Raw genomic sequence first — 144179 nt, 5'->3', positions numbered from 1 at the left:
GAGTCATTCTTTTCATATGGCTTCAGATGAAGGAGAGGGGTGTCACAATCACCATGGAAACAGACTGAAGGAATGGACCGGGATGTTGGCCTTATTAGATATTCACTGAAAATCTCTGGCTACCTATTGTTATAATATAATTAGTATAATATCATTTTCTAGAAGACACACACACACACAAATTCATTCAAACATGTTACACCCCGGAAAGGGGGAGAAATGATCACCAGAGTGATACGGTGTTTCCTCAATGGTAACTTTAATTTTATATCTCTTTCAAAAACTGCAAACGCAAAACCATCACAGTGCATAAAACCCATTACAGAAATCGAATAATGAAATTAATTTGCAAATGTATTACAAAATTTACACGTGACTTCACTGTTAATACAAAATGGTGACTGAACTTGGCACGGCTACGAGTCGCTCTATGCTTACGAGCAGGTCTTTGCTCACACACACGCTCAAACCCCTAAATACTCGACACCAACTCAATCCAGTCAAGCCTAGCCTACAAGCTTTAAACATCGACAACATACCTGAAAAGCGGTCAAGCGAGAGATAGATAGTGTTTCCTCAATGTTTTAATTTTATGAGGAAGATACGTAGGTATATATTTGACAATGATTATATAAAAAATATGAGCTATAATTTGTACTTAAAATGGATGCTTAATGTTCCAGGTGTAAAGCAGCAGGATTGACCCTTCGCTTCAAGTGTTCGTACTGACTGCATGCGGAAAGAAACTTTCTCTGGGTCATATATTCCAGCCGTGGATACTTTTCACACAACTTCGTTATATTCAATCTGATCATTCAATATCCTTTACAAATGTGTATTGTTAAATGCAAGGGCGTAGGAACCGGGGGGGACGGAGGGGACGTGTCCCCTCCAATATCGGAGACAGGTTCATTTGTCCCACCTAAGAATTATACCGGATCTGTCAGGTTTCTGATATGTGTCCCCCCCAGTGTTAAACTCATTCCTACGCCCCTGGTTAAATGTGTTGTTGCAGTGACCTGGACCAGCTCTGGACACTAATTTTACTACAAAGGTTTAAAATGATTTATCCTTGAATCCTCTCAAAATGGGTTTCAAAATCAAAAGTGATGCAAGAAGGCCAAATACGGCACTGGGACATTGCCTCCTTTGCATTGGCGTAGGAACGTGAAATAATCCATGTGTCCCATGTTCCCCAGTTTCAAATGTGATGTCTTCAGATGTATGGAGTACATAATGGAATCCGGAAAAATATTTTCTTATTATGACATTAGCTATCGGACCATACATCGTGACGCCACATCGCAATGACCACCTTCACTCCAGAAGTAAAGGAGCATAGGAATGTTATTGGTAGTCATGGTGTTCTGGTCATTGTTATTTATCATGAATCACTTTTCATTATGGAGTGAGAACGTTGTGTTTAAAACTACCAACGTTTTCCTCATGCCTAGGTCAGCGGCTGTCAAAGTACCTGGATGGATCTAGAGGGAACTCAAATTAATGAGTGGTCGGATGTGATGCTGGGGTCCTGGTGGGATGTGATGTGGGGTCCTGGTAGGATGTGATGTGGGGGTCCTGGTGGGATGTGATGTGGGGGTCCTGGTAGGATGTGATGTGGGGGTCCTGGTAGGATGTGATGTGGGGGTCCTGGTAGGATGTTTGTGGGGGTCCTGGTAGGATGTTTGTGGGGGTCCTGGTAGGATGTTTGTGGGTGCGCATGTGTCTGCAGCTCACACACACAAACACACACACAGCACAAGAACACACTTGTGCGCTGACGCAGACGTTTCAAGACAAAGGCAGCGCAGGACACCGCATACACACACACACCACACACACATGCACACACGCATGCACACACACACACACACACCACACACACACACGCATGCACACGCATATGTAACCTGCGTTGTGTTTATCTCTGAAGCATGGACCGGGGGTTCGTTTCCCAAAAGCATAGTTGCTAACTTCCTTAGCAACCTACCTCTTAGGGACTGAACAGATAATAGGAAAGTGTTCCCCAAAACCATTCCACCTACACAGTAAGCTCATAGTATGGAGGAAGTTATTAAACTCCGTTGTACTAGCAAGGTAAGGCTCCCTGACTGCTTCCCAACAACATAGTCTGGCTGAGTCCCACATAATAAAATGGCAAATTATTATAACAGCTCTAGGGCTGTTGTAGGTCCATATTAGGCCACATGCTTCCTGGATATTCATGGTCACATGAATATCAGTCTTCTTTCTCTTTTTTACACAATCAGCATTCTGAGTTAGTGCAGTACCGCCTCCTAATGTTAGGGTGTGGAACACCACTGGACATTTAATGGCTCAAATATTTTCTTTAACACCTCTATTTTACATATGTGATACGATTCTGGGCAGTGGGTTTTAGAGAAGTGAATTCATTGATAGCCTACAATTTAAAATAAAATAAAAAAAAAGTAGGCTAAATGAATAGGCTATCTAAATATTGTAGGAGGGAAATGTACAGCCTAGGTACTGTAAAGAGATCGACAGACTTCAAACATCAAATAATCCATCATTAGAACTGAGGAAACAAGACGCATCTGGCAGGGCTTGAACCGGTGGCAAAACAACAACAACTGTTCATTTCAGGGCGAGTGCTCTAACCACTCAGCCATTTAACCCTTGCACACAATTAATTTACTTATCCATATCCTAGAGAATAGAGTAGACAAATTTAATTTCTCACCAAATTCATTGTTTGAATTACTTTTTTTCATAAACGTATCAACCGTTTGCATCAACTATATTGAATTGCATAGATAGTGCCTATGCTGATGAATTCAGTGTCATTAAAAATGTGTGTGAAGTTTTTTCCAATCAAACAATTATTTCCAAAATTGTTTCTAATGTTGATACAAAGGATAAGTAGGCTATACACTGTCAAGTTGGCGAATATTAACCACAACTGTATAACAAGCACGTAGTCTAAATATCAAAGTTTGTGAGGCTTCCACCTGTGAACGACTGAATGCCTCAGAGCAACTCTGAGCTCCGTCTTCAGAAAACATCTGTTCACTATGTAATAGCTGATAAGTACGCAGCTAATCAACAGAGAGGTCAGCTACGCATTACTATGTTAGCTGGAGATTTTTGGGAAACACTCGTACTTCGGCTGCTGCATAGTAAAACTGTTCTTAGTAATTAGTCTGCGAAATGCTAACGTCCTGACTGTTTTGGGAAACTCACCCCGCGACGCTCAGCAATGGGTGCAGCAGTTTTATTGCCTGCTCAATGGTTCAGCAAACATACAGATGGGTTATAAGCATTACCTGGTTCGCCTGTAGCAGATTCCGTCTTTTCTGCTCATTATGGTGTGTTATTAGTGATGGGTCGGTCGCGAACGAGCCAGTTCAAAGAGCTCTTTTAAGTCAACGATGGGAGTCGGCTCCCGACCGCGAGCCGTATCTTTTTCTTTTTATTTTATATGTATATATAAAGTTTGCCTAGGCAGGATGATATGAAGACCTCCGCGCTACGGGGGCTCCGTGCATGCGATGCGTGTGTGCAGTGACTGACTGTCACGTGCAGGCAGGGTGCGAGTTATGATTCCATCTCTGTGGGAGTCTCTTAAAGGTGTTGACGGGGGTGAGAAGACCGTACCGGAGACCGACCGGAGACTGACCGGAGACGGAGACCGTACCGGAGACCGTACCGGAGACTGACCGGAGACTGACCGGAGACGGAGACCGTACCGGAGACTGACCGGAGACCAACCAGAGGCCGTAATGGAGACGGAGACCGTACCGGAGACCGTACTGGAGACTGACCGGAGACTGACCGGAGACCGTACCGGAGACCGACCGGAGACTGACCGGAGACCGTACCGGAGACTGACCGGAGACTGACCGGAGACCGTACCGGAGACTGACCGGAGACCGTTCCGGAGACGGAGACTGACCGGAGACTGACCGGAGACTGACCGGAGACTGACCGGAGACCGTACCGGAGACTGACCGGAGACTGACCGGAGACCGTACCGGAGACCGACCAGAGACCGTACCGGAGACTGACCGGAGACTGACCGGAGACCGTACCGGAGACTGACCGGAGACCGTACCGGAGACCGTACCGGAGACCGACCGGAGAACGACCGGAGACCGTACCGGAGACTTACCGGAGACTGACCGGAGACCGACCGGAGACTGACCAGAGACCGTACCGGAGACTGACCGGAGACTGACCAGAGACCGTACCGGAGACCGACCGGAGACCGTACCGGAGAATGACCGGAGACCATACCGGAGACTGACCGGAGACTGACCGGAGACTGACCAGAGACCGTACCGGAGACTGACCGGAGACTGACCGGAGACCGACCGGAGACCATACCGGAGACCGTACAGGGGACCGACCAGAGACCAACCAGAGACTGACCGGAGACCGACCAGAGACCGTACCGGAGACTGACCAGAGACTGACCGGAGACCGACCGGAGACTGACCGGAGACCGATCAGAGACCATACAGGAGACTGACCAGAGACCGACCAGCGACCGTACCGGAGACTGACCAGAGACCTCACCAGAGACTGTACCGGAGACTGACCGGAGACTGACCGGAGACCGTACCGGAGACTGACCGGAGACCGTACCGGAGACCGTACCGGAGACCAACCGGAGAACGACCGGAGACCGTACCGGAGACTTACCGGAGACTGACCGGAGACCGACCGGAGACTGACCAGAGACCGTACCGGAGACTGACCGGAGACTGACCGGAGACTGACCGGAGACTGACCAGAGACCGTACCGGAGACCGACCGGAGACCGTACCGGAGAATGACCGGAGACCATACCGGAGACTGACCGGAGACCGACCAGAGACCGTACCGGAGACTGACCAGAGACCGACCGGAGACCGACCGGAGACTGACCGGAGACTGATCAGAGACCATACAGGAGACTGACCAGAGACCAACCAGAGACTGACCGGAGACCGACCAGAGACCGTACCGGAGACTGACCAGAGACTGACCGGAGACCGACCGGAGACTGACCGGAGACCGATCAGAGACCATACAGGAGACTGACCAGAGACCGACCAGCGACCGTACCGGAGACTGACCAGAGACCTCACCAGAGACTGTACCGGAGACTGACCGGAGACCGTACCGGAGACCGTACCGGAGACGGAGACCGTACCGGAGACCGTACCGGCCTTGCGCTGAGTTATTGAAATAAGTCCTAAATAAGCCCCTTCAGCCCTCCGCTGCGCGTCGGCGTCCGGTTCGCCCTGTCTGCGCTTATTTTCCCAACATAACTGGCGTTCTATTATCCCTTACTTAACGTCAATATTACTCTGCATGTGGAAGGGAAAATAGCTTTATTTGTAATTACAATATTATGCTGCTGTATTTTCAGAGACCCCCACAGATATTTGAGTTTGCTGCTTTCATGGGAGCCAGACCTCTCTCTGTGGGAGCTCAGCTCCCACTGCCCCCCCCCTAACTCGAACCCTGCGTGCATGCATGCAACCAATAAAGTGGGGATAGACAAGGAGGATCATACCCTTAAGCAAGCAGCGAGGGGCGGGAATGCGCGTTGCGCTCATATGCAATAAAAACAATCAGCTACAGCAATTTATTGAAATTAGAAAATGTAATTTTTACTTTTGAATAATAATAGGATGTATTGAATAATTTAAGTGATATATAGGCCTACACGTACAAATCATAAGTCAAAACGGGCTACATTTGGCTGAATTATAAAAGGTATAAGTGGTAATATGAAGAGCCGTTTGGGAGCCGAACGAGCCTGATCTTGTTGGTGAGCTGATCCAAATGGTCCGGTTCCCTAAAAAGAGCCAAAATTCCCATCACTATGCATTATATAACACAAACAAACAATTTATAATTTACAAATAAGAAAACGGAGTCGCGCTGAACAACGCTCATAAACAGTTGAACCCTCCACTCATGTGGCGACCGCCAGTATTGCATGTAAAACACTAATGGCGTGATCGGCTAGACATTCTAGGTTTAGAATGCTAGCAACGCCATAAGTGGGATTCTAAACATACATAAAACTGAACCATGTGCGTGCAAACGAAAATAGAAAATCCAATAAAATAAACAATAGCCTACTACGCCAATTATCACAAGAATGTACAAAACAACCGTGTAGAGATAAGTGACAATGATGACATGACTTTAACAGATATTACATGCAGACACGTTTCATGTTCAACCTACCTGCAGCAGATACCGTCTTTTCTGCTGCGGGATACAACACTGCGGCGAAATATTATAAGTCTTGACCCAATGATACAGGATTTAACATTATTTACATACTCATTTTATTTACTCCGTTACACATACACACACTGCAAACACACGCGCACTTGGGCGCAGACAACGGCAAGCTCGATCCCGCATCCCGCAATGTCTTGCGATTTTGCTATCCCCCCCTTCCCCCTTCGGTCTGTTTTTAATGCCCCACCGTCTAAAAACTCTCCCAGGTAAGACGTTCTGTATATAGAATGTAGAAATTGCGATAAAAGCAGTGAAGAGACAATTTCTCACGTTGACAACGCAATGGCAGGTTGTTCATTTATTATATAAAAAATGTTAAATTCAAACATTGCGCCGACCGGCATATCAACACACAAGTCACGTGATCTTAAAGCGACAGCGTCCCTATAACACAGAACGAAAACATGTCAATAACACAGTATGGTGAATTATGTCCATAGAGTCCACCACAGGACTAAACTTTGTTGCTCAGATGAGCAAAATGCAGCAATCGTGTGAACCCTGCCAGTGCTTAACGTGGAAGTAGCTTAGTGATAATTCCTGGAGACAGAGTACACATCGAATGCCGCCGCAACTATTGTAAAGCAGAAAATATTGTACGTGATAATGTAATACCATCTTTGCAACAACCACAAATCAAACATCATCTCCGCTCAGAACAGAACTTCAATTCTCAAGAGCATTGCTGTGGACAACCAACTGAAATAGATAAGAAAAATTAGCACAGAGAGAGCATTTATATCTACCAAGTAAGAACAGGAGACTTCCAGGAAAGGATTGTGCAGGTTTGCCACTTAGGGAACGATGAATGGTCTGATACAGTTTTGGGGAGAATATCATCTGTCCATGACCTTCATGCAGCCGATGCAATGTACCACAACATATGCAACAGTAACTTTCGAAATATGAAGAATATTCCGAGGTCAATTCTCTGCAAACCCAGGCAACAAATCCAAAATATTCAAAGTCAGAAGACCTGAAGATTATGAGAGAACAACAGCATTCTTAAAGGTGGTAAACTTTTTAGAAGAATACGATGATGAACAAATTACTATTCAAGACCTTATGGTAAAGATGACAGAGTACTTACAAGACACAGATTGTGAACCATATTGTGCAAAGTGGATGAAAATTAAAATAAAGGAACACTTTGGAGATAGAGTAATGCTGACTGGCCTGGAAAATCAATGTGTGGTCACTTTGGGAGACACAGCCCACTCAATTCTTCGTGAATTTCACAAGGAACAAAAATCGAATAATCCAGAAGACAAGATGCTGAATATAATTAAAACTGCTGCAAAGTTAATTGGAAGTGATGTCAAATTCATGGGAGTTGATTCTTACCCAGACTCAAGTGACATTGCAGCTGCTGCAAGCTATGCTCCCTACAAGTTCTACTGCGGAATATGTTTGCTGGTAAAAACATTGATACAAAGGTTGCATCAATCGGACAGTCCATCATGCAAGCAATAAGACCAAGGACGATGATTGCACCTCTTCAGCTTGGCCTAGGGGTCCAGATGCATCACCATCTTGCGTCACGCTTTTTGGTAATCACACTCCATGAGCATGGTTTTGCCTGTTCCTATGCAGATGTGATGAAATATGAACGGAGTGCAGCAGCGACACAAGGGACTGAGAGCCATGGATTGGCAGAAGAGCATTATATACAATATGTTGCAGACAACGTCGACCACAATTTGGCAACCATTAATGGTACTGGGACGTTCCATGGAATGGGTCTAATAGCTTGTATTACACCAGGAATGCAACAAAACAAACCTGTTCCACAGATCCAAGTGACTGCTGCAGATATTGCTGCGGATGGTCGCATAAACATTCAGTACTATACGTGAACCTATTGTGTATCAGCCACTGGCTCTGTTGCCAGCAGATAACAAAACATCACAGCTGGATATTTTGTGGAAGACATCCCTACTCCTTCACTCTCAAAGGCGATCATGGTCTGGTATGATGCAGATGCTGCATCTAGGTGAACACCCTGGGAGAGCTTCAGTAACATTCCTTCCAATGATTGATCTTGATCCCAGTGATGAATCCTGCATATACTCAACATTGAGGTTTGTGGCAACTCAAGCTCTGCAGTATGATGTGACCCCTGTTCTGACGTTCGACCAACCCCTTTTCTGGAAAGCCTTGACCATTATCCAGTCTCAGCCAAGCATCAATGAACTCAAGCAAATAGTCCTCAGGCTTGGGGAATTTCTAATGCAAATGAGCTTCTTGGGTAGCATTGGATATTTAATGGCAGGGTCTGGACTGGAGGAGCTACTAGAGGTGGTGTATGCTGGAAATACAGTGCGCCACATGATGTCAGGCAAGGCTGTGTCCAGGGCGGTTTGTGGTCACATGCTAGTGGATGCCACACTTAACACCATGTTGCTGGCTGATGCTTGCTATGTGCCACTACCAACCAAAGACACAGCAGAACAACATCCAGTTGAGATGACGCCTGTCGCTGATACTGAGCCAGATGAGGAAGTTCCCGATACCCAAGAAACGTATTGCAAGAGTATTGCAAGTGAGCTATATGACCAAGTCATGTCCTCTAATATGCCGATAGAAAAACTTTGTTCTGCTGAGGTTTTGGAGAGAATCCAGAGTGCACTCAACAACAAGAAGGAAACAATGCATATGAGAACAGCACAGCTTTGGCTGCAGTACATGGACATGATTGATATTCTGAGAAACTTCATCAAAGCTGAGAGGACAGGCAACTGGAGATTGCACCTTCAGTGTGTTCATGATATGCTACCCTACTTTGCCGCTTCTGGACACAGACTACATGCCAAGTCAGCCTATGTATACCTGCAAATGATGACAGCCCTACCTGAAACACATCCAGATGTCCACAAGAAATTTGAGGAGGGATTTGACGTAGTGAGGTGGAGCAGGCAAACAAGGCAATTCTTGCCGATGTCTTCTGGAAATCTATTGAGCAGCAGCAAACAAGTGAATGTATGGACCCAAATGACTGGGGGTGGTATGTTTTGGATGGGAGATTTATGCCAATAATGACCGATCAGCCTGTGGCACCACCAGAAATACTAGATGTAGTCCGCTGTAGTTGCAAGAAAGACTGCAGCACAAAGAGATGCACATGCAAAAGACATGGACTCCCTTGCACTGACATTTATGGAGAATGTCGTGGTACTAGCTGCACAAACTCACAGTTGCCTGATTTCTCAGATGAGTATGACCCAGAGGGGAAGAACTAAGCAAAGAACAAACCAGGAACTGATATAGGGGGTGCCAGATCCAAGAGCCACAAAGAAGGGGTAGAGGATCCAGGCTGGATTAAAAAAAAAAAAAATACACATAAAAAAAACAATAAAATAAATAAAATAAAATAAAAAAAACACCTCCCCTTTTGTTGCTACCTTGTCGTGGTGGGGAGGCTTGTGTTCCTCCGTGACCCTGAATGCTATACCGGCGGGGGCTATACCCCTGGCAGGTACTACCAAGCCAGACAGTTTTCAGGTTAGAGACCAGTCTAAAAGCAGCAGGATGATTGGATGAAGATTGGGCTGATATATTAATCATACATATGACTGGTGTTTCTGCCTATGCAAGTTAGGACATATTCAATAAGTTTGGAGCTCATGTGCATATTCAAATTCATTTCAAAAGAAACTTGTAATACAAAAAAAGTTACTTTTGGGTGTATTTTGGCCAAAATCGATTAGTGTATAGCTCATTTGCATATAGAAATTTGTAAGAAAATTGTAATACATTTTTTTTTACTTTTCATGGGTACTTTCATTGTGTAAAGTTTCATTTTGATAGGAGTAAAGGAAAAAAATACCCCCATTAGGGTGTATTGTTTTCTGGCCTTCTTGGCACACATCTCTGATTGATGAGAAATTGACATATTTCCTCAACTAGGATTTCTTAGGACTTTTAGTATGTTGTTCTGGACACCTCATAGAAATGATCGATGCTGAAAAAAAATAATTTAAAATTAGTCTGTCGGAAAACGTTACTTTGCCTGGACTACTAAATCACAGGCTCATAAGATTATTGGCTCTATATATTAGGGCTGGGCGATTTGGCCTAAAAAGAAAATCTCAGATTTTGCAAACCAAACACGAAAGCACCGGGGGAGGACCACGACCCAGCCACTCAAAAATCCTCCACCGAAACGCCCTAGAATAGAGCCGGGTATGGAGTAGAGCCGGGTATGGAGTAGAGCCGGGTATGTGTAGAGCCGGGTATGTGTAGAGCCGGGTATGTGTAGAGCCGGGTATGGAGGCCCTTGGTAGCGTCGCCATAACTTATGAACAACTGTTGTGTGGAACGGAACGTGGCCAAACGTTTGACGCACATAGCCAATGCCTGGATAACCCACACAACACGGTGGGAAAATCCCAGCGTGGTGTAAGCAGGTGAGAAAAAAGGGCCAGCTGAAATGGCTGCTGCATAGACTTTGATATTGGAGAAAGCCAAGCGTCTCCAGGAAGCACTGTAGGAAACCAAGTGCCCACCTCACAAAGAGATGGGACAACGTGGTTGTTGTCACACCACGTAGAGAAAGCTCCCCACTTCCCTGCATCAAGGGCGGAAGAGGAAGGCGCTTGGGCACTCTGGGTAGTGTTGATAACCACTGCTGGAAGTGTCTGCCCTGCAGGATTAACCTCTCCGAAGCCAACATCGACACATCGGGTGGTGTGCTGTCCCAAGTATGGGAGATCTCTTTAATGGAAATGTATTTTATTATATCTTATTTTTGTACATTGACCCTAAACTAGAAATTCTGAGTAAACTTTTTGTCATAGGACTTTGTAGACTAATCGATTAGTTGATTAAATTGACAAATCTGTAAAGTTGTTGCAGAAGGACCTCTTCAATGTAATGCTTAGTAAAGATTGCTGATCACTGTTGGGAAATGATAATCATTCAGCTGGAAAAAAGCATAAAAAAATGACTTACAAAGTCTGGTTGACTAGGACTAAACCAACCAATTAATCGACTAATCCAACCGATTAATCAACTAATCAAGGGTTAGCAAGGGTGCAGCCCTAAAGTCTATACAGTCCTCTTGCCGGCCTGAAATAGTGATGACTGTGCAAACTCAACCATTACTGTATATTTGGTTGAATCTACATGGTCCTCATTTCAAATGATCGATGATATCCTCATCAGCATTGTCAAACAGCTAATCCGGGGTCGGGTCGCGGGGGCAGCAGCTCAAGCAGGGGATCCCGAGATGTTCCTAGGCCAGTGTTGAGATATAATCTCTTCACTTAGTCCTGGATCTTCCCCGAGGTCTCCTCCCCACTTGACGTGCCCGGAACCCCTCCCTCAGGAGACACTGTGGGCATCCTTAACAGATGCCCGAACCACCTCAAGTGACTCCTTTCTAAGCAGAGGAGCAGTGGCTCTATTCCGAGTTCCTCACAGATGGCAGAGCTTCCCACCCTATCCCTAAGGGAGATGCCAACCCTCCTGTGAAAGCCCATCTCGGCCACTTGTACCCACAATCTCGCACTTTCTGTCCTCACCCATCCCTCATGACCATAGGTGAGGGTAGGAATGAAGATCGATCGGTAGATCGAGAGCTTTGCCTGGCGGCTCACAACAGTGCGGTAAAGGGAACGCATTACATCCCCCGCTGCTCCGATTTTGCGGATAATCTCACACTCCATCGTACCCTTACTCGTGAACAAGACCCTGAGGTACGTGAACTCCTGGGCTAAGGACACATTTCCTACCCGGAGTAGGCAATCCATCGGTTTCCTGCTAGGCGTCATGGCCTCAGATTTAGCGGTACTGGTCCTTATCCCAGCCGCTTCACACTCAGCGGCTAGCCGATCCAGTGAATGCTGAAGGTCACAGGCCGATGATGCCTTCAGAACCACATCATCTGCAAAAAGCAGTGATGAGATCGTCAGACCACCGAACTGCAACCCCTCCCCACCACGATTACGCCTCGATGTCCTGTCCATGAATATCACAAACGTGATTGGTGACAAAGCGCAGCCCTGGCGGAGGACAACACCCACTGGGAACGAAACTGACTTGTTGCCAAGCACGCGGACACAGCTCTCACTTTGGAAGTACAGAGATTGCATATAGAGATGGCAGCTCTGAAGATCCTGGGTGATTGGCTGCAAGGCAGTGGCTGGGTTGAAGCACTGGCAGAAGCAGAAATCATAACAGCAGGCACTGCCCACTCCTTCTTGCATTCAGAACAAGGTGCTCGTACCAGATGTGCCCACCAAGCCCCAGCGAATGCATTATACATCCTCCAGTATCGGGCCTACAATAACCATGACACAGATAGAGAAGTCAAATGGCGCTCAAAGAGGGAAGAGAGCTGCCCTCAATTCCAGTATTGGGCAACAGTCATGGCATTGGAGATGTTTTTACTGGTCTATGTGGGATCCCTGTGGCAGTCCTTCAACATCAACAGTACCTAGATGCTCAGAACTCATCCCCTTGTTCTTTGCTCTGGATCCCAGTTCATCTCCGTGATATGACTGAACTACCAACAATAAACCCAGATGTTGCAAGATTTAATGCTGCCAATTTCACAATTCAGAAGACCTACCGGGTCATCTCGGTAATCCCCATCAATCAAGATGCATGAGCAGAAAAATGCTTGCATCAAGAGTGATGGAGGGGTCGTTGGTTTTACAGCCAACCCTGGTGCCCTCGAGCAGTGGTTGGTAGCTGGCCCTGAGGGTGCAAAGCTGATTGACGACATTGAAGATACACAACACCTCCAGGGACAGCAAGATGAGGTGCTCCACCATGACCAGACAGCAAGTGTGCAGAAAGCACTTAGGAAAGATGTTTGCTCACCCGTCAATATAATGGAAGAACTGAGCAACTCATTAAAAAAGGAGAGTGCTTGCTTGTCCTTGACAGCTAGGAGATTGTGAATCCATCGGCAGTGGAAACCATTAAGAAGGTACAAAAGATCGTCCGACAACAGTTCCAAGCATTCACAAACAGTCTTGAGACGGCAAAGCCATTGATGACACAATGCACCGCAACCGGTTGAAACTGTTTGATGGCTCAACGGCAAAGACGGCAAGTATGGAGAAGCAGCGGCTGACATTAATGAAAAGTGATGTTGAGCTGTTCTCACAACTCTACATTAGCTGTCGGACGAGAGATGGAAACCTGGAAGACTTAGAGAAGACTTACTACTGCCATATCACTCTGTACAAGTTGCTAGGGATTTGTTTCAGTGTGCTCATGACAGTACATAACAAAGAAGGAAATCCCTACACATAAGACATATAGCCTATTTAAACCTGGTTGTCAGAACAGGCTAAATGTCAGATGTCTGGTTAAAGTGACTTATGAGTGCAAGTGATGTGCAAATCTGTCCAATAAATAAATGCAAAGTACAGATAGAAAGTAGTGTTTAAGAAAACCAACAGTATATAAAAACAGAATAAAAAGTTGTGCATGTTATACAGAGCCACTAGAGTCTACCTTAATGATATACTGTGCAGGGATGTAGAGCTTTTGTAATGGTTCTGCAGTATGTGCTGTTGAGGAATACGGGAGGTTTTTGTTTTCATAGCCCTCAACCTTCTACCTACAGAAGTCAATTGAAGAGGAAGTTAGCAGGGTAAGATTTATCCTGAATAATGTTCAGGCCTCTGCGATGGATACAGGCCTTGTAGATCTCTGAGATGGGGGGGGGGGAGTCTGCAACCAATGATTTTGGAGGCCGGTGGACAGTCCGTTCAGTTGCATCCTCTGCTGAACAGTAGAGTTGCCGTACCAGACAGTAACTGAGAAGGTAAGGACACTCTCAATGGTGGCTCGGTAGAACTGCAGCATCCCCTTGCAGGCCACCCCAAACTTCTTCAATTGGCGGAGGAAAAAAAGCCTCTGGCTGGCTTTTTTTATAATAGCCGTTATGTTATCCACCCATTTCAAGGTGGAATAGATTATTGTGCCCAGAAACTTGAAACTGACTACACGTTCCACCACCGCCCCATTGATGTACAGTGGCTGGGTCACCTTCCCCGCCTTTGGAAGTCAACCACAAGCTCCTTAGTTTTTGAGACATTTAGCTCTAGGTTGTGGTGGGAACACCATTCAGTAGGGAAAGGAATCAGCCCAACCAGAGTTGTGTCATCACCAAATTTAAAAATTTTCACTGTGTGATAAATCGTTTGTGTACAGAGAATATAAAAGTGGTGATAACACACACCCCTGGGAGGTACCAGTGCTAATGTACTTGACCTTCAAAATATTGTTATCGATTTTGACTACTTGTGTTCTCTGCAGTAGGAAGTCCAAAATCCAATGACAGAAGGAGTTCTGAAGAACTGTGTTTTGGAATTTATAGAAAAGTTTGCTGGGTAAAATTGTATTAAAGCAGAACTGTAGTCTATAAAAAGTACCTGGGGATCCAAGATGTTGTAGAATTGAGTGAATACAAAGGGACACGGCATCCTCGACAGATCTGTTGTCCTGTAGGCAAACTGGAAGTGGCCTAGACCGACCGCTTTGGACAGACGGTCACATACAATTAAAAAAATAATAATCATTATGACAGATGTACGATTAAGAGTCATTTAAACAAGTAATGATGGGCTTTTTGGGCACAGCAATAATAGCAACAGACTTAAAACATGTACAGAGTACAGAGGTCAGTTCATCAGCACAATGTTTGGGATACAAGGTCAGGGCCTGCAGCTTTTCTACAGTTCTGCTTTTGTAATAGAAGCCTAACCTAAATCTCTTCTATAACAAAAGGCGGTGTTAGGGTTTTGTAATAGAAGCCTAACCTCAATCTCTTCTTTAACAAAAGGTGGCGTTAGGGTTTTAATGCTCCTTGTTTGTGTGATGGCTTCATCCCAGTCTTTATCAAATCTGTAATCTGCCTCAGGCCTTCCCACAGCCTTCTGCTATCATTGGCCTGAAGTTTGCTCTCAAGTTTATGCTTGTAATCCGCTTTGGCTTTTTTAACAGCTCTTTCAAAGTCATATTTGACTGCTTTGTAAAGGTCTCTGTTACCACCTTTATAGGCATTATGTTTGTTTTTCCATAGGTGTTTTATCTCTGCTTAACAATGCTTATTATTACTGTACACAGTTATAGTCTTAGTAGGAACCAGTGTTGGGAACGTTACTTTAAAAAAGTAATTAGTTATAGTTACTCACTACTTGTTCCAAAAAGTAACTGAGTTAGTAACTGAATTACTCTATAATAAAAGTAACTAGTTACCAGGGAAAGTACTAGTTACTGTAAAAAAAGTAAGTTGCTATATGTCAAAGAATTTGGATTTTTCTGAGCAGTTTTCTCTTGGCCTTAATGTGTTAGATGGTTGAACTGCCCATTCAAGGCCCTGATATACTTCCAACTGAATTTTAATTTGCTTGGTTGCAAAGGCTGTGGAACATCTGCCGAATACTACAGAAAATGCCAACTTTTCATCAGATTGCTCCGGACTCGCCATTTCTGCTGCTTTATCGAATTCGTTTGGTGTGTGCGTGTGTGTGTGTCCTGGCTTGTGTGTAAAAACACTGGCTCTGATTGGCTACCATGAAACATGACTGCCTTAGCCAATCATAATCGCTTATCTCATTGTTAACCCACCCGGTCTCCTCACTAGCAGTTTGTGTTTGGAGCCAGGGGTGCGTTCGGATTACGCAGTTTATTCAATCAGTTCATAGTAACACACCGCATTTAACGTACAGTAACAGTAACGGTGTTGTAACGACGGAAACAGTAATTAGTTAGACTACGCTGTTACTGAAAAAATAGCGGAGTTACCTAACGCCGTTCTTTTAAACAGCGTTATTACAAACACTGGTAGGAACACACAAATTTTCAGAAAAGCTTATGTAGGCATCAACCAACTAAGTGAAATCAACAGACCAATCTGTGTTATCAGAACAGTCTTTTTCAGAAATTGCTTGGGAAGACCATGGCTTAACTACCTTAGTCATAGGATTAACAGCTTTTAATTTCTGACAGTAGAAAGGAATTAGAAGGATAGTGTTATGGTCTGACTGCCCTAGGGAGCCCAGGCTACTGCATGAAAGGCATCAGCTACGCAGCAATAACATTTGTCTAGTATTTTATCATACCCGAGAATAGAGTAGAATACTCGGTAGTGGGGATCAATTCCTCCGCCGTTTAAGCACCGGCTCTCTTTCCCCATTTTGCTGGGTCTCAGCTGGGGGTTGGGGTTGGCGTCGGTTTGCCTAGCACTAGCGACTGCAGGTCCGAATATAACATCTATGGCGTAGAAGTACAACTTTGGTGGAAAGTTTGCCATATTGTCTCTTATGTGCAGTAGGTCCAGCCTTCCATATTGTCTCAGTCCAAAAACATAATCCACACGAACATATAGTAACAAACATAAAGACAAACACAGCAGCACTATGTCCGCCATAGGACGGCGCCATGACGTAGGCTAACTTTCAGCATGATCACCAAGCATGGCCACCAGCGCTCTCCAACGGAAAACGATAAAGACTTGGGACCAAGAGTGACCTTCGACATGCCTGGAGGACTTGTCTCCAGCTCATGATGCTACCTGTGTAGTTATTGATGGAGCTGCCGTCATTAAGATGATGATGCCAGGAGGTGCCAAGACATTTGATGAATATGCCCATCTCTTCTCAGCTGCGCAGTTTGTAACGTGTGGACCTCGTTTGGGATACTTAAAGGGGACCTATTATACCACCAGGTGTGAGTGTGATTAGCCTTACAAGCCGTTTCGAAGATCTGCTCCATATGACATCACTAGTGGGCGTGTCCACCTAGATCTGTGCTGGATAGATCAGTCTACCAGCCCACCCAGTGGACTGAAGTTTACGTTGCTCATCTTTCCAGCACGTATCTTGTTAAAATGGTATAGTAGGCTATGACAATACATTTAATTCAAAACATTTTTTTTTTAACACATAAGAGGTCCAAAAAGAAGTATAGGTGCTGAACATATGTCAAACAAGTGGTCTAGTAGGCTATGGCTACTAAGTTGACTTTTTCAAGAGAAATCACTACTCACTACTATCTTGCATCACTACCCTACCCTAACCCTACCCCTAACCCTAACCCAACACTTTAAGACTTGTTAAAATATTCTCTCATTAGAACCTCAAAGGAGGTCTGAGCCTGATTCATTTGAATTAACAAGTCACTGTGCCTCCTTTCATTGGCAGACTCTGACGCTCTGAGTAATTCCACAACGCCACTTTGCTGTGACCTAAACCTCTGTCTAGGTGGGCTCATTGTTCTGGGTGGGCTCACTGTGCTAGGTGCTGTGCTCACTGAGCTAGGTGCTGGGCTCAGTGTGCTAGGTGCTGTGCCCACTGTGCTAGGTGCTGTGCTCACTGTGCTAGGTGCTGTGCCCACTGTGCTAGGTGCTGTGCTCACTGAGCTAGGTGCTGTGCCCACTGTGCTAGGTGCTGGGCTCACTGTGCTAGGTGCTGGGCTCAGTGTGCTAGGTGCTGGGCTCACTGTGCTAGGTGCTGTGCTCACTGAGCTAGGAGCTATGCTACCCTGTGGAGATGGGCTGGCTGCAAGTAACTGCCCACCCTCATTGACCAGATCAGGCCTGCGAATCTGGATGCCCTCTGAAGTTCCGATAACTGGGAACTCGACATCATGGTTTGCCCCCAAAAGAGCATCTATTTCACTGTAAAATTTGAAGCGAATTGTTCCCCTGCCTGTGCTCTTGTTATTATCCTTACATTTTTCATACCCATCTAGAAGGGTGTTCCATTTTCTATTGAGCCGTGCAGGATCAAATATCTGACCAAAATGGTCAAACAGCTGACCAGCCATTTCCCCCCACACATGTCTCTTTGAGCCTTTCCCATGTTTTATCCTGCTATTAAGCTCTGCCAGAGTCTGAGGGAGTTCACTCCCATTTGCCTCTAGGTGTCTCCTTATTAAATCAATAAGAAATAGCGTACGCTCTCTAGTAAAGGTATCATTGCATTGCATCTGTGATGAACTTCAGCTGCTAGACTCTTCCTCCATACTCTCCTCTCCATGGTCCTGTCTCTCTCAGTTTCTGTCAGGAATTGAGGATGTGGTGAGGATGTGGTTCGTCTTTGGTATTCTTATGATTCTATTGCTGAAAATGATCTAGACCTGCTCCATGACTAACCTGGAAGGACAATACGATCACTGACTGTACAGGCTTCATCGAGGAAGCATTCCGGTCACAATCCTGCTGGTATAGAGGTCCCATGAGGGGTTGGGATCTTTCCTCATCTAGGAAGGCGTTCATCCCCTCATCTAAAAACCCTGACAGATTTTATTTAGTTAATTGAAACGTAATTTAGTTTATGGAAACGTTAAAATAACGTTGCATGACAATCTACAGGCTTTGCATCAAAAGAGCAACAGCACGACAATGTAGGCTGTGCGTCAAAAGAGCAACATCTAATCGCTAACGTTTGAACACCCGCCTAATCACAACAAATGAGTAGGCTAGTCTGCTACCGAAATTCTCCTTAGAGGAAGTATTACAATATTAACAATAACACATTGATAAGTCTAACACATTGATTAACATATTGTCCAGCACTGGGTAACATTGGTTGATGATAGCGGTCTTCTAACTAAAACATCTTCACCAACTGTTCTGGAGCCGTATATGTAAAAGCACTGCATATCGCTATATAACGTAACTGGGTATACTTTTACCGTATATCTTTATGCCAACAGACAATAACAACATAATTTCACGCTATAATATGTAAAAACAAGTTGTGTTAAAATTGCAGTGTCTAAAACAACCCTAGTAAAGTTAGCAAAGGCTGTCGACAGGCATTCAAGTGCACTTTTCTTAGTTGGAGGTAGGATAAGTCCCACGTCCCACTGGTTTGGATGGGCTCTGGAACGCACCACTAGTACTGAAGGGAAATCAAAATTGAGCAGAGGTACTTAGGCGGGTGGAGCCAGGCTAACCGAGTTGCACAGGATCAAGTAAGTGCTGACTAAGGCCCCGTCCACACAGAGCCGAAACAGGCTAAAACGATCCGGTTTCGTTTAATGCGGTTCAGGAATATCTCTGCAAAGACGGATTCATTGTGAAACCGCATCCAGCTGTAGTAAATATTCATGGCACTGGTTCTCCATAGAAAAAAGTGGAGCGCATCAAGCCTGCGTGCATACGGCCTGCGCACTGTATACAAACATTCAGTCACGAGGAGATTCAACCTTTAAAATGAGCAGAAATACTTATTACAATTTATCAAGGGGCTGTATTTAAAGCTACAAAAAGAATACAAATAAAAAAATAAAGGGTTTCAGGGGTCTACACGAATCCTAACACGTAACCGCATAGATCTGAAACCACCCTGGGACATGGTTTCAGAAATGTGCGGTTTCTGGCACCGTATCCGCCGGCTCCGTCTGGACGGTCGGCCGAAACGCACAAGACTAATACGGTGTCACCAAAAAAAGAATTTACTTCCTCTATCAATCACACGGTTGAATGCTGCCATTCCGACATGCTGCCATTCCGACATGCCCCCATTCCGACATGCCCCCATTCTGACATGCCCCATTTCCGATACCTTTTAGTACCGCCATTCCGACAGTCTGCCAATCAGTGGCACGTAAAACGTACAAGAGGATTTTGGGTGTGCTTGTTGGCTACTGGTCTGAGAAACTTCAGAGGATGCTTGTGCAACACTTACCAGCCATGGAGGTAGTGTCTGTAACTGCAGAATCCCTTTTTAAGAAACTGGACGAGCTCTTTGAAAAGATGGGTCTGCCGTGGGATAATTTGGTCTCCATTCTTATGGACCCATGTGCTGCAATGAGAGGCTCCTCTTGACATAGATGGTGACTCATGCCACCCTATACACAATGCCAGCAAGAAAAAATGCATGCCATTCGAGCATTGGGTCGAAGGTTTGCCCTCAGATCTTCAAACAGATCACAGATGGTCAGCAGACTTGAGAGATGGCCTCAGAGAAATTTCCATTATCCTCGGAATCCATGCCTCACGGCCTGAGGGATATATTCCACATCAGTGGCTGTAAGTGCTGGATGTTAGCCTGGACACATTGCGCATGTGGGATGCATTTGTCATCTTTTACTTTGCCTTCTTGGGCAATGAAGATATGGCAACATACAAAGACATAGTCAATGGCATTTTTGAAAAGCATGGGGTACAAGAAGCAGATAGGACCCGCATAAAGGAGTTGTGCAAGGAATTGCAAATCAGGTCCAAAAACTTCACAATCGATGGGAAGATGAGAAAAGCTAGAATTTACAAAAAGATGAGACAGCATACAATCCTAAACTCTTAAATTATGCAGAAGAGGCAAAGATCAAAAGGGAGATATTGTTACCATGATAAATATAGTTATTGCTAGTATTTTTTGTTGATTTGTCAAGAATTACATTAATTGTAACCATTTATAGTAATTGTCTTAAACCTATAATGCTCTTCTATGCTTTGGAAGGTGTTTTTGAGGAGAGGATTACACTGCTTGAGCTACACTTTGATGCATCTCTCCTTCCAATGCTAAAACAATACAACCTCCTCTTTCAATGCAAGGAGCCGAAGATGCACGGACTGCATGATGAGCAAGAAATACTCTTTAGAGAGTTCTTGTCCTGTTTCATCAAGCCGGAGACACTCTTAAGAAAGGGGAAGACCTTGTTGGGACCAAACATTAAGCTTCTTGATTTAAGTTTAACTGAGACTCATCTGCCTGAGCCTTTTATTGGATATGAGGCCATATCCATTCTCGGAAAGTTTGGAAAAAATCATCCTGTGGCAAAGTCTTTCAATAGGGAGGTATGGTATACAGTGCAGCTTGTTTACCCAGATTTTGTTTGACATAACTGTAGCTGGTCTTAAACTAACCTCCATTTACTGTATGTCTCTGTGTTAATCAAGCATTTGTCCTCATTATAAATCCTATATCAAAGCCTACACCAGAAGTGCCATTGATCTGCAAGCAAAACTGCCTATGGACAATCCAGTTCTGAGGACCCTGTCATGCTTGGACCCAAATGCCCGGGGAAGCCAACACATCATTCCTCAACTGAAGAAATTGCCAGACATGTTTCCAGCTGTGAACCTTATGGAAGAGGAGAAAGCTGGTTTTCATGAAATAATATACAGGTGTGTGTAAATATCTGAAGATGCCATTCAGGCATGTGATGCTATTTCATGACATGAGAAAAGACTTTCCATTTGAGATGTTACACATGCACACGCACACGTATGTAATATCCAGGCTAACTAATCATAGACGCATATCAGATGACTGTTTCTTTCCTATGTCTTTTTTCTATAGTTCTTGCTGAGCTTCCTTTTCATTTAATGACTTTCTTTGTGTGCCAACGCTAGTGTTTTTGTCTAAAGTAGCTCTTAATGATAACAATGAACATTACATTCTCATTAAAAGCTCAAATTCATACAGAAGTGATAATGAAGATAATTAAGGGAAGAGTTAAAAACTAAAAGATTTTGTTGATTTTGTTTTCCACTCAGTTTGAATAGGAACTTTACTTAACGAAGCAAACTATGGCCAAAAAAATTACTTTACGCGGTGTGTCTTTTTACAATTTATTTGTTACCAGCATTCGTAGTGTTGATCTGCAGAGAAATAGTCCGCCAAAGACGTTGACGTCGCTGAGCAACCGAGGACGCTGGGGTTGATAAGACTGCTTGCGGAGTGCTATGACAGAAAAAGTAGTCATGGGCGTCAGTTTGGTTTGAAATGTGCTGGGGACAGAGACGCATTCGGAAGTGAATTCTCAGAAGTGCTGGGTACAATGAGGATGCACTCTTTTTTCTCTCTTTAGTGCCGGTAATGAAAGGTTCTGAAAGACGTCATACCCATGTAGCTAATAACTATGGAATAAAATGTATACAAAATCTGTCTGGCACGTTTTATGATGAAAACTTTTCCAAAAAGCATCGGACAAATGACCCACTATGTTTTGCTCCATGTATCTAATGTTGACAACGTGACATGACATGGCTAAGCTAACAACATGAACAAGAGGAGCTAGGAAAGGAAATTGTGTTCAAGTTCAGAAGGGGCAAACGTGTGGCTACACATAGCACAACAAAAGTCGTCAAGATTGAAAAAGAAAAAAATATTTGTGTCACAGCTGAACACTGTCACATCATGAGCTGGCTGTTCTCAATTCACAACACGCATTCCAACAAAACTAGCCTACATCCGGCATTCTGACCAAAACTCATGCACTCCCCCCACAATTATTACAGAATTCAAGCAAAGCAAGAATGACCAAAAGTCACTTTGTGTCAACAACATGCACAGCATTATGGGTGGGCCTGACGTACCTTGGACCACCCGGAAAAAAAATATTCCGAAATGCTTTATTTTTGCAATGCAGCAAACTTTGATGATATTGATGCTTGATCCGATTTGCGTTAAAGGGCTGTTATCTTCATGGATGACCATGAAGTCGCGGTAGGCTATAGTATTAATAATTATCTTGTAGTAGCCTAGGCTACAATTGAATGCATCTTCTTTGTATACTAAGCCGAGCTCAGTCTGTTGCTAATGATATCTAAATATTGTTGAAAACTTAAAACAATTCAACAGAATTCTGAAATAGTCGGCCTCATGTTATACGAGCATAACTAAACTATGTGGGAAATATTCGATTCCTGACCACTTTTACAGTCTATAGGCCTTAGCGCGTCACTCTTAGATAGAGTGACGCGCTAAAGCACAGCCATATATCGTGCGTAATGGAGATTCCAAAGCGGTCTTCTTTGGTCAGAGACGTCTTTACACTCCTGGACCCTACACACACTGGCGGCTTCTTTTTTATGTAAATGCGATTAGACCCTCCGCGGATGGGGGAGGGGGGCTTGGGTAGAGGTGTTGCTGCGTTGTCTCTACAACAGAGACAATAAGGCAGCGATATCCAGGGGCGCAACTACCTACTTTCTGGGGGGTATGCAGACACATTTGTCGAGAACGGCATCAAATGAAATAGACCGTGCCACACTGTTTTCAATAGAGATCACTGCTAACTGGGACAAGCGAACATTGCTCATACCCGAACGAAGGTATGTTTTTATAAGCTTCAGCTTACTGAAGGATCTCTCTGCAGATGCAACCGTCAGAGGCATGGTCAGGAAAAATCTAAGAGCTACTGTCAAAGTCGGGAACACCAAATCAAGATTCTCCTGTATGAGGAAATTTAACTTCTCAAGAGCCTTATAACCCCCCAGTAGACGGCTCGCTGGGTATATCTCTTGAATATCTCTGGAAACATCACGGGTAGTCAGGGCATATCTGGTAACTGATTCCTCCAGCTCAGCTTTTGTCATGTGCTCCATTTTAATGATGAATTCAATTTCTCAGACACAAGATGAAAATTGGAAAACCTGTCAGACAACTCTTGCAGGACTGTGTCGACAATGACATTGAAAATCATGCACTTCCACAAGTGCATGATTTTGCCTCTCAAGTGCCTCTCGGGTTCATTTTCATGATGACCAGTGCTGGAATTGTCACCTTGGAACCTATCTTGCTTCCTAAAACGTCTCTCTTTGAATTCTGGAGAAGCATCCATTTCAATGGCTATCCTGCGTGCAATGTCAAGTGACTTCTGAAAGCCCTCCTCTCTATACTTGAGCAAAAACTCTTTCAGAGAATCGATCAATCTAATGGCTGTGTCCATTGAGACATCTGATGCTTGTAGTGCCTTGCTTGCAAAGTTGATCTCTGACAATAAGTTATACCAAACCAAGAGGCACACAAGGAACTCCATAGTTACAATCTCGGCAGACAGTGACTTTGCCTCTGAGACTATTTTGCTGTCTCCTGCCACTTCTTCAAGCTTTTCTAGCGCATCTAGAATCCCCCCCAACTGGAAACGTACAGCTTTGACAGAGTCTAGCTTTGTTTCTCACCTGGTGTCACTCAGAGGCTTCAGTGTGATGACAACAAATTCTGTGAGAATATCCCACCTCTTCACAGAAGACGAAAAGATGGTGTACAATCTTTGAAGAGTGCCAAAAGAGGTTAGACACTCACTGTTGGATGAGGCTGCGTCGCACAACAAAAGGCTGTGGCTACAGCAGGGGATGAACAGAGCCTCTGGACATCTCTGTTGTACTAAAGCTTGGACACCCTTGTGTATTCCCCTCATATTAGCGCCATTGTCGTAACTTTGCCCCCTACAATTAGCCAACTCCAACCCCAGACTATCAGCACCCCTATCAGTGTATCCGTGAGGCCTTTCCCAGTTGTGTCCTTCACAGCAGTGAACCCCACGAACGATTCAGTAATGTAGACCTTCTTCTTCTCATCTGTATGAACATACCGTATGATAACTGAGGCCTGCTCTTGCTTTGAAATATCGGGTGTGCAGTCCAATTCCACTGCAAAGTACTTGGAGGCTTTGATCTGGGCACAAATTTTACCTAAAACACACTCTGAAATTGAATCTAAAAATTCATTTTGAGTGTGTGGCATTAGAAGAAACGGGGGTAAGCGACAACGCCACCCTAGGAATTGCACCCAGGGAAATATCAATCAATGAACGGAAAACAAGAACTTAGCACACACGTTCGTTGGCTAACGGCACCAGAGACGAGGTTACGAAAATAGGGTGTCTTTATTGACTAAAACATGTACGTTCCACACAAACATTACAATTACGATGACACTGTACGTTGGGGAAAGAAAGAACGATCAGGGCTGAGGCTTACCGGCAAGGGGGGGGGGCAAGATACCAGGAACGCGGAGGGGAGAAACCAGCGACACCAACCAGTCACTCGTGTTCGCACATACTCACAACAAAAGCAAAACGCAGGTTCAACATGGCAAAATAAAAAGAGAATCCAAAAGGGCACACGTGACAGACACTCGGGAAGAAAGGGCACCACCACCTATGGGATCTAGTTGCCTCCCTGCCGTGGGCACTCAGCACCTGGAAACAAAAGGAGTAGAAGAAGTATATACACACGACCAAACTCACAACTTGTAAGTCACAAAAAAGAAAATCAATAAGAAATAAAAATAAAACCCAAATGCACCAAACAGGCCCCAAAAGATATTACACATGCGTGATAGCCCACTGGCTATCCGCAGCTATAAAAGGCCTCCTGCCAGTGGCTTAACAGAAACTGGACTCAAAACCAAATAAAGACAGAATCCTCCAAATTAAACCAAACACTTCCCCAGGACACACACGCACACGCACACAGTCTACACGCACACAGACACACACTAATTGCGACACGGACAGGTGGAAACACACAAGGACAATACAAACGGATCAGGTTAAAAAGGAGTGGTTGTTAGCGTCTTCGCCGCTATCTTCAAGGCTAGCCCGGGACAGCTAAGGCAGCCTTGCAGGTAAGCGAACGGGTGGCAAAAACAGCAGTCGGCAATGACGCAATCGGCAGTACCTAGAAGGTATACAGGTCACCCTGTTAGTGCTAAACATAATTCTAAAAAAAACACAATAGCAATCTAACATAGGGGATACATACCAGGAAGTTGGCAACTCCCTACTCAAGTCAGCGAGCTCACGGAGCACCGCTGGATTTTAACGTTCGGTAGGGGATCGAGGATGTTACACGATCAATAATCCCGCACGCACCACCAACCAAGGCAGGGCATCAGCAGGCGACAGGCAGAAGCGCTGCAAAGCGACCAGTGCGAAAAAGTAATCCCACACGCACCACCAACCGAGGCAGGGCACCAGCAGGCGACAGGCAGAAGCGCTGCAAAGCAACCAGTACGAAAAAGTAAATCACCATGCTACAAACAAATCAGAGTCAGAGCATCCATAACAGCGTGCGTACATACCGGCAGCCGGTTGACGGGAGGGGCGCAGCCGGAAGTAACGAGGAGACCAATTGTGGCACCTCCCGACACAAGGGCTACTCGTGAATAAATAAGGTGGAGACGCAAGCCATTGGCTGTGCCGGCCCCGATCATTAAGAAGGGCTCTGCCCCCTGCGTCTCACCACAATCTACCCCCACATTTTCAGTCGGCGTCCCGACGATAGACCGGTTGGCAGCCCCACCCTAACCCTCGGTTTGAAGGGTAGCACCAACTGGACCCGACACAGGATCATTGGGGCACACCCCCTTCTGGCCAGCTGTCTGAGGTAAATGGTGAATGTTAGAATGTTGGCCCGCCATGGCTCTACCTGTCCGGCGTAGAGCCACTCCGCCAATGCTTGGCTCCGGAACCACTGGCACCCTGACCTCTACCGGATCCAGAGTCTCTACCACCCAGACTACGGGTGTACCGTCAGTATGAACCACTCTGCTAGTACTAGGTGAAGTGTCTAGACTAGGGGAGGGGCTGGCTGGGATACTGGTGTTTACCGTAGTAGGCCTAGGTCCAGCCGATGGTGTTGGGGGTTCAGCAGGCACCACCTGGGGGCCCGGACAGGCAAGGGCAACAACCGGCGTCTCTACTGGATGTAGCAGTGACTCCGGGGGCAAGAACGCCAGATCAACATCCATGTCGTCCTCCATCACGACAACAGTCTCAGCGACTGGCGGACTTGTGTAAGGCGGGCCTACCGGTGCATCCCTCACTACCCGGGCTTTAAGAAGGCCACGATGTACCTGTCGGACTTTGCTCCGATCAGTCACTGGAGCAATTGTGTACACGGCCCCGTTGCCTGGGGGGGCTTTGATAACCTCATATACCACTGGGCTCCACAGGTCCTGAATTTTGTGGCAGCCCCTCATACTGAGGTTACGGAGATAGACCAACTCACCCTCCCCCAGTGGTAGATCTTTAACCTGGCGGTCATAGGCCCCTTTCCGTTTATCGGCTGCAGCTCGGATCCGGCCTTCAGCCCCCTGAAAGGCGACTTGCAGCCTGGCTTGGTGTTCGTCAATCCAATCATGCACCGTCCCTGCTACAGGGTCAGGTACTGTTCCCAGCAAAAAGTCAAGCGGCAGGCGTGGCTCCTGGCCGAACAACAGAAAATAAGGGGACTCGCCGGTTGCTGAATGCGGGGTGGTATTATAACAGAAGAGCAGCTGTGGGAGGCACGCAACCCAATCTCTTTTTCGAGATGCTGGCAGAGTACGGAGAAGGTTATGTAAGGTACGGTTAAACCGCTCACACTGGCCATTACCAGCAGGATGGTAGGGCGTGGTGCGTGATTTCTCAACACCATAGAGCTGGCAAAGTTGTTGGATAAGAGTTGCCTCAAAACAACGACCTTGGTCGGAATGGATGCGAGCAGGGACACCAAACTTGTAAAACCACTCGTGGACAAGCACTCTTGCCACGGTGGAGGCACGCTGGTCCTGGGTTGGAATGGCTAGCGAATATTTGCTGAACACGTCAGTCATGACTAGAACATTTTCCACACCCGACCGAGACGGTTCCAGTGACGTGAAATCCACAGCAAGTACCTCATTTGGCCGTGAGGCCAACAGATGCCCCATGAAGCTACGTGCTGGGGGTTTAGTGTCTTTTGCAGTTTGACATCGCTCGCACTCAAGGCACCAACGAGCCACATCGGAGGACATGCCCGGCCAATAGCACCGTTTACGGGCCAAGTCCAAGGTGCGCTCCACCCCCTGGTGGCCATGCTCCTGATGCAGCTGAGTCAAAACATCAGACTTCAAACTAGCAGGAAGTAACAGTTGGAAATATTCCTCTGCTCCGTCTGAACGAAACACCCTACGGTACATAGCACCTTCCCTTTCCACTAGTCGGTCCCACTGGCGTAAGAGAACCAATGCCGACTTGGACATTCGCTGTCGCTCAGTAGGCCCAGGTTTAACACCTTGCCTCCAGTGTGGCACAACTTCCTGGAAGACGGGATCTTGTTCCTGACTAGAGCGCAATTGGGAGATGTTGTTCTCCGGTAATGCCGTGACCACCGCTTGAACCACCTGCGTAACTGGCTGTGCCTGCTCAACTTGCTGTAAGGAAGTTGGAAGGGTCGTGCCCAGGGCCAGATCCGCCAACACAGGAGGGTCCGAGGGGTTCTGCCTCGATAGAGCGTCCGCATTGCGGTTCTGTCTGCCGGAGCGATATTTGATCTCGTAGTTGAATGGGGCCATCTGGGCAACCCAGCGCTGCTCTAATGCTCCTAGTTTTGCCGTGGACAGGTGACTTAAGGGATTGTTGTCCGTAAAGATGATACAACGTTGCCCCAACAGATACTCCCTAAACTTTTCGGTGAGGGCCCACTTGAGCGCAACAAACTCCAACTTCATGGAACTGTAGTTGGACATGTTGCGCTCAGTGGGCCTAAGACTACGGCTGGCATAAGCTATAGGGCGCACCTTCCCTCCCTGTTCCTGAGATAGAACGGCCCCTAAGCCGTTGTAACTCGCATCCACTTCTAGGATGAAGGGCAGGCTGAAATCAGCATAGGCAAGGACAGGAGCCGTGGTCAGCCTTCCCTTTAGGGCATCAAAGCTTTGCTGGCACTCCTCAGACCAAAGGGAATGCAAACTTTGGCTTGGACCTCGCTTTGATTTAGTGCCACCCAGCACCGCCACCAGTTTATGGAGGGGGGCCGCCACCTTGGCAAACCCCTCCACAAACCGGCGGTAGTAGCTGGCGAACCCCAGGAAAGAACGCACCTCCGAGACGGTGCTAGGGCAACGCCAACTAGCCACTGCCTCAATCTTTTTAGGGTCCGTCGCCACCCCCTGACTCGAAATGATGTGACCGAGGTAGCCAACCTCCTGTTTGAAAAATGCACATTTGCTCAACTTGGCCTTAAGGCCCTCATGCTGTAAACGCCCCAAAACAAGTTCTAACCGTTCCAGGTGTTGGGAGACGGAGGTAGAGAAGACCACAATGTCATCCAAGTACAACAACAAGGTTTGACATTGCTGGTCCCCAAAAATCCTTTCCATCAACCGTTGAAAGGTCGCTGGTGCGTTACACAAGCCGAAGGGCATTCTCTGCCATTCGAAAAGGCCGAAAGGTGTACAGAAGGCCGTCTTTGCACGATCACCCACCGCGACAGGGACCTGGTGATACCCGCTGGCTAGATCCATAGTGGAGAACCAGCGGGCTCCTGTTAGTGCATCGAGGGACTCCTCGATGCGAGGAAGAGGGAAGGCGTCTTTGCGTGTCTTTGCATTTAGTTGGCGGTAGTCAACGCACATGCGGAGACTACCGTCCTTCTTTCGGGCCAACACTATAGGGGACGCATACGGGCTACAACTGTCAGTGATAACCTGTGCCTCCATCAATTGGTTGATATGAGCCTTAGCCATCTCATATTCCGATGGTGGGATACGCCTGTATCGTTGTCGAACTGGCGCATCATCGACTAGTGGAATCTGATGAGAGAGGAGGTTAGTACAACCCAAGTCCCCATCATGGGAGGCAAAGATTCCGCTGAACCGCTGTAGTAAGTTCCGGACCTGTTTCTGATCTGAAGCCGCCAAGACAGAGAGGTCAATTTCCTCAATCTGGGATGATACTGATGGTGTAACCATCTGGGAGGTAACAGTGGCCGTCACAGTGTTGACCTCAGTGACACTTGCGGGCAAACTCACCACTTGCACACAACTCAAACTACCCAAATCAGCGCGAGGATACAGTAACACATCTTCCGTGCCCACATTCACTATCGGTATGTAGCTAGTACTACGGCTCACCCGGATCAGGGATGGAGAGGCCAACAAGCCCGCAGGGAGTCCTCTGTCCGTGGGTTCAAACAACACCGAGGTGTCGGAAAACTGTGCTGAACATGTAGCAGCTACCATAACCATAGTGCCACCCGGGATACGATGGGCTCGGCCTCCACGGACTTTGACCCTCCCTGGCCTTATGGGGTGAGTTTCCGCAAAATGACACCGCTGTAGGGCCTCAACAACAGCACTATGAGCCTGGGAGACAGAGGGCAGCCGGAAGAGGGCAGGACCATGTTGCCCAAAAAGCTCATAATAGCATTTGTTCAAAATGTTCATGCCGAGCACACCAGGTGCCTGGAGGCCAACCCCCCCAGGTGGGTCTTTCACAACCAGAACACCACACTGCGCTATGGACTTTCCACAAAGCTCAACATCCAGTTCTAAGTAGCCAACATATGGTATGGTCAGCCCATTGGCTGCCCGGAGTTGTAGCCATTGACAGGAGCGCAGACGGTCAGGGCCCCAGGGCTCAAAGTGGTTCAAAAAGAAGGTCTCGGTGACGGTAGACACCATTGACCCCGTGTCTATTAGGCATGGTACAGGGACCCCACCCATGAGTACATCTAAATGGGGACATGACGAGATTAAACTAGATCCGACGGACATGTTACTCGAGCCAGGCAACCCCCCACCAGAACTGTGGCTCCGCAGTTTGGTGGGTGCTAGTTTCCCGCCGACGGACGAGGGAAAAACTGTCCATCGTTCCTAGGGTGGCCTGCCGAGAAGGTCTGGGCACGAGGGGGGACCCTTGGCCCGTCACAATCCTGGGCAAAATGGCCAGGCTGTTGGCACCGCCTGCATATAATGGGGTTACCACGAGGCCTTTGATGAGGGCGCTGTAACATGTCAACACTCTGGGACAGTTTATTAAGCTGCTCTTGTTGACGTCTCAACATGTCCTTTAGCTCTGATAATTCAGACCCCTCTGTAGCGCTGCTAGAAACGGGCTTATGGCCTCCATGCACTGCATACTGGACACCATGTATGGATGGAACAGATTGACTGCGACCCCTCGCGCCACCCGGCATACCCTCGTACTCCCACCGGATAGCCCCTGCTCTGAGCTCCAGCATGGTGATTGTTGGCTGGCACCTTATAAGCTGCTTAAGTTCCCTCCGCAAAGCACCATCGATAACATGCTCAGAGAATTGATCGCGCAACAAAACCTCAGCATTCACCAAACCATCGGGTGCACGATGCTTGACTCTGTCCATAAGACTCATCAAAGCCAAAGAGAACTCCAACAAGGTTTCACCGTCCTGCTGCTTTCTCGAAAAGAAAGCCTCTTGCAGGGCAACATACGACTGAGAGCACCCGTACAATTCCCGGAGAATACTTTTGATCTTTTTGGGATCATTTTTATCGGTGCTCGGGCGATATTTTATCTCCTCTCTGGCCTCCCCTTCTAAATGGTCGAACAGAAAGAAAGCTTGATCATTCACAGAAAGGTGACGTGCCCGCATGCATGCCTCTACCTCTTCAATCCATTCATTTACCTTAATCCCTGACTTGCCTTTAAACATGGGACACTTTCTATCACGGGGGACGAACACCAACCCAGGCTCGGCACGTGAGGTATCGCCCGAAGATGCTGGATTCAGTCTTTGCTTCAATATCTCATTGTCTGCTTTAAGCTGTGCCACCAATTCCCTAAGCTCTTGTAGCTCTTCCATGTTCATAGCTAAACTATGACCTACCTGCGGCAGCAGGGTTTTTGGTCCACTGTAAAAGGAGCACAGTAGTCAACTGCTACGACGGTCAAGACAACTGCTGTTTTTGCCAACTAACACAATTGAAGAGAGAAAGGTCAATCCAAATGCCTGAAGTGAAAAATAAGCAGGTTTTTACACCAACAACCACAGTAAAGACAACATAAATATCGGAACATACGCCTCTGGTGTTTAGAAAGTACGTCCTGCCGACCAACGCCAAATGTGGCATTAGAAGAAACGGGGGTAAGCGACAACGCCACCCTAGGAATTGCACCCAGGGAAATATCAATCAATGAACGGAAAACAAGAACTTAGCACACACGTTCGTTGGCTAACGGCACCAGAGACGAGGTTACGAAAATAGGGTGTCTTTATTGACTAAAACATGTACGTTCCACACAAACATTACAATTACGATGACACTGTACGTTGGGGAAAGAAAGAACGATCAGGGCTGAGGCTTACCGGCAAGGGGGGGGGGCAAGATACCAGGAACGCGGAGGGGAGAAACCAGCGACACCAACCAGTCACTCGTGTTCGCACATACTCACAACAAAAGCAAAACGCAGGTTCAACATGGCAAAATAAAAAGAGAATCCAAAAGGGCACACGTGACAGACACTCGGGAAGAAAGGGCACCACCACCTATGGGATCTAGTTGCCTCCCTGCCGTGGGCACTCAGCACCTGGAAACAAAAGGAGTAGAAGAAGTATATACACACGACCAAACTCACAACTTGTAAGTCACAAAAAAGAAAATCAATAAGAAATAAAAATAAAACCCAAATGCACCAAACAGGCCCCAAAAGATATTACACATGCGTGATAGCCCACTGGCTATCCGCAGCTATAAAAGGCCTCCTGCCAGTGGCTTAACAGAAACTGGACTCAAAACCAAATAAAGACAGAATCCTCCAAATTAAACCAAACACTTCCCCAGGACACACACGCACACGCACACACGCACACAGTCTACACGCACACAGACACACACTAATTGCGACACGGACAGGTGGAAACACACAAGGACAATACAAACGGATCAGGTTAAAAAGGAGTGGTTGTTAGCGTCTTCGCCGCTATCTTCAAGGCTAGCCCGGGACAGCTAAGGCAGCCTTGCAGGTAAGCGAACGGGTGGCAAAAACAGCAGTCGGCAATGACGCAATCGGCAGTACCTAGAAGGTATACAGGTCACCCTGTTAGTGCTAAACATAATTCTAAAAAAAACACAATAGCAATCTAACATAGGGGATACATACCAGGAAGTTGGCAACTCCCTACTCAAGTCAGCGAGCTCACGGAGCACCGCTGGATTTTAACGTTCGGTAGGGGATCGAGGATGTTACACGATCAATAATCCCGCACGCACCACCAACCAAGGCAGGGCATCAGCAGGCGACAGGCAGAAGCGCTGCAAAGCGACCAGTGCGAAAAAGTAATCCCACACGCACCACCAACCGAGGCAGGGCACCAGCAGGCGACAGGCAGAAGCGCTGCAAAGCAACCAGTACGAAAAAGTAAATCACCATGCTACAAACAAATCAGAGTCAGAGCATCCATAACAGCGTGCGTACATACCGGCAGCCGGTTGACGGGAGGGGCGCAGCCGGAAGTAACGAGGAGACCAATTGTGGCACCTCCCGACACAAGGGCTACTCGTGAATAAATAAGGTGGAGACGCAAGCCATTGGCTGTGCCGGCCCCGATCATTAAGAAGGGCTCTGCCCCCTGCGTCTCACCACAAGTGCACCAGGACAGATATCCGTTTTTTAGAGCCAGCCTTTCTAAGATGCTCTGCCAGTGTAACATCATACCGTGCTATGAGCTCAAGGATACCCAGAAAAATTTCCATTTCTAGGATTTCCTGTGCATTTTTCCCCCTCAGCGGCAGGTTTCTTTCTACAAGGAAGAGTATGCAGTCGATCACTCGAGTCAACACACAAAGGCACACTCCAGTGTGCCTTTTCAGCGGCCATGGCTCTCTGCAATTCGCTATCAATAGTTTTACCTAGGCGTAAGCGGGATGCCAATTCTTTCCACATCAGATAAGCATTTATGTGATAACCACTTGTTTCATGGTGCTTCAGTGTTTTAGAAAGACACTGCCAGTTATTATACCCCACCACAAGGCGCGTGTCAGCAACTTTAGCTTCACCAAAAAGCTTACATGCAAAACAATGGACTCTGTTAGAACTTTTGGAGTACAGTAACCAATCCCGCTCCACTTTCTCACCATTTGACAGTACACGAAAACAGTATGCTTTGGCTAAACACCTTTTACTTTTATCTGGTCTTGGATATGGCCCATCAGGACATTTCTGTGGGCCATTCTCAACCATGTACTGCCTCAATGAGTCCCCCATTTCGTGTGGTGAAGGCCATCGGATGGATCTTCTGAGTTGCCCCTTGCCCCAGCCCCCTCCTCTGCACCTCTCTGTTCCTGTTCCTCTTCATCGTCATCTGGACCTCTCTGTTCCTCTCCCTCATCGTCACCTCTCTGTTCCTCTCCCTCATCGTCACCTCTCTGTTCCTCTCCCTCATCGTCACCTCTCTGTTCCTCTCCCTCATCTTCACCTCTCTGTTCCTCTCCCTCATCGTCACCTCTCTGTTCCTGTTCCTCTTCATCGTCATCTGGACCTCTCTGTTCCTCTCCCTCATCGTCACCTCTCTGTTCCTCTCCCTCATCGTCACCTCTCTGTTCCTCTCCCTCATCTTCACCTCTCTGTTCCTCTCCCTCATCTTCACCTCTCTGTTCCTGTTCCTCTTCATCGTCATCTGGACCTCTCTGTTCCTCTCCCTCATCGTCACCTCTCTGTTCCTCTCCCTCATCGTCACCTCTCTGTTCCTCTCCCTCATCTTCACCTCTCTGTTCCTCTCCCTCATCGTCACCTCTCTGTTCCTCTCCCTCATCGTCACCTCTCTGTTCCTCTCCCTCATCGTCACCTCTCTGTTCCTCTCCCTCATCGTCACCTCTCTGTTCCTCTCCCTCATCGTCACCTCTCTGTTCCTCTCCCTCATCGTCACCTCTCTGTTCCTCTCCCTCATCGTCACCTCTCTGTTCCTCTCCCTCATCGTCACCTCTCTGTTCCTCTCCCTCATCTTCACCTCTCTGTTCAACATTCTCCTCAGTGGTGATTGACTCGCCATGTCTGCCTGCACTAATTTTCCCAAAAGGACACAGTGAATAAGTTGGTCAGCAGAAATTAAAACCATGGGCATTTAGGTTTTTGTGGCCTCACTAGTTTAATTATTCCTACCTGATGTCATCACTGGTCTTCTTTATAGCAGATGCCATCACCGACCTCATGTCTGTCTCCCTCACCTTCCCTTCTTCTCCACTAATAGTGGGGTCGGATGCATGTGTAATTTTTCTCAGTCATTTCAAATTGGTGTTAAAGTTTGGTTTTCACTTCTAAGTTGAAGTTAAGGGTCTATAAAACAATTTGAGTGTCAAACACACAGATAAAAAATGGCCTATAGGGGGCGTCGCAAAATATGTAAACTGCTACAACTTTTGATTAGATTAACCAAATTAAACAAATAAGGTATGTATGGATTCAGAATTAAAAGGAGAAACTGGTATGCTAAGCATTTGGCAACCAGATTAAAAATAAATACCCTTTTAGCCCAAAATATTAAATGGACACAAGCTTTTTTAAAGATAAAGTCTGAATATATCCTCACAGTTGCTAAGAAATTTTACTTTTCAATGTTATTTCATTAAGTCAAGACTCTGTGGTGATTAACCTGAAATTGAAATGCTCCTCACTCTTCTATTCTATGCCCTAGGGGGTGCCGCAAAATGTAGTAACAGCTATAATCTTTGTATGTATGGATTTAGGATCAGGAGTCCCAACTTTTTTCAATCAATCAATCAATCAATCAATCAATCAATCAAGCCAAGAAATTTTCTTTAACTTTATATCTGGAAGAAAGTAAATCAACAATAAGAAGAGAAACAATAGTTCTTCTGGCATTCAATGAACAGAGGACCATAGGGCTAACATTTATTCTGAGAATTTCACTCTACAATGATAACTATGGTTTACTTCTTTGATTTATTCTATGTCAGTCTTAGAAGTTCTGACATACAGACGTGTGCACTTTAACTTCGCCTTCATGCACTTGGACCGAGAACTGGCAGGTCGACTTGTACAAGTACTTGTACAACCGCTCTTCACATCTAGTTGGAATACGTCTTTGGCAAGTGGTAGCATAGTCCAAATGGGAAGAAGTTTGCTGTCCTCTTCTTTCCACCCATGGTCAGTGGGGTTGTTGACAGGCATTGTTGACCTAAATGAATGAATAAAATGCATGATTTTTTTGTGATTAAATAGTACAATACTCAAATCCATACAGGTGCATACTTACATGTGGGCTGTCGTCCAGATGCTTACTTGCAAGACACTCCTTTTGATATGTAGATCCAAAGCATCCATTGTTGGGGGGATTCTCTCAACATCCCTCGTCTTCTGTGAGAATAGCCTCATTCGAAGAAGATCAACATCATTTTCCTCATTTGATTCACTGGAGTACAGCCTACAGACAAAGTTTATTGCAACTTCTTTCAGCCTTGGAGAGGTTTGGAATGGAGTCTCAACGATAGTTGCGAACTCCTCTGTCAAGTGTGGAACTTTGTGCATCAATTTGCAGCAGGATCGCTTACCCCTGAACTTGAAAGAAGATGTGCTGTCTGATCCAGTGAATGTGTGGAAGAGAGCCATGGCTTTACATGTTTCTGTGCCCAGTTTTGTGGCGAGAGTGTTCAAATGAGTTCATTCTTGATGTCTTTCCAGTTTTGAAGTAGATCCAGATTTCTGCAGTTGCATTCAAAGCCTTGATATGATGGAAGTTACTCAGCAGGATTACGACAACATCTGTGTCTCCAGTATAGACTATCCCAACTGATGCTGTTTGGAGGGCATGGAGAAGATGCACTAGGACACAAGTATCAGCTTCCTTGTGGTTCCTTGTGGCAATCCATTGGAGGACTGTTTCCAACATGGTGGATGCAATCATCTGCTGTTATTAAGACATCTTTGTCATCTGGGAAATGTCCATTTGTTACAAGCGCAGTTGACAGGAATGAAAACAGTTTTATTATCCTCATTTGCCAGAAATGCCTGCCAATCTCTTGGGACTTTGGCAGTGCCTGAGATGCGTTGTCGGGTGCCTGATCCTTGTTTTTCTCTTGTTCCTCCTTTTTTTTGTCAAAGCACGATACTGGTCCCAGACGAAGTCCACTCATGTTGATCTTTTCAAGTCATGTTGAACTCTTGGGCAGAAGACCTTGTCAAAGTAGGACTCAAAGGTCTTCCCTTGGACAGTTGTGCCAGGCAGTGAATATGGATAAGTGCTCCACCATCAATAACAATGAAATCATAAAGATCTGGTGCAACTATCTCCTCATTGTCAGATATTCCTCCACTCATAGGATTTCCCAGGATGTACAACAACAAATCTGATTTGGTACAGGAGTTGAGGGATCCTTCACATGATAATGCAGGTGGGTATGGAGAAGACTCGTGGCGAAAAAACTCTTCCAAATTCCCGCTCCGGCTTTCCAGCACAATAAAAGCTTTCCCATAAAGCTCTGCATGATGTTTGAAGTGCTGCATTCTCAGTTTAGCTGCTGTCTTCTTGCGTATTTTCTTCTCATGGAACAACATCAAGTTGTTTTGCTTGATCGGAGCTGTCAGTGGTGTGTCTTGTGAGTCCAGCAGATTCTTTTTGAAGTTGTTGTACTGTTCTTGTCCCATTGGCTCAACTTTAAGGACCGATGCTGCAGCGGCTGCAGACTCGCACAGCTTGTTATCTAAAGTAACCAGGTCTTTACTGCTCTCCTCAAAGGGATTCCCATTGCTGAGCAACAGCTCCATCAGGTCTTTGGTGTGACGTTGAAAACGCTGCTGTGATGCCATTCGGAGTCATCACTCTTATTGACAGTAGTAAACTCCTCCAGGACACGGCTGATTTCCGGGCCAGTGAGATCAAAGATGATGTCATTGAGGAGTGCAACAAACATGGCGGAATAGTTCACACATACGTCGATAAGAACTCTGCTCAAGGAAATGTCTACGTAAAATGCCCTTCCATACCTGCAGCGATGGCTACCGTTAATGCCCTTCATGCACGATGGTTCGCTGGTAAAATGATCACTGCAGCATATGTCCCGTTACCAACATATCATAACCTTTTCCCTGATTCAGTAATGGCAAATCAACTACTTGGAGCCAACACGCAGATAGGTCTGAAGAACTTATTAAACACAGAATGTATATACAGAAGGTTTTCCAGCGTTCCAACATGTCCGGGTTCTCTGTAAGGCCAGTTATGCCACCCACTCCTTCCCCCCTTTTGTCGGCTTGCTCGTTTGCTTGGTCAATCGGCGTCGCTGAAAAACGCAGTTTGCTGCGTGTTACCGTCCAATGTCCCTTTTCAAACTCTGCCCAGATACTATCTGGGAGACAGTCCATGTCCTTTATAAAGACTGGAAGCCACCGGGCATAGTAATGATGGTCAAGAGCAAAGAACAGAGGAACAAGCTTCTGCAGGGTTGTGACCATGAGTTCGATCTTACGTTCGCGATGTGCTCGTATGAACATGAAAATACTCTGTTGGTACTTGTACACGAGCAGCCTGAAGGAGAATGTTGGGCTCTCATGGGCAACTCTCTCAACCCAGTCCTCAAGGACCATCCCGGTTCCACTGTCCTCATAGGCTCGCTTTAGAAGGCTGTGGAGTACCACAACAGTAACTCGATGGGCATATCTTGTTCTCATCACATTGCATGCCTTCAGAAATGATGTGGCTGCTGCCACTGAATTCACTAGCCCAGCTTCTTTCAGGGCTTCAGGCCATCCAGATCCACGCAGAAGATCTCCCATGGTACTCCACAAAGTCATTTCAATGTGGAGCCCCCCTAACATCACCACAAACTTGTCTTCTCCGAAGATGTCAGGGAAGGTCCACTGCATTTTCTTTGCAAGGTCATAGAGGGGTTGGTCCACTACCATCACAGGGACTTGTTGTGGGTTGAGGTGCTCAGTGTTTTTTTTCACCAGTGTCATTCCATGGTGAATCATTTCTTGGATTGCTGCTTTGTCACGAAAGAGTGGCAGGAGGGCCTCAATGCTTTTTTCCAGCTGTCCAACAACATCAGATCGAGCAGCATGGAATGAAGACCACATTGTTGGAGTGCCACTTTCTAAATCAGAATCGACATAGAGGGTGTCATTTACTGCATTCATCCATGCCTCTTCATGCTGTCTTTCTGCATCGAATGAACCTCTCACCACTGGCTGCACAACTTTAACTAGAGGTTGGGTAACAAGATTTCGGCCCACAGGTGGTACAGATGTATAGGAATGAGGCAGGATGGGTCCTACTATGCTGCATTCTCCTGATTTCTGAGTTGATTTTCAGACATTCTTGGTGCAACCAAGGCCTCTCTGATGTAGGAAACTGAAATAGTGAAATCCCAGTTCCATGGAAGGATGAGCTTGCAGTGCGTGTTGCGGGATTATGATCCAAGTTATCACGGGCTGCAACTGTGAAAATTTGCCGACGCAAATTTGTAGGACAGACTACATCTGCATTCTTCCTGGTCTGTCGTGCAATGGCCTGTGCAAAGCAAACTTCCATGCTGAGGACCTTCTCATATGATACTGTGAGTTTATATTTGTGTAGCAGATTGACTAACTTCTTGCTTCTTGTTTCCGAATGCAAATCAAGGGCAAAGAACGCTGCAAGTGGAGGCTCACATTTCAAGTTTGCTGAAAGAGAGGTCATATTAAGCATGGCCACCTGACTCACAGACAGAGTCTGTCTGGAATTATCTTGATCTGTTGAGGATTTGGGTCCTGTGAGGAGATGGCGGAAGAAATACTTCATTTTCTTGGGAACAGACGTCTCTTCACATCCACTGGGAAATGAGCCATCAAATGGAGAGAGTTTCATGATTCAAAACTGCTTTTCTGAGGATTGAAGCTGCCATTAGCAATGTGTGCACTTCTTCATCTGGTGTTTGTGATAATAATAATAATAATAATAATAATAATAATAATAATAATAATAATAATAATAATAATAATAATAATAATACATTTAATTTGTAGAGCAAAAGGAAAAAAGAGCAAAATAAATCTCAAAGTGCTACAGAGTTTAAGAGAGAAAAAATAGAATAAAAGGGGTTCTTAAAACATATAATACATAAACGGTAAAAGGAAAAAGAGCAAAAGGCTTTTTTAAAAAGATAAGTCTTAAGTTTTTTTTAAAAAAGGCTGTAGTCTGTGGGGGCTTCAGGCAGTCGGGGGGGCGTTCAATAGTCTGGGGGCAGCAGCGGAGAAAGCCCGATCGCCCGCGGTGCAGAGCTTGGTCTTGGGTGGTCTGAGGGTGGGTGCTGATGCAGAGCGAAGGGTGCGTGAGGTGATCTGGGGGAGAGGAGCTCCTGGAGGTGGGGGGGGGGGGCATGTCCGTGGATGCACTGGTGGGTGAGGAGGGAGACCTTGAATTCAATTCTGAATGTGACAGGGAGCCAGTGAAGGGATCTGAGGATGGGGGGGATGGGTTCAAATTTGCGCACCCTCCTCAGGATCCTGGCAGCGCTGTTTTGTATGTGCTGGAGCTTCTGGATGCTCTTGCCAGAGATCCTGATGAGGAGTGAATTGCAGTAATCCAACCTGGAGGAGACAAGGCGTGGACGAGCCTCTCTGCATCTGCCTGGGTGAGTGTAGGCCGGATTTTGGCTTTTGTTTTTGAGGTGGTAGAATGCGGTCTTGCGGAGGTGATTGATGTAGGTGTCATAGTTCAGTAGCTGGTCCATTTAACACCCAGGTTGGTGACAGATGTGGAAGGGGGAATGTTTTGGCCAGAGAAAGTGATATTGGTGATGTGGGAGGAGATGTGGTGTGCCGTTGAGGATGGCCAGGGACGTCCTTCGCGGGGGGTAAATTAGGATGATTCCAGGGGCGCAGCACTGACGGGGCGCCCCAGAGGACACTGGTATTATTAAAACTATATGCAAAAAAAGTTTTATTTTTCGGATTAAATCATCAAATTAAGGTGGTTTGTTTCGTTGGTTTGTTGTGGTTTGTTTCTCCATTTTTACAAAATCATTAGAAAGTCTTCACCCTATTATCACCCCTCTCATTTGTCATTATTTGGTACAGCCCAAGTCTTACGGTACTGCAGAGCAAAGTAGCAGCCAGGCAGATCGTGGTGAAGCAAGTGCAGACTGCTAGTGTCTTACACTACTGCTAGTGTCTTAAACTACATTTACATTTAGGGCATCTGGCAGACGCATTTATCCAAAGCGACTTACAATAAGTGCATTTGTTACAATAAGTACATTTGTCATAAGAAGTGAAACAATATATCGCTGTCGGTACAGTAAAGACGTTCATAGAACCAAGTGCAAGTATTACAATCGCTAGGCCAACCCATTCCCCGTGTAAAGCAGCGATAGCAGCTACTGTAGATGCTACACAATTAAGTACCTTGGATAAGTACAATGTACAAGTGCCAGGACGTACAACATTCAACATTCAAACTAGCAGTCTAAAGTCAGTTTGTGTGTATCCCGGTCGGTGAAATGAGGAAGTCAGGTTGTCAGGGCAGGAAAGAGAGGAAAGAAAGAGGAAAGAGCTCAAAGCGGTCGACAGTTCGTCACCCAGTTTTTTACCAAGAAAGGTATATTCCCTCCCTCTACACTTTCCCATCAACCTGATAACAAGCCTAGCCTAGCAGCTAGCACTACTGTAGCTAAAATAATTACAGCCTGCACTGGACGATAAAACTGAAAAGATTGTTTGCATTACCATTCACATGATATCCAATAGCCTACTTATCTACAAAAAGCCTACATTATTTTTACAAGTCGAGCGGACTATTTAATATCTCCCGTATGCAGGAGTTGCCAAGCAACGTGGCCATAGCGTCTTCATAGGGTCAACGTCTTTCCTAGGTGTAAATTAACACTTTTTAACCTACACCCTCCAGCCAATCAGAATCCACTATTCACCAAGACCATGGTATAAATGGAGATAATGCAATGATTAACATTCCATACTGCTTGCCAGCATGATAGCTGCGGACATTAGCTAATGAAAACTTCCCTCATGCACAGATGCATCCCCAGGATTACCCCCTCAGTTGGAAGGCAAGAAGGTGAACCTATGTGCAATCCATGAACAAAAGTCTTTGGGGTTAACATTTATGTAAACAGATTTTGAAAATTTTGATTGGCTGCATTACAATATTAGCAGACATTAAACTAAGGATACTTACATTTTAGCTGACTTTTAAGTTTTAAGTCAGCTAAAATTACAAGTAGTTACCCTTGATTAATAGCTGCTATTTATTGTAGGCTAGTGCAGCAAATCAAAACATACAAATACATATTTAGTCATGCCCAGCTCAATCCAATCAAATAGACTGTTGACAACATTGTTAAATATGTTCAGATAATTATGAGACATATTCTGAATTACCTGATGTATCTTAGAGTCAAGAGTTCAAGCCATGATGAACCCACAGAAGAAACCAGTGGGGTTGAAATAGAAGAAGGGGAGAAGGAGGACAGTCTAAGCAGAAGCAGCACTGATGAGGAAGTGGAGGAACCAAGTGAGGCTGAAATGAAGGACATGTCAGACAGATGTGAGCCACAGGCAGATGAGCCCCATTTAATGGTCTCAGACCCAGATCAGCTGCTTTCTGTTGACCCAGGTTTGTGGCCAGCAAGATTGACTGACAATGACAGGGCAAGTATTGTCAGAAAGATTGCTGTTAGGGAAGATGAGGAGATACCCAACGATGGAGAGGGAAAGCCTTTCCCTGATTACCTTAAATATTTCAAGACACCAAATGGCAGGGTAAAGGTAAAGAGGGACTGGTTAGTCCATAGCAAGAGTTTGAATGCACTTTTCTGCATTCCCTGCATCCTTTTTTCACATTCATTAAAAAAGCCCTCCCATAGTTCCCTGAATAGTATTGAGGGATACAAAATGAGCAGTGTGAAGTGGCGACGAATGTATGACAAATTTCCAAGCTATGAAAATAACAGGACCCACAGAGAGTGTTATGTAAAGTGGGAAAATCTGCAGTGCTCTGTCATGGTTGCACGTGGCATTGACTGTCACCTACAAAAACAGATGCAGTCTGACATGGAAAGGAACAGAGCTCTCTTAGAGAGATTACTTCAGGTGACTCTCCACTTGGCCTCAAGGAATTTGCCTTTCAGGGGTAGAAACACAGAACTAGGGAATATTCACAATGGTAATTTCTTGGGAACCCTTGAGCTTTTAGCTCGTTTTGATCCTATTTTGAAGGAACACTTGGAGCAAATGAGAACTTCAACAAATAGCAGACTGACTCACTACACGAGTCCAAGAACTCAGAATGAATTCATAGAATTGTGTGGGCTAAGAGTCCTGAAATAAATCCTCAATGAAAGGTCGGAGGCCATCTATCATGGCATTAATTGTGATGCAACCCCAGACATTTCTCACACAGAGCAAAATGTTTTGCTATTGAGATATGTTTCACCATATATTACAGGTGAGAATGAATGGCCAATAACGGAGAGGTTCATCAAATTCAGAAATTTCAATAAAAAAACAGGACATGAGATAGCCGACATGATGGAAAATATGCTTTTGGACTTAAACATAGACATTGGAGATTCAGGGGACGAGAATATGATAACATTGCAAATATGTCAGGCAAAATAAAGGGTGTTCAAGCTCAAATTTTGAAAAAAAATCCCTTGGCAACCTTCTCCCCTTGTGCCTCACACACATTAAATCTTGTTGGTGTACATGCTGCACAGACTAGTACAGAGTAGTACATTGAAGCTCTGTACACATTTGTGAGTCCAAGTCCGGAGAGATGGGCCATTTTCAGAAGAATCACAGGATGCTCACTTCATCAATTGTCCGACACCCGCTGGAGTGCACGAACTGATGCAGTGAGACCTGTGGCAAAACACTTGCCCGGAGTGATTGAGGCTCTTGCCTCCATTCTAAGCACATGCAGCCTGGCGAATAAAGCTAGAGTTGATGGTATCGGTCTGAAGAATTATTTTCAGTCGTTTGAGGCCATTGCACTTCTCACCATTTGGGTTAAACTATTGCAGTGCATTGATAACAGAAATGTGATTCTGCAATCAGGCAAGATATCACTGGAGGTAGAGGCTGCCAATGTGAATGCACTGAAAGGTGAGATGCAGGCCTTTAGAAATAGATGGGATTCTTTCCTCTCTGAGGCATCATTGATTGCTCAGGAAATGGATGTTCCACCTCAATTCAAAGGAGAGGTCAGCCGTGAGAGGAAGAGGAAGAGGCTCCCTGGTGAGACCTCGGAGGAAACCCAACAGAAAGACAGTGCAGGTGCAACATTCCGAAACACTGTGTTTTTCACCGCCATTGGCCACAAAATTAGTGACCTAGATTCTCGCTTTCAGACCATAGCAAATATTGTTGAAGAATTTGCCGCCATACTTAAAGTGGGCCAATTAAATGACAGTGATATTGCTTCTTTGAGCCAGCCACTGATGGCTAAATACAGAAAGGACCTCACACCTCAATTTGAGAGGGAAATCATACATCTCAATTCAATATTTAATGCCACGTTCCCCTCAGTTTGCAGCTGCCTTGGTCTCTTGAATGCAATTTATAAAATGCAACTCCAGAGCATTTTTGGAGAGGTCTGCATTGCTCTTAGGATTTTTTGCACTCTCCCAGTTACTGTTGCTTGTGGAGAAAGGGCATTTAGTAAACTGAATCTTATCAAGAATTATATGAGATCAACTATGTCTCAGGAGAGGTTGAACAGCCTTGCAATACTCTCAATCGAACATGAGGTGGCTCTGTCACTTGACTTTAAGGATTTGATCAATGATTTTGCTACCCGGAAGTCTCGGAAGTTGGATTTTGGCATCTAAATGATTAGTGCAACAGGCGGGGAAAAAGCTATGACGTTTTTTATACGTCTTTTTTTCATGACGTTCATATATTCATGTGGTTTAGAAATATCTGTACAATATTGCTATTGTTTTGTTTGTATTATTTTGATAAATCCTGTTGGTTTTCTTACTGGATTGCTGATTACTGTATTTACCTTGTCTTCTATTAAATTTGTGCACCTGAAAATATGTAATTTTTCAGTTGATCAGTCTATAAGTTTGACTGAATATGTTAGCACCCAAGGGGTTGAATGCGGAAGCCTGTTTACTGAGAAGTTTGGAGCAGCCAGTCTATTAGCTTATTTCTGTCTATAGTTACTACAACCCAGGTAAATGTGTAACTAAATACTAACATCTAGTGTACAAAGTAGCCTAGGTAAGTAGGTAGGTTTATCATGTTATTCAGTTGTTATTCATTTTCTTCTAATAAAAATGAATACCCAATTTTGACCCAGTATTACCCAATATTTAATGATTATAAAATGTGTTTGAATTTATAACATTAAAAATGTAAGCAATATATAATTTTATTTTTTTTGAAAATATATATTTATTTTTTTTTGGAGTTTGGGGGGGGGGGCTCCATAACTGAATTCTGTCAGGGGGCCCAGAATTCCTAGGGACGTCCCTGAGGATGGCTTCTGTCTTAGAACTGTTTAATTGCAGAAAGTTGAGCTTCATCCACGCCTCTATCCCCTCCAGGCAGGGGGTCAGTGTGGATGTTGGCAGGGGGCAAGAAGAAGTGGGGGTGGTTCTGAGGCTCTGCCGGTGAGGTAAGAGGTGAACCACTTGTGTGTATTTCCTGTGAGTCCAATGGTGTATTGCAGGCGGTGGAGGAGGACATTTTGGTCGACAAAAGACCACAACATCCTCCTCAAAAGCAGCTGTTAAATCCAAGAGGAAGAGAAGTGATGGGGAACCGGTGGCTGCTGCCATCAGGAGGTCGTTGGTGACCCTGACCAAAGCAGTTTCTGTACAATGGCCAAGGCGGAAACCAGACTGAAATCTTTCAAACCGAATATTTTTTATGAGGTGATCCTGAAGTTGTGCTACAACTGTTTTCTCCAGAGCCTTTGACAGGAACGGAAGATTGGAGATGGGCCTGTAGTTGGAGAGAACTTCTAGATCCAGGGTGGGTTTTTTCAATAATGGTCTGATGACAGCAGTTTTTAATGCAGGTGGGATATGGCCGGCCAGGAGGGAGTGGTTAATGAAGGTGGGTTTGAGAAGGCGGTTAATTTTTGAGAATATCTGTTTGGAGTTACCAGGGCTGTTATTTATGATGTTGGAATATAACCTGGCCCGTGGATCCCTCAGAGCTTCTGCATATGCCCTCTTGTGCTCTCTGTATGCCTGTTTGTGAACAGTCAGTCCAGGGGCCTTGATCCGCTTCAAGGACACGCCCAGCTGCCTTCATCTTACGCAGCCTGACGGTGTACCAGGGTGCTGAGCGTGAAAAGGAGACTGACCTAGTTGTTAAGGGGGCGTGGAGATCCAGGAGACAGCTCAGGAACTGGTCGTAAAAATTCACTGAGTCAGTAACAGAGAGGCAGTCATCAGAGCCAGAGGAGAGAAGTTGGAGATCCAGGGCCAGGGCATCCGTGTCAATATTTTTTATATTTCTGAAGTGGATCTGTCGCTTTGTTTTGGTGTGGGGGGAAGGGAAGGCCAGCTCCATTGACACAACCTTGTGGTCTGAAACACCAAGATCGTAGACCTGTAGGTTGCTGATGGGAGCAGAATTTGAGATGAACAGGTCAAGTGTGTGTCCCCTGACATGTGTGGGGACATCAACATGTTGTTGTAGGTTGAGGGAGTCCAGTAGCTGAAGAAAATCAGCAGCGGAATGACATGAGGGGGTGTCGACATGAATATTTAAATCTCCCAGAAATATGGTGTTTGCAGATGTAGTACAGAGTGTTGTGCGGATATATCGCTTGCCCCCATAGTTTAGCGTCATAGCTATTCCGTAGCGCCGGCAGCCAGTGCAGATCTCTGGCTTGGTCTAATCAATTTTCGTCGTTTTTTTAGCTTCCTTCAACATGGAGTGACTCTCAGGAAAACAATAATGGGGTTAAAATAGCCGGAGTTCTCCTTTAAGCAATCAATAAATAGTTAACAAGTCACTTATTAATGCTTATAAAAGTAATATAATCTCACAATAAACATAATAGTGTGGAGTGCAATAATTGAGACAAGAGACAGAGATGCGTCGAGTCAGCTTTACTCTCCACTTCAATATCAAACATCACATCAACTGAGAGTGAGGTCAAACGGGGACACCAGGTTAAACCGGAACTGCTATGACATAACCCTTTCCCTTAAAGGTACAGTCCCTTGGTGAATGTCTCTTAACCGTACTTGTGGGTCACCACACAGGCCCCCCCAGAATTCACCCAAAAGAACAGAGCCAGACCGAACAGGTACCCCAAAGAGAACACAGGACACCCACTAGTGCAAAACAGAACAGACCAGCTCATCAGCTCAACAGTCCCTAGAAAAGTCAACGTATAGGGGGGCGGACCAGGCGGCCAGAACGGCTGCGCTTAACAGGAGAAGGGCGAAGGGCAGGGGCAGGTGTCGAGACTGTCGCAGGGGGGCGCCCTCGCCACGGGGGCTGGGCCAGCTGGAGCGGTTCGCCAATATCCACATGAGCAGGCTTGAGAGGTCTATAGCCACCCGCCTGCCCCCCATATCCACAACAAAGTTCTTAGACCCTCCCTCCAGGACGCGGAAGGGCCCATCGTAGGGGGGCTGCAGCGGGGTATGGTGGCCGTCGTGGCGGAGGAAAACATACTTGGCTGACGGTAAATCCCTGGGAACGTAGGACTGGGGGAGGCCATGGTGAGACGTTGGAATGGGAAAGAAAGCTGGCCGTACACCAGCTCGGCCGATGTGGCTTGAAGATCTTCCTTGGGGGCGGAGCGAAGGCCCAGCATAACCCTGATGAAACCATGATGAAACCGCTCGCAAAGACCGTTGCACTGTGGGTTATAGGCTGTGGTACGGTGGACCCCCAGGACCCCGGCGACCGCAGTCCAAAGCTCCGATGTGAACTGCGGACCCCGGTCCAAGGAAAGGTGTGCCAAAACGGGCCACCCAGGCCATAATGAATGCCCGGGCCTCTTCAGCTGATGTAGTGGAGGACAGGGGAACCAGTTCTGGCCACCTGGTGGTCCTGTCCACCGTGGTGAGGAGGTAGGTGTAACCACGGGAGGGGGAAAGTGGGCCTACCAGGTCCACATTCACATGGTCAAAACGCCTCTCTGGCACTTTGAAGGGTGCCATGGGGACCTTGGTATGACAAGTAACCTTTGCGCGCTGGCACGCCACACAGACATCAGCCCAGGCCCTGACGTCCCTCCGTAGGCCCGGCCAGACGAACTTGGCCCCCACCAGCTTGGCAGAGGCCTCACCCCTGGGTGGGAAAGGCAGTGGACAGTGTCAAAGACCTTACGCCTCCAGCCAGCAGGTACCATGGGGCGCGGTTGGTAACTGGCGACAGCGTCCACCTTGGCAGGCAGGGGAACGGCCCCCTGCGGGGTGACATGATGGCCGAGGAAAGTGATGGGCGACCGGCCAAACTCGCACTTGGCCGGGTTGCTGATGAGACCATGCTCACTGAGCCGACCAAACAGCTGCCGTAGATGCGTCAGGTGGTCGTCTGCGGACACGCTGGCCACGAGAATGTCGACCAAGTAAAAAAACAGGAACGGCATGTCCCGCAGCACAGAGTCCATGAGGCGCTGAAATGTCTGCGCCACACCCTTGAGGCCGAAAGGCATCTGTAGAAATTCGAAAAGGCCAAACGGTGTGATGACTGCCGTCTTGGGGACATCCTGCGTATAAATTATGCAAGAATAAAAGGTAAATATTGTTACAATGGTGCCAAATGTTAAACACTATTGATATTACTTGGCCTACCTTTGTCAAACCTATAACCGCATTCCGATGAACCCCTGACGCCTCATTTACATATAAATGGCCCCTTATAGAGACATCTGACACTACCAGCTTTATGATTACGACTGTATATACCACAGACAAATAAAGTGGTATTGTTAACTATTACAGATGCATGTTTTACTGATTAAATGAATATTACTTTCACAGGGCACATGTCTTAAACACATCTGGCTCGTCATGGTGATTTGAGATCAGGTTGATAAACAAGGAGTTTGAATGGATTTTAATGAAAGACCTCACTTCATATAACTAATGTATAATATGTACCTTCATGCAATTATAATGTTTAATATTCAACCCTTTTGTACGTAATGCTTGAATTACTGTATGGAATGTATTTTGGGCATCTTAGGCGGGAAGATAAATGTAAATGGGGAACGGGAATACGGCCCATAGTTTAGAGCATTCTGATTGGCCGAAGTGCATGTTGGGAGAGCAACCCAATGGGTGATATAAAACGGATCCTGAAGACTGTTCGCAAGCAGTGTTGGGAAGTTCGACTCTTTTACTGAATCGGATCTTTAACTCTCGGTCAGTAAATTGAATTAATCTTTTTTTGAGTCATTTCATTCATTTCGTTCATTTTCACAGCGGGTGGCGCCCCTTGTGTGCATTGTAAAAAAGGCTGCGGTTCTTAACGCTTAACACTGAAGGCAACATGGTTTGCTTCAGCTGAGCTGCTGAATACACACAATGTCACAAGCAATTCAAACCATGTGAAAACCTAGGAAAGCAAAAACACCACAATAAAGTGACTTGTGTCCTGTATCCTCATTTTGACAATTAGTAAGACAATTAAGTAAGACAAAAAGTATAAATAAATAAGTTCCTTAAAGTGTTACATGGTGCATTTATTGTGTATTATTATTATTATTACATTTGTTATTATTATTATTATATTTTATGGCAGAGTATAACACAAAATCAATATGTTGATATAATTTTCAAAAGTATTTATTTATAAACACACTTATAAACCCAATCCAAACCAACAACAATATTGCACAATTAAGTAAAAGTAACACAAGTATATAAAGCAGTTTAAGGCCTGCTCTAAGGCAAGTTGGCATTGAGAAACACAAGCTCGCGGACCTTGGAGGGGCTGAGCCTGTTCCGTCTGTCAGTGATGTTCGCCCAGTCTTTGAGAAAATTCTCTCAGAGGGCACAGATGTGGCCACAATGCACAGTCTTGTCTTCATCACTTCACACAGACTTTTAAATACTGGAGAGCACATCCTCCACCATGCCAGAGGGTCTGATGTGCGGGGTAGGAGTGGCTCTGCAAGGTAGGCCCGTATCTCCATCATGGCAGCAGTTGAGATGCTTGATGTGGCAGAATTGGATGAAGTGGAAGCGCTGGTGTTTGCTACCCTCTCATCGAAGTCTTCCCAAAACATGGCCCCTGCGCTGGCAGCCGCAGCAGGATCTTGACCCTCCTCCTCCTCCTCACTGTGACCAGGGTGATGGTGTGCTGCAGTAGCTGTAATCCTCTTTACAGCATCATCTGCTGCCTTGTCGTTCACAAAGGCTTGCTTTTTGAACCTTGGGTCCAAACAAGTAGCATCAGCAAGCTTCTCAATTTGCTCCACCTTGCTGAACCTCTTCTGCATCTCTGCCATCAGACAGTCCACCAGTTTTTGAACTGGTTCATGGATGGATGGATTCCTTTGATGGCGGGCAACAATCCTCTGAAGACCCCTTGCCATCAGGATCACTTTGGAGGCAGTCACAAACCTACAGACAGAGTTGAATTATTCAAATTTTGTTCTTAAAAGCAGTTATAACAGTGTACTATTACAAAGTCAATGTCATGCTTCTTTGTTAACAGTAAGGATGCAGTTAAAAATCTATCACTAACTATAATTTTTGTTTAAAATATGAAGTTTGTGCTTATTATGTGCATGTACATTGAGAGCAAAGTTAGATAGGAGTCAAATTCATTTATGTGTACACTGATTCATCCAATAAAAGTGATTTTAATTTAATATAAACATTAATCACTTTATCTACATACCTCTCAGCGCTCACTTCAATGGTAACCTCCTCAAAAGGCTTGATAATGCCCACTGTTTCACGGGCAATTCCCCATTCGTCTGTGGACAGTGTGGATAGCGGTGCATTGATAAGTGCCAGGGTGGAGATGACTGGATCTTTCACTTCAATGAACCTTTGCAGCATGTAGAATGTTGAATTCCACCTTGTAGCTACATCCTGCTTCAAACGCAGTTGCTCCTGGCCCATCTGTTGCAGTGTGGCCAGAAGCAACTGTGCTTCTGTGGAAATATTCAACCACAGCTTTTATTTTTTGAATTGTGCCCTGAACCTCCCTAAGTGCAGCTCTAAGAATGAGGTTCAACACATGTGCAAAGCATGGTATGTGCTCCCAGTGCAGGTGATCTCTCAGGGCTGCCACAATGTTGCTGGCATTGTCTGTGACACAAGCTACAACTTTGTCTATGACACCCCATTCGGTTGAAACTCTCTTCAGCTCACTTGCCAGGTGAGCTGAAGTGTGTCTGTCTGTCAAGGCAAAACAGTCCAGGAGATGGGAGGTCATAGCAAAATCCTGAATATAGTGGCAGGTCACAGACATGTAACTTGTGGTCGTCACAGATGTCCAGCAGTCTGTTGTGAGACATACAGCAGGAGCACTCTTGATTTTTTCAAATAACTCAGCTCTTAGTTTTCCATACATCTTAGGCAGTAGAGCTTGAGACAGTGTTTTCCTGCTAGGCAGAGTGTATGAAGGGTCCAGGGTCTTTGAAAAATCTTTGAAGCCTTTGTCCTCAACGATGGAGAATGGTTGATAGTCACAAGCTATCATTTTTATCAGTGCTTCATCCAGTTTGGTCTGCCTGAGCGGATCCATTGGCCTTGTTACATAAGTGCCCATCAGTGTTTGTTGAGGCCTCCGTGGCCTAACTGCTGCTTGGGTGGTGGTGGTGGTGGTGGTGGGTGCTGCTGGTGTACTGGATGTTGCAGAAGCTGTAGCCAGTGTTGCAGCAGCAGCGATTGGAGGTCCAGATGAAGTGCTGCTGGTGGAGATATTTGAAGCTGCTGCAGTGGCTCCATCGTCACTCTCTACCCTCACTTGTGCTAACTGCACAGTTGGATGTGCTGCTTTCAGGTGCCTTCTCAAATTCGAAGTGCTTCCTCCTTGCACTGATAAAAGTCTTTTGCAAATATTGCACTTGGCTTTGGTGGCTGAAATTTCACCAAAGTGGTTCCAAATGTCACTTCTTTTCCTTCCACTCATTTTCCTGACCTGCTCAGACCTCTGTTGTTTGTGTTCTGATTAAACCTGACACCTAATGTATGGGGATGAGTGAGGGATGGGTCACTGCCCCCGCATGGAGCCTTGGATGACGGGAGCACTCAATTTGTGGGACAGGATCTCATCACTCCTAGTAGCCCAGTCTGTGCAACATTAAATTGTGACGATGTGAAAAGCTGTCTCATGAGAGTCAAACAATTGACACTTTCCACACCCTTTCATGCCAAACATCAATTAGCTCAGGCAGTGGAAAAGAAATATATAAATAATAACGTCAACTCGCGACGTAAATCGGATTTTGCCTAGCCGATGCCGTGCGAACAGCGATACCGGCATATGCCGTGACTGTAACCAAGTGAACCCCGTCTTGCGCTGTTAAAGTGTGAACGCTGACAGTGTGTGACAGTGGTCTTTAAACCGAGATGCAAACCTGGTCTGTGTGAGCTGCACTTTATCAGAGGCTCTGAAGTTAACATTTATGGAGGATTTGTCGTGCTTTTTCACCTCCTTTCCTCATCCGATCCTAAATGGTTGTGTCTGTCACCGCAGCAGCAGAGCAGGGTAGGGGAGAGCCGGGTCGATTATTTGAAACACGGGACGATTGAAACACAGTTTTCCTCGAAAACCACGCATGGCTTTTACGTCGTCACTACGTTCAGCACGCAAGACTGACCAACCCCAGGAAATTTACGTCCCACCGTTCAAATGTTATCCCCCGAACCTGTTTTCGAGAGCGCTAAGTAAAATCCTTCCTGCGGTAGTGTTTTTGTAATAGATAGTTGTGTTTTTTGTTTCATGCCATAATAATATGACTATAGAACAGATGAAAAAGACGTTTAGCTGAAAAGTGTTTCAATCGACCCGGCTCTATTAGTATAGCGCAGGTAGACTTAAAAAAATAATTCTCATTATATTGTAGCGACCCTGGGACATTTAAATAGTTTGTGTGTTATGTGTTGCATTGTATTTCGTTGTCCGTTATGCAAGTTGTTCTATGCGCTTGTATTGCAATGTTGTTCTTGTCAATCAGTGTGGGGGCGAATCATTAGGTCAGCTGGGGGTGGGGCCTTGGAAGAACTGGAGGGTGGGGCCTGGCACGTGCGGCTGACCGTGCGGCGGGTTGGGGAGTACGGGTTTTTGCTTCGTGTGGGATTTTCGCCGTGGTTTACGTGTTTCAGTGACCTAGTTTGGTGCCATTAAAAAGTTTGTTCCAATACCGATGACTGGACATCGTTATGTCAGCGAGGTCATTACAATATGTTTACTTTTTCTCCCGACATGTCAGAGAACACAGATGTGCAGAAAGCAAAGAAAAATATGAGCAAAAACGCATTGTAGACGAAGTACATGAGCAATTAAAGTTCAGAAGTTTAACTATATATATAATATAATTCAAATTAAAAAGATTACAAGAACTGAAGGCCACTGATTAATTATGATTTCATGAATGAATAATGTATTATGATATTTTATTATTCTATGGTAGAGTATAACACAAAATCAACACGTTGATATAATTTTCGAAAGTATTTATTTACAAACACACTTTACATTATATAATCAATAACACTATACACATCTACAAGAACCAAAGACCACTAATTAATTATGATTTCATGAATAAATAATGTATGTCGGGTTTCACGTGACAAATGAATGAACGTCACAAATCAGATATCATTCATTTCCTTGTTGTAGCTGGCCTACAGCTGTCACGTGACAAATGAACGAGAGACCGATCCATATGAACGAATCGTATGAACGAATCGTATGAACGAACCGTATGAACGATCCGTATGAACGAACCGTATGAACGAACCGTATGAACGAACCGTATGAACGATCTGTATGAACGAACCGTATGAACGAACCGTATGAACGATCCGTATGAACGAACCGTATGAACGAACCGTATGAACGATCCGTATGAACGATCCGTATGGCTGTCACGTGACAAATGAACGAGGACCTGAGTGAGTCGTGAACGAATCATTTCTGCTTCCTCTCCTACTGACTGAGCTTATGCAGCTGCCTGCCATGTGGCGAGGTAAGGTACTGCATCAAAATGAACAAATCACTCACTGAGATGATTCATGACTCCCGAGTCATATGAACGATTCGTTCATATTGAACGAATCGTTCACGAACGACACATCACTATTCGCAAGTCCTTTGCAAACAAACTCAGGTGGTGTTGTTACTCTGTGTAGTGACAATAAAGCCTTGATCATTCAACCCTAGTCCTTCTCAGCCTCTCCGATTCATGAGTATGAAGAGTATTAGACTGGGTTTTATCTACGACACTTTCAACACAATGTGTGGCATACAAGGCATTATGATGGATGCCACATGAAAATACAAAGACCACACACCAGGGGGGGACTACTTGAACGGGAAGAATTTCTGCTCTGCAGTTCTGCAAGGGATCGTTGATGAGACTGAGAGGTTTCGCGACATAATTGCATGACGCAAGAATTCTGAGGAAATAAATATTTTTTGAAAACTGGAACAAAAAGATGACTATACATTTCGTTCAACCAAACAGGGTAACACATAAGATGTCCAAAAAATGTAGGCACTGGGACTACAAAGAATATTTCATACAAATGGTATAGTAGGCTCTGACTATACATTTCTTTCAAACAAACAGGTTAACACATAAATTGTCCAAACAAAGTAGGCACTGGGACTTGTTCATTCACAAAACATATGTAAGTAAAGTAAGTGGTAAAGTAATTAATTTTTTCTTTTAACCGAACAGCTCCATTTAACAGGTTCACACACGTTTTCAACAGCAATCATTTCTATCAATTAATAATATACAAATATGCAAAACAATGTGAACAAAAGCACAAGAACAGGATGTCATTAGTCCATCGCTCCATCAAAAATGGATGTACAACCTTAAGACTTGAGTAATTCCCCTTGCTGTGAACCTCTGTCTAGGTGGGCTCATTGTTCTGGGTGGGCTGACTCTGCTAGGTGCTGTGCTCACTGTACTAGGAGCAACACAGCAAGCATTACGGGTCGCCCCCAAAACGCCATCCATTTCATCATAAAATTTGAAGCGAATAGTTATCCTACCTGAGTACGGAAAAGGATTAGGGCCACACATAGGGCCTCTCAGAATTCTTTAAAGTCAGAATTCTGATTTTATTCTCAGAATTCTGACTTTAAAGTCAAAACTACGGTTACCTGTAAGGACCGACCTTTGTGGGACAACCCTGTATCGAGAGAGAACAGAGAGAGAAAGAGAATATAGAGAGAAAGAGAGAGAGAGAGAGAGAGAGAGAGAGAGAGAGAGAGAGAGAGAGAGAGAGAGAGAGAGAGAGAGAGAGAGAGAGAGTGAGAGAGGCTTCAGAAGGGGTGTGCGCAGATAGTACAGTGCACCCTCTAGTTATAAAAGTGTCAGTATTTCCATTTTTGCATTTTTGAAGCAGACCTCCTCAAAAACTGAAAACAAATAAAAATAACCGTGCTCCACAGAACGAAATGTAAACCCATGCATTTTGGATTGGAGCGTTTCTCAAAATATACATATATATATATATATATATATATATATATATATATATATATGGCTCCCTCCCTCTCTTTTCCACTGTGTTTCGAGAATTCACATCGATATAACGAGAAAGAATGTAACGATAACGGCAAGAAAATAAAGGCTCCATGGTCATAATCATCTAGTTGTGGGCCAGTATAGGCTGAATGTTGACCGAATTCGGCCCATGACCTTATTTTTTACATCGTTTTTATATTATGAATAGTTTAATATTTTCTGGTATACCTGAACCACACTTACAAATTGGTGGAAGTGGATTTTCAACAGTCAATTAGGCTACAGATCTTGTTATAACGATAATTGAATAAAAGCTACATGGTCTAAATATTAGAGGCTAACTAAGTCATTGTATATTTATATATATAAAATATATATTTTTAAATTAAATTAATTTAATATTAAACCAATGCATTTCAATCGGGAGATTTTTTTCGACTTCAGAAGGGCTGCTCAGTGCACGCTCTAGCATCATCTTGTTATAACGATAATTGAATAAAAGCTAGGCCTACATGTCTACTTATAATATAACTAAATCATTTTATCTAAAAAAAAAATATATAAAGGCCTATATAATATATATTTTAATATTTAATTAATTCAATATTGAACCAACCACCGGCTGTGCAGTGCACGCTCTCGCCCCCCATATCGTTCTATTTCCCACAGTTTAGACTTGTAATTAATACGTTTGTTTTGTATTCAACTGTTCTGTTCTTTTTTTTGGTGTCTGGTAGGCCTAGGCTATAACGTAACTCTGAGAGATGTGCACGGACACATTTAACGAGGCAGGGTTATTTGAAATAATTAATTAAGTTATCATGTGTGAGAGGTCATTCCTCCTCCAGAGTGTGTAGGGTGTGTATTGACAACACAGTCTCACTCCGAGAACGTATCGACTCATACCGTCCTGAGTAATTACAGGCCTATATCAAATTTCCAAGTATTTTGGAAATTTGATACCTAAATTTGATAATTTGATACACCTCCAGGGAGGCGCTCAGTGGGCATCCTCACCAGATGAACTCAACTGACCCCTTTCCAAGTTAAGGTGCAGCGGCTTGGTTGGGGGTCAGCAATTCGAAAACAAACGCTAAACACTCACATTGAATAATCATGTGAAGTTAACATTCACAGTAAATCAACACTTTCAGACCAGACCAGTCAGACAGACCGGACCAGTCAGACAGACCGGACAAGTAAGACAGACCGGACCAGTCAGACAGACCGGACCAGTCGCACTAGTCAGTCAGGCCGGACCAGTCAGTCCGGACCAGTCATCTTACCTGATCATGTAGTTGATCTTTTTAAGTTATTAAAATCCCATTTAAAAATGAATAGGAAAAACCATCAGTTGATAAAAACATGTTTTTGCAGCGTTGGATTCCACCTGCTTCAGGAACATCTCCGTAAAGACGAACTCATTGCAGAAGCGCAACGAGCTGTACAAACGCTGTAGTACCTACATATTCAAGGCGCTGGGTCTCCACAAGAAAAAGAGGAGCGCATCCAACCTGCGCGCATCCAGCCTGCACGCTGTATAAAAACATTCAAGTCGAGGAGGAGTAGTAGTAGTTGTTGTTTAACCTTTTAGATTGAGTCGAAATACTTTTTAATGTACAGTTAGTAATTAAATTGACCAAGGGGCTGTATTTAAAGTTACAAAAATAATACAAAAAAAACCCTGTAACTTTCAACGCAACTCTAACGTTGCTTCAGGCGTCCACACGAATCCTAACACGAAACCACATAGGTCCGGTTTTATTTGAAACCACCCTGGGACCATGGACCTATTAAAGAACATGGTTTATTGTCTGCCTAATAACATGGTTATTAAAGACATGGTTCCACAAGAAATCGGCTCCGGGTGGACGGGACCCGAAAGACATGTTCGATGCACTTTGGGAGATACAACCGCGGATGAGCATAGATGCGAGGCGGATTCACGAGTGTCACGTTTACTTTAAGTGGATGTTGGAGGTTTACTTTCTGGTGGATGTTGATGGATATTGCACAGATGGATATTGCACAGATACATCTTACTATTAAACTACTTCTTCGAGTTTAATTCCCTCTGCATCAGAAATCGACTAGTCGGCGAACATCAGGGTGTGTAGAAAGGGACATTTGTGGAACTTCTGTTTAAAGACCCGCCGTGGTATCGTCTGAGTAATAGTTTATACACTTTATGGTCGGAGTGCTAGCTTGTGGAGATTGACATGACAGGGGCTATCGGAGGGTTAGTCAGTTTTAAGACTGCCAGCCATGTATTAAGGGCTGGTTTTCTATTCAAAGGTTGTCTGTGGAAATGTATAATTACCCCAGCTGCCTTGGCCCTATATGATTCATTACTGCAGCCAGGGGGCAATGCAATAAGATGATCCTCCTGCAGACCTGGTTGTTTGCTTTTCCGTAGCCATTTCAGCGAGCCTCAGAGCCCAACCTGGTCTCACAGGAATCCGTGAAATGACCACGGACGCTTAACTCAAAATCTGTGGAATCCTCACGGAAACACACCAATTTCCGTGATATGGCCACGGATTTTGCTCCAATACAAGTTGATGACACACATATTCCGTGGCGCACACACAGATCCCCGTATCGACGACCGAGTCGACCACGGGCGCTTAACTCAAAATCCGTGGTGGCCTCACAGAATCACTTAAATTGTCCAGGCAACACTTCTGAGAGGCTTTGTCCAAAAAACAGTCCATTTAGGAAAACTTTTTGCTAGAAATCCAAATCTGGGATATGTCGTTCTCGGGACCCCGGGAAATGTGCCTATACATTTTGGAATCTCTAGCTGTCTTGAAAAGGCAGGAAAAGGGGCGTGACCTCCAACAGTAAGGTAAATGTGCATAAGACAGGTTAGTTTCTGGTCCCCATTTTTGGTGGGATGGAGGTGTAAATTTGTGCCTTAAGGTGTGTAGATACAGCTGGCCTGTGGACAAGTTTCTGAAGTCTGGGGTCAAAAGGAGCCAGCACCACGCCCCTTATGAGATAACAAAAGGTTAATGTGAATTTCTCTCATTTTTGTCATTATTAAAGAGAGGCCTGATTCACAGATATGCATGTTGGATGGCTAGGGTGTAGGTCTGGGAAGAACTTCAGGCCAAAATCTTGCAAGCGGCCCGCTGGGTGAGGTGCAACGAGATGAAGCACTTGCTGAGTCATTTCTTCTATAGGGCTGAAATCCCTAAGTTGATGATCGTATGCGTCCTCTGTCACTACCAAATATGTCCGTGCGCATCTCTCAGAGTGACGTAACTAGCCACCAGACAGTGATTCCAAACTGTGGAAAATTGAAAGAAATGGGGGGCAGGCGATGGCAACCACCACAGCAACCATGACAGTCACGTGACGTGGACGCAGGCCCATTGAAAAGAATAGGCCAAAAAGACGTAGGCATGTCACATTTTTAGAACCGTTATTGTAATGTCTTTTCCGCTGTGGGCAGTTTTACTACAATCTGGTGTGAGACTGGGTTTAAGGGACGTGGTTAGTTTCAGCTTTTGAGGGGGTCTGCTCAAAAATCGGATAAATCGGATTGTTGTTTTGATGAATTCTGCTCAGCCCGCCCCCCCCCCCTTCTGAAGTCGAAAGTAATCTCCAGATTGAAATACATTGGTTTAATATTGAATAAATTAAATATTAAAATATGTATTATCTATAAATAAATATACAATTATTTAGTTATAATATTATAAGCAGACCATGTAGCTGTTATCGTTATAACAAGATCTGTATGTGACCATTGACAATCCACTTCCACCAATCCAATCAACGAAGAGGCTTGTAACACCAAGTAACACGGTGTACTTTTTCTAAAGGTGGTTCTAATGTGGTTCAGGTATAACCAGACAATATTTAAATATTTATAATGTAAAAAACTAGCCTAAACGTAGGCCTACAGCATATCATACATTTGATATATAGAGTTAGACTATTATATGTATAAGGTTATAGGCCGAATTTGGTTAAAATGCAGCCTCTGCTGGCCCACAACTAGATTGTCTTGTTGTCCGTTATACGCTTTATAAGTTAATTATATTTAAATTATTATAACCATGTAGCGTTAGCCTTTATTTTCTTGGTGTTATCATTACATTCTTTCTCGTTACATCGATATAAATTATTGTTATAACGATATCTGTATCTGACCATTGACCATCCTCTCGGAAAGGAATGAAATTCATATTGACGGTATGGCACTATATCACTATTCTCACTGGCCCTTCTTGAATTTAATAGACCACTTTCGTTGCTTCGAGGAGGTCTGGTGGTCTCTGTATATAATAAATATAGCCTTTATAAAAATGTATGTATGTAAATAGTCATATACATACCAATTTATTTAAATTTATTTATTTATTTATTATATACGGAGACCACCAGACCTCCTCGAAGCAACAAAATAAATAAATATATCGGCCTATGTATAAATATGTATGTGTATATATATATATATACATACACGTAAATATTTATAGATATTTATTTATTTCGTTATATATAGATGTTTATTTATTATATACGGAGACCACAGGACCTCCTCGAAGCAACGAAATGGTCTATTCAATTCAAGATGGGTGCATGGGCGAGAACAGGGATATAGCCATACCGTCAATATGAATTTCATTCATATTGACGGTATGGCACCGTCAATATGATATATATATATATATCTGGTCATTTGACGGATCCCTGTGAGATCAAGTTGACTCGGTGGTTGAGACGGGGATCTGTGTGTGCCACGGAATATGAGTGTCATCCAAGGGAGGGAGGGAGGGAGAGAGAGAGAGAGAGAGAGAGAGAGAGAGAGAGAGAGAGAGAGAGAGAGAGAGAGAGAGAGAGAGAGAGAGAGAGAGAGAGAGAGAGAATAGTGCCAGCCGCTCATCTTAACGGCAGAACATGGAATCTGCCTGTAATTTTCATCATAGGTATACCTCAGCTATGAGAGACAAAATGAAAAAAGAAAAAACCAAGAAAATCACATTGTCTGATTTTGACAGAATTTATTTGCAAATTATGGTGGAAAATAAGTATTTGGTCAATAACAAAAGGTCATCTCAATACTTTGTTACATGCCATTTGTTGGCAATGACAGAGGTCAAACGTTTTCTCTTAAGTCTTTACAAGGTTTTCACACACTGCTGCTGGTATTTTGGCCCATTCCTCCATGCAGATCTCCTCTAGAGCAGTGATGTTTTTGGGCCTTTGCTGGGCAACACGGACTTTCAACTCCCTCCAAAGATTTTCTATGGGGTTGAGATCTGGAGACTGGCTAGGCCACTCCAGGACCTTGAAATGCTTCTTACGAAGCCACTGCTTCGTTGCCCGGGCGGTGTGTTTGGGGTCATTGTCATGCTGAAAGACCCAGCCACGTTTCATCTTCAGTGCCCTTGCTGATGGAAGGAGGTTTTCACTCAAAATCTCACGACACATGGCCCCATTCATTCTTTCCGTCACACAGATCAGACGTCCTTGTCCCTTGGCAGAAAAACAGCCCCAAAGCATGATGTTTCCACCCCCATGCTTCACTGTAGGTATGGTGTTCTTTGGATGCAACTCAGCATTCTTTCTCCTCCAAACACGACGAGTTTAGTTTTTACCAAAAAGTTATATTTTGGTTTCATCCGACCATATGACATTCTCCCAATCCTGTTCTGGATCATCCAAATGCTCTCTACCAAACTTCAAACGGGCCCGGACATGCACTGGCTTTAGCAGGGGGACACGTCTGGCACTGCAGGATTTGAGTCCCTGGCTGCGTAGTGTGTTAGTGATGGTAGCCTTTGTTACTTTGGTCCCAGCTCTCTGGAGGTCATTCACTAGGTCCCCCCGTGTGGTTCTGGGATTTTTGTTCACCGTTCTTGTGATCATTTTGACCCCACAGGGTGAGATCTTGCGTGGAGCCCAAGATCGAGGGAGATTATCAGTGGTCTTGTATGCATTCCATTTCCTAATAATTACTCCCACAGTTGATTTCTTCAAACCAAGCTGCTTACCTATTGCAGATTCAGACTTCCCAGCCTGGTGCAGGTCTACAATTGTGTTTCTGGTGTCCTTTGACAGCTCTTTGGTCTTGGCCATAGTGGAGTTTGGAGTGTGACTGTTTGAGGTTGTGGACAGGTGTCTTTTATACTGATAAGGAGTTCAAACAGGTGCCATTAATACAGGTAACGAGTGGAGGACAGAGGAGCCTCTTAAAGAAGAAGTTACAGGTCTGTGACAGCCAGAAATCTTGCTGGTTTGTAGGTGACCAAATACTTATTTTCCACCATAATTTTCAAATAAATTCTTAAAAAATCAGACAATGTGATTTTCTGGATTTTTTTTTTCTCATTTTGTCTCTCATAGCTGAGGTTTACCAATGATGAAAATTACAGGCCTCTCTCGTCTTTTTAAGTGGGAGAACTTGCACAATTGGTGGCTGACTAAATACTTTTTTGCCCCACATATATACATACATACATACATATATCAAGGCCCCCCCCATTGGCCAGGGCCCTGGACATGTGCCCACTTTGCCCATGCGGTAATCCGTAAAATGGTGTTATCAACTTGCATTGGCGCAAAATCCGTGGCCATATCACGGAAATTTGTGTGTTTCAGTGAGGATTCCACAGATTTTGAGTTAAGCGTCCGTGGTCATTTCACGGATTCCTATGAGACCAGGTTGCAGAGCCTGACTCATTACCTGCTGTGGCTGCTAGAGCCACAGAGTAGGAATAGGTTACCATGCCAGTGACGTAGCCGATTGTTGAAATCCAACATGGCGTCGCCCTGTAAAACTTTCACCGTACAATTGAATCCCTTTTAGCAAGTTCAGCCATTTTTAGTTATTGTACCAATGAGAAGGCAGACAATAAATCTGTTATATCAACTAAACTTCAAATTTCAGTTCAGTTTCTCTGAGCATTGTTGGAAACAGTGGTTATAATTAGGGCTGTCAAATTAACCGATTAATTGATCACAGAAAAAAAGTAAAGAAAAAAAACGCGTTAAGAAAATCTACGCAGAATAATCGCGCTTCTATAATGCCCTTTGACCCAGTGCATTTGTGTTGAAACAAAATGGAGGCAGACGAGAAGACGCTGCTCAGCCCCGTGAATGGAAAATTCAATTTTAAACAACTCCCAGACAGAACTGTAGATAGGAACACCGTTATCTGCAATCTCTGTAGTAAGGATTTTTCCTATCACCGGAGTTCATCAACCCTTAAATATCACCTCAACGCAAAACGTTTGGTAGCAAGCTGGCAGGTACGAGCTGCCACCGCCCCTGAAGCTGGCGCTAGCAGCCAGCCTCGTCAAGCCACACTCGACCAGGCGTTCAGGCGAGTGAGATGGAAATGTTATTAATTTGATCTTAAAATGCACCGTTTGAACTTTACATTTGAACTTTAAAGTCTTTTATGTCTATTATTCATTGAATCACTCATCTGACATAATTTACTTGAATTAAATTATTTTGAAATATTTTATTTTTAATTTAGATTAATTAATCACAGAGCCTGTAATTAATTAGATACACTTTTTTAATCGCCTGACAGCCCTAGTTATAAAGCAAATACCAAACTTGACCAAATATATAGTATATATGTATAAAAAAAATCGGTAGTCAAATTTTGATATTTAAATGAGAACATTTTACATGATACACCTTTAAAGTTAAGGTACGGCGATTTCTTATAGAGGTATTGTCATATTTGTGGAAATTCTCTGAACATCACGACAGAAACTAATAAATCAAATGCTCGGACTAAGAATTTAAATCCGCTACCTTTGGCTGTGGCAGGCCTGTGATAAACCCGTCTAATCGGTTCGTTCATCCAAAATTAAATGATTGAAAGGCTTAACGGTTTACTTTCCTACCCGGCTGGTGCACTCTGCTGTCTGCGTCCTCTTCCCTAAGACTCGACCATCGTCCAAACAATAGCGTGTCACGTTAGGGGAGGGGGGGCTTTGCTGGGACGCCTGAAGGGAGGCCATTTCTTTTGGGATGGATACTTTCAAAAGCTTCAGCTGGTTTAAAATAAATGTCGACCCTACTTTTAAAGTTGCAATATGGATTATTTCAATGAGCTCTTAGCTTAACATATCTGTAGTCAATGCTGACAGCATCCAAAATTCAATATAATATTGTGAAACTGAGCTGTAGAGCGGACCAGAACACTTATGCCGCGTATCCACCGGCGGTTGCGCTTCGGCCCGGCACGCCTAGGCCCAGTAGTGAAGGTGTGGTTCGGCCCAGCACGCCTAGGCCCAGTAGTGAAGGTGTGGTTCGGCCCAGCACGCCTTGGCCCAGTAGTGAAGGTGTGGTTCGGCCCGGCACGCCTTGGCCCAGTAGTGAAGGTGTGGTTCGGCCCAGCACGCCTAGGCCCAGTAGTGAAGGTGCAGTTTGGCCCAGCTCAGTTACGGCTCGCGTTTCCATCGCAGTCAGTATCCTTACGGTAGGGCGGGGTTTAAGCAGGATGGCGATAGCAACGTAACCATCGTGACCTCATAGCAGCCCGACACAGGGTAGCCTGCTCATAAATCCAAGGAAAACTAAGAATGTGCACAATGAACAAAGAACAATGTACGATGTTCAAGAAGGACGTCAAACTTTTGCGCCACATTTTCTTCAATAAATTAAGCTTTCGTCCTAGTCCAGAAAGACCTCGCTGGGTTTGTTTATTATCCCCGTCGCACGGAAGTGACGGTTCTGTCGACCAATCAACGGAGGGCGCGTGTAGCTCAAACTGGTTGGCACCCTTTCAGACGTCTCAGTACCCCAACGGAGGAGTACTGGAGACTGCTCATCACAGCTCAGTCTGGACCCCGCCCACTTTTGCTGGTGAAAACGCAAACCGTGCCGCACATTTGCATACCGAACCGCCGGTGCCCTTAATGGCATTGTTTGATTCTGAAAACCTCTCACCTACTAAACTGGTAGTGGCTCAATCATACACATACAAAAATAATTAATTAAAGTAATGTAAGGTATTTAAACAGATTAGAAGAAACAAATGTTGTTCTAATGCTCTCTTTCTTTCTCTCTTACTTTGATGCGACTGTGTCTCAGCGTGACAGTAGTGCAGAGATCGAGTTTAGCAATGAAAAAGTGAAATACTACATAAAATGGACCTTTGGTTGGTTCATTAGCAGTAGACATACGTAGCTTAATGTCAAGCTATTTAAGCATTAAAAGGAAGCAATATAATGAGGCGACACTGTTTCAGAGGTGTCCAGATTCTAAATGCATTATTAGTCTCCAAAAGAATTGATGACAAAATGGAGACGGTCTTAACCATTGTTATTAATTTCTTTAAATCGGTCATGACATCTGGTGATGCTGAACTGTGGTGAGCCAAGTGAGATAACTGATGGTCTTTGCACACACACTTTCAGGAATGAACATTTGTTGTGCCATCCAAATGTTTGTTTTCACGAAATAAAAAAGTATAAATATAAAAAAAGTGAAAAGGATCACTGAATCAATCCATCCTTCATCTTAGGATACGCTTTCCTCCAGAAGGAGAGGGCTGGAGGCAGCGTGTGTGTTAGTGAGGGAGGAGGGGCTAGCTGCAGGAATCCCTTTGTCCTTCCCGGCCTGCTGGTCCAGAAGTGGGTCCTGATGACAAAACAAAATGAAGAAGGTTATAGTTTCTGTGAAAACCTTTTCGGTTCGAAGGAAATTTACAACAAACAGCAAGCCTGAAACAACCATCAGGCTTGTTCAACCTTTACTTTCATAAGATATTCACCTCCTTAAGTCTGTAAAGTCCTAGTTGAAAGTGACAACACAATACATCCAGCAGGAAGCCCGTCATTCCATGAAGCATGCCTGAAAAACAGTCAGAGGAAATCCTAACATTGGAGCCATTATTATAATAATTCAGGGGGGGGGGGGTTATGATGATTTGGAGGTGAAATTAGTCTCATTAACTGAAATAATTATGCAAATCTCCAGAGATCCATCAGTCTCCATGACACCGGATGGGAGGAATAGGAGCATGAGGACCTGGAGCGGTTCACATCAACGGTCCTCCAACACGTCAGGAGCTGTGCGGACTCATTCACCGTGGACAAGCGTGTCCGGGTTTACCCCGACACAAAGCCATGGATTAACAGGAAGGTGGTGCAGCTGCTCAGGGAGAGAGACTCCGCCCTCAGGTCAAAGGACAAAGCCCTCTACAACATCGCCAGGGCCAACCTGAACTGAGGCATCTTGCCCTTGCCCTTGTACTCCGCCAAGGCGGAGTACAAGGGCAAGATCGAAGACTGCTTCCGGAGCAACGACTCGAGGCGGGTGTGGCAGGGGTCCAGCACATGACCAACTTCAGAGTCAACAGGCTCTCAGCCGACGGGGATAACCCACAGCTGGCGGCAGAGCTGAACTCCTTCTACGCACGGTTCGAGAGGGGGCCGAGGGGGGAAGCCACATCACAACCCCCACAGCCACCAGCCCCCAGCAGCTTCACCCTCACAGAACACGAGGTGAGACGCACGCTGAAGGCGGTGAACCCCAGAAAAGCAGCGGAGCCGGATGGCGTCCCGGGAAGGGTGCTGAGGGACTGTGCTGACCAGCTGACCGGGGTCCTCACCAAGATCTTTAATCGGTCCCTGTCCCGGGCCATCGTCCCACCCTGCCTGAAAACCTCCACAATCATCCCGGTCCCAAAGAAAAGCACGGTGAGCTGCCTCAACGACTACCGTCCGGTGGCACTCACATCCATCACCATGAAGTGCTTTGAGAAGCTAGTTTGTACCAACATCATCACATCCATGCCGCCCAGACTAGACCCACACCAGTTTGCCTACCGCGCCAACAGGTCCACAGAAGACGCCATCGCGACGGCTCTCCACTCCACCCTGTCCCACTTGGAGGAGAGGAGTAGCTACGTCAGAATGCTCTTTGTGGATTTCAGCTTGGCGTTCAACACTATACTTCCGGACAGACTGGTGTTCAAACTGACAAACCTGGGACTACCACTCACCACCTGCACCTGGATTAAGGACTTCCTGTCTGGCCGTCCCCAGAGGGTGCGGGTAGGCTCCCACACCTCCACAGCCCTCAGACCCAGCACTGGGACTCCTCAGGGCTGCGTGCTGAGCCCCCTGCTCTACTCCCTCTATACACACAATGTCACCCCCGTCCACCCCAGCAATGACATCACAAAGTATGCGGACGACACCACCGTGGTGGGCCACATCTTGGGGGGAAAAGAGACCGCATACCGGGACGAGGTGGAGCAGCTGAGCAAGCAAAGCAAGGCTAATAACCTGCTGCTGAACCAGCTCAAAACCCGGGAGGTCATCATCGACTTCAGGAGGAAGAAGACTGCGATCCAGCCCCTGCTCATCGACGGTGGCTGCATGGAGAGGGTCGCAGCCTTCTGCTTCCTGGGGGTGCACGTCCAGGAGGACCTGTCCATGAGGCTACCAGGGACTTCAGGGGTCCAACCCAACCGGGTAACGAACACTTTGTGCTGCTGTGCTCAGGGAAGCGTTTTAGGACTATGGCTGCACGGACAAACAGACTAAAATCTAGCTTCTACCCCAGGGCCATACAGGCGCTGAACATTGCCAACACCTGACCTCTCGTACTATCAAGCACACGCAACATGTGGCAGCTACTAGGGAACTGTGCAATTCCCTAATGTGAACCATCTATTTATCTATTCATCTACCTGCCTCACTCACTTTCTAAGGACTTGTGCAATGTTCACAAGTCATTCAACTGCACTTTAACTTTTTAGGTTTAGTTATATTTATATTAGATGTGTATTTATGTTTGTATTTTATAATACTGTATATATTGTTTATGTATGTTCCTTGTCCTCTCTTTTTTAAGCACCAGGGGGGGGTTCTCCCAAATTCGCTGTACCCGTACCTCTACTTTGACAAATACAGATCATTCATTCATTCATTCAATTTTCACAATCGAGCTGAGTTTGACCGTAATAATAATAAAAAAATAAATAATAATAGATTGAATTTATATAGCGCTTCTCTAGACACTCAAAGACGCTTTACAGTGAAGAGGGGGGCCTCACTCACCCCCACCAGATAATAACAACTCCTAGAAATAGCGTAGTATCCACAGATACTCTGATACCTCATAGGACACAGGAGGGTTAGGGCAGAGGGTCACACAGCGCTGCGTCCAGAGACAGGCCACAAGACTAGACGTCTGATTCTGGGTTAAATATGAAGTAATGAAGGGTTTAAGCCGTGCTGGGCTGTACGCAGCACTGGTGTCATCTCATGGAGGTCACAGTGCAAAGTTCAACGTAATAGACACTTATCCGGATGAGGGACGACGAGAAAAGGAAAATGAGCATTGCCTTATTCCCAGCCTGTTATTTTTTAGCAGATATTTTTGATGCAGGAAGATCCGCTGCACCAGCAGTAAAAAAGAAAAACACCACCTATGCAATTAAAATATTTGACTATTAATTTCAGGTGATTTCCTCATTTCAAATGCCTGCAAACAGATGGATAGTAGTGACAGAGCAGAGGCCACTACTACGACTGATCTAGGAAGGCAGGGGTGTGACCGAAGGGGTCCCACTTAAGGAGGGGTTAGTGGCCACAGTGGTTAGTCTGGAGCTCATCTGTACCTGTGGTGGAGAAGATTCCTCCGACGATGCCACAAAGTCGTACCAGGAACTTCCAGAGGGGCATGTGCTGCTCCGTGACGCGGACCATCAGGGAGCTGATGTCATACTTCATGAAGATCCCAGACACGCCGTGACTTCCTGCAGCGTGGTTGATCGCCCTCTCCTATGGCACAAAGGGGGGACCCAACATCAACAGAAGGACATCTGGAAGGCAGGCAGGCAGACAGGCAGGCAGACAGGCAGGCAGGCAGGCAGACAGGCAGGCAGGCAGGCAGGCACATACGCGCTCAGTGACGGAGTACTGGTGTGTATCAGCTGCGATCTGGTAGGTGTTGAGTTTGGTGGGGACAATGGTGATGAAGTACTGGAACATGTGGTTATCTGGACAGAGAAAGGCATCCATTAGTTAGTCAACATGGAACCAGCACAGGGGATACAAGGAGGAAAGAAAATCTTCTAATAATGGATATTGTTATGTATGCAATGGATAAGGGCATTGTTGTTACTTATGCCTTAGGGGGCGCTCTACGGCCCCTGTTAAGTGTAACCCGTAACATTGTTCTCCCCCGAGTAAATGATTAATTGATTGGTTAATTGGATAGCCATGTCTCGACCTGCGTTCCTGTGTCACTCCATTACTGTAAGTTATCCTTATATTATCCTAAGAACATAATGCATGTAGTGCCTCATGAGGGAAAACTATTGAATAGTAAGGCTTGGTCCCAGGGCTGGACCTGGGGGGGCGGGACCTAGGGGGGCGGGACCTGGGGGGGCGGGACCTGGGGGGGCGGGACCTACGGTCAGGGGAGATCTTCTCCGTCCCGTCCAGGGGGTTGATGGTTCCATGCAGTTTTTCTCCAAAAGAAAGATGGTCGATACGGTGGGAAAAATTGTAGGCTGAAAAAAAAAAAGTATAGTTAGTAGACGTCTCAATCTGTTGCATAATTCCCAAAAAGTTACAGAACACTCTTGTACATGCTTGACTCACTAGATTTATTCTCCATTTCAGTACCAGTCAAAATTACAACTTAAATATAAATCATAAATATGTGATGTCTGCTGTGTATAGTTCCACTAATGGACTCACAGTCGTGACTAACGAGGGCCGCCAGGTGAGCATGTCCTCTGGGATGTGGGATAGCCCTGTGGGGTCAAAGGTCAGAGTCACGTCAAAACGAAAACCATCACAGTATCCTCAGAGTGCGAACATCATCACGCCGATGTAGCAGATGCATCCAGATACTGAGTTGGATTTGGACACACGTAGGTATATTTATAGGTATTTACGTACTTTCCCACAGTGATGTGGAAGTTGCCGGCCACCTTGTTGACGTACAGGTGCCCGTGTATCCGGCAGGCAGCTTGGGGCGCACTAGGCTGGTCCTCCCTGGACCAACGTCAACAAAACATCTTACAGAGCCGTTACACAACCCAAGTAGAGAGACTACCAAAACGTTCACCACCTCTCCCCCCAATCACAGGTGATCTGATCCCTGCTGCTGATGAGATTCAAATCAACACTGTAACCCATACCTGCCTTTTCCCCTCTTCGTTGTAAGGCCAAAAGGGATTTTGCCGGGTTAGCGTCTGCTTTAAGTTATCCGCTTCCATTGATTATCAGAGAGTTACAGCCGCCTAGATCCTGTTCATGTGACGGGTATACACTTTGAATACTTTCCAAAAGTAACAACACAACCAGATTGTAGTTTAACCTGCAAATGTATTACGCTGTGATTATGATGCACCTTTGATGCACCGTTGATAAGTTACTGAAGAATAATTCAGTTAATATGGATTCACCACGTTCCGTTTTATTTCCCGCAAGCCCTGTCTCTGACCCCGACTGTTGTCGGGGTCAGAAATGTCAATTATAAGAATCATCCAATAATGTTTCGTAATTCTAGCCTCCATGGCATGTATATGACGGGCAGCCTTCCCCCCCCCTAAAAAAACCTCTCCGCCTCTACGCGATTCAATGAATGACCAGTGAATGACCCAATTGACCAAGAAAACGGCGAGTGGCTAATGTGTGGAGGGGGGGGGTCCTACAGATTAAATATCGAGCGTGCGTAAACGTCTCTGTGAGCAAACTACAGACTCGTTCTTCCCACCTGCGGCTCGTGTGCCAGTGAGTCCTGCACGGCTCTTATTTTGCAAACCCGCACCGGCCCGCACCGGCCCGCACCGGCCTGTACCCGCGACACTTAAAACCGCATCCGACCCGTGTTCCCACGGTAGCGCGAATGGCATTCCGCACCCGACCCGACCCGCTATAAATTGATATCGACACCCGACCCGCACCCGATAGAAAATTAAGACACGTTAGATGGAACGCAGGGGAATAACACTATCTGGTGTTTGGCGTGGTACTCTAGATCGCTGTGCAATAAAAAGCACATCATCCACTGGTGATGGTTTTAGTTGACTCCTCCGCTCCTGAATAACATCTCCAGGACCGGAGAAGTCTCGCTTACAATCGCAAAACCTGCGCCGACCCACGCTGTTCAGGCGTCCGACCCGACCCGTGTCCGACACAGTACATCATTTTTCACCCGTTTCATCCAAATTGCGAGGGTCACCCGTCGGGTACCCGAACCCGGTCAGGACTTCATGAGCCATAAAGGGCTTTTCACACGGGAGGCGTTTGTTTGTTGATGAGAATCACAATAAAATGTGACACTGAATTTGAAACCGCACATTGCCATTTCTGCATCTTTTATCAAAATATGTATTAGTAATACAGTTAAGAAAAAGAAGAAAACCACATGGGCATGTTGATTTATGGTGTGTGCTCCTAAAATTTCTGGTTGTACCCCTGAAAGTTTCAGTTAGGGGCCACAGTGCTCCTAGTGATAAAAGTTAGTCTGGAGCCCTGGCGGGGCTACCCAGTCCAGGTTAGGGTGTTACCTGGTGTACCTGGGGGGTAGCGAGCTGGGAGAGTCCTTCATCAGAGACTTGAAGAGAACGTGCTGGAGAGAATGCTCCTCTCGTAGCCTCTCCTGGATGTGCTGCAGCGTCCTACCAAGCACAAACATCAAACTCTCAGTGTTCCGCCCTGACGAGGACCGTCCTGCCACCGGCTCATGACAACAAGTCTATCAAGAGGTGCATGTGATGCGTCTTCCACAAATAATGGAGAAAGAATTGAAACAGGGATCAAATCAACAGGTGGGGTCTTGAGTGTGAAGCAGCTGAAGAAGTAGTGTGAGGGTCTGACATGCGGTGTAAGGCGGGTCGTACATGTGCCAGAACCTCTGCTGAGGCGATAGTTCAAAGTTGACCTAAGCATAACGAAAACAAATATACAAAAAAATTAATGTCACTAAGAAATATAATAAATAATAATAATCAAATCATTATCATGTTTTTCTACCGTATGACTTTCATACAAGTAAACAAGCATCTTACAATAAGGGAAATTAGATTAAAATACATCTAGTAGAGAACAGGTAAAATGTGAATGCAACAAGCCCTACAAATAGTTACTCATTGTGCTACCTAGTTTGTATGTAGAATAAGGTACAGTGAATGGCAGCTTGTTTGTATAGTTGATTCTGGTAAAGCCTGAATAACTACCTACTCACCGGTTCATAATTTAAACCATCTGAGGCAACCATGGTCTCAGCCAAATCCAATACATCTGCTCCTATATCTGTAGATATACAACACAAAGAGTTAATGACACGCATGGATCACAGTTGGGATTGATTGAATAAAGTATAAAGATAGATCTATACTTACATTGACATTTCATTGCCACTGTTATATCAACATTAAGTCTCAGTTTGCTGTAATGCAGAGGAATATAAATCACAAAGCCATTCATTGAATGTGGCAAATTGTTTTATGGATCAATTGTCAGCCGTTAGATATTAAAAAAGTATGGCTCTACTTGCTACCTCTTAAAGTCTTTATCAACTTCATATTCATAATGCATCCAGGTTTCTCTGTAGACAAAGAACTCCAGGAAGGCGAGAATGAGCATGAAGGTGAAGGCCATCAGAGACACTGGACGGACAGGGGAGGGTCAGACGGGGCTAGGGTAATAAAACCATGAGAGCGTAAAGGTATCAACAGATGGGATGGGTTTTACCTGTCCCTCCGCTGGCTGTGGTTTCGACATAGCTATCTGGTACTTTGGGGAAAGCATCCAAACCCTTCACCAAATGCAAAGCCTTCTTCTTAGTGAGTCTCCTCATGTTCGACCTGTGGAGCAACGCACAGCTTCAAACCACATCGTTCAGCAAGTTATGTTGTATTATAATAACTCAATGTTGTACTAAAATGACTATGTTGTACTATAATAACTCAATGTTGTACTACAATGACTAAATGTTGTACGGTGACAACTAAATGCTGCGGCTATGGATAGGCGACTGAGCAAGGTGTAAACGTCTACCTTAATGATCCACCAACGTAATTCAGTTTGGTTCAGAGGCAACAACTCAACAGTGAGAACCCTCAGCTACGGTGTAGTCTTCTTTGAGTGCAGTGAGAGCGGACACCGAGCCGCTGTGTTCCGGATCAACTAGAGGCACGGAATTCACTTAGCGCCCTCTTTTGGTGAAGATGAATATTGTTTTATTTTATTACACGGCTCTCCTCAGGCGTTTCGACCGACCGTCCAGACGGACCCGGCGGATCCGGTGCCCGAAACCGCACATTTCTGAAACCATGTCCCAGGGTGGTTTCAGACCTATCCGGACCCATGCGGTTCCGTGTTAGGATTCGTGTGGACCCCTGAAACCCAAACAATGACGTCATTGCCGCCCCCCCCCCACCAGCTGGGCGATGTCAGAGTTGTGTTGAATTTTTTATTAATTATTTTATATCTTTTTGTAGCTTTAAATACAGCCCCTTGATAAATTGAATTACTAACTGTTCATTAAAAAGTATTTCTGCTCAATTTAAAAGGTTGAATCTCCTCGTGACTGAATGTTTGTATACAGCGCGCAGGCTGTATGGCGCGTGCTTGATGCGCTCCACTTTTTTCTGTGGAGAACCAGCGCCTCGAATATTTACTACACCGTTTCTGCAGCTCGATGCGGTTTCGCAATGAATTTCGGCGCTGTGTGGACGGGGCCTTAACCCCAACTAACAATCACAGACCAGAAAACGTTTCAGTTCAATCTGTTAGTCAGAAACACAAGACTTTGATTCATGCCAAGATCGGAGCGAAATGTATTTTAAAGAAGCAGTGAACCATTAAACGTTTATTTTATGTAGTAATATATGTCAAATTATGGTCAAAAATCGTTGCCATGTTTATCACTGTTAGTGAAATAAATATATAGAAATGAGTCAATATATTCAAAAGAGATGAAAGAAATACATTTTTTCGCTTTATTTCAGGGGGCTTTTATCTCGTAATGCCACATAATACTATATTTAATGCTGTATTTATTTCATTATTTCAAAGAGCTCTGGACCAATCGGCACCAAGGTAGAGGGTTTACCGCCTGGCATGTCCGGGGCTTGACATAACGTTAACTTCATACTCAACCACCCGATTATTTCTAAAAAGTCTTCAATACGGGGCAGAATAGTATCCGCTGATAGACCATGTTGATCAAATTTGATCTGTGTGTAATAGCACGGTATCTCACAGCCCATCCATGTCTTTCATATTGTTCGCACAACATCATGTCCCAACTTATTGTAATTCATTTCCCTATTTAATAGCAAGTCATTTCCTCATTGTCATAAGTCATTTTCTGATTTTAATAGGCCCTGTTTCAGTCATTTTCTTATATTCAGAGGCCCTGTGTAATAATTCACTTTTTAATTCTCATAGCCCCTGTGTAAGTCATTACCTTATTGTCATAGGCCCTGTGTAAGTCATTACCTTATTGTCATAGGCCCTGTGTAAGTAATTTCATGATAAATTAAATAAACGTGGAAGTAAATAAATAAATGTGACATCATGAAACAAATGTGTGTTGTCAAAATATTAACAATTTATATATTATGCCATATTTATTTCATACCCATATTCATCTACAAAATTATTATTCATTTAATTTAGAAATGGCAATCAATACTCTTTGATGTAACAACCATGGGAGACAGCTGATGTGGGGCGCTCCATAGACAGCCGTCAGGAATGTTAGCGAGAGAGAGAGGCTTTGGCTCCTCGAATACTTTAAGAGTTAAACGCCCTGATGTCCGATGTATCCCTCGTCATAATGCTCACACAACAACGGTACTAGAGAAGTAACAGAATGACGCTGTGTAACCTTTGGGTTCGCTGCAATACTGGAGCAATGGAAGATATGTAGTTCAAATTCCAGGTCAAACAGTTGGTTCACTTACACTTTGCCCAGCTGTTAATATTATTAATATTATTTGCATTCATTCATTAACAGTTCAACAATCGTAAAGCTATCACCAAACATGACGCATCGGTATTGTTGTGTCCATTCCCAAATGTCTTTTATCCTTCAAGGGCAGGGTGTTTTTCAGTCATCACTCTTACAATGTGTTCTGGTTAACTGAGCAATTTCCGACAAGGAGGTAAATGTTTGCAATTTGTTTCATATTTACAAAATATCTCCATTTCAAAGTTTTGGCAAGCAGCAAGGAAACTTTTAAACAAAAGTTGGAGTAACCTTAGGAGGGTGAACTAGCATGACCGGTGGTTCAATAAACGGAGCCTAGGCCCGTTTATTGCCCTGGGCCCTCACTCCACTGGGGCCGAGTCGGGCCCCTCGTCCCTCAGTCCTGCCGTCTCCTGGATGTCAGAGGTGGGCGTGTCCACGGGCCCCTGGGAGAGGTCCTCGGAGCACCTGCTGGCGGCGGGCGAAAGGGCGTCGGGGCTTGTGTCACATGACTCTGAGCTGTGCTCAGAGAGCGCCGTGGACGCGGTGTTTATCGTCATGGCGACACTGGGGTCCAGCATAGGATCAAAGTCGTCATCGTCGTTGTCTAAAACAGGTGGCTCATGGATATCTGGGGAAATACAAATATTTAAATGTGTATTTAGATAAAATAGTCATCATCCATCTGGTGAAGATAAGCGTCATACAAATGCAAACTCACTGCTGAAAGCGTCAGGGTACTGTTTACCAATCTTGCCCTTCAGCATCCTGCAAGGACAGAGAATCACCTCCATGAGAAATGCACAGGGGAGTGAATCAGTGACATTATGTGTTTGGGTGAGCGTGTCACCTAATTCTCCTGAAGATGCTGTCCAGATCTTTCTTCATCTCCACCAGGGTGCGAGTGTGCACCAAGAAATGCTCATTCATCTGCTGCAGCCGGACGTTGGACAGGCCGTTGAAATTGATCAGCATTTCATTGGTCTTCTCAAACCGGTCAAGCCTGTTTTGAGGAAGAACAAATGATGGCACTAAACACCAAGTGTCCTATACACAAACACTTCTGCAAAGGCATATTTACTGTCATACTTACCACCTTTGCACTTTAAATGATTATCTTTTACTGATTATCCTTTCAAACCAATTACTGCAAATAAAGCCCGTTGAAGGGCTGTTTTGTTTGAGGTGTTCTATATTAATTATCTGAAAGGCACATTAAAGGTAGGGTAATCAATTTATTATAGAAGCGTCAAATTCTGCCTAAATGAATTGAGTGGATAAAAATGACTACCATTAGAATTGAGTAGCAACTAGTGGTGAGGCTGCAGATTACAGCAAACAGCCACCCCACTCTTTTCAACAACTACGGTGGCCAGTACTGGCCTGTTTTGTGTACGATGCTAGTAGGTATTTCTGTTTTAAGAAAATGTTAACATTAATTTTGGACAGCATGAGTTAGTTTAACCAATCACAATTGGCTATCTTAGTCATCACTGGTCACAGTACGTGTTGTAGGACAGAAGTAAGCATATTTACAGTTCTCAACCACGGTCCTCTTTCTGCATCCGTAGTGGTAACCTACAATCATAGACCTGCTATAATTATCGCTATTGGTTATTTGTATTGATAATTAATCTCGATAGCAGTCGGCGTTACAAGCCAGTGTTTACTTAAAATGCTGTTTGTGAATATAGGTTTCTCTTCATAACTTGGCAGTGTGCACTGCTTTCTCCCAGTGGGATACCCTTCTATGAGCGGTCAAACAGCGACCTACCTCAAAAACGATCATCTCCAAAACATGGATTTATTAAAGAATGCAACAATTAATCATGGTCATCGTCTTGGCAGTGGTTGACTGCGTGTCTGATACAGGGTTAAACTTGAACACTAATGGTATAACGCCACAGTGTGTATGGATATGCGGATGAAAACACAAAAGAATATAAATAATACTATATATAAATATAATGTGACCATGGGCATGGACGCTGGTTCTGAGTGCTGAAAAGGATCCTGGGAGGGGTCAAACTATTGTTAGTTAAACCTTCCAGCGCCCTCCTGGGTCCTTTGCGGCAGTGACATTAGTGAGGTGCAATGGTTGGATGCCTAAGTGATGGTATGGTTGGGTAGTTGGAAAATCTGCCACCACCATCGAGACGTTTAGGTTGGTTTGGTAATACGTGTTACTGTCTTCAGCCTGTGGGGTTAATAAAAAGTCAGTTCTGCTAGTCGAGCGGTGTATGGGTAACTGTTGAAAACCTGACTCCCATGCGGTTCCATCTCCCGTGTGTGTATGTATATATATATATATAACCCTATATATATATATATATATATATATATAATCCTATATATATATATATATATATTAGTGTTCAAGCTGAAACAGGGGGTTTAAGTTACTCACACTTGAAGTGAGGGATGGAATGTCTTTGTTTGGCTTTCAAAACCTAGATTGCTCTTGCGGGTTTTTCCCAACTGCCAACCCTACCTTTACACCTTTTATTCAAACATGGACCAGAAGATGCTACTAACATGTGTCTTTGAGCCTGGATGATGGCATTAACATCCTCGGAGTTGACCATGCTCAGCATCCTGTCGCAGAACACCCCGGAGGCCATGGGCTCCGTCATGATCCTGACAACGACAATGCGGGGTTATCTTAACCAATATGTGCTAAACATGTAGAACGTTGAGCGGATGACGCATAAATGCATTTATAAACAGCAGAGAATAAAATTGCCACCAATTTAAGTAAGATAATCCATACCTTTGACTTGCATACGATGATAACTTAGTACAGTTTGGTTCCGTTTATCTTCAATATGATGTTTTAAAGAGATTTCTAACAGTGCAAGAGGTCTGTTGGCTAGTTCGTCATGCTACAGGGACGTGGTCTTTAGGTGAGTGCACCTTACTGTACAAACAAGCACTGGCCAACTAAAATGGGTCTGTAGTATAAAATAAAAGTAATCATTTGGTTAATTTAACAAAACACAAAAATACTACCGTTTTTGCTGAATAATAAAAGGTCACATGATAACTTCCGGTAGGATGGATCGCAGCCAGCGTTGACGTCACCCACGTGACCCAACGTCGCCCACGTGACCCAACGTCGCCCACGTGACCCAACGTTGCCTACGTGACCCAACGTCAAGGCTGCGTTACATGCGCGTTCACTCTCCTGGTGATAACCATGGACCTATTAGGAGATAACCATGGACCTATTAAAGAAAGGACAGCGGACTAAAACATGGCCGCCCATTCATTCCTATGAAAACCATAGATATATATAGAACACTCGTCTTATATATAGGGCTTTATTCGATGTCTCGTCCGCGCTGCTGGCCAATGGAGTCGAACGTCTGCACTGGCGGCCATCTTGCCACAGTCAGCTGCTCACCCATAACAGTGTGTTGGTAGTGGTTCATGTACTTTTAAAATAACTATAACTTACTCAATTTTCAACAGATTTTCAAACGGTTTGGTTTGTTATAAACGTTAGAGATAAAGTTATGACACTGCATACTTATAAAGAATTATGTTAGGTTCTAAAAAAATAGAATAATGTTCTAAAATAGGTACAAGGTTATAACCACGTTAATAACGTTAAGAAACCAAACCGTTTGTAAATACGTCAAGATTTCAACAGATAAGAGTATTAAGGTACGGCCACACCAAATGCTTACGCGTAACGCTTGATCATTGCGTGTCACAAAAATGGTTCTACGCGCCTATGCAGCAAGATGAGCCCGCCCAAAACTTATTTTCCCCCGCTATTTTTCTTTCGCTCAACAAACATGGCCGAGATCGCCACCATCACTGTGCTGTATTTGTTGTAGGAGTCCGAGGAAAGTAGGAAACCCAAACGCTGCCGTGTTTGGGTGCATGACATCCTCCGTAGGCGCTCACAGCTGGGTGAGTTTCACCACCTCCTCCAGGAACTCCGCCTGGATGACGGCCGGTTCCAGCGGTATTTTAGGTTGACTGGGGCCATGTTCGATGTCCTGTTCTTTCTGCTTCTGTGTGTCCTCCGTCTCTCTGCCGGTGACGTCGGGTCAAGCTCAACGCTGATTGGCTGTCGTGGCTAAGCGGCACGCGTAGGAGCGTAAAAAGTTCAACTTCGCGTGTAGGTGCGTAAAAACGCGGCTAACGCGCCTAGCTCTAGGTGGACACGCCCACTAGTGATGTCATATGGGGCAGATTTTCGAAACAGCTTGTAAGGCTAATCACACTCACACCTGGTGGTATAATGTCCCCTTTAAAGGGGACATATCATACCACCAGGCTACATATCATACCACCAGCCTACAGGCTTACATTCCTTACTTTCACTATTATGACTGACCTTTTTAGAGTAGCATTTATGATTTCATGCAATAAATCTGCTTTAAAATTATTTCATACTGTAGGTCTATGTGTTTTTTTGAGTCTAGTGTGGCCATATAAATGAATTGATGTATAGCCTATGATGGGAAAGGCTAGTGGCTTATTTGCAGACTTGAGTATTTTAGCATTTCTAATTAAATTCAGACCGTATTTTTTTCCAAATTCCAAATTCCTTTATTAAGGAATAAAGTAAAAAATTACATGATGTATAAAAAATACAAAAATGCTTTGTCTAACTAAGGTTTAGTAAATGCATAGCTGCAGTACATGCAAGTAGCGTGAATATCTCAGAATACACCTATTCTACCATTTATATCATTCAATTAAGTTATTACTAGGCTGAAAGAGTAGAGTAAAGCTGGTTGGAATCTGACTGTATCGACATCATACAGTCACAGGAAGGATCACAGAATAAGTTAGGTTGCACAAAACTCAACCGTCGAGATAATAAATACATGAACAACATTTCATACATATTGAGAACTTGAGTAATTCAAGGTAGTAATGAAATACTACAGTACAATACTGAGTATTGTATAATGACAATTACACGCAATCATTGGGAGATACATAGAAAACAAGGTATTTGATAAAGAATGAGTTTATGAATCACCCTTCTACCTGGGGATGATGTCATATGAATAAATATAAATAAATAAATAACAGAAAATAAACAAACCGTACACCCCCCCCCCCCTTATGTACACAATGTGACCCTCTATTCCCAACCAAACACGGGTGGAATTCCACAGTAGTGTTGAAATACCATTATATAGACAGAAAACCACCAGGACAAGCACAGTGTCCAAAACATCCTGTATTGATTTAACATTGGGTGAATTGAAATGTGCTTTGGCTTTAATTTGATATATATATATATAAATATATATATCATCCCAACATTTTGTGGTGTATTAGGCAATAGCATAGCATATGAATTGTATAAAGTCTTCTCTCCATGAATGTTCTATGATTGATGTAAACTGATATTGGTATTGCTGAATAAGAAAAGACTGGTTATTGTGTTTGTCATTTTGAAGAATTGGGTTGTAAGTTAGGGTACAAAGAAGTTTTTTTGGGCTTTAAAAAAAAATACATATAAAAATAATTTCAAACCTTAAATGATCCCACATACTTATTTTTTAAGTAATACAAAATGTACTTCCTCTAAGGCCATGCACTTGAACAGAATCCTCATGCATTGGTACAGCGGTTTCTACAAGAAGAGGGCGTCCACTGCTCATGCTGAATGCCCTGTGGGTTGCAGAGGCCACCAATGACAATATGTTCCCTCTGGGCTGGTAATGAACTCAGGGTCTGTAATGCGACATCAAGGCTTGTGTATTCGCAGGCGGTGCTGTGAGCAGCCCTAATTCCAATGACATCAACATACAAAAATACTCTATTCTACAAACAAACGGAAGAAAACTTGTGTGAATGTGTGTTAGATACTAACTAAAAGGCTTTTTACAGGCATGCCATCTGAAAACATGCCTATTGAACAATAGGTATTAAACACAACGAATAGGGACATCTGATATAAAATATGACAGACGCACCATACATCTGCCACAGAACCATTTTAGATTCTGGTTTTTTTAAATCGTTTTTGCCCACAGGCATCCCCACCTCTTCTTTCCTAAAGCATGGATTTATAGCATTTTTAACATTTCCATTGTACCAGCAAAGTAAAGTTTCAGCATTGGGTCGGAGGTAGCACCAGGATGACGATGCTCGACCGGGACGGGAAGAATAGTTCATATAAAGAATCAATGGTTGAGATAAGGAAAAATTCAATAACTTACACAACAACAATATAGATCAACAAACAAATGGTGAAAACATGACTAAGAAAAAGCGTTTTCAGCTGCCCAGCGACTGAAGGCCAACTGTGGTGACTTCTCTGTAAGTGCTGAACCAAAAAAGCATCCCAAGATGTCCTCAAAATATTTGCACTAAGGGGCTCCTAAATCACCAACTCCCCCCCCTCCGGTTGACCGAAGAGGGGAGGTTAAACGGCAGCAAGGACCAGCTGCATGGTGCCGGTGTTCAGCTCATCCTCCACCACCACCACCTCCTCCTCCTTCTCCTCCAACGCCCCTTTCAACACCTCCTCCTCCTCCTCCTCCTCCAAACCACCCTTGGGCGTGGATCTTCCTGCAGTGACCTCCCTCACTGGCGCCGCCTCCTCCTCGTCGTCCTCCTCCTCCTCGTGCTCCAGGTACCCCTCCGCCGCCCCCTGCGGTGCGGAGGGCGGGGGCCGCTGCTTACGGCAGCAGGGTTTGAAGAGGTGGGGGTCGATTAGCACCTCCCCAAAACGCCCCTTGTAGATGATTCCACAGCACACCTTTTTTCTAAAAGAGCCACAGCAGATGTTATTATTGAACCTTGTTGTTTTGTTTTCACCTGCAGGAAGTCCCTTCAGAGTAGACGCCTAGCGAATAAACAGCCTAGAATAAATGGGGGCGAAATTGTCGAAGTAACTGCACAAAGAGAAACCTATATTAAAGTAACGCAGTGCAAGTAAACATTGACATATAACAGATAGACATAATTATAGGTCTATGAATGTATAATACTTTACCTCTATGGAGGCAATCATGGTGACTATGACAAAGATTGTCTCTGCGTTCTGATACCAATACTACCATACTATTTAGCATGTCTCCATACATAGTATGGAACATGCAGTATGCCAACTATACCAGGATGTTTTACTACATCCGGTCACACTTTGCAGAATGCAAGCCAGCATGCTTTGGGCTCTTCTGCCCCAAAATGCTCTGCAGCAGAAGATATGTGGGTGGCACTTCAGGTGTGCTAATCACCTGTAATTTGTCCCAAATGTATGCATATGCAACAACACATACTTTTGTCAGGGTAGCTGCAGTACGTACTACAAGTAGGAAGAAAAAGTATGCGATTTTGAACGTAGCCAGTGCCATAGTCTGACTGTTTAGTTGTCATTCTCCACCTGTCCACAAGATGTCTTTAGACTTTCCCCTTGCTTCACAGATCCTACCACTCCCATCTGCAATCACTTCATTGCCCTCCACTGAGCATCCCTGTCAATCTCCCACCCCCAGCTCATTCCCTGAACCCTCCTATCCCAGATACAAAAGTTCACTTCCTTGAGTGTGCTTTATTAAATCTTTTTTGCTATATTTCCCCAAATTCTCGTCTGCATTTGAGTCCTATCTCTCCGAGTCTTGTCCCTTAGAGCCCTGTCTCTTAGAGTCCTGTCTCTTTGAGTCCTATCCCTCCGAGTCTTGTCCCTTAGAGCCCTGTCTCTTAGAGTCCTGTCTCTTTGGGTCCTGTCCCTTTGGGTCCTGTCTCTTAGAGTCCTGTCCCTTTGGGTCCTGTCCCTTTGGGTCCTGTCTCTTAGAGTCCTGTCTCTTTGGGTCCTGACCCTTTGGGTCCTGACCCTTTGGGTCCTGTCCCTTTGGGTCCTGTCCCTTTGGGTCCTGACCCTTTGGGTCCTGTCCCTTTGGGTCCTGTCTCTTTGGGTCCTGACCCTTTGGGTCCTGTCTCTTTGGGTCCTGACCCCCTACTAGCACCACTGGTGACAGATAGCTGATGCCGCAAGAAAGCTGGGAGATTTCCCACTTTGCAACTCGTGCGGGTGGTGTACGAGGCATCTGGAACACACCATAAGCCAACATCTGGCCCTCAGTGTACCAAACATGGAGGCATGACGCCCACCTCTTCCAGTAGGTCAGGTCCAGGAAGGAGAAGACCGGGGGCTGGCTGGACCCGGGGCCGATGTCCGTGTCTGAGCCCTCGTCAGACAGGTTGCTGTAGCTGGGGGACTGGGCGGGGGAGGTGCTGGAGGTGGTGCTGTGGGCGTCTGAGTCTGGATGATAACGATGAGAGCAATGAGTAATACTGAGATTGATTATAATAACTGTTTCCCCTTAAAACAAGAAAAGTGTCATTGTTATTTAAATTTGCCTAAACGTATATCATAAGTAAATATTAATTCAATTATGAATAATAATAATAATAATGACTCATTAATAGCGTTGAAGTGCTCACTGTTTCTCTTCAGCTCCTTCTGCAGCCTGCTGATCTGCCTGGGCCGGGCCTTCTGCAGCTGGGTCTTCTTGGGCCTGGAGGAGATCTTGAGGCTGGGGCCCCCTCTGGCGTCGACCACCTGACCAGCACGGTTCACAGGGAATTATTAGTTTTAATAAAAACGAATATAAAAGCAATATTAATAGACAGAAAATACAGACTACGTAATAGCACCCGAACTGATATTACCGATATCACATATATCGTGTTGAGGTTTTTTGTTGTTAAAATAAGGCTTACATGGTTCCAGTTCTTCTTCGAACCAACAGGCAGCTTCTTCCACCGTTTCACCAGCAGCACGCAGGCGTTACAGATATCTCCCGTTCTGCTCTCACTCAGCCTGCAGAGGGTGAGGGTGCACTCATTAGTAAAGATGATCCTTGAGTTCTGTAGCGATATTCCCACGTCACATGTTACGTCACATGCTTCTTACCCGAAGCAGCTCGCGAAGTCCTTCTCGTAGCGCCTGCTGTCAGTGAAGCGCGAGCTGGACGACTTGGCGCGGCAGATGCAACATCCGTCCAGACTTCTGTACATCTTCGGCTTGTGGAAGCCGAACATCTGCCCACAAACAGACATGAGGCCATTTACAAATAAGTTATTTTCAGCTTTCTGAATGAGTATGATTGTGGGATACATAACAGTAACTGAAGGTAAACATGAAGGGCTAATCGATGGGATACTAACCCTGATATGAGCACTAAATGAGGTAAGTATATGAGGTAAGTAGGTCAGCAGTCAGATAGGCCGACTCTAGTACCTAAAACACAAGCAGAAAACCCCGATAAGACGTTCATGTTTTAATGGTGCATTAGAGGAGCATTGAGCCCGAGTTCAGAGAGCTGCAGGTCGGGGAGCTGAATGGTCGGACCGTCTCGATGTGTTGCTAGGCAAACTAACTCTTCTGGAGCACATGTGTTCCCGAACTGCGGCAAACGGCGAGCCGCGCCCCCCAACGCCTCACCAAGGGGGGCCCGGTCCCCGACGGCAAGGCGGCGGATACAGTACGTGACGTCACTCAACATGGCAACACACGGAGGTGTGGACAGTGATGCGATGTTTTTAAGATCACAATTATTCAAAGTTAACCATGCAATTAATCAAGAAAACCAACAAAAGTAGGGCGTGTTATCTATTAAAGACAATGAACACTGTACTTCAGGAAATACCAGCTTTATGTCGAGCGAAGTGTGAATATAACGCCCACCTCGCGAGGCAGCGTGGCCCACGAGATGCTGCTGCGCGCCCATTTTACGACCTGCTCCACGAGCCTCCGAGAAGAGCCCTCTGAACGGCATTACAGTCACTAATAAACCACGAGCCTCCTTTACATTCAGACATAACATACACAACGACTCATCTGATGTGGAGGTAAAACCTAAACCTATCGTCGTGTAACTTGATATTCACTCTTTGTTATTCCATACCGCGTCACGGTGACAGTCGACAACTACGTGCGCACCAAGTTTTACTAAATATTGTCCAGATGTTCAACGCGTAAATAGTTACTTGCACGCTCGGGAAACTAGTTTGAATTAATTCGGTCACAAATGGTCAATCTTAATATTGAGTTGTGGGAAGCGCCTATCCCGCACTGGTGGGCGTGAGAGACAACTTACTAACCCTAACCCATAGTGATCTACAGCCCAGTAGAGCCTCCATGAAGGGGACCACGATAATATAGGCTACTTTGGACCACAATAGCCTGATATTGTTAGGTTGTTTAGAGGAAAGATAATTCGATAATTCGTTCATGTAGAACGAATTACATTTTCCCTTTGATCAGCGCCCAATAACAACAGTCCTGTTTACTACTTCAGACTCTGATGGATGCCCATCAGCCCATCGCACCGACGAAACACGGAAAGTCTTGAAAATGTTGCACCTTGTGCATGGTTCACAACTGGTTCACTTATCTATAAATGGGCGATGGTTCCCAGGACCCTCGAATCTGCTTTTGAATAACAACCTAAATGTAAACAGTATACTCTAAAATCCCGCCAAGGTTTAAACATTAAATTGCAAGATAAACCTTTTAACATTACTCACCTTGTTGCAAATGCCTGAAGTTAATCCGTCTGTTTATTTTGTTAAGTCGTCGTTACAATGTCACTATTATGAAAACCAAGCCGCCTCACAAACCCGCTTCTTGTTGATGTCTCGTTTGTGGAGAGTTGTGGACATATTGCGCATGCGTCCCGTCCACGCCTCCATTTCAGATCGGAGGTCGGCGTTTCTTCAATCAAACGTATTTACATAAAGAGATGACGTTTCAGTGCGTCTGACTCTACTGCCCATATAAGGATGGAAACATTGCGCGGGAACAGGGGGCTCGGCTCTGGTTGCCATGGCGCGTTGAAGAATGTAAGCAAAGGGGCGGAGCTTGTGTTTTACTATGGCGTCCAGATGCTCCGTCGATTCATCTCGTTTACTACGTGGAGAGAGTTCTAAGACCAGGGACCTTTAACCCCACACCGGTCCACTCAGTTCTTGTGCTGACTCTAGAAGAAACGGATGTTTGGCAACATGTTAGCTCAGCACAGCGTAAAAAAGTACAAATGTATCTTTCTCTCTCTAACTATCCCTATGTCTACACTACCGTTCAAAAGTTTGGGGTCAACCAGACAATTTCAGGTTTTCCTCACACATTTATTAAACAGCTTTTAGCTGTGCTAACATAATTGCATAAGGGTTTTCTAATCATCAATTAGCCTTTCAACAAGATTAGCTAAACTTAACCATTAGATCACAGGAGTGATGGTTGCTGGAATGCGCCTCTGAACACCTATGTAGATATTCCATAAAAAATCAGCCGTTTCCAGCTAGAGTAGTCATTTACCACATTAACAATGTCTAGACTGTTTTTCTGATTAATTTAATTAAATGGAAAAAACTGCCAATCTTTTAAAAATAATGACATTTCTAAGTGACCCAAAACTTTTGAATGGTAGTGTGTATATATATGCAATTGTAAGACAGAGACTGCATTTTTTTCCCCAGTCATTTTGTCCTGTGATACCTAATGGCCCACACATAATAATAGTATATTGTTCACCAATTTGTGCCAAATTGTATGAGTAGGCCTACATTTGGATAATGCTTCAGGCTATAGTTTCCATTTCACTAGCTGGAGAGTTGTTGTCTGTCTGTCTAGTCTTTGTCTGTAGAGCTCAACTTTCACAATCCAGGGTTATGTATAATCTTCAGTTTCTCATCTAAATGGGATACTTGAAGTGTTGTTCCATTAGAGATGTGACATATGTTGGGAGATCTTAAATTCCCCCAAAATTTAAAGAGATACAGTGGGGCAAAAAAGTATTTAGTCAGCCACCAATTGTGCAAGTTCTCCCACTTAAAAAGACGAGAGAGGCCTGTAATTTTCATCATTGGTAAACCTCAGCTATGAGAGACAAAATGAAAAAAAAAAATCCAGAAAATCACATTGTCTGATTTTTTAAGAATTTATTTGCAAATTATGGTGGAAAATAAGTATTTGGTCACCTACAAACCAGCAAGATTTCTGTCTGTCACAGACCTGTAACTTCTTCTTTAAGAGGCTCCTCTGTCCTCCACTTGTTACCTGTATTAATGGCACCTGTTTGAACTCCTTATCAGTATAAAAGACACCTGTCCACAACCTCAAACAGTCACACTCCAAACTCCACTATGACCAAGACCAAAGAGCTGTCAAAGGACACCAGAAACACAATTGTAGACCTGCACCAGGCTGGGAAGTCTGATTCTGCAATAGGTAAGCAGCTTGGTGTGAAGAAATCAACTGTGGGAGCAATTATTAGGAAATGGAATACATACAAGACCACTGCTAATCTCCCTCGATCTGGGGCTCCACGCAAGATCTCACCCAGTGGGGTCAAAATGATCACAAGAACGGTGAACAAAAATCCCAGAACCACACGGGGGGACCTAGTGAATGACCTCCAGAGAGCTGGGACCAAAGTAACAAAGGCTACCATCACTAACACACTACGCCGCCAGGGACTCAAATCCTGCAGTGCCAGACGTGTCCCCCTGCTAAAGCCAGTGTATGTCCGGGCCCGTTTGAAGTTTGCTAGAGAGCATTTGGATGATCCAGAACAGGATTGGGAGAATGTCATATGGTCAGATGAAACCAAAATAGAACTTTTTGGTAAAAACTCAACTCGTCGTGTTTGGAGGAGAAAGAATGCTGAGTTGCATCCAAAGAACACCATACCTACAGTGAAGCATGGGGGTGGAAACATCATGCTTTGGGGCTGTTTTTCTGCCAAGGGACCAGGACGTCTGCTCCGTATGACGGAAAGAATGAATGGGGCCATGTATCGTGAGATTTTGAGTGAAAACCTCCTTCCATCAGCAAGGGCACTGAAGATGAAACGTGGCTGGGTCTTTCAGCATGACAATGACCCCAAACACACCGCCCGGGCAACGAAGGAGTGGCTTCGTAAGAAGCATTTCAAGGTCCTGGAGTGGCCTAGCCAGTCTCCAGATCTCAACCCCATAGAAAATCTTTGGAGGGAGTTGAAAGTCCGTGTGGCCCAAAAACATCACTGCTCTAGAGGAGATCTGCATGGAGGAATGGGCCAAAATACCAGCAGCAGTGTGTGAAAACCTTGTAAAGACTTACAGAAAACGTTTGACCTCTGTCATTGCCAACAAAGGGCATGTAACAAAGTATTGAGATGACCTTTGGTTATTGACCAAATACTTATTTTCCACCATTATTTGCAAATAGATTCTTTAAAAATCAGACAATGTGATTTTCTAGATTTTTTTTTTTCATTTTGTCTCTCATAGCTGAGGTATACCTATGATGAAAATTACAGGCCTCTCTCATCTTTTTAAGTGGGAGAACTTGCACAATTGGAGGCTGACTAAATACTTTTTTGCCCCACTGTATTTATTCAACCAGAGGAAACTGTTATAGGAAAATCTGCCCATTAGAACGTGAAACTTGAGTAATATTTCTCATCTGGGATCAATAAAGTATGTCTATTATTTTAGGATCTGTAAGGGAGGACAGCTGGAAAAGAAAAGAAAAATATATTTATTTGCCTGCCCTTTAGCCATGTGACAGGACTTGTCAACCAAAAACTGAAGCCAGTCGTGGAGTAAACAGCAAAGAACACCAGTATTACCAGTAGCCAGTATGTCACATCAATTTATTCTTGCATCTCAACAATGCCTTTCATTAATATAGAAATAACTTATTGCTTACACTCATCTATAATTTAACAATAATAGGTGGTCATTGAGAGTTAATGGTTACCGGACAATGCAATGACTTTCCCTCAATAGCTAAAACATTAAATAGTTCTCAAACAAGTTAAATGCAACTGCAACATGGTATTTCTAGTTCTTGTTGGAACCTGTATGCAAAGTCTCTATCTCTTACAGACATAAACAATTAAACACAAACACAAGAATTATTCATGTAACACATTGTGCTCAGAGCTACACACCTCACTATAACATAAACCATACAGATACATAAAGCCACGACTTTAGAGGTGAAGCAGAGAAGACGGTTCACAGTGAGGTTATTTTCGTGCGTACCAGCTTAGCTCCCCTAACTTAGTCAGGGAATACATTTGAGCTGTTCAGTAACCCAGTTTTTAAACACCTAAACCTGGTGCCACCCTGAATGTGTCCAGTGCATTGCTTCAAGCCAAAGAAGATATAAAACAAAAAATAACTTGTTATTGTTAGCGAACATGTCAAAGTAAAAAATAAATCAAAGCCCCAGAGACACCAATTTAGCCATGCAGGTACAAAAGTTGTGCAAACATTAGGAGAGCAGGGATGCTGCACTAGGCGATGCGTAGCCAGAATCACCATCTCCTCCCACTATCTTCTCTCTTATGTGGAATGATGTTGGTAATACAGTTAGAACAGTTAATCTGCAGTCTTGTTGCGTTAGTCATGGAGGCCCTTCTGGAAGGAGGAGGGGTCAGAGGGCGACCCCCCTGACCACGGAGGGCTCCAACGTGACGGGGAACCCGTGGAGCGTGTGCACCACGCGTGAGACCGAGTCCACAGCACGGCGGTCCCTGAGCAGGGCGCTCTCCTCGAACGTCCGCCGCGTCAGGGGGCTCTCTGCCAGCAGGGGGAGCCACCGAGAGATCAGCCCGTCCCTGTGGAACAAGTTAGCTGTATTATACCAAAACCTTCACCTGAACTAACCATCTCTAACCTCACCCCTAAACTAACCACCTCTAACCTAACCCCTAAACTAACCACCTCTAACACCTTAACTAACCATCTCTAACCTAACACCTAAACTAACCATCTCTAACACCTTAACTAACCATCTCTAACCTAACCCCGAAACTAACCACCTCTAACACCTTAACTAACCATCTCTAACCTAACCCCTAAACTAACCATCTCTAACACCTAAACTTACCATCTCTAACCTAACACCTGAACTAACCATCTCTAACCTTACACCTAAACTAACCATCTCTAACCTAACACCTAAACTAACCACCTCTAACACCTAAACTTACCATCTCTAACCTAACCCCTAAACTAACCATCTCTAACACCTAACTTAACCACCTCTAACCTAACCCCTAAACTAACCACCTCTAACACCTTAACTAACCATCTCTAACCTAACACCTAAACTAACCATCTCTAACACCTAAACTAACCATCTCTAACCTAACCCATAAACTAACCATAGCTAACACCTAAACTAACCCCTAAACTAACCATCGCTAACACCTAAACTAACCATCTCTGACACCTAAACTAACCATCTCTAACCTCACCCCTAAACTAACCATCGCTAACACCTAAACTAACCATCTCTAACCTAACCCCTAAAGTAACCATCGCTAACACCTGAACTAACCATCTCTAACCTACCACCTAAACTAACCATCTCTAACACCTTAACTAACCATCTCTAATACCTAAACTAACCATCTCTAACCTAACACCTGAACTAACCATCTCTAACCTAACACCTGAACTAACCATCTCTAACCTAACACCTTTACTAACCATCTCTAACCTAACACCTGAACTAACCATCTCTAACCTAACACCTTAACTAACCATCTCTAACCTAACACCTTAACTAACCATCTCTAACCTAACCCCTAAACTAACCACCTCTAACACCTCAACGAACCATCTCTAAGCTAACCCCTAAACTAACCATCTCTAACCTAACACCTTAACTAACCATCTCTAACCTAACACCTAAACTAACCATCTTTAACCTAACCCCTAAACTAACCATCTCTAACCTAACCCCTAAACTAACCATCTCTAACCTAACCCCTAAACTAACCACCTCTAACACCTAAACTAACCATCTCTAACCTAACCCCTAAACTAACCATCTCTAACCTAACCCCTAAACTAACCATCTCTAACCTAACACCTTAAATAACCATCTCTAATCTAACACCTTAACTAACCATCTCTAACCTAACCCCTAAACTAACCATCTCTAACACCTTAACTAACCATCTCAAACCTAACACCTAAACTAACCATCTCTAACCTAACACCTGAACTAACCACCTCTAACACCTAAACTTACCATCTCTAACACCTTAACTAACCATCTCTAACACCTTAACTAACCATCTCTAACCTAACACCTAAACTAACCACCTCTAACACCTAAACTAACCATCTCTAACCTAACCCCTAAACTAACCATCTGTAACCTAACACCTAAACTAACCATCTCTAACCCCTGAACTAACCATCTCTAACCTAACCCCTAAACTAACCATCTCTAACACCTTAACTAACCATCTCTAACCTAACCCCTAAACTAACCATCTCTAACCTAACACCTAAACTAACCACCTCTAACACCTAAACTAACCATCTCTAACACCTAAACTAACCATCTCTAACCTAACACCTGAACTAACCATCTCTAACCTAACACCTAAACTAACCATCTCTAACACCTTAACTAACCATCTCTAACCTAACACCTAAACTAACCACCTCTAACACCTTAACTAACCATCTCTAACCTCACACCTAAACTAACCATCTCTAACCTAACACCTTAACTAACCATCTCTAAATTAACACCTGAACTTACCATCTCTAACCTAACCCCTAAACTCACCATCTCTAACCTAACATCTAAACTAACCATCTCTAACCTAACACCTAAACTAACCACCTCTAACACCTTAACTAACCATCTCTAACCTAACACCTAAACTAACCATCTCTAACCTAACACCTAAACTAACCACCTCTAACACCTTAACTAACCATCTCTAACACCTAAACTAACCATCTCTAACCTGACACCTAAACTAACCATCTCTAACCTAACACCTTAACTAACCATCTCTAACCTAACACCTTAACTAACCATCTCTAAACTAACCATCTCTAACCTAACACCTTAACTAACCACCTCTAACCTAACCCCTAAACTAACCATCTCTAACCTAACACCTTAACTAACCGTCTCTAACCTAACACCTAAACTAACCATCTCTAACCTAACACCTTAACTAACCATCTCTAACACCTTAACTAACCATCTCTAACCTAACCCCTAAACTAACCATCTCTAACCTAACACCTTAACTAACCATCTCTAACCTAACACCTTAACTAACCATCTCTAACACCTTAACTAACCATCTCTAACACCTAAACTAACCATCTCTAACCTAACACCTTAACTAACCATCTCTAACACCTTAACTAACCATCTCTAACCTAACCCCTAAACTAACCATCTCTAACCTAACACCTTAACTAACCATCTCTAACACCTTAACTAACTAATTATTTAAAGATGTTTCACTGGATTGTCTCATTAGATAGCAGGCAGGCATAACATGGAAATGTCCAAATATAAGTTAACTAATTACCAACTGTTATTGATAAGGGGAGTCCATACAGCTTTGTTGAATAAAGACAACTTGACTTTGCATAATAATATGTAAAGTAAGAGCAGATTATTCTACTACTACTGGGTTTATAGTTTTAGGGTTGTGTGGCCGTGTGGCCGTGTACCTGACTCCCAGGCACAGGAACAGCTGGAACTTCCCTTCCTTGCCCATGTTTCTGGGGGACTCATTAATGGCATGCACGTAGTGGCATAGTGAGTCAGCCGGCATCCCCTGAGACTCAGAGCCTGGCAGGTCATCAGTTTGATCCGCCGTATCCATGGAAACCACTGCCTTCTCTGTAGGGGGACAGCGTGGGCATGGTACTTCTGTACTATGACACTGATGAGGTCAATGATACATTTATAAATGCTATTTATTTATTAGGGCTGTCAAATTATAAGTCTTTGCATTGCAATTAGGATAGCGTTTATGATTTGAAATTGTTCCACATTGTGGTAAGGTTTAAATGTTCAGCAGTTTGTCCATTCTGAGCTGCTGTAGAAAGATGGTAGCACAACATGGAAGAGAACCTACTCCCTAAGTAGACACAATGGGCGTATGCTTACTCCCAATGCTACCCCAAAGAAACAAGAGCTGCATTGTGTCAAGCAGTTAAGATTGACACAACTGACAACGGCAGCACCATGCTAGAACAGACCTGAGGTCTGTATGGACTCGTGGCAACACAGCCCACAAGATTCAAGATGAATAACCCTGCATTGTGTGTCAAATAGATAAGAGGTGAGTGCTATAACATAAGCATGATCACAAAAACTATAATAATATGTAGAAACATATCCATTGATACTGCAAAAAATCTGAATTATTATGAGAATGGTGTCGATTACCTCAACACCATTCCCGATGGTCGATTAAGTCGATTACCTGCTACCATAAATAATAAAACAGTCAACATAAAACAGTCAACTATCAAGAGGGGAGATTGTTCAGTTAAATTTGTTGACGCCTCTATTATATTGTTTATGGTAGCAGGTAATCGACTTGTGTGGACTTCCTGGAAACATGGACCTACCGGTAAGGCACAGACTTAGAAAACAGTCTTTTTTAATAAACTTCTGGTACGCTAACTAAGTTGCTGATGCTTCGTTTTATGTGTAGGGACCCTAATCATGCTACTGCAGAGGTTTGGTGCTATTTTGAGCAGTATTAGTGGTTAAAATGCAGATTTGGAAGCGTTCTGTAGGGGTTATTTGATGAAGAATATTGAGAAATTAAAGGTGACTTATGAAAACAACACTTTTTCTGGGATTTCTCTCTGTCTCGCATACAAACCTGAAATAAGTCTGCACATGCTTTGTTGAGTTAGATATGCATTTCTCAAAGAACCCTGCCTACAGTTTCCAGATGAGTGAGTCCGTTTCGGCGCGTACTCTGACGAAGGAATAGGGCCCAGTTGAATATTACCTCCCACTTCCCCACCCCCTTCCCATCAGAGCATAAATACGATTTTGTGGACCAGCGGCGAGCGCTGGGCGGATATGTTTGCGCATTTCAGAATTCAGAGATTCTGTACAAAAATAAATGTCTAATTTGTCAGTTTGCCGTGTGTCTGCCGGACTCCCTGCTCTGCCACCGGAGCTCCCGCTTTGGCAGCTCAGCTCCAGGAGTACAATCCCTTTCTCCTCCCTGTCGCGGTTCAATCTGGACTTCAGAGAGTCAAGGCCAAAGTTCCTTTCCCCCAATTCTTCTCAACCATGGCTGACATATCCCCCACTACAAGTCTTTACTTGTTGTGGAAGTACCAGAGACGTCAGACGCAGTCTTTCTGATTCATAATACCATCATACTATGTTTACTTGTTGGAAAAACATCATAATATGTCACCTTTAATAATAATATATATAGCCACCCAAGGGGATATAGACCTTTGGCGCAGCTTGTCAAGCTTACTTACATAAATCATAAGGTCATCGTGCTTCACGCTGCTCAGCCAATCAAAGAAATGGTTTTACAGAGTGTGGAAAGGAGCAGGTCATTGTGGGAAGGCTCGCTAGAGAGGGGGAGGATCAGAGAGGAGCGAAACAGTAGAGATGACAGCATGTTGTGCTCCAAGGTAAGAAAAGATGACTCCAAAAATCAAGCTTTCAGGGTGAATGGACCCGCTGCAAGGGGTGACCCAAGTCCGTCTCAGATGTTCAGAGACTGCGGTGATCTGAAGTGAAGCGCCACTTTGACACAAAGCACTGGTATTTTGAGCAAACATACCCACTGTAGTCAGAGGTGAGGGAACGGAAAGTAACCGACCTCAGACCCCAGTATGATCGGCCCGCCAGAATACGCTTCCATTCATTAAGAGCAACGTGCAAACCATGTTCACTAAAGGTTCCATGGCTTTGGGGTCAACCAAAAAAGCCATTTACTGACGGGGTCGCTGTCAAGGAGTGAATGAATGCTGTCGCTAAAACATTACTGTGTGAGTTGTGTGAGAAAATCAACAAGTCCCAATGTCTTCTCAAACAACATCAGGAAGACTGAAGGGCGTCCTGCGCAGGGCAAAGACACAGTAAGTACCAACTTAGCGATGAGCAGCTACATGAGGACGGCTTCACTCCCTTCCAGGTAGGGTCCAAGTAACTGGCAGGGCAAGCAAAGCCCATTTGTCTGACTCAAATATGTTAGGGGGAGTGAGTGGGAAAGATTGTCTTTAGAACAGTGTTATAAGTTTAGTATTTGATTAAAATAATAAAAGCACTTTGTTTAAAAAACAAAAAAACCTTTAAATGTTGTTTTTTTAGTAAACAGTTGTAATACAGTAATGTTATTCATGATTAGGCTGCTTATTTATTTTACTTCATGTTTATTGCTTCATTTATATTGTTGTTAAATATTGTTGAAATGCTATTTAAATGTTCTACCTTTTTTATTACATACATAACTACATATACCCCTGAATCATAGCCACAGTTACAACATTTGAATGGTCAGTTGATTGGCTGGACCTCTTTGAATGCTAATTGGGTAACCTGCTCTAGTGTTATACAATTACTACAATTATGCACTTGTTTTTATGATTAGTAATGATCACTTAGAATTTGACAGGAAACATGCCCTTGTTCCCATTGTTGTTAACATGGGAATTAATATGACTTCACCTGTTCCAGGTCCTTGCTATTGTTAAATAGCTAACTTAAAAAAGTATCAATTAAAATCCACCAACCAATGGCATCCCAGACACACTGGAAGACCAGAGTAGCCTGGACATTTTATAGTGTTGTATCTATATCAATGTAAATACAAAAAATGATTTTTATTTGAGCTCCTTCAGTATTTATTATTTTGCGACTTGATTCATACTTTTATATACTATGTTATATCTTTTGTGTTGTTTTTCTTTGGTGTTTTTTCTTTTCAATTAAAAAAAACTCAAAGTGATCGTAACTCTGTAAACCCATGCAAGAATAAATAAGCAAACACATTCACACCCTTACCCACAAAGTCCCAAACGAACACGTTCCTCTGGAAGAGGCGGTTGGAGCGGAGACCATGGAGGAAGAACTTGTGCAACGCCTGCACCAGACCCCCCGCCCCGAACAGCAGCACTGTCAGGTTCTCCCTCTGGGAGGAGAGCACACGTCGAGGGGTTGGCATGCAGACGGGGCGCAGCGGTTGTTGATTCATTACAGGGTGTTTGGTTGATGGCTGCACACCAGTGGTGCATGGAGAAAGCCATGTGCACTGGTTGAACTAGCCATCGCCACGCACACGCTCGGGGCCAGTGGCCCGCCTCAAACACCCTGTGTCCGTGTTCTAGCATCCCAGTGAAGCAACCGGTGTCATTTAATGTAACCCTGTACAGTAATGTTTAATTTAATTACTAATCAACAGATTTTCTCTCTAAGACAAGTCTAGTTTCATTCCTTCAATTGTTAATCTCAAGCTGCTTGCATATTAATTCAGTAATGTAGGATTATGAACTGGTCTGCAGAAGGTCTGCCTGGGGGCTACTAAACCCACACTACAAGGAGAACATCAGGAGGAACGGCTTCAGGCCAAACCAGTCGAACAGATCCACGGGGATCCAGGAGGTCCACGGCCCTCCGCTCCGCAAGCATCATTCTTCCCTCACTACACTCTTCTTCTCATGCAGTAGAACGGAGGTCCACATCTGCATTGCCACTGATCAAGTAAAGGTTTCAGATGGGGTTAAAGGGATCTGATTGGCTGAGGGTTTTATTCCCATTGGAGGCCCCAATGGCCTGAGGAATGCAACATTCTCCCTCGGTCCTAAAAGGCGCTTCGGATTAAGGTTTCCACAGTAGGTCCTAACATATATCATACTTTACATGCTGACGTCTCAAGCGGACTCTTGACTGTTCCTGCTTTAATACCTCCTGCTCCGGCTTGTGGAAGTGCTTCACCAGGCTGTTGACCGCCTCTCTCATCTCCTCCTGGACCTCAGCGGACAGGGCCTCTGTTCACCAATGGGACGACGGGTGGAACAAAGAGACCCAGAGGACAGTTAGACCGTAGAAGTAGCGTCACATTTAATGACAGTAAGATAACAAAAGGTCCGATTGGAACTGGGTAAGATGCCCCACTTTCCGCAGAGGACCTGTAGGCATCCTGGAGCCAGAAGCATTCCTGCATATTGCTGAAACTCCTCTTTACAATTCATTGTAAGTCGCTGTGGGTTAAAGCTGCTGCTAATTAGCTAACAGCTAGTGGAGGTACTGCTCTACTCTCAGGGTACGTACTGCTGCGTCCTCTGAGGGACCCTAAGACCGCCTGCACAGCCTGAGGCGGAGAACCCACTTCAGCTGGAGTTGTCCCGGACAATTTCCCAGAATCCTCCTCTGCTCCCGGGGACACCAGCTGACCAATCAGAACCCTCTCCAAGCTTCCGTCCCCCACGCCCTTGCCCAGCCATCGGCCACAGGGGAACCTGGAGCGAAAATAAATACACTGATTTATCGTCTACCGCTAAGCATTTAGCCTTCAGTTTGTTAAGACCCATGATACATTTTTGACATTGTCAACGTCGAGTTGTAAAACAGACATGATTTTGTTTAACTCACCCCCTCTTGCGGTCAAGGCGTGTTTGAAAATTGCAAGTTGGCTATCAGTTGACATCCACTGTATTTCAAACCAGTGACTAGCAACTCCCATAGTGGCAGCTCTCTTTCCCAGCCGAGGGAAGCTCATATGAACGGCCCGGCCGCTCTCTCCAATACACCAAGGAACACATCCACAGGGGAAAATAGTGTCCGCGCTGTAGGCAGTGTAATCATTCAGAATTCTGAGTGTAGCGCAACAGTTCAATGAATTGAGAGGGTAAGTGGTTAGGGTTAGGGTAAGTGTAGGGAGGGTAAGTGGTTAGGGTTAGGGTAAGTGGTTAGGGTTAGGGTAAGTGGTTAGGGTAAGTGGTTAGGGTTAGGGTAAGTGGTTAGGGTTAGGGTAAGTGTAGGGAGGGTAAGTGGTTAGGGTTAGGGTAAGTGGTTAGGGTTAGGGTAAGTGGTTAGGGTTAGGGTAAGTGGTTAGGGTAAGTGGTTAGGGTTAGGGTAAGTGGTTAGGGTTAGGGTAAGTGGTTAGGGTTAGGGTAAGTGCAGCGAGGGTGTTCCAGCATCATGATGGGATGCTCCCTGATCACTGACCCTAGTTCTGAGAGCCCTGTAATAAGGTGCAGCTGTGCTGAACACGCCTACGCAGCAGGAGGGGGAGATGAACATATTGGGGATTAATATCTCGGAATAGACAATGTCAACAGGTCACCTGGGGTCTGAACAAACCGGCAAAATCATTTCAGAACATTTCTCAAGATCAAAAGATCAAAGCCAAGGGCAGGAGGAGAAGAAGGTTCTGAAATAGAAAGGCAGAAATATCTTTAACAGATATAATATGAACGGTATTAAGAAATTATCATATCATCATGAAAATCATGAAACCCCCAATCTGTGTTGGGTCCGAGAGGGTAAATTGGGGTGTGAAATCAAGCCGGTTTATTACCTCGATCAGTGTAAATGCGCGGACCATGCCGGGAAAAAAGTGGGCATAAGACGGGCATATTTGTCAGTGTTAAAACGCTTGATGATGAGGAGTTAAGACGTAGGCCTAAGGATTATGTAACTGTGTGGACATCAAACATAAAACGATGGGAAGCCCTGTAGCCCGACCTGTGGTCCGCTGTCCCAACTCTCCCGACCGATTCAACCCTTTATGGCTTCAATCGGTCCAACATGTTGCCCACACGCTCCCAACCCAGCCTGAATACCCAGGACGTGGTGCCTGACCAGCTGAACAGCCAGGGAAACAACACAGGCAGAGGACGTCTTACTTGTAAGTGTGTCCAGTGACCTCGTTGTAGACGACCACACACTCGATGAAGCACTTGGCCAGCAGGCCGCCGCTGTCCTGGCCCAGCTGCAGGGTGCTGAGGCGGCCCAGATTCTGACACTGAGAGAGAGGCTGCTTTAAGACCACTTTACTACAGCTACCACTATTATTATCAGATCAGACCTGAAGCCTGGAGCTGGACACCATGATGGAACCATTTCATTAATATAGCATGAACGCATTTATATTGATTCATTTGACCCAAAATATCAAAAATAGGGATGTCCCGATACCACTTTTTCACTTCTGAAACCGATACCGCAGCTTTGGCTATCTGCCGATACTGATATCAGACCGACACTTTGTTTGTACTCTTGAACGAATAATAATAATAATAAAAAAATACATGGAAGCACTTTGCTCATGATTGCCAATAATCCAAAAAACCTTAAAGCATCTCACTAAAGAAAAGTTGAATGGCTTAAATCAAATGAAAAGATTTGAACAGAGTTCAAATGTCAGTAAACAATGTAAACCTGCACACATTTAAAAATAATTTGTATGTAGATATTGTAGCGACCCTGGTATGTGTACTAGTGAGTGACAGCGCTGTAGTCCAATCACAAGCAGGGTTACTAGGTCCAGCAACATGGGGGCTTGTGATTGGGGGAGGTTGCGCAGTGTGTGTGGGTGTCTTCCTGTGCGAGCTCCGAGTAGGAGTGTGTGAAATGTGGGTGTAGAGCGATACATGTGTGCCTTGTTAAGCTGTTGTGAAGTTTGCAAAGTTCGTGGAATAAAGCCACCCGGCTGTTACACCGGATACCTGCCTCCGCTTCTGGTTTGATCGCCACAATATCATGACGTGAAGAAGATCGTTTACCCTAACCTTTAGCTTCTACCGTACATCGGATATGTAAGAAGCAGAAAGACTCTAGATATATAAACAGGGTTATACACCCAACACCCAATATATAATAATCATAATTCCAATCGATCAATCATTTTAATAGATCGGACGTCTGCGACGTCCGAAATGGTTCCCTGATGTGATCTGCTCTTGTTCAAGCTGGAGTGTCTGTCGTGATCGCACTCGCAGCAGCCGAGGTGAGCCGTGCAACAGCCAGGATGTTTCTTCTTTACGGTTGAATTATTGTCAAACTGCTGGCATGACCGTTCAACATGTAGCTCTCATGCGCACGCTCCTGCGCCTAATTGGCGACTATTGTTGTTATCACGTGAAACGCTGCGCGGATCGGATCAAATTTATTTCTCCCCTCCGATATCCGATCCAGCGTAATGGGCCAATATCGGACCCATGCCGTTGATCAGATCGGGACAACCCTAATCAAAAATCAAGAAAGCTGTAAGCAAAAAATCATAAATAAATCCTAAAACAACCAGATCATAATCATGAATGATTTGGGAAGTGAATGTCTGAATTGATTATCTGCGTCAAATGAGCAGCTGGACGAGGTGAGAGCCTCTTCGTTGGAAATGCTGATGTACTGACCTGGAAGAAGATCTCCTGGGTGTTTTTGGGGATCTGTCGGACCCCCGAGTTCCCGAGCTCTCCGGACACACACACCCAGGGGTTGACTGTTGTCATGGCGATGCTGAGCTTCTTCATGGGGATTATGACAACGCGATACGGAATACCTTGAAGAGAAGAATAATCCAGCACTTAATGTCTGATAACATCTGTTCATGTATACATATTTCGATTAATATATTAGGGCTGTCAAACGATTACCTTTTTTAATCGCATAGTATTGGTGAGTTAACTCACGATTAATCATATTTTTTAAATTATATTTTAAATCCACTCCAACTGTAGTTGAATTAGATTATAAAATGGAATTACACATTATCGAATATGTTGAATATGAAACTAACGGAACACCCCAGATTTGGGAATTGCAAACAGCCAGTTTCTTAGTCTAATTGTAAACCAACAGTTACTACTAGTTAAATTCAAATATGTAACACCACAGATTTGAGAAACGTAAACAGGCCGTGACTCTTCTGCAATTGTAATGAGGAAGTGAACTGCGTGTTATTTAATGTAAAGTAAGTTGGACTAAAAACAAAAATGATTTCTGATATGAATGTTGACATTCTGTTGGCAAAACCTTTCAAATCAGTAAAAAGAAGAAAAAGAAAAACATATTTTTTAAAATAAGATTGTGTCAACGTGATTTAATCACGGTAATTGTAACAGGCACCGAAATACACTGAAATACACACTGAAATAAATATAACGACAGGAGATCACACACATAGCTAAAAAGAACTCTGTAACCTGCTGTATGGGGAAGCACTCGTTCCTGTACTCGGCCTTCCAACCTTAAACTGTTGAGCTCCTCCTACTTTAATATTAAATCAATCTTCAATAAAAAAATGCTTAGCAAACTCACAAACAAAATCAAAAGATCCTTGAAGTACTAGGAATATTGTACTGTCTGTATTTAATTCCCCTTTGTCCTCATTGTTTTATGTCCTTGTATGTTTCTCCCCTTCCATCTTAAGGACCACAATGGAAACAAGCCTTTGGGCTTTATTGTGTTTTTATCCTTTTGACCGCTTTTTCTGTTATATCAGCCCACAGCAACAATATATATTAACCAAACTAAACAACATTAATAATATAGGCTGTTCTGTTGTTATTTTAGGGCTACTGACTGATGGGGAGGCTCTGAAGAAAATAAAGAGCAGGGCTACTGACTGATGGGGAGGCTCTGAGGAGAATAAAGAGCAGGGCTACTCACTGATGAGGAGGCTCTGAGGAGAATAAAGAGCAGGGCTACTGACTGATGGGGAGGCTCTGAGGAGAATAAAGAGCAGGGCTACTGACTGATGAGGAGGCTCTGAGGAGAATAAAGAGCAGGGCAACTGACTGACGAGGAGGCTCTGAGGAGAATAAAGAGCAGGGCTACTGACTGATGGGGAGGCTCTGAGGAGAATAAAGAGCAGGGCTACTGACTGACGAGGAGGCTCTGAGGAGAATAAAGAGCAGGGCTACTGACTGATGGGGAGGCTCTGAGGAGAATAAAGAGCAGGGCTACTGACTGATGGGGAGGCTCTGAGGAGAATAAAGAGCAGGGCTACTGACTGACGAGGAGGCTCTGAGGAGAATAAAGAGCAGGGCTACTGACTGACGAGGAGGCTCTGAGGAGAATAAAGAGCAGGGCTACTCATTGACGAGGAGGCTCTGAGGAGAATAAAGAGCAGGGCTACTGACTGACAAGGAGGCTCTGAGGAGAATAAAGAGCAGGGCTACTCATTGACGAGGAGGCTCTGAGGAGAATAAAGAGCAGGGCTACTGACTGATGGCAGTGAAGACGCGCGTGAAGCAGAGATAGTCCACCGTGTTCAGAGACAGGAGGTGGAACAGGAACTGCTCTCGCTCCTCCTCACACAGCAGGAAGGCATGGGGCTTGTACAGCTGCCTGCAGCAGAAAACACAACCAGGAGGAGATTCATATGAACAGCAGTACTGGTGGAGGGTGGTGACGGCTGGCAGGTTAAACCAGCCGTCACCACCCACACTGAAGGAGGGCAGCATGGGTCAGCCTCATGAACCAGGTGCTTCAGGTCTGCCATCAACCCATCTCAACCCCTCCGGTCCTGGTGAGGAGGTAGAGGGAAGCAGCCCTACACTAGTGGAATAACACCCTGATTTATATTTATATTGGACTTTTAAAGTAAGAAGGTCTAGGATATAGTTACTCATATTAGAGCGGCTGAATATTCAAAGTGAGAATGGGCTCAATGCAGATCAGGCGCAAGGAGGTCAAAAGCTATGATCTAAAATAAATAAGTAAGGGCATTTCCCCATTTCTTTTAACCAACTTTCCTGTTCATCAAACATTGATATATATATACATATAAATATAAATGAATGTCTATTATGCAACATTTGTCTTCCGCTCTTGCAGCTCTATGACCGGTGATGGGGGGCTTCTACTGGATCTGTTTCTGTGTCATAGTGATATGGGGTGTTTGAGAGAGGGATCCAGGGTTCAGAGGTCGAACAGCTCTTGCCTGACTAGATCCTGGTCGGAGAGCAGCTCCTTGAGATGTTTGGAGAGGAGCTTCTTCTCCAGCGCCAGGTGGATCCAGGCCCGGGCCAAAGCCACATCAGACAGACCTTCACTCATCCTCTGGACGAACCTGGAGGAGCAGGTGAGCGTCAGCAGCACACCGTGTGAAGTCTCTTGCATTAATATAGCCCTAAAACACGGTTATACTCTCAAAAACACACGGGGTTAAAAATGTACAGACTGTCTCACTTTTAGACGATTTCGATTTTAGACTGCTCCCGGCTCAGTTCTGACCAATCACACTCTCTCCTGTAATTGGTTCGGGAATCTATCTTGCCAGTTCCACCTGCTGGGATGCAACACTGGATTCCACAGATACTCTGGGAATACCTCAAGATCGAAATAACACAACCGCGAATTGCAGAGCAGGGTGTTGGGGCTCCTAGCAGAAAGGGTTGGATCCCCACACCTTCATTCACAGTGTCTCTAACGCTTCCATAGAAGGGCCTGAGGAACCAGAGGAACCATACCTCATGTCCTTCAGCAGAGTCTCCTTCAGAGGGGCCAGCGAGTCCTCAGACCGTCTGGGATCCTGCCCAGAGACCCCTAGACCACAACCACAGCCACAAACAGACCTTACACCACAACATAACCTGTAGAAAAGTACCCCTTTCCTTTCTAGTTCCTCTATTAAAGACTTGAGTTATGAAATATAGTGTGCCAAAGTGTCAAGCGTGACAGTACTAATATCAATGCTGACATCTTATTGGGAGCAATCTCACACACAAACACCCACACACATGCATATCCCCACAATATTGAACACACTAGTACGGTGATCACAGACCTGAAGGTTGGGCCAGCGAGTCGCTCTTCCCCCGGACCGCCTGGTAGTGGAGCAGGTGGGACCACAGCGTGGAGGGGCCCTGAGAGACGAGCAGAGGTCGGAGAGCCTCAGGCTGTAAAGGCCTCTTCACATTTACATTTGGCTCTTCACAGGTAGCCAAAGATTACAGTGCAGTATCTGTGTTTGTAGACAAACTGCATTGTCGTGTTGTTATGGAAATCCTTTTGAATAAGGGACTATTCAGAACTCAACAAAATACTTTGGAGGTAATTTAAAGTGTATTTCCCTCACACGAAGCGGCGATAGGCTATTGTAGCTCGCCAAGTCATTGGTAGCGGTTGACGGAAAGCAGACACTAACCCAGTGACGGTTCTTTACACACAGCGGAGGATTTAAACGACTCAATTAATATAGAGAAACGATGAGGCCCAGAGGCTTTATAGTGCACCTCCTGAACTAGAGGAAAGGAGTGAGTGAGAGAGAGAGAGACAGTGAGTGAGTGAGTGAGTGAGAGAGAGACAGTGAGAGAGAGAGAGACAGTGAGACAGTGAGTGAGTGAGTGAGACAGTGAGACAGTGAGTGAGTGAGTGAGTGAGACAGACAGACAGACAGACAGACAGACAGACAGACAGACAGACAGACAGACAGACAGACAGACAGACAGACAGACAGACAGACAGACAGACAGACAGACAGACAGACAGACAGACAGACCTGTTTGAGCTGCAGGCCGTGGCCCCAGGTCCTCTCCAGCAGGTCACACAGACCCTGGATCAGCGTCCTCTCCTGCAGGTCACCCAGACCCTGGATCAGCGTCCTCTCCTGCAGGCCGGAGAGGTCCCCCGGGCCCCCCCCCTCCAGGCTCTCCTTCCCTATTCTCTCCACCAGCATGCGCTTGGTCTTCACACACACACACACACACACACACACACACACACACAACGCAGTAGGTAGGTGCTAAGGTAGATGAACACGGTTGCTGGTCAACCAAAACAAACAAAGAGCCAAGTACCCAAGCAGATGTTTTCATATTTTTTTGGTTTAAATTATAAATGAACAAACACCATGGTTGTTCCTCTGGTCGCTGTGTACAGCTCTAGCTAAACAGAACACCGATTGGAGTCCATCGATGCTCAAAGCTTGTATCAGCCGCCACCACACAGAACTCCCACATGGCAGACTGGAGAACAGGCTCTGTGAATCGTTATCCTTAAAAAAAGGGTTTAAGTATGATCTTCAGGTGACCTTGATACATGAACTGACCTACAAGGACCCTGACGCACAAACTGACCTTCAGGTTAGGGACCCTGATACATGAACTGACCTTCAGGCGAGGGACCCTGATACATGAACTGACCTTCAGGGACCCTGATACATAAACTGACCTTCAGGCGAGGGACCCTGATACATGAACTGACCTTCAGGCGAGGGACCCTGATACATGAACTGACCTTCAGGGACCCTGATACATAAACTGACCTTCAGGCGAGGGACCCTGATACATGAACTGACCTTCAGGCGAGGGACCCTGATACATGAACTGACATTCAGGTGAGGGACCCTGATACATGAACTGACCTTCAGGGACCCTGATACATAAACTTACCTTCAGGTGAGGGACCCTGATACATGAACTGACCTTCAGGGACCCTGATACATAAACTTACCTTCACGTGAGGGACCCTGATACATGAACTGACCTTCAGGGACCCTGATACATGAACTGACCTTCAGGCGAGGGACCCTGATACATGAACTGACCTTCAGGTGAGGGACCCTGATACATGAACTGACCTTCAGGGACCCTGATACATTAACTGACCTTCAGGTGAGGGACCCTGATACATGAACTGACCTTCAGGGACCCTGATACATGAACAGACCTTCAGGGACTCTGATACATGAACTGACCTTTAAGGACCCTGACGCACGAACTGACCTTCAGGTTAGGGACCCTGATACATGACCTTCAGGCGAGGGACCCTAATACATGAACTGACCTTCAGGCGAGGGACCCTGATACAGGAACTGACCTTCAGGGACCCTGATACAGGAACTGACCTTCAGGTGAGGGACCCTGATACAGGAACTGACCTTCAGCGACCCTGATACATGAACTGACCTTCAGGGACCCTGATACAGGAACTGACCTTCAGGGACCCTGATACATGAACTGACCTTCAGGGACCCTGAAACATGAACTGACCGTTAGCGACCCTGATACATGAACTGACCTTCAGGGACCCTGATACATGAACTGACCTTCAGGGACCCTGAAACATGAACTGACCGTTAGCGACCCTGATACATGAACTGACCTTCAGGGACCCTGATACATGAACTGACCTTCAGGGACCCTGAAACATGAACTGACCGTTAGCGACCCTGATACATGAACTGACCTTCAGGGACCCTGATACATGAACTGACCTTCAGGGACCCTGAAACATGAACTGACCGTTAGCGACCCTGATACATGAACTGACCTTCAGGGACCCTGACACATGAACTGACCTTCAGGGACCCTGAAACATGAACTGACCGTTAGCGACCCTGATACATGAACTGACCTTCAGGGACCCTGATACATGAACTGACCTTCAGGGACCCTGAAACATGAACTGACCGTTAGCGACCCTGATACATGAACTGACCTTCAGGGACCCTGATACATGAACTGACCTTCAGGGACCCTGAAACATGAACTGACCGTTAGCGACCCTGATACATGAACTGACCTTCAGGGACCCTGATACATGAACTGACCTTCAGGGACCCTGAAACATGAACTGACCGTTAGCGACCCTGATACATGAACTGACCTTCAGGGACCCTGATACATGAACTGACCTTCAGGGACCCTGAAACATGAACTGACCGTTAGCGACCCTGATACATGAACTGACCTTCAGGGACCCTGACACATGAACTGACCTTCAGGGACCCTGAAACATGAACTGACCGTTAGCGACCCTGATACATGAACTGACCTTCAGGGACCCTGATACATGAACTGACCTTCAGGGACCCTGAAACATGAACTGACCGTTAGCGACCCTGATACATGAACTGACCTTCAGGGACCCTGATACATGAACTGACCTTCAGGGACCCTGAAACATGAACTGACCGTTAGCGACCCTGATACATGAACTGACCTTCAGGGACCCTGATACATGAACTGACCTTCAGGGACCCTGAAACATGAACTGACCGTTAGCGACCCTGATACATGAACTGACCTTCAGGGACCCTGATACATGAACTGACCTTCAGGGACCCTGAAACATGAACTGACCGTTAGCGACCCTGATACATGAACTGACCTTCAGGGACCCTGACACATGAACTGACCTTCAGGGACCCTGAAACATGAACTGACCGTTAGCGACCCTGATACATGAACTGACCTTCAGGGACCCTGATACATGAACTGACCTTCAGGGACCCTGAAACATGAACTGACCGTTAGCGACCCTGATACATGAACTGACCTTCAGGGACCCTGATACATGAACTGACCTTCAGGGACCCTGAAACATGAACTGACCGTTAGCGACCCTGATACATGAACTGACCTTCAGGGACCCTGAAACATGAACTGACCGTTAGCGACCCTGATACATGAACTGACCTTCAGGGACTCTGACACATGAACTGACCTTCAGGCGACACTCGTTCAGGAGCCCGTAGACAAACTCCCTGTGGGTTTGAGTGACAGCTGATGGGGAGGGGTCCAACAGTCTGGAATAACACAGGTTCTTCCTCCTGAAGGAGCACTTCTGTAAAGCAGAGACCTGGTAGGTAAGGCTCACTCTGAACATCATGGAGTCATACATAAGGCTCACTCTGAACATCGTGGAGTCATACATAAGGCTCACTCTGAACATCATGGAGTCATACATAAGGCTCACTCTGAACATCATGGAGTCATACATAAGGCTCACTCTGAACATCATGGAGTCACACATAAGGCTCACTCTGAACATCATGGAGTCATACATAAGGCTCACTCTGAACATCGTGGAGTCATACATAAGGCTCACTCTGAACATCATGGAGTCATACATAAGGCTCACTCTGAACATCATGGAGTCATACATAAGGCTCACTCTGAACATCGTGGAGTCATACATAAGGCTCACTCTGAACATCATGGAGTCATACATAAGGCTCACTCTGAACATCATGGAGTCATACATAAGGCTCACTCTGAACATCGTGGAGTCATACATAAGGCTCACTCTGAACATCGTGGAGTCATACATAAGGCTCACTCTGAACATCGTGGAGTCATACATAAGGCTCACTCTGAACATCGTGGAGTCATACATAAGGCTCACTCTGAACATCGTGGAGTCATACATAAGACTCACTATGAACATCGTGGAGTCATACATAAGGCTCACTCTGAACATCGTGGAGTCATACATAAGGCTCACTCTGAACATCGTGGAGTCATACATAAGGCTCACTCTGAACATCGTGGAGTCATACATAAGGCTCACTCTGAACATCATGGAGTCACACATAAGGCTCACTCTGAACATCATGGAGTCATACATAAGGCTCACTCTGAACATCATGGAGTCACACATAAGGCTCACTCTGAACATCATGGAGTCATACATAAGGCTCACTCTGAACATCATGGAGTCATACATAAGGCTCACTCTGAACATCGTGGAGTCATACATAAGGCTCACTCTGAACATCATGGAGTCATACATAAGGCTCACTCTGAACATCGTGGAGTCATACATAAGGCTCACTCTGAACATCGTGGAGTCATACATAAGGCTCACTCTGAACATCATGGAGTCATACATAAGGCTCACTCTGAACATCATGGAGTCATACATAAGGCTCACTCTGAACATCATGGAGTCATACATAAGGCTCACTCTGAACATCATGGAGTCATACATAAGGCTCACTCTGAACATCATGGAGTCATACATAAGGCTCACTCTGAACATCATGGAGTCATACATAAGGCTCACTCTGAACATCGTGGAGTCATACATAAGGCTCACTCTGAACATCATGGAGTCATACATAAGGCTCACTCTGAACATCATGGAGTCATACATAAGGCTCACTCTGAACATCATGGAGTCATACATAAGGCTCACTCTGAACATCATGGAGTCATACATAAGGCTCACTCTGAACATCGTGGAGTCATACATAAGGCTCACTCTGAACATCGTGGAGTCATACATAAGGCTCACTCTGAACATCGTGGAGTCATACATAAGGCTCACTCTGAACATCGTGGAGTCATACATAAGGCTCACTCTGAACATCATGGAGTCATACATAAGGCTCACTCTGAACATCATGGAGTCATACATAAGGCTCACTCTGAACATCATGGAGTCATACATAAGGCTCACTCTGAACATCATGGAGTCATACATAAGGCTCACTCTGAACATCGTGGAGTCATACATAAGGCTCACTCTGAACATCGTGGAGTCATACATAAGGCTCACTCTGAACATCGTGGAGTCATACATAAGGCTCACTCTGAACATCGTGGAGTCATACATAAGGCTCACTCTGAACATCGTGGAGTCATACATAAGGCTCACTCTGAACATCGTGGAGTCATACATAAGGCTCACTCTGAACATCATGGAGTCATACATAAGGCTCACTCTGAACATCGTGGAGTCATACATAAGGCTCACTCTGAACATCGTGGAGTCATACATAAGGCTCACTCTGAACATCGTGGAGTCATACATAAGGCTCACTCTGAACATCGTGGAGTCATACATAAGGCTCACTCTGAACATCGTGGAGTCATACATAAGGCTCACTCTGAACATCGTGGAGTCATACATAAGGCTCACTCTGAACATCGTGGAGTCATACATAAGGCTCACTCTGAACATCGTGGAGTCATACATAAGGCTCACTCTGAACATCGTGGAGTCATACATAAGGCTCACTCTGAACATCGTGGAGTCATACATAAGGCTCACTCTGAACATCGTGGAGTCATACATAAGGCTCACTCTGAACATCGTGGAGTCATACATAAGGCTCACTCTGAACATCGTGGAGTCATACATAAGGCTCACTCTGAACATCGTGGAGTCATACATAAGGCTCACTCTGAACATCGTGGAGTCATACATAAGGCTCACTCTGAACATCGTGGAGTCATACATAAGGCTCACTCTGAACATCGTGGAGTCATACATAAGGCTCACTCTGAACATCGTGGAGTCATACATAAGACTCACTCTGAACATCATGGAGTCATACATAAGACTCACATTCTTAACTCTTATAGAGACTAAACCCCCATAAACCTCAGCCACATGCAATGTGAGTGTGTGCATGTGTGTGTGTGATATTACGTGATTCTGGTCGTTGTCGGTTCCTGAGGGTTCCCTGTTTGTGGTTCTCTTGGGTTCGGTCCATCGTGACCCCGTGACCCGACCCGACCTCCTGTTGATCCAGGACCACAGCCAATCAGATTCATTTACTCATTCATTCATCTGTTCGTCCATTTCCTGATTTACAAGTGCCAATTATGTGCCATTATTTAAACTAGAGTTTCCGCGTGGGTGTTGCACACGCTCAACCTCTAGTTGTAATTAAACCCATAGCTATAATGTGGAAACCCCAGTCGATATTGTAAGAAATTTCTGAGTGCATAATATAACATTTTGCCTATAATGTTACAACGTATAACATTTTGGTTCACCTATTGAACCAAAATGAGCAATCAGAATAATTTTCTCCTTACGTTATGAAGCAAGCGTTATCATTTTCTAATACAAGCCATTTTCACACATGTCCTCCTCATTTTTAACCGCATTTGTATATCAGGAGATTCAACCCTGAGGGTCAGTCACACTTGATGGTGATTCATGCTTTATATGCGGACATCGACGTCGTTTAGACATCAATAGACTGTGTTACCGGAGAAAGAGAGCGTATTTTTTTGCTTAATTTCACATATAACAAACACTGGGACAAATGTAGTTGATTTCTGTATTTAACGGATGTTCAGCTAACTGTTATATAATAATAATAATAATAATAATAATAATAATAATAACAACAATAATAATAAAAAAAACATTTTCTAAATACGCATTCAACTGTGAACTCATGTATTGTAATTGATTGTATGATGTGTACAACACGAATGACTCTTAAAAGCAGTGCCAATGTTAAACATTTTTTTTACCATTCAGCGAACAAAAGAAAACAGGCTGATTGTCATTTAGGGGGCCACTCAATGACGTATTGAAGCATCACGTAAGTGGTGTGAGAAATACAGACATTCTACTCCTCAATCACATATAAGTCGGCAGGGGGGAGGGAAGTTATCAATATCGCAAGACATTTCAGGAGGCTCGAGGAGGGGAGTAATATTAAGTTTGAGCAACAAGCTCAAAATGTAAAGACATTTCCCGAAATGTAAAGACACTTTGGGAGGCTCAAGGAGGAGTGTAATATTTACTTTTTAGCAACAAAGTGCAGTCTTGTGGTGGACTCTATAGACATAATTCACCATACTGTGTTATTGACATGTTTTCGTTCTGTGTTATAGGGACGCTATCTCTTTAAAATTGTGCGCCTTGTGTGTTAATATGCCGGTTGGCGTGCTGTTTGAATTTAACGTTTTTTTATCTAATAAAACGTACGAGCTGCCGTTGCTTGTCGAGGTGAGAAATCTTCTCTTCACTTCTTTTATCGCAATTTCTACAGTCTGTAGACAGAACGTGTTACCTGGGAGAGTTTGTCGACGGCGGGGCTCTTAAAACAGACGGAAGGCGGAGGGGGGGTATTTAATAATAAATAAAGTGTAGTCTATAGACATAACGTCTCAGCCGGGAGGATGTGTTGACAGCGGGACTGTTATCTCGATCTTGCTATTGTAACATCTGTGGCCGTGCACGCCCGTGTGCGGTGTGGTTGCGCGTGCGTGCGTGTGTGTGTGTGCGTGCGTATGGTGTGTGCGTGCGCCATGCGTGCTGTGTGTGTGGGAGCTGTGGGCTGCTTGGCACATGCTCACTTGACCAAGTGTGCAGTAACTTGTCAGACAGGCCTGCTATTATATAGTCGTACGATTAACATTATTACCTACTAAAGTATGTACAGATAAACACACACACACATACACACAGTACATACAGGTTTGGACTTATGGGCAGGGCAAGCGGGCCCCTCCCACAATCAACGGGCCCCTCCCACAATCAATGGGCCCCTCCCATGCTCAATGGGCCCTTCCCAGAATCAATGGGCCCCTCCCATGCTCAATGGGCCCCTCCCACAATCAACGGGCCCCTCCCACAATCAATGGGCCCCTCCCACGCTCAATGGGCCCCTCCCACAATCAACGGGCCCCTCCCACAATCAACGGGCCCCTCCCACAATCAATGGGCCCCTCCCACAATCAACGGGCCCCCCCCATCAACGAGCGAGAAAAGGATAAACTGCGTGGATAGGTGTTCCTCGAACCGCTAGGCATAACCAACTCTAAAGATAACGTTGAAGTCGACATGGTATACCATTTTATCATGGTGGGAGTCAAAATTTAGAATAAAATCTGTGCGATGAAATCCATAAAGCAATCTTGAAAGGGAATACATTTGTGTCTTTTTTGTTTAATCTATGTTGCTGCTTTTCGTATTTAGTCAAATAAATGCATGATGGGTACCATATCTGCTGCTTTAACGTCATCTGACGTCAACCGTAGCCAGCAGACTGTACGATCTGGCCAATCATTGGCCAGATCGTCAATTGAGAGTGAACGAGCACACGCACATTGTAAATGACTTTGCTGAACCCAAGGCACGTCGAATGCCTTTTCAATGAAATCACGATGAATAGTTAAGGTTAGGTCTGCTACTATATACATGTTAGGTTGCAAAAAGGCATTTTGACTTTTTTGATTTTCCTCAAACTGAAAAAACGAACATATTGTACACAAAATATATAGGCAAGAGTAGAGATGATAAAAGGAAATGAAATATATAAAATCAATAAAATAAAACAGTTTAAGGCTTATTAAATTATGCCCAAGACAGGCCTTCTAATCTGTTTGTTTATATTTGTCCATTTCCATACGTTCTTAGAACTTCTGATCTCTTAAAAGTGATTTCTTGAATAATTTTTTCGGACTAGCCTACTATAGTCCTACATTTTAGATGTGTTAGTGTGTATGTGGCTTGATTTAGTTGGAATCTGTGTAATATATGTCCATAGTTTAGCCTAACCCAGCCACTTTAGGTGCCGGTCTAAGGCTGGATTAATGGGGGGGAGAGGGGGGCATCAGGAAGTAAACCCTAGTAATGACAACAGCCGGTGTGTTTCTGAAAGTCAGAAATAATACTGAGATGAGTTTAATTTAGGCCTTCAGTGTTGCACTCCACTCTTCTGACAGGCAGTGTGTGTGCGTGTGCGTTGGTATGTGTGCGTGCGTGCGTGTTTGCAGTGTTTGGGAGTAGCGTTATACATGCACCGGCATTACGCATTCAGAATACAAACTATAAGACACTGTATTCCGTTACAGTTACAATTTAAATTGTTGGTATTTAGAAACAGTTACATTGTTGAAATCAATGGATTACATGACGATACTTCTGTTTCACGAGTTTATTCGTGCTTTTACACCATGGTGTCCCAACGGGGGGGTTGAGACACTCCCAGTTGAGGGAGGAGTTCGACCGGTCCACAACTGTATGAAACAAATCAATAACACGAGTGCAGCCCGCTGGATATCCATGATTATTTACTTTCACAGACGCTCTCTCTCTGTCTTTTCATTTTAAGGTGATTTTATAGGCAACACCTATGGAATTAGCTCAGTATTTTTTCTTTAGATGTAACAGCAAATATCTTTTGCATGAATTTGGGGTTGGGGTCAATTACTTGTCGGGGGCGTGGCTGCTTACTTGTCGGGGGCGTGGCTGCTTACTTGTCGGGGGCGTGGCTGCTTACTTGTTGGGGGCGTGGCTGCTTACTTGTCGGGGGCGTGGCTGCTTACTTGTTGGGGGCGTGGCTGCTGAGCACGTCGGCCTGGAGGGTGGGGAAGAAGCCTGGCTGGTGCCGGCCCTGTCCGATCCTCATGTCCAGCAGGTGAGGGTGGATGGCCGTGTGCTCCGTCTTAAGGAGCCGCTGCTCCACCGTCTGGGCTGGAAACACAGAACCAGAACCATCAGGTGACCAGGTCAGGTCAACACAGAACCAGAACCATCAGGTGACCAGGTCAGGTCAACACAGAACCAGAACCATCAGGTGACCAGGTCAGGTCAACACAGAACCAGAACCATCAGGTGACCAGGTCAGGTCAACACAGAACCAGAAACATCAGTCGACCAGGTCAGGTCAACACAGAACCAGAACCATCAGGTGACCAGGTCAGGTCAACACAGAACCAGAACCATCAGGTGACCAGGTCAGGTCAACACAGAACCAGAACCATCAGTCGACCAGGTCAGGTTATGGGATCTTTGCTAGAGGAGGAAGTTTCAATATTTCCTGAAACTGCTCCTCTTTTTATGTCCCTCAAGCATGTCTGTCAGTGGCGCTGGAATGAATTTGTGGGTGAGGTGGAGGCCCGAAAGGTAGTTCTGTTCGGCGGTCACAGGATTGGGATCACTAACAACAAAAAGCAGAGTGAGTGGCAACATGTTGCTGCAGCAGTGAACTCTGTCAGTGGCACGGAGCGCACAGTCCCAGAATTAAAAAAAGAAGTGGTCTGACATAAAGGGACATATTTTTATGTACCAATAAATCTCCCTCTGAATCCTGCCATTTGCATGGTCCTCCAGCAGTGCCATGGTGCAGCATTACGCACGGGGCTCACCGCTGTAGGGTTACGGTAATAAGACTGACCGAGAACGCTTCGGATAATCAGTTTGTAATCACCCACGGTAAATGTTCTTGAACATAACTCCTTTTAATGCCTGATTTGTCATGAAAAGCATCAAGAGGAACGGACAATAATATAACGATTGCGATGAGGAGTATGTGGCTTGGTTTTCCACACTTGGGATTTAATTGACATTTGATTATGTGTTTACAGTGTCACATAAAAATATTATGTGATTGACACATGTTGGACAGATGCTTTATTCCATGCAGTCGTGCCGTCAATGGACAGTATGGAGTGATGGGATTAAATATAGAGAATTTTGATTTTGAATTTTCATTTCGATTCTAAGGAGATTTTCTGGAGTTATAACTGAGAAATAACGCAGTTGACTTAAATTATTCTGATAACATAGATTTAACGCATGATACGGGTTGAAATTAAACTTATGAAGGGCCATGATAAAACATAATCGTTCTTCTCACTCTACATTTCTTCAGTCTGACTTCAGTTCACCACAGCAGCGTCTATGTCGCCAATTCTCCTTTTCCTCCAAACCATGCGTACGCATGGGTCAGAGTTTGCTTAGGGCTGTGCACATTCTCCCGTCAAGTTAGTTTTTTATAGATCACAACCTTGGCGTGGAAAGTCACGTACGCCACTTTCAGCCCCGTTTTGTGCGTACGCAACGGTTAAAAATGAGACCCCAGGTGATTTCTCCCTAGGGCTTTAATTTTAACGGTGCATCTAAATGCCCTTTTTTCGCTCTGTTTTGAGACCAAAACAGATCAGCAGATTTCTTTGTGCACAACATTCATTTTGCGCGCAAATATATTTATATTTGAATATTCTCGACGCTCCACCCAAACACAAAATCCAAAACATAAATCATACACGTTTTAAGAACAAATTAGGATGAAGTTATGAGGGTCGGCTTAGCTCAGGAGTTAGAGCAGTGTCCATGAGCAAGACACTTAACCCTAACTGCTCCTGACGCTTTGGATAAAAGTGTCTGCTAAATGACCTAATTGTAATTGTAATTGTAAGTTATAGCAGCATTGCACAAGGATTTGAAAGGTAAATGTGGTGCTGGGTCAGAGCGCTCGCGTAGCCTCTTATTTTCTTGGTTTGTAGCCAACCTGCGCTCGCAGGGTAGCATCCGATTGGCTGGTGGACGTGACTGCATGACCAAGAGGCAAGAGCAGACGTAATTTAAAGTTACAACGCTGTGAATAGGCCTAGTTCATGCTGCAACCACTATTGCGAGGCCATGACGTGGAAAAATATAATTAATTGCTTTTATTGTTGGGTGTGGTTGCACCACCTGAGCCACAAGATCCGGCGCCTCTGATGTCTGTAATAACCCATCTGAACCAGGGCTCTGACCACATCTTGGGTGTGGAGAATCCTGTTGTATAATTGCCTCACAAACAGGCAACTGCAGGGTGCGGCTTGGCCATCAAATGTCTGATCCCCGTGGGGTATACTACGAACCTCGAAGTATACCCTTTGCGCTCAAAGCCGAGGTTTGCTGTGACACGAAAGTCGCTATCTTTTAGCGTCGCTGTATCACCATGGTGACTTATGCTGCCAACCAAACCTGGTCGGGAGCAGGTTATCAGCTACGATTTACGGGTTAGATCGCAGCTTCCTAGCCCCTCCTTTGACAATGTCGCCACCATTTGTGGCTTTTCCCATGGACCTCGGAGCCCGTATCATACAGGGGTCTCTCCGGAGACAGAGGGTCTTTCGGGACAGATCCAATCCCTTGGTATTGCCTGTGAACATTCTTTATGAGAGATTCAGGTTCTCATCAGAGGGTATTCGCTATTTGATCGTCCTTGTTTGACCTTATGTAGGCAATGCTACACAAAGAAGCCGTGGACTTACTGTTGCGGAAAAAATACAGTGTGCCGTGCTATTCGCAAGGTTGTAGCTGCGCTCAATAATTTTCTTTTTGCGTTTGTGGTGTTTCCTAGCTCTTTGACCACTCAAACTGTCAAGGAAGGATTTATACACTTTCAGGAAAAGAAAACCTCCGCCTGTGTGATGTGCATTTATGTGTAGCTTATAAAGTCCAAATTCTTATGTCATATTGAATACTTATTCACTAAAGTTAAATTAATTATATTTTTGTGCTTATTTCGAACTTGAACATTCTTACATTGGGTGTATTTAAAGTGAATTCCCTAAATTATAGAATAAAGGAGGTTGGATGTTGCTTTTGCATTTCGATATCGTCATCACCCTATTGGGACTAATGGAGAACAATTCTGCATTTGGCATAGTTATTTTATAGACAATATGCAGAATCTTTTCATTACAAAGTTACACAATTTGCAATTTTTTTCCAGCACGCCTAAATCTGTGCCATCGGATTTTGAAAATAAAAAGCCATTGAATACTAAGCACTGAATATCTGTTTTTTTTGCCTCTAAATATAACTCTTTAAATATTCAACAAATCATTTTCAGCTTTATTTTTCAATGTTTAAAAATTCAAAATCAAATATTCAATGTCAAAAAATTAAACTTAAGTATTTTCAACGTCCACAAATTCAACATGCCAAAGTCAGCTGCAAAAGTCAATTTATGAAATTCAGCGTTAACATCCGAGGACCCAAGGAAGAGCAATCAATCCTAGATGCTAGATCATCTGCTCACAGAATACTAGCGTCACAGAATACTAATCTCCAGAATCAGACGCATTTATAAAACCCTAAAAATGTATACTTTTCCCACAATTTCATATTAAAGCTAAAAATGATAAAAAGATTCACAGGCTACAATAAAAATAAAAAATTCCCCAAAACCGCCACATCAAATCTTTAGACCAAGCCTCACAAAAATCATCGAACAGAATTTGTTTTACTTAGTTCCATTTGAGAAATATTGGCCAATAAACTTGGAGCAGTAAGCACATTTTTCTTGTATGACCACGTGTACAAAAAAAAACTATTATTAGGTGGATACCAATACCCCCCACTACAAATAAACCCAAATTGTGGTTCTGCAGCCAAAGGTGGCACTATTTAAAAAAATTATGAACTAGCCTTATTTCTCCTTATGAGATTGACCTGGACTCAAAATTCTTTCATCATATTAATCTCTAAAATCAGACACATCTTATTCACCCTGGTTTTCTGCTCTAAAAATCTTTACTTTTCCCATAATTTCATAGAAAAGCCAAACGTCCACAGTCTCAACCCATTTGCCTATATGACCATTTTGTTATTGTATAACTACCATACGGCTATCATTAGGTGGATACCATTAACAGTGCACATTTTCAGATCTGTACTCTTTTAAGAAAGCCCTTAGTTCTCTTGTGAAATGTGTGCTTGGAGTTTTCTTGATGTGTGTTTATCAATCGACATTTTCACCATGTGAATGAGGCGTCATGCAGTTCAGGAATGTCAGTGGTTCAACGGGATAATGCACTGGTGTACTGGTGATCCTTAGGTTGAGAGTTCGAATCCTGATTAGAGCATTATGAACAAGCTGAACATGACATTCTGTCATTGCCATTATTTAAGAAACACAACATTGAACAGCACCTGAAATTCATCAGGCAATCAACATTCCGGGTCATTAGTTTCCAAGAATCGGACTGCCAAGACACATTATGGCATTAAGGGGAACTTCTTCATTAACCATTTTTCCTTCATAATTAAGCCTGTCATATTTATATTTCTTTCGTTAGTGTTCTTGACTACAAATGTTTAATTTCCCCAGAAATTCAAAGATTTTTCAGGTATATGCTTTGAAGAAAGCCCTTAATTCACTTGAGAAATGTGTGCTTTGAGTTTTCTGGATGTTGTGTGCTTATCAATAGACATTTTGACCATGTGAATGAGGCTGCAGTTCAGGTTTAGAAGTGGAACATCTTTCCTTAAATATGACAATTATGTTATATTTATATATCTTCCGTTAGTTTGTTCTTGACTTTTAATTTTGCTCGGACCCCGTTAATCACCGCTTGCGGTTATATTTATTATGATTTTAGTAACAATGACAAAATGGCAGAATTAATTTGTTGAATCACAGAATGATCGTCAGTCAAATCTTTATCCAACATCCTAACGTTATGTTGGTTTCACTTTAAGAGTCAGTGGGGCACAGGAGGAAGCATTGGTAACACAGCACTTAACTAAGTGAGGGGTAGGGACTCCTCCACCCCTATGGAGAGCTACACCCTGTTCTCCTGAGGCACCTCCACCCCCCTATGGAGGGGAGCTACACCCTGTTCTCCTGAGGTACCTCCACCCCCTATGGAGGGGAGCTACACCCTGTTCTCCTGAGGCACCTCCACCCCCCTATGGAGGGGAGCTACACCCTGTTCTCCTGAGGTACCTCCACCCCCTATGGAGGGGAGCTACACCCTGTTCTCCTGAGGCACCTCCACCCCCTATGGAGGGGAGCTACACCCTGTTCTCCTGAGGTACCTCCACCCCCTATGGAGGGGAGCTACACCCTGTTCTCCTGAGGCACCTCCACCCCCCTATGGAGGGGAGCTACACCCTGTTCTCCTGAGGTACCTCCACCCCCTATGGAGGGGATCTACACCCTGTTCTCCTGAGGTACCTCCACCCCCTATGGAGGGGAGCTACACCCTGTTCTCCTGAGGTACCTCCACCCCCTATGGAGGGGAGCTACACCCTGTTCTCCTGAGGCACCTCCACCCCCTATGGAGGGGAGCTACACCCTGTTCTCCTGAGGTACCTCCACCCCCTATGGAGCAGAGCTACACCCTGTTCTCCTGAGGCACCTCCACCCCCTATGGGGAGCTACACCCTGTTCTCCTGAGGTACCTCCACCCCCTATGGAGCAGAGCTACACCCTGTTCTACACCCTGTTCTCCTGAGGTACCTCCACCCCCCTATGGAGGGGAGCTACACCCTGTTCTACACCCTGTTCTCCTGAGGCACCTCCACCCCCCTATGGAGCGGAGCTACACCCTGTTCTCCTGAGGTACCTCCACCCCCTATGGAGGGGAGCTACACCCTGTTCTACACCCTGTTCTACACCCTGTTCTCCTGAGGTACTGAGGTTCCTCCCCAGTCACACCATGGGTCAGTTCTGAGACGCAGCCGTTTGCACCCTCCTCCTGTGGGAGGGGAAGAGGCCACACCCTCTCTGACGGGGAAACTCACCCGCCTCAAAGAGCGCCGGGCCCTTCTGATAGCCGGGCAGCCCCTGGGGGCCCCCCTGCCCACGCTCCAGGCGCTGGTCAAACAGGCGCTGTAGCGGCTCGCTGTCCACCCAGCGCGAGATCAACTTCCTGTCCACGAACGCTGAAAACATGGACGTCTCCAGGAAGCGGGACAGGAAGTGTAGGTGACTCACAGGCTGGATGGACAGGAAGGATCCCTGGGAGAAACACAGGAGCGGTTAACCTCTCATGGGCCAGCAGTCCTATCCTAACCCCATCTTACTAACCCTATTGTATCACAACATTGGAGCACAATCATGTCCTACAAGATAAATTCCCTAATAGCAATTTGATCATACTTTAAGATAACCTTAATATTGAGGGTTTTTTCCTGCCTATGCAGATGAAACGCGCCTAATAGTACAGTAAAAAGAATATTATTTGAATACAAAGTTGAGGTTATTGCGTACTTTGTCGAAGCTGCAGGTCCCCTCTGGGTTGCTGAGCCAGGAGTCCAGGTCCGTGGCGCTGTGTGAGACAAACTCCTCGTAGCGGCCGAACACAGCGGCCAGGCGCCCGGCGACCACCTCCCTCAGCTGGACGTTCATCTTGGCCGACCGCAGCTCCTTCTGCTCCCGGTCCTCCAGCGGACCCGTCAGCACACCCCCGCCCGGCCTGACGCCCGCTCGGCATCTCCAGGCGAGGGCCTGGAGCCTCTCCAACACCGCCAGCTCCTCCCCGCCCAGGTTCCCGTTCTGCCTGTCCTCTATCAGGTCCTCCAGCACCAGGGAGGAGGGGGAGGAGGCGGGGGGCCGGGGGGAGGAGGCAGGCTGGGAGGTCACTCCGAAGCACAGGAGCACCTCCCTCAGCTCCTGGGCCAGCTGGTCCTGGTCCGGGAAGGAAGGCAGGCCCTCTGGGACCTCCAGGGCCTGGTTATCAATGTCCACGAAACACAGGGTGGCCTGGAGGACAGACAGGCAGAGGGACACACAGGCAGGCCCGCAGAGAGACACACAGACAGGCAGGCAGAGGGACACACAGACAGGCGCGCAGAGAGACACACAGACAGGCAGGCAGAGGGACACACAGACAGGCACGCAGAGAGACACACAGACAGGCAGGCAGAGGGACACACAGACAGGCAGGCAGAGGGACACACAGACAGACATGCGCGCAGAGAGACACACAGACAGACAGGCATGCAGAGAGACAGACAGACAGAAAGACAGACAGGCACGCAGAGAGACACACAGACAGACAGGCACGCAGAGAGACACACAGAAAGACAGGCAGAGAGACACACAGACAGGCAGGCACACAGAGAGAAACATAAAACAGACATGCAGAGAGACACACAGACAGACAGGCAGAGAGACACACAGAAAGACAGGCACGCAGAGAGACACACAGACAGGCAGGCACACAGAGAGAAACATAAAACAGACATGCAGAGAGACACACAGACAGGCACGGAGAGCAGAACACAGACAGGGGGAGATAGAGACAGACACACAGAGAGAGAGAGAGAGACACAGACAGACAGAGAGGCATGCAGAGACACACAGACAGGCAGAGGTAGAGACAGACAGGCACACAGAGAGAGAGACACAGACAGACAGAGCGGCATGAAGAGAGACACACAGAGAGATAGATCGAGAGACAGGCAGAAAGGAAGAGAGACAGAGAGAGAACATAACAAATTAAATACATTTCTCTAATGTACGTTGAACTGGGCAAAATGATGAATATTTTTCCACCTTTGAATATTGCTCCAAAACATATCTCATGTCGTCCCACTGAGTCACAGTCTACTGGGATGAGGTTCATTGAGCAGTGCAGCAACAGTGCACACAGTACAACAACAACAACAACAACAACAACAGGAAAAGTCATAGCAGCTTCCTGGTCCTAACTGTTGGAACCCTAATTCTAACCACATCATAGAAATAAGGAACTTTCCAACGAGTATTAATAATAATAATAATTATAACTTGGATATTTATAGTGCCTTTCAAGATACCTAAGGTTGCTTAACAATAAAAAGGGGAGAGGGGAAGGGAGGATTTGGGTCAAAGGACTTAGTGAGGAGTTTTTTTTAAAACATGGGCAGGGATAGGGCAGAGCGGATGTGGGCTGGTAGGCTGTTCCATAGTGTGGCAGCATTGGCAGAGAATGGCCTGTCTCCCATGGTCCTTAATCTAGTGCAGGTGATGGCCAGCAGGTCCTCGTCAGAGGACCGCAGAGAGCATGACTGAGTGTAGGGGTGGAGTTTGTGTGGGTTAGAACCCTGGCATCTGTGTTCTGGACCTGGAGTCTGCTCAGGGCCTTGGTGGGCGGTCCAGATAGGACACCGTTGCAGTCCAGATAGGACACCATTGCAGTCCAGATAGGACACCGTTGCAGTAGTCCAGATGGGAGCAGATGAAGGCGTGGATGAGTGTCTCAGTGACTGAATGTGTGAGTGGAGGCTGGAGTCGTAAGATGTTTCTGAGGTGGTTGAAGGCAGATCTGTTGACGTTCTTAATGTGGGACCGGAAGGAGAGGGGAGTCCAGAATGAATCCTAGGTTGCGCACCTCAGGAGAAAGGGAAATGGAGCAGCCATCCACAACCAGGTCTCCAACCTTCCTGTGCAGTGCTGCAGGGGCCACCACCATTTCTGTCTTGTTGCTGTTTAGTTTGAGTAAGTTTGTGGTAATCCGTGATTTTTGTTCCTATAGGCAGTTGACAAGTTGTGAGCTGGGAGGAGGGGTTTGTGCTGATAAAGAGTTGTGTATCATCAGCATAGCAGTGGAAGTTGAGTCCATGTTTCCGGATTATATGACTTAGGGGCAGCATGTAGATGGTGACCAGCAGGGGACCAAGCACCAAACCCTGGGGCACGCCATGATTGACAGGTGCCAGATCAGAAGTGGAGCCATTGAGGGTGATGAATTGTTTCCAGTCTGTGAGGTAGGACCGGAACCAGGACAGTGCTGTGCCACTGAGGCCGATGAGCTCAGAGTGGCGGTGGAGAAGGAGGGTGTGAGAGAATGTATCAAAGGCTCCAGAAAGGTCAAGGAAGATGCGGATGGTTATGAGGCCATTGTCGGCAGCAAGCAGCAGGTCATTAGTGATTTTAATGAGGGCGGTCTCAGTGCTATGGTGAGTTCTGAAACCAGATTGGAGGGTTTCAAAGAGCTCATGGTGGGACATTTGGTGTTTGAGCTGGGCAGCCACTGCTCTTTCCAGTATTTTGCTGAGCAAAGGGAGGATAGAGATTGGACCATAGTTGTTGGGGTCGTCTGGGTATGAGCACGGCTTCTTGAGAGTGGGGATGACTGCCGCCATTTTAAAGCTGGATGGTACTACACCAGAAGCCAGATGTTTTCCACTGGATGGCAGAGGATGGGAAGACAGGCCTTACTCAGGGAGGTGGGCATTGGGTCCAGACTGCTGGTTGAAGTACTGGCTGAGGTGACTCGTTTTTTTTACCTGCAGGCATCCAGTGGAGAGAAGGCAGATAGGCAGCACTGAGGTGACGGGGCAGTGGAAAATAAGAATCCTGTTGGGGCAGTGTGGGGCAAGGGGAGAACCCAGGAGACTGGAGCTGCCGGTGGATGGTGTCCACTTTCTGCTGGAAGAAATCCAGGAACGTGGAGCAGAGGTCAGCAGCATCCGAGGGTTTAGCAGCATCAGGAGGGTGAAGAAGACGGTTTGTGGTGGAAATTTGGGGTGTTTTTGTTGGTTACTGATAAGTGTGGAGTAATACCTTGTTTTTGCCTGGGAAAGGGCTTCTTTGTAGTTCGTGACGTGTTCTTTGAATGCTTCACGATGGACAGTGAGGCTGGATCTTCTGTATCGTCTCTCGAGCCTACGTCCTGTGGTCTTCATCCTGCGGAGTGCAGGAGTGAACCAGGGGGCAGGGCGAGGGAACGACACGTAGCGCGTGGTGAGAGCTGCTACAAAGTCCAGGCTGAGGGAGAGGGCATGGTTTCAGTGTTCCACCATGCCATCAACGGTTTGGTAGGGGGGGTGGGTCGCTAGGGAGTCGGATAGAGTGGAAAACACGCCCGTTTCTGAACGTGATGGGTCGTTTGGTGCACTGCTTTGGGAGAGGCACAGGGACCAAGAACAAGATGGAATGGTGGTCAGAGACAACCAGTTCAGTGCACTGCAGGTGGGAGGGGATAATGCCAGCACACGAGGTTCAGGGTGTGCCCTTTTGTCATGTGTGGGGCCCTGTATGTGTTTTATCACTGCAGTCAAGCAGTGATAAAACATCTGTAGCAAGAGAATAACTTCTGGAAACCAGATGAATATTAAAATTACCCAGCATGAATGAATGAATGAATCCATGCATTTAATTGGTTGTGACCAAAAGGGTAGGGGCAGAAGCTTCAGCCTTATATCAAGCCCCCCCTTCTCACATTTTTAAGAGCATCAAACAAATGTCATACATACAGTGTGTTTGCATTTACATGCATATACTTACCTACATATATACATACATACACGCCTACATATACCCATAAGGGTTAATACTTATATCCAAACATGGTTTGTATGTTGGGAGGAAGTAGGTTATTACGAGCTTTATACATAACTAACACACTTTTCGGGTTCACCAGGTCAATGGATTTCAGCAGGGTAGTAGACGGTGATTTCGGACAGATAGTGCCAGTTTGGTGAGCTCTGGTAGGAAGCAGGAAGAGGTTTTGGGGGGGGCAGTAGATTACAGCTACAGGACAACCTGTAGCTGTGTGGACCCAGTCAACATTACATTTACATTTAGGGTATTTAGCAGACACTTTTATCCAAAGCGACTTACAATAAGTACATTTGTCATAAGAAGTGAAACAATATATCGCTGTCGATACAGTAGATGTTCATAGAACTAACAATCGCTAGGCTAACCCATTCCCCGTATACAGCAATCGATAGCTAGCTACTGCAGATGCTACACAATTAAGTTCTATGAATAAATACAACGTACATTAAGTGCGTACATAAAGTGCCAGGACGTACAACATACAATGGTGGGCGCGAGGGACAGGGTGGCTATGCCGAGTCTAGGTGAACTTCGAACAGGTGAGTCTTTTACGGAAGTTTGTGAGCGACTCTGCGATCCATTCACTGGGATCTCTTTGACAAGGATGTCAGCACGATAGATGACAGCAAGCCCGCCACCACGGTCAAGGCTGAAAGGCTTTTGGATATATCCATAACCTGGGGGAGTGTCTTGGTTGAGAGTTATGTAGTCTTGCCGGTTCTGCCATGTCTCAGTAAATCATAAAGAAATCCAGTGATTTTTCTTAGATAAGGTCATGGATAAGGAGGGCTTTGTTATTTAAAGAGTGAATGTTAAGCAGCATGAATGATGTTGTCCTGGTTAGTGCAGTGTCAGGGGTGACAGTGTTGACCAACGATCACAGTTTTTTTGGATAGCAGTTAGATAGCGGTTACAGGAACCAGCTGAGATGGACCAGACGGAGGATCCACGGTAGGTCACTGTACTTCAGTAGCAGGTGTCGTCTGATGGGTTGATGGTGTAGAAAGTTTGAAATGGTAAGCAGCGTAAGTCGGCCATGACAAACGCAACATAACCGAGCCAAACAGCAATATGATCCAGACACTGATGTCTAGGGTAGCCAACGTGTTTAGGTTGCAGTGTTTCCCCTAGGATGGAGTTGCAGCAGCGGAGGTGAAATGTTGTTTTTTTTGCTTGCAAAGCGCACCCTGCCGGGAGGTTTCTATGTGTCTGTCGGCAACAAACATACAGTACATTTGTGCACAGTAATGAGCAGGGGAAATATGGAGAGATTGAACATATTACAAGTATAATATTTAAAACCATTTGTGGGGAGGGTACGTGCGACGTCTGGCCTGCAGGGGGAGTATGGGCAGGTTGGGAGCGCACGGGATTGGCCGGGGGGATTGGACCTGGTGGTGAGCAGGTGTCTGCACTCAGGCCAATCAGGGAGTGTATACTTATGTGCCTGCTTTGTGTTGTAGTGAGGAAGGAAACCCGGAGCACGGACCCCCGAGATCCCGAACAAGGGAAATACACCCGGATCCTGAAAAGACGATTTGGAACGGACCCTTTTTGTTATCGTTGGAATATTTGTGTTTTCGTTAAAAACAATAAAAACGATCTCCTGCTGAGGGACGACACCTCTGCCTGCTCGCATTTCATTGGAACCCGTTACACCATTATTTACATTTATTTAACAAAAAATATATTATATCAACAACCACCCTACAGTAAAATCACATAACACAAATACTACAACAATCGAAAAGGTCTGTGCCTCAAACCAATGCATCTTCCCATTCCCTCCTCAAAAGTAAGAAGAGAAATATTTTTCAAAACTAAAGGTTGTAGTAGGACCATAAAGAGGCCATACCTGTATGGAACGAGTTTTGGGGCTCTAGAGTCAATAATGGTGACGCTATTGAAATTGTTGCTAAATAAAAAATCCTCAAAAATAAGAAGAGAAATATTTTCAAAACTAAAGGTTGTAGTAGGACCAGAGATGGGACAAAGCCACTGTTTGGCAAGTCCCAAGTAAGTCCCAAGTCTTAGCCGTCCAGTCCGAGTCGAGTCCCAAGTCAAGACAGGGAAAGCCAAGTCGAGTCCAAGTCAGTCACACCAAAGCCAAGTCGAGTCCAAGTCAAAGTCACACCAAAGCCAAGTCGAGTCCACGTCAAAGTCACACCAAAGCCAAGTCGAGTCCAAGTCAAAGTCACACCAAAGCCAAGTCGAGTCCAAGTCAAAGTCACACCAAATCCAAGTCGAGTCCAAGTCAAAGTCACACCAAAGCTAAGTCGAGTCCAAGTCAAAGTCACACCAAAGCCAAGTAGAGTCCAAGTCCCAAACCTTTTCAAGTCTTGAACAAGTCACCATGTATTTTTACTTAATGTCAATATTAGGCTATTGATAATAATTTCAACATATCACTCTAATGAACAGTCATTTCTTATCAACACAGTTATAATATGTTCATTGTTTCTGTCTTCAAATGTGTTATGATATGCGCATGCGCCGAAATCTTATGTTGTTAAAAGTAGCCCAATAGGGCGATAAAAAACGCCCAATCTGGCAACACTGCTGAATGTCCTCACCTCCAGTGTCAACGCAAATCAATGACACCAACTGAAACGAAGCCGATATGAAACTTAAACTGTGATTCTGAAGAAAGCATAAATGATATCAAAATTCAGTTTAGATATTATTAAAGATAATGAGGATGATGATAATTGAGATTGTAGATTGGATACATTTGTTGAACGAAGGTTAACGGTTGAACAATGATTTAGTTACGATGTCTTAAGTGTCAGAGGCTGGCCAGACGGTTTCAATGGGACCAACTCAAAACGCAGCCGATATGAAACTAAAACTGTTATTCTGAATAAAGTATAAACAATATCGAAATTTCGTTTTGATATTATTGAAGTGTAGATTTGTCTACACTCGCTGTTTTCTTTTTCATCTTCATGGAAGTGAATGCGTCTTGGGTATCTAGCCCTCTAGGTGGGAAATAAGTTAGATATCTAAAACAATAAATGTTTTTGACTCAAGACATGTCGAGTCATTACAAGTCAAAGAGGCAAAGTCCGAGTCAAGTCTCAAGTCAATAGCAGTCAAGTCTAAGTCGAGTCACTTAGACTTGACTGTAATTTTGTCGAGTCGAGTCTGAAGTCATCAAAATCATGACTCGAGACCAAGTCATGTGACTCGAGTCCACATCTCTGAGTAGGACCATGAAGAGGCCATACCTCCATGGAACAAGTTTTGGGGCTCTAGAGTCAATAATGGCGACGCTGTTGAAATTTTACCATTGTGGTCGTTTTCAGTTTTGCACTTTGCAGACGGTCCCTAAGCTTGCAGCTGAAAGCCGACAGCTCATAGAAGCCAATGCAATTCACCGTTCGCCAAAGACGGCTTGTTTGGATGAAAACAATGCTGTAGCTGGTACTCTGGGTTACTACAATCAATTGTGTCACAACGATGTTTCACTGATGATCTATTGAACCGCAAACTCTGAATCTGCCAATTTATTTCTAACTTTACGGAACTTCCTCTCCATTTATGCTTTGCTCACAGCGTGAATTGACCTGGATATGAAGCGTTTCCGTAGCGCAAAATAACATTTGTTTCTAAAGAGAAGACGGAGCTCTCCTCTCCGTTTATATGCTTTACTCAGGTGTGTGAATTGACCTTGATATGAGGCGTCCGTAGCGCATTCGTAACATTCGTAATTTAAAGAGATAAGATGAAGCTCTCCTCTCCTATAGTTAAAAGAAAGAAATTCAGCAGCAGCGGTCATATTTCAGCAGCGGCGTACTGCCGCTGCTAGGTGCATATAGGGAAAACACTGGGTTGGTTGGATAGAGCATACAATCCACAAAAGCGTTTGTAGAGCGGAGATGAGAAGCGTCGACATACACGCCACCGTCCTCTCTACATCCGGGCACCAAAGACAGGTTAGGCAGGAAGGAGAGGGCCTCACTGTGACCATCTCTGCACTGGTATTAAACTTGTTTAACAGCTGATGAAACTCTCTCACAAACAGTGTGTCAGCCTTCAGCTTTAACCTTTAATACTGAACCGACTACCTACAATCAGAACCTGAGGCAGGGACATACGCTAATCTCATTCTATAACAGGACAGCATTATATTAATTATGAACAAATAGGCAAAGCCAATAGTTTGTGTTATGTGGCGAGAAAGAGTGAATCCCAGTAAGATTTGGGCCCATCAACATTCTAAGAAGAAATCTGCGTAAACCATGTTTTTAATGCATTGTGTCATTAGTTTAGGCCATAATTAAGAATAAAATAATCAAACAAAGTAGCATTGATAATTGCTAAGCGAAGCAGAAATTAGTTCACCTGTGCAGTGGGTATTTCCCCTCGGTTTTGCGGAGGGTACATTGTGTATACGGTGGCGGTTTTCCTAATGTCCGTTGGCCTGTCAGATCAACATGTCTCTCACCAGGACTGGCGATATGGTTTCTACAGTGACCTTTCTCAAGGGAAAAAATTCCAACAACCGGGAGAAATAGTCCACAGACACTAGTAGAAAGTCATTTTGTTTGAGCTCTTGGGAAACCCATCTCAGGCTCTTTCCAGCGGCATTAGACTAGATTTTGTTGAAGTTTTACTGCCATTGTTCTGTTTTCAGGTTTATATAATTGACACACCTCGAATTCTAAGCAGGTCGTGGTCTTTCCAAGATGACAGAGAAGGGTCTTTGTAGAAATATTACAGAAGTGACACGCTGGTACGTGGAGTTGGTATAGTATTGAGACTGCTACAACATGGGAGTTCAGATCCTCCATAATGCTGCATGAAGTATTGGCGTCGCTGACTTTGCCATTTTCAAAACCCTTTTGATAAAGGGCCTGGCATCGAGTCCTTCTGCTGGATCTTCCACAAGGCCTCGATGGAGATTGGAAGGTCCTCCATTATCCCGAGGAACCAGACATCCTGGTAGCACACCAGTGTGTAGGGCGGATCTGTTGTTAGAGCCGATTAGGGCATCTGGAACGGTGTTGGACTTTCCTTCCTGTATTCCCCAGTGAATGTGAATTCCTGAAGCCCGAGAGCCCTCCTGATGAGTCAACTGCTGGGTTTGTTGGTTTTAAACACCCGGAGGAAAGAGGCATGATATGCAACCCCAGTGTAAAGGCATCCATCCAGACATGTCTTCCTCTTCTCCCAGGCCCATATCACAGCACTACAGCTTGGCGGCAGTATACTTCATATCAGCTGAGGTATGATGTGTACGTCTGGCAAACGGGAGGTCAAAGGTTTGATTTCTTGACCAGTCCAGCCCCAAGTCTTTCTCAGTGGCATTAGTGTAGACCAACAAAGGAGCAGTGAAATGAGGGTGACCTAGGACAGGTGGGATTAACAGGTGTTCTTTAAGGGTATCAGAAGCAGGAACCTCTGCAAGGCTTTCAGGTTGGTGGGACTGTGAAGTTTCACAGTCTAAGCCTCTTCAGTATCAAGATGACCGCCAGCTGCAGACAAAATACGGCCCCAACATTCAGATACGTCTTGAACGGCTTACCTTTCATCATATTTACAGAGAGCACTTTTAAGCTTGTCAAGGACAGCTTGGACATCACAAAAATTAACCTTTGTTTCGGGGGCATTCCTCAGTCCAAACAACTTTAAAGTGGAACAGAGCCAGGGCGCAGATGAACACTGGGATTTCTTGGTCCATTTCCTCCTGCCAGTACCCGCTATTTAAAAGGGAAGATGAGACAGCATTACCTGCAAGACATTCCATTATCTCCTGGATTGTCGGAGTGGGGTAGGCATCCGTAATGGCATTTTGATTCACTTTATTGAAATCGACACAGAAACTCGGTTTGCCAACTTTCTTCTTTCTTTCCAAAGTAGTCAATATAGGTTGTTGTTATGCAATATAGCGCTGTTCTCCCTCTCCCTCAGCCGAACAGCCTCTGCATTGAAGAAAATCGCTCCTTCTGCAGCATAAAATGAAATCCAATCCTGGCGGCAGGAAATGCAAGGGTTTTACATCCAGCACAATCCACCACCACAGCTTTGCCTCTACAGTTCCTTACAGTTAACAACAACAACTAGGTTGTAGGGGGGTTCCACAGCTTTCACCAGGATGCCCATGACTCTGCCCAAAGGAGTGGGAGGTGCTGTCTAACGCTGACGGGGCTGTGCGGTCTAAGGTGTGAACTGACGGCAGACTGCGGACTGCGGACGGTAAAGCTGAGGGTGGGAGGGATAATGGGGCGTGGACTTTAACTGATTGAGTAAGACTGCCTTTAAATCTCCAGCAGTGAACATAAGGATGGACATAAGGAGTCCCAGTCACTCAATCTCTGCGCCAGTTCATCCTCATAGTCTTCAGACAGGAAGAATATCAATGCTGGAACGTTTCCTGACATTCTGACCACGCGAGTATGGATAAACGACACATCCCACCAGCCTCTCTCGTTCCATAGAGGACATTCCTTAAGGTGGTCATCGCCTCCTCCTCAGTCAGGGCATTTCTAGTCACGTCATTCTTGCATTCCTCCAGATATATCAGGGGAGCTGACCGGTTAGACCTCAGTCAGGCTGGGGCAGAGTCCTGAACGGGTTCGGGTACCAGCGGATTTGATTTAAACGGGTGATGAAACGTTTGTAAAATTAGTGTGTGGCGTACACGGGGTGCGATTGCCGTTTTCAAGGAGTCACGTGCAAATAAAAAAAAACATTATTAGTGAAACATCTACAAAATATGCCTGCATTTCAAAATGACGAGAGCAGTGCCTGAGCAGTGCCCCCGGCCCCAACCCGAGAAGCATGCTCGAGTGTCAGCGGACACACTATCAAACGAAGAGGATACCAGTGATGAGGCTCTGAAGTATCGGGACGAAGTTGCTACTTACATTGATTACAAAACGTCTAAAGATTACTCTTTTGATGTTTTATCGTGGTGGGGAGAGCACGTCGTTCATTTCCCAATATTGCTCAGATTTATCATAGACATCCCTGAATCCAGCCGTAGAAGTGGAAGCCGACAACCGTCAACATCTGTTTTTGCACAGCAATCTAAAGCACCACGCCAAACACCAGATAGTGTTATTCCCTGGCATTCCATCCAATGTGACAAATTTTGTGCCGACCAGGCTCGGAAATGTAATTCATGCTACTGTCGGAAAACGGGTCAGATGTGGTTATAGGTATGGCGGGTAAGGGCAGGTGTGGGTTTGAAAAATAAGACCCGTGAAGGACTCTGGTCTTTGGAGGATTGGACCGTTTAAACTTCCCATCGGGGCGCCCTGGTGGCTCACCGGGTAGAGCCGTACCATTAACGCTTAGTCCTGATCGCAGCGACCTGGGTTCAGTTCCTGCCTGTGGTCCTTTGCTGCATGTCCTCCCCTCTATCTCCCATATCTTCCTATATATCTCTTTAACTATATCTATAACTCTATAAAAAAAAGAAGCTAAAATAAAACTGAACTGAGCCAGTACCCTCGACAAGCCTTTCTCAAGTGGAAGTCGTTACGAAGGGCCTGACATCGGCTCCTGTTCTGTGGATATTCAAAACTAAGATGAGGGGGCCCAGCGAGAGAATATCCAGAATATCCAACTTGAATTTACTGAAGACAAACTTCACTAAGGGCTACGAGCGCTTCTAAGAGCCAAAATGGAGACGATTTTTCAGTTCAACCCAAATTTGTTTAACATGATCTCCCTGCAGCGATTAAAGTTAAATTCTGGAAGAAAGTGTACCATGTGAGCTTTACAGGCCGGCGACTCAATAGCATCCTAAATACGCTTACTGACTGAATAACAAGTTGAACATCAAGCTAAACATTTAGCTACCAGCAAGCAAACAACAAACTAAACAACAGTTTTCAGTATAAGCATCTGAAAAACATGGTCTTGTTGACAACATAATATTTATCAGAATGAGGCTGGGGGGATTATAAGGGCGAATTATGTTGTATCTCTCCATCATCATACCTCATGGGGCAGGTTAAGGGACGACCTTTGAACCCCGTCCCTGCCCTGGAGCCCCATCAGGAAGGGGACGGGGCCGTCCAGCAGGTGCAGCAGAGGGCCGGGCAGGACAGGGAGGTAGATGTGCTGCCACTGGAAGGGAAACAGCAGGCAGGTGATGCCCTCCGCCACGGTCATCAGACACTGCAGGTCTGGGGGGAGGAACAGAGAGGTTATAGATTAAAAGGTGCAGTAGGACTGAGGACTGTGAAGAGGGAGTCCCCGCCGTCCCCCTCTCTGCTCCCTCCCTCCGTTTCTGAGATGCCATGAAGATCCAGAAATGGACCAGGAGGGGTCTCAACTCTAAACTCTCAAACAAAGATGCAGGCAGATGCAGATATCTAAAAGAAAAGATCATCTCACAGAGCACTAAATTACACTCAAAGTAAACTTCTTGCAGGGACAATCCCGGTCTGGGTGATAAAACCATCTTAACCGTCTGTCGTGGCTTTACTTAAACAACATTTGCCAATATAATTTTTCAAAATGACTTTCTTGTAACGATTCTACTGCTAGCATTTAGTGTGAGCGCACCTGCAACGACTGTAGACAATGGCACATTGTCATTTAGCCATGTGCTTTTGGTGAACGACGACTTAAAGGGGTAGTTTGGAATTTTGGACATAGGTCCTGATTCCCAAGTTAGCCTTGGTGTTCTTTATCATTGGAGACAGTTTTCAACACATTTCATTCAGTCCTTCTAGTTGCAGAGTTCGCTCGTGCTAGGCTAGCACACGGCAATGAGCAATACTAGCCTGCTAATAAAACAGTCTTACCCACTCCACAGTACACCCAAGGCAAATCAATAATAAAACCAACCTTGCATTGCATTTTGAGGGACTTGCTGTGTCTCAGCAGCAGTGTTATATTCCTGGTAGTAGGCTACGGCAGCGGCGGACTGATACCTAGGTTAAATTCCACTGCTGCTGAGAAAGTAGTCCCTCAGAATGCGATGATTCATGCGATGTGAGGTTGGTTTTATTTCTAACATTATTCTATCAACACAGACATTTACATCTATAGTCTGGCGTTATAATTGATTTAACTCGGGTGTACTGTGGAGTGGGTAAGACTGTGTTATTAGCGGGCTAGTATTGCCCGTTGCCGTGCGCTAGCCTAGCACGAGCGAACTCTGCAACAAGGAAGTTGAAAACTGTCTCCAATGATAAAGAACACCAAGGCTAACTTGGGAACCAGGACCTATGTCCAAAATTCCAAACTACCCCTTTAAGAACACTACAAAATGCCTCATCACAAAGTCGAAAGTGCTGTTCCCACTATCCAACTCCCCCCATAACTCGTACAGTCACAGTTGATTTATTGCACTACAAATTAACTACTGGGATGTTTCTCATCCTCTGACCGTGGACGCTTAATGGAGGCCAAGTCCAGGCCGCCTCAAGCAGACGGTCCAGTGGAGCTTCAGCGCCAGAGGGGATTACCTCGAGAGTACAGCAGGACCTGCACCTCCAGCATCAGGCAGGTGAGCAGCTGAACCATGTTGTCCACCCCCAGCAGGGCGAAGGCTTCCCCCAGGGGGTAGTCTCCCAGGGGCAGGTCTGTTGCGTCGGGTTGCTGGCACACGATGGGCCCCTGGACCCCGTGGAACCGGAGGGACCGCCCCGGGGGTGGCAACGGCACCTCGTACAGGACGTTGTGGATGTAGCTCTCCAAGGGGAGTGGGGGGGCCGCCGGGGACATCACAGCCTGGTACAACTGGGACAGGAAGTGGCGGGCGGCCTGCAGGAAGGGGAGGGGCATGAGGAGACAGAGGGCCTTGGAGCCGTACAAGGTGTCACCGGCCGGGTCAAAGGACGCCGTGCAGCCCGGACAGGAAGAGCCTCCCCCCCCGCCGGCCAGGGAGTCGGCGTCGGAGCCGTCCAGACTGCTGAGAAGGGACTCCATGCTGCAGGCGGAGGGAGAGGACCCATAGGAGGAGGAGGGGGAGGAGGCGGAGCTCGAGGCCTGGTGCTCCACGTGGTGCATCTGGAACAGGGTCTGCATGGCGCTGGTGATACGGGGGTTGGTCACCCGCTCGTAGAAGGTGTGGACGAAGCCGTAGGTGCGTGTGCCGTCGTCGGCGGTGATGGTGAAGGAGTGGAAGAGGGGCTCCCGGCCGTCTGACTGGGTCCGGAACACCAGCCCCCGCGGCATGCACAGCTGAGGGGGGGGAGGCAGAAGACAGGGAGGGAGAAAGTCTTCAGAACAACCACTTATAAAAATAAAACAAGCTATTCTGTAAAAGACAAAAGCAGAAGATGAAATCTCTCTCCCATTTATGAAATAAACAATCCTTAGATCAAAAGAGCATTTTGAGCAATTTGTCGAACTCACCAGGTTGACAGCATCTTTATTAAAGGGACAGCGGTCGGTGCTCTCTGGGTAATGGACTAGAACCTTCGACTTAAACGACCTTCGGATCGGGCTCTGGTCAAATCCTTCTCCTGACAGAGAGAGAGAGAGACATTTATTAAGTTCCTTATGTTCTGTATTATTCACAAAAAAAGCAATAGATCATTCTTTAGTATGACCAACACAACATTGGAAGCAGTCAACATAAAAACTGCTCTTTCATTTAGGCCAGGCCAATGTGTTGAGATTAATTGATATTATAACCTCTTTATTTAGCTATTTTTGCTTTCACAGCCTTTGAGATTTGCATATCGCGTTCTAATTTTACTGTCAGGAAGTGGAAGACGGCTCAGCTTAATATCCGCCTCAATGGCTATATATATTTTTCTAGACTAATTTTATACATTTCAGGAAAAGATCAAGCTGGTCAACGATGAGCTTGGTAATGCAGGAACTGCAGCACCAACCATCAATGTCCAGTTGACTAACTGAACTGACCCCGCTGTCATGGTGTTGAAGCACCGGGATGTGATGGGTCAGGACGCAGTGGGGATGTGAGGGGGGGAGGGAGGCCCAGAGGAGAGCTAGATGACATCAACAACTAAATATAAAACAATAGATCAAAGATAATTGGATAGATACAGACAGACAGACAGACAGACAGACAGACAGACAGACAGACAGACAGACAGACAGCCAGACAGAGATGTGCTAGTTGCTATGGCAGCCCTGGATGTTGATGGGTGGAGGAGGGTGAACATGTAAACAAGTGGTCAGCAGCTTCTCATCTCCCAACAGCAGCTAACAAGGTAACCAAGGTAACCGCGCCCACAGGGCCACCCAGCCAGGGGCTGGTTTGATCTACTGGTGGGTTCAACTGTAAGGCGAGTGGCGACAGATGTCGGTCCTTATGGAGTGATCAGAGGAATGTATTGCAGTCCTCGCACAGCCACAAATACTATATTTGCATTTTCTCTTTCGAGGAATTTTATTTTTAGTTAGTTTCTGTCAGGATGAAAAGAGTGCTAGCTGCTTGTCACCAAACAAAGTGACTTACAGTGAATACCGATACATTCAGGCTGGGTTAGGCATCTCGCTCTAAGATATCCACAAGTACATGGTGGACACTGGGTATCGAACATAGAACCTTTTGGCTTAAAGTGGAGCGCTCTAGTCACTAGGCCTTCCTGCCCCTCTGACCTGATACATCTATAGAGAAGAACGTTGACCAACAGATTTATACTGTTTAATATTATTCACTGAAACCAACCATCCTCATGGTCGCCCGTTCTTAAATCAGGATGGATTAGAGTGCTTGTGTGTGTGTGTGTGTGTGTGTGTGTGTGTGTGTGTGTGTGTGTGTGTGTGTGTGTGTGTGTGTGTGTGTGTGTGTGTGTGTGTGTGTGTGTGTGTGTGTGTGTGTGTGTGTGTGCGCGCGTGGTTAGCTTTGGATGATGCTAGTATTATACATGAAGGAATAGAGGAGACTTCTGCCTCTCTGTCCTCATCAACGCCCTGATTCAACGAGACTCGGCGTCCAGATATGAACCATGGAGGGAGAGATGTGGTTAGGCAGCAGAAGACTGTGGAATCTATTGAGAGCCTCAAAAGAGCAGACTGTCTGTACACACACACACACACACACACACACACACACACAGTGCTAAGGCAAAAGTACTGTGTGTGTATCAATCACAATCCTTTTGACAGTTACAGGTGATGAAAGAGTGCTGCGTGCTCACACACACGCAGGATGTATTTGAGATTGTTTGATCAGATATACAGATCCTTCCCAAAAGGAAGATCGCTGTACTGCACTGTACTCCTGTTACATAAGAGCTCGGCTGCGCTTTGTTGTCTACCAGAATTGAATTGCTGTCCTCATTCATTAATGTGACACTAGTGATGCATTAGAAAAGACATGATAAACAGCATCATGCAGTAATGAGGTTTCTTGTACGGCAGCAAGCAGTGATGAGTTCCCTTGTACACAGCATCATGCAGTGATGAGGTTTCTTGTACGGCATCATGCAGTGACCGGGTAGCAGTGCCTTGATGAGTGCTATGCTAACTGGATGTGTAGGCCAGCCCACATCAGCTCTGTAGTAATGAAGGTCGATATGTCCATATTTGAGCAAGGACCGATGGACTATTTTACCGTTGTATTTATTTGTGTAAATCGAACGTTTTTGAGAGACCGTTAACGCTTGGTTTGATATGAAACAGTGGACAAAGCCCGTTTAGATTCCATTAATTGCATGGCCATGATTTTGATCTTTCCTAAATCTATAAGGATCAGGTTAAAGGTATACGGTCTGTGTTCCCCGGTAATGAGGAATGGTGTGATGTTGGTCAATATCCCAAAAGGTTTCCATCGTTTTGCTGTCATATACGCTGACAGAGGAACGCCTCCATCAACAGACTCCACGGTGCCTATCGTTACAGGCGTCAGCCTGAAGAAGCTCTTATCTAATGTCGTTAATAACGCACCTGCTAGATGTTGGGGTTCGAGGCCGCAGTCCGGGTCCACTCCGACCACCGCGAAGTACTGGGCGAATCCTGTCATCTTCTAACCTTTATTCTACTCCATGTCCATCTTCATATCCAATAAACCACGTCTGACTATCCAAGGCTGTGTTGTGTTGCTGCCTTCTGGTCCAGTGGTTCGGCTGTGACGCGAGTATCAGTCCCCAGTAGGGTGTTGTTCCGACTGGGAGGAGACTGGCCGTCCCAGTATCAGCACCAGTACGGTGTTGTTCCAACTGGGAGGAGACTGGCGGTCCAAGTATCAGTACCAGTAGGGTGTGGGACTGGGAGGAGACTGTCCGTCGTTGGGACGGACGTTGTTCCCTTGTTCGTCTTTTTAAAGATACATTATGGACAATTTAATGGCATCTAGCGGAACGGACTTCTCTGAAGTTTGTTTTTTTGTATTATCCAATGAAAAGAAGATGTTTGTGTTTCCGTTCCGTTAGAAGAGCCCTTTATGTTCCCGTGCCAGACCAAGATCACTCGTAGATTGCAAGTTGGTCTGGGGAGTCTGCTGTCATTTTCTTCAGCACAAGAGGCGTGATCAACGGGCCTAGTTCAATTGACTGTGTACGCATTACAATTGGCTGCTTGCCGTCTCTTCATTGTCGTCCCTGTGTAAAACCAGCCAATAGAGCTCGTAAGTCCGCCCCTTCCGGTAGACCCCTCATGGGACCTCTAGGCGGGGAAAATTAGAATGGGAGTAAATGGAAAGAAATTTATTATTTTCTGATCCCAGTCATCAAATGCCTTGGATTACACATTTGTTTGTGTGGGTCCAAATAATATTTTTTCACTTAAAGAGTTTGACCGTTTATTGTGCAATTGTTCAATTAAAGGCTGTAGTGAAAACACAATGAGAAAGACTACACGTTTCGTATGTGACGTCACGCTCCCTGCGACTGGCGAGGACAAGACCGACAATCTCCCCATCGGCATAACTGAAACTCTCCACATGCCCCGACTTATAATGGTTTTCACCTCTTTCGATGCTTTTATCCTCCCCTTGGAAAAAAGCGGTGAAGTGGGGCAGAGAGATCGCCATGTCTGTACCAGAGTGGTGGTGACGTATATCATTCGCGTCGAGAGCAGCGAGGGGCTGTCATGCCGTGTTCCGATATCCATACTTCCATGAGTACACTTTAACGTAGTACACTATCCGCACTCACGGCTCCTGCCCCGCAATAAACATCCCGCTTTGAACGGTGAACTCATTACGCCTAGCTGCTATAAAAAGCTATAAAAACTACAAAATTACTCTATTAATGCAGGCTATGTGGAAAATGCGCTGACTTTGGCTCAGCCTGGCTCCGCCCTCTTCCGCTACGTAGCTAAGATGGCTGCAGTACGAAAAGTGTCCATCGATCCACACTTCGCGGTTTGACCGTTTTGAGTAGACCATCCGGGTCCTTTCAGTACACTTATTTTCGCCCGATCTGAATCGGAACGCCCTACGTACTCAAACTAAGGCTAGTAAGTACGGATAGTATGGATATTGGAACATGGCAATGGACCTATTAAAGAAAGGACAGCGAACTAAAACGTGGCCGCCCATTCATTCCTATGAAACTGCTCAATGGCGCAGAGGAACATCAAGGAGAGATTTGCTTCCTCATCAAGGCCGCCTAGCCACTCCCTCGTGCATGACGTGCCGGATGCAGAAATATTCTCGTTAACTAGCATTGTTAGCAGGCTGCGCAAGATGGCGGTGTGAGTGCACTTACGCTTCGGTAACACAGTTACATAAAGTATAGTGTTGGATAGGGCTGGGTATTGCCAGGTACCTCACAATTCAATTAAATTCGATACTTTAGGTCACTATTCGATTCAATATCGATTCGATTCGATATTGATCCAATTGCTTCGATATCGATTCAATAATACGTGTAGATGACAAAAATACCTAATACAAATCTGCATCATTTGTATTGGTTTATAACAAAGTGACCCCAAAATGAATTAACCATTTCATTGTGCTTTAATTAGCAAAAAAGGAACATTGTATAACTTTGTATTGAATATAACATTGTATATATAAAATAGAAAAATGCTCTCTTATTTAAGTTAATATGTAAACACTGTCAAGTTAATAATGTGTTCATTTTTAAAATAGTGTAATAACATAATTATAATTAGGCTGAGAAAGTGCCACCGTTTTTTTTACAACCAAATAACTAATAACACATTGGGACTGCTGGCCATAATGATGAACGTAACGTGTAACGACCAGTGAAACATTTAGCTTATTATCGTGACATGAACATAAAAAATAAATAATATAACATAATATAATATAACATAATAATAAAACCTTGCCTTGGTAGCACTTAAAGGGCAGTCGAACAATAAAACATCTGAAACAAGACCCTTCCTTTGTAGTTACATCCTAGATCAGAACTGCACATGAAGATTTCTGTGTAGGAAAAGCAACTGGTCAACATGTTCTGGCTTCAGTGCACTTCCGTGGGCTGTTGAGAAGACCCTCTCAGAAGGAACACTTGTTCCCTGGATACATAGGTATCTTTAAGCTTGACCAGACCAAAGGGGGTATTCCCCCTCATGCTGCTTCCACCAGTCGAGTGGATTGATGGAGAATGGCACAGGTTTCACCTTGTAATGTGCGACCTCATCTAGTACCTTTGTACCTGTGCTTCTGGGCACTGCAACTTGATCGTATGTGTTCCCGAGAAGAGTAGCTACAGCACAGGAGTCTCTTGGTTCTTTGGTGGGGGGGCCGGGTCCTCTTCATCTTGTTCATCATGCTGCTCCAGTAGCCAAGCTTCCTCTTGGTCAGCTCCTACTGGCCTACTCTGCTGAAAAGTAAATTAATCAAATTAGTATAGTTTTGTTATAATAGTTATATTCACAGACAACACAACCAAAACATTCTTTGTGCGTGCACACATAGTAAATATCTCCATTCTATATGCATTTGGACGAGGATCAGTTCTGGATGCCTCATAGATTGGGCGAAGGAAGGTCTCCTCCCGGCCCTCTTCAGAGAGAAAAGGTAGAGCCTTGAAGCGGGGGTCCAAAGCTGAGGCTATGGAGAGCTTGTCCCTCAGGTCCACGTATCTTGAAATGTATTAATTGATGTAATATAAATATTTTATTTACAAAGATAATGAAACTATTATTAATCTACATATAGGCAGTTATTTTTACATTTATTTTAATAGATCTAGCAGTGAGTATGAGTTAGTACTTGTACAGTAAAACATTTAAAATTAAATGTTTTAAATTATTAAAATGTGTTTGAATAACAAACCTTACACATTGCTATTATGACATAGAACAATAAGTGTACACACCTTGTCTTGAGGTTGTTGTAGACAGCAGCCTTAATCTCCCTCACCATCACAGAGTCCTCAGGGGCAGGTTTCAACTCCTGCAAGAGGCTTGACTGAAGGGGTAAGACGGCCGAGACCGTTGGGCTTGCTTTTTGTGACATCACAACAGTGGCTGTCTTCATGGGCCTGAGAGCTAAAACCAGATCCTCTGCTGCTGTGACGTCCGCCTCCGTAAGCGTACACAGATCCTTCTCTTTCTTTCGGACTTCTGGGGCCAGTAGTGCAGCGGAGACGGCTGGCTGTTGCTCCAGGAAACTTTCGAGCATGTCCAGTGCGCTGTTCCAACGCGTGACAACATCGGTCATTAGCTTGTGCTGTGGGAGGCCGAGCAGCTTTTGCTTGTTCTTCAGAACATGACTGGCTAAGGTACTTCGGTGAAAGAAACTGGTAATGCAACTCACTCTGCCGAGCAGCCATGTGATGGCGGGGATTTTAAGTGCAGCCTGAGCATTCTGAGCATTCTGTCAATAGCTTTCGTGTCGGAATGGTGTAGCGTGGGTCCAGCGTGTGTATCATCTTCCGGAAGCCCTCGTTTTCAACGGCACTATAGGGGTGCAGGTCTTTACATATAAAGATAGCCAGAGACTCTGTTATCTTCCGTGCGCGCACAGAGCTTGACGGTAGTTTGTAGGTGAAAGCTGTATCCAGTCGCATTTGACTTTGAACAACGGGTACAACTTTAACCGCGGGTTTCAAAACTCCGGCGTGGTGTCGGCTCAAATGGTTCCTTAGGTTGGTTGTGCTGTTGCAGTATTTCAGTACCGACTCGCAAGCTTTACACACGACGTGACTTCGGTCGACCTCCTCTGGGCCAGATTTGCATCTGAATCCAAAGTGTATCCATACTTCGGATTTTAAAGTGCTCGGCGCAGGCTTTAGACTACCGACTTCGCCATTTTTGCATTCGTAGTGTCAGCAGAGAAATAAAAAGACGCCAAAGACGTTGATGTCGCTTAGCATCCGAGTACGCTGGGGTTGATTACTTATTTGCGGAGTGATACGAAAGAGGTGAAGGCCCATGCAAGTGAACGGAGCATTCCACAGTATTGAGAAGAGCCAAGTAATATAACGGAAATAATCTATTCAAAAAAATTCTGAATCGAGAACAAATAAATTGCAGTGCAGTGATGAATCGATAGTTTTACCCAGCCCCAGTGTTGGAGGTATCTTAATGCAGAGTTGAGTGCATCGTGTCAACTTATTATTAAGCTCGTATCGTGCAGAATTCTCGCCTCTTAACGACACACGTGGGGGGGATAAAAAGCTTCGGCTAACAACATCGCTAGCTGGCGTACCACAACTACGGCAGCATGCAGGTACTGATGGAGAATCCGTTTATGAGAACAACCTACACGACTACTGCATGGCAGATGCACCTGTGATCTCCCTCGGAATCCAGATTTCCCCCCTCTCCCCATTACTCCTTCCACAGCTCCCTCAAAACCTCCTGCACCAAAGAAAATGAAGCCGCAGCGCTCCTTCGGTCTGGACAGTGATGGTATTGTGCAGAAAATCTCAGTCATCTTCAACACGAGAATCGACTCTGGAAAAGAGTGTGGAGAGAATGATTTCTAACAATACACTACAGATTGAGGTGCTAAAGAAGACGGTTGACTTTGCCTGCGCTGAAATCCTTGAAGTGAAAGGTAAAGTGACAGACATTGATAACCGAGTCAACGTGGCGGAGGAAAAGGCAAGCCTACTGGAACAACGAATAACTGAGCTGGAAAACTATTCGCGAAGGTGGAACCTGCGTCTCTACGGTATGGCTGAAAATAAAGACCAGAACTTCCGCCAAGAGGTGATACGCATCTGTCAGTCCATCCTGCCGGAGCACAAAGCCAGACTCCCCGATGTTATTGACTCAGTGCACCGCCTCGGCCAACCAAAGAAAGATGCCACCAAGCCTCGAGGGATAATTCTACAGTTTGGTGCCCGTATATACCGTGACGCTGGCTGGAAAGCTGCTAAGAAGTCAACCTTCCTTCAAAGCAAAAAGCTACGTTTTGCCGAAGACCTGGCCCCAGCAGTCAGAGAGCGAAGGATGCAGCTGTGGCAACTGGTGGCTAAAGCGTGAGAAGAAAGGGAGGCTGCTTACTTCGTTGGAGGTCGAGCCTTTGCCAACGGGGCTGAACTGTTTCCAGCTACCTGAAAATGGTAAACGCCACACCTGTCAACATGTGCCTTAAGCCGAGTTAAGCTATGTCACAGCCCGAAAGGATGCGACACAAATGAGCGGGTCAGAATATGGTTCACCATGAACAAATAATGTTTTTTTCGTATTCACAGAAAAAATGATTAACAAAACCCTTAAATGCGCAAAACGTCTGCGCCAAATCAAAAACAGACCGAACAAGCACAACCAAACACAAATGCGCTACGGTAGCCGTCCGCCTTCCAACACAGGCACTGAACGAGCTAGCCGTCAGGTGGGTGTGGCCCTGCTGCCCCCCCCCCCCCCCCCCCCCCCAGAGCGGAGGGCAGAGCGGAGGGTGTTTTAAAGGCTGCAGGGCGCCAGTGCACCGATTTAAAACAAAAATCTTAAATTGGAGGAAGAAAGGGTAGTCTCTAAAATAATTTCTTTGTACCAGAAGGACCCTGCAGATACATATCAGAAGAGGAAAGACTAACTTTAATTTCGGAACAACTTAAACTAAATGAGATTTACTCCAACAAAGCAAAAGGTGCCTTTATAAGATCAAGAAAAAGATGGATTGAAGAAGGGGAACAGAACGCTGCCTATTTTTTCGTCTTAGAAAGATATCATGGGAAATTCAATTTAATCCAGCAATTTAACATTAAAGGTACTGTAACTGATAATCCGAAGAGCATAGCTGTTTTCTGTTCGGACTTCTATAGAAATTTGTACAAATCGAAATATTGCCATCCATCAGCCACTACTTTCTTGAACCCTCTTATCGTCACACCAATCTTTCAAGATATTAGGAAATTTTGCGATGACCCTATAACCTTGCAGGAAATCACATTTGCAATTGAACATTGTAAAACTAACAAATCTCCTGGAGTTGATGGCCTCTCTGCAGAGTTTTTTCAGGCTTTTACATAAGATTTAGCTCCGTTTCTACTTTCTACGTTCTTTACCTCCTTCACTGACCCAAGGCTTAATTACATTAATCCCCAAACCCAAAAAGGATCCACTGTTTATTGATAATTGGCGACCCATTTCATTACTTAACACTGAATACAAAATTGCAAAACGATTAAAAAATGTTTTAGACCCTATTATTGATGAAGTCCAATCAGGATTCATGAGAAAAAAGACAAACAATCAACAAACAATATCCGGCTTGTCTTAGATATAATTGATTATTCATTTTTATGTCCTGATGATAGCTTTATCTTTTTCTTGGACTTCTATAAAGCTTTTGACACAGTAGAACATAACTTTACATTTCAAACTATTGAGAAATTTGGTTTTGGTGATTTTTTCTGTAAAGCTGTTAGAACAATGTACTCCAAAGGCAATAGCTCTATCAGGTTAAAAAATGGGACTTTGCCGAGATTTGAGCTGCAAAGAGGCATCAGGCAGGGCTGCCCTGCCTCTCCCTACCTATTCATTTTATGTACACAACTTCTTTCCACCCATATTAAAAATAGTGCTTTAAAAGGAATTTCAATTGCAGAAAGAGAGTGATCCTCACCCAACTAGCAGATGATACTACATTATTTAAAAAATCAAAACAATAGAAAGTGTGAACTTTTTTCCCTTAAAGCAAACGACACCTCCCAGGTTTGTAACATACCAATCAAAGATAAGATTACTTATCTAGGGATTAATATAATGAAAAATGAGGATGAGAGATGCTCTGTAAACTTTAATCTGATTAGTGATAAGACAAAGAAGAAGCTTAATCAATGGCTGCAGAGAGATTTATCCTTGAAAGGACAAGTATTGTTGGCAAAGGCAGAAGGTTTATCTCGTCTTACATATGCAGCTATCCCCTTGTTTGTCAACAAAAAACTAACTCCATTGATGAATTACTTTTCCATTTTATTTGGAAAAACAAGACGCTTTATGTGAAAAAATCGGTTATTATGAACACCTTTGAACTGTGGTCTAAATTTTCTTGATTTTACAACCCTTAATACTTTTACAATAAATTGGATAAAGCATTTTCTAAAAAATCCCACATCTACATGGAATGTTATACCTAACTATATTTTCTCTAAGGTTGGAGGTCTACAATTTTTACTTTTGTGTGATTATAAAATAGAAAATATTCCCTTAATTTTATCCAAATTCCACGAACAAATGCTCTTAGCATAGTCGTCAATCTACAAACATAATTTCTCCCCACATAGGTGCTTTATCTCGAATAATCAGCTTATTAAGTTCAAGAATAAATCTTTGTTTTATAAAACTTGGTTCAATAGGCATTCCAATCACCCCAAAAGAGTTTGCTATTGTTATGGATGCCATCCCATCTGGTATTTTAACTCTCTTGAGAGGGACTGGAAAACCAGACTGTTTACCAGCTTGTATGTTTCGCTACCACAATGAGGAATAATAATCGTAACATTCGCTCTTTATTCCAGAGAGATGTCACCAGTACCCCTATTGGTCTAATTTTGTTGACAACT

General features: G+C 45.0%; 4 protein-coding genes across 6 annotated transcripts; all 4 read right to left on the bottom strand.

Moving 5' to 3' along the window:
• Window positions 1–64658: 64658 nt before the first annotated feature.
• Window positions 64659–72506, bottom strand: ergic2 (ERGIC and golgi 2). Of its 2 annotated transcripts, none has more exons than XM_079743950.1 (14): window positions 72385–72506; window positions 72079–72191; window positions 71885–71993; window positions 71727–71773; window positions 71570–71637; window positions 71226–71266; window positions 70893–71003; window positions 69277–69372; window positions 69073–69128; window positions 68784–68882; window positions 68269–68366; window positions 67986–68148; window positions 65127–65206; window positions 64659–64993 (listed from the first exon to the last, which is right to left on the bottom strand). In XM_079743950.1, the coding sequence occupies exons 2-14, from the start codon at window positions 72182–72184 to the stop codon at window positions 64874–64876; spliced, it is 1194 nt and encodes a 397-aa protein (XP_079600076.1). In that variant the 5' UTR covers window positions 72185–72191; window positions 72385–72506; the 3' UTR covers window positions 64659–64873. The 2 variants fall into 2 exon arrangements, with proteins under 2 accessions (XP_079600076.1, XP_079600077.1); XM_079743951.1 differs by having other exon boundaries at window positions 70902–71003.
• A 1428-nt stretch (window positions 72507–73934) lies between these two features.
• Window positions 73935–77359, bottom strand: kxd1 (KxDL motif containing 1). The gene is made up of 5 exons (XM_079743621.1): window positions 77073–77359; window positions 76838–76939; window positions 75153–75305; window positions 75024–75070; window positions 73935–74933 (listed from the first exon to the last, which is right to left on the bottom strand). Exons 2-5 carry the CDS (start codon window positions 76933–76935, stop codon window positions 74665–74667), a joined length of 567 nt encoding a protein of 188 aa, XP_079599747.1. The 5' UTR covers window positions 76936–76939; window positions 77073–77359; the 3' UTR covers window positions 73935–74664.
• Window positions 77360–78922: 1563 nt separating this feature from the next.
• Window positions 78923–84928, bottom strand: LOC307080240 (SIN3-HDAC complex-associated factor-like). Of its 2 annotated transcripts, none has more exons than XM_079742877.1 (6): window positions 84815–84928; window positions 83199–83326; window positions 83006–83105; window positions 82727–82844; window positions 82394–82544; window positions 78923–81045 (listed from the first exon to the last, which is right to left on the bottom strand). In XM_079742877.1, the coding sequence occupies exons 2-6, from the start codon at window positions 83324–83326 to the stop codon at window positions 80703–80705; spliced, it is 840 nt and encodes a 279-aa protein (XP_079599003.1). In that variant the 5' UTR covers window positions 84815–84928; the 3' UTR covers window positions 78923–80702. The 2 variants fall into 2 exon arrangements, with proteins under 2 accessions (XP_079599003.1, XP_079599004.1); XM_079742878.1 differs by lacking the exon at window positions 84815–84928 and adding an exon at window positions 83453–83527.
• A 2979-nt stretch (window positions 84929–87907) lies between these two features.
• Window positions 87908–136289, bottom strand: LOC307080025 (DENN domain-containing protein 5B-like). The gene is given in 23 exon segments (XM_079742588.1): window positions 87908–88783; window positions 88786–88819; window positions 88821–88896; window positions 91781–91952; window positions 95106–95232; window positions 96006–96088; window positions 96372–96559; window positions 97949–98067; window positions 99458–99603; window positions 101272–101393; window positions 101989–102117; window positions 102518–102593; window positions 102835–102913; window positions 103549–103734; window positions 106497–106616; window positions 109209–109299; window positions 112853–113000; window positions 118833–119049; window positions 119302–119793; window positions 131311–131498; window positions 132789–133506; window positions 133681–133790; window positions 136189–136289. Coding segments are annotated over 23 exon segments (3768 nt in total). The 5' UTR covers window positions 136265–136289; the 3' UTR covers window positions 87908–88712.
• Window positions 136290–144179: the final 7890 nt, after the last annotated feature.

This window comes from Pollachius pollachius (genome assembly GCF_949987615.1).
Source record: "Pollachius pollachius genome assembly, chromosome: 9".
Classification (NCBI taxonomy): domain Eukaryota; kingdom Metazoa; phylum Chordata; class Actinopteri; order Gadiformes; family Gadidae; genus Pollachius; species Pollachius pollachius.
The sequence above is the reverse complement of the archived record's forward strand: the minus strand, read 5'-3'. Positions and strand labels throughout refer to the sequence as shown.

What these genes read in the sequence shown, in the direction of transcription:
- ergic2 (XM_079743950.1), bottom strand. Translation starts at nt 72,184, where the DNA reads ATGAGGAGACTCACTAAGAAGAAGGCTTTGCATTTGGTGAAGGGTTTG. An exon ending in GGAGAAGATCTCCCCTGACC is followed by an intron (nt 68,367 to 68,783) that starts GTAGGTCCCGCC and finishes TTCTCTGTCCAG; the next exon opens with ATAACCACATGTTCCAGTAC. An exon ending in GACTTTACAGACTTAAGGAG is followed by an intron (nt 64,994 to 65,126) that starts GTGAATATCTTA and finishes TTTTGTCATCAG; the next exon opens with GACCCACTTCTGGACCAGCA.
- kxd1 (XM_079743621.1), bottom strand. Translation starts at nt 76,935, where the DNA reads ATGACGGAGCCCATGGCCTCCGGGGTGTTCTGCGACAGGATGCTGAGC. An exon ending in ATCCAGGCTCAAAGACACAT is followed by an intron (nt 75,306 to 76,837) that starts GTTAGTAGCATC and finishes TCCTCAAAACAG; the next exon opens with GCTTGACCGGTTTGAGAAGA. An exon ending in AGCATCTTCAGGAGAATTAG is followed by an intron (nt 75,071 to 75,152) that starts GTGACACGCTCA and finishes CTGTCCTTGCAG; the next exon opens with GATGCTGAAGGGCAAGATTG.
- LOC307080240 (XM_079742877.1), bottom strand. Translation starts at nt 83,326, where the DNA reads ATGTTCGGCTTCCACAAGCCGAAGATGTACAGAAGTCTGGACGGATGT. An exon ending in GAAGGAGCTGAAGAGAAACA is followed by an intron (nt 82,545 to 82,726) that starts GTGAGCACTTCA and finishes GTTATCATCCAG; the next exon opens with ACTCAGACGCCCACAGCACC. An exon ending in GACCTGACCTACTGGAAGAG is followed by an intron (nt 81,046 to 82,393) that starts GTGGGCGTCATG and finishes TGGCTCTTTTAG; the next exon opens with AAAAAAGGTGTGCTGTGGAA.